At 43.2% G+C, this 121,896-nt stretch overlaps 1 protein-coding gene and 2 non-coding genes across 5 annotated transcripts; all 3 read left to right on the top strand.

Moving 5' to 3' along the window:
* The first annotated feature begins 14,579 nt into the window (after window positions 1-14,579).
* Window positions 14,580-14,654, top strand: Trnas-cga (transfer RNA serine (anticodon CGA)). Its single transcript has one exon. It is a non-coding gene; the product is annotated as a tRNA-Ser (tRNA).
* A 225-nt stretch (window positions 14,655-14,879) lies between these two features.
* On the top strand, window positions 14,880-14,954 carry Trnas-cga (transfer RNA serine (anticodon CGA)). Its single transcript has one exon. It is a non-coding gene; the product is annotated as a tRNA-Ser (tRNA).
* Window positions 14,955-22,068: 7,114 nt separating this feature from the next.
* Window positions 22,069-86,454, top strand: LOC126297755 (uncharacterized MFS-type transporter C09D4.1-like). 3 transcript variants are annotated; one of them, XM_049988928.1, is made up of 7 exons: window positions 22,069-22,374; window positions 41,993-42,223; window positions 46,210-46,351; window positions 53,479-53,681; window positions 55,324-55,427; window positions 64,378-64,488; window positions 86,074-86,454. In XM_049988928.1, the coding sequence occupies exons 1-7, from the start codon at window positions 22,072-22,074 to the stop codon at window positions 86,360-86,362; spliced, it is 1,383 nt and encodes a 460-aa protein (XP_049844885.1). In that variant the 5' UTR covers window positions 22,069-22,071; the 3' UTR covers window positions 86,363-86,454. The 3 variants fall into 3 exon arrangements, with proteins under 3 accessions (XP_049844885.1, XP_049844886.1, XP_049844887.1); XM_049988930.1 differs by lacking the exon at window positions 22,069-22,374 and adding an exon at window positions 22,905-22,980; XM_049988929.1 differs by lacking the exon at window positions 41,993-42,223.
* Window positions 86,455-121,896: the final 35,442 nt, after the last annotated feature.

The raw sequence follows: 121,896 nt of genomic DNA, 5'->3' as shown, positions 1-121,896 counted from the left end.
ATCGCTCCCCACACCATGATGCCGGGTGTTGGCCCTGTGTGCCTCGGTCGTATGCAGTCCTGATTGTGGCGCTCACCTGCACGGCGCCAAACGCGCATACGACCATCATTGGCACCAAGGCAGAAGCGACTCTCATCGCTGAAGACGATATGTCTCCATTCGTCCCTCCATTCACGCCTGTCGCGACACCACTGGAGGCGGGCTGCACGATGTTGGGGCGTGAGCGGAAGACGGCCTAACGGTGTACGGGACCGTAGCCCAGCTTCATGGAGACGGTTGCGAATGGTCCTCGCCAGGAGCAACAGTGTCCCTAATTTGCTGGGAAGTGGCGGTGCGGTCCCCTACGGCACTGCGTAGGATCCTACGCTCTTGGCGTGCATCCGTGCGTCGCTGCGGTCCGGTCCCAGGTCGACGGGCACGTGCACCTTCCGCCGACCACTGGCGACAACATCGATGTACTGTGGAGACCTCACGCCCCACGTGTTGAGCAATTCGGCGGTACGTCCACCCGGCCTCCCGCATGCCCACTAAACGCCCTCGCTCAAAGTCCGTCAACTGCACATACGGTTCACATCCACGCTGTCGCGGCATGCTACCAGTGTTAAAGACTGCGATGGAGCTCCGTATGCCACGGCAAACTGGCTGACACTGACGGCGGCGGTGCACAAATGCTGCGCAGCTAGCGCCATTCGACGGCCAACACCGCGGTTCCTGGTGTGTCCGCTGTGCCGTGCGTGTGATCATTGCTTGTACAGCCCTCTCGCAGTATCCGGAGCAAGTATGGTGGGTCTGACACACCGGTGTCAATGTGTTCTTTTTTCCATTTCCAGGAGTGTATATTCCATACACTGCTTTGAATCCCTTAAATTACTTAAATAAACAATATTCCACACATAGTCTAAATTGTTTAAACACTATTCCAAACGCAGCAATCGATTTCCAGACAAATTCTTTAACTAAATAAATAAAATATATTCCATACACTGCCATAAATAACTAAACAATATTGTATACTCTGTCTAAATTGTTTAAGCTATATTCCATACACTACAAATGAATTCCCTCCAAATGACCGATCAACTGAGACTTTTTCCCGCATATTTCCGGGAGGGAGGGTGGGAGGGTTTATGTTTACCAGAGGGGAGAGGTTAATTAATTGATCAATTTAATTAAGTAGTCAACCAAATTGATAAGAGTGAGAGGTGCTATTGAATAACTCATATCTGAAAGTGTACCTGCAGCAGCAATGGGGGAGGTTTTCTGAGAGGGTGAGGAGTGGGAGGGGGTGGGGGAACAATAGGTTAAGTGCCTGTCAATCAAAAGAAAGGATCCTTTTATCAGAAAAATAGGTTACGGACCTGTCAAACAAATGAGAACAATAGGTTAATGACATGTAAATCAAAGAAGAATAATAGATTTGCCCCTGAGTGCATAGCTGCCCCTGATGTAGGCAATCTGCACTAACAAAACGTGCCCATTGTGGCTTTGCCCTATTGCTATGGTTGTGGAAGTTTTTTACTTCGGAACACGAGCCATTGTGGTTGACAAGGTCCGTTTGAGGAGGTGCCAGAATAAATGTAAAGATTAGGTTCGTGACATTTAAGTCACTCCTTGTACATTTAGGATGCTACAGGATAGAGCTAATGGAGCTCCTGGCGTCGCACTGATTTCTGATTTCATCCATTTAGCCATGATCCTTCCTTGTGTGCCTAGCTGTTTTGACCTTTTGTATGGTCGCAGTTGAGATCTTGCACAAAATGCTACTGTTATTCTGGTGTCTTTGTCAAGCGGCCTCCACCAAAGCCCCTACCTGGGTGAGCGGCGCTATGTACCCATCTGCCCATTGACGAACTTACCGCTCCTATTGTGTATGTCTCGGACACGGCGTCAGGGACGTTGTCCCCCGGCGCTGCCATATCTCCCTGATCGATTCAGTCATCTCGTCAGCTTTATCCTTCCGTTTGCACCATCACTGAACATCATGCCATCGTGCTGGTATATTCTTATTACCTTCACCTACTAACAAGTACAATTTTAATCACTGACACATTTTTATGTCAGTTTATGCAGGGACACAAACATAATATACAATATTGTTCTCTGCATAAAGAATTAGTTAATTGTGAGGTCATTTAAATTGACGTATTTCAGAAATTCTATTTGTCTGCACAAAAAAAGAATTACAAGATTACATAAGAGTAGTTTCTAGTTATTGCTAAGTACATAACACAATTATTGTTTGGGCTGCGCTCCTGTCCTTGAGTATCTGTCATGTTCAGGATTAATATTTTAATTAGTACAAACTATGTTTATTCCACCACCTAGGTCCTTAGCATGGGTTAAATTCCAAAAGTCAATCCTGCTTGTTAACTATTTTAAAAACGCGCTAGCCAGCATGTCTACTCTATTCTTACGCTAGTTACCACTGTTGCCTATACAGGGTGATCATAATTAAACTTTCAAAACGCTGTAGAAATAACACCAATAGTCAGAATGACGTCAAATTGCAACCGAATATTATCGGAGGAGAGGGAAAACGTATTGCAGGAGAAAAAGAGTGAAAATTGATGACTAGATGGCGCTGTATGTGTGAGAATACGTAAATGAAAACAGCTGTCCTCCTTTAGTGTCTGCGACGTTTGCCATTACTGTCTCAATGCAGGATTGCGGCTGTGCATGTAAAGCTGTATTACAAGAATTATGCCTGTAATCATGTCGCTCTGCAGAAGTTCCGGACACTGAAAGATTTGAAAAAAGGCGTTGGTCCGACGACTGTCGTTGATATGGAGAAAATGATTTGGAAATTCGTAAAGACGGGTTATTCTGGGGTGCAGCCTGGTAGAGAGAGGAAACGAATTGCTTCGACGTAAGTGGAGGCAGAGACACAGAAATGCAGAAGGAGACGAGTGGTGGAGTGCAAACGTGTAGTGCATGGAGAATTGTCCGAACATTGGACATACCCGTGAGCAGGGTGCGTAAAATCGTACGAAACATCCTTCTTTGATATCCATTCAAAATTACCCATGTGCACGAGTTGAATCCTGTTGACTTGCGAGCAAGAGAGACCTTTGCTTTAGAATTTCTTGCTTGCATGGAAGTGGACAATGATTGACTGTGGAAGATTTTGTGGACAAATGAAGCCCACTTCCATCTGACAGGATATGTCAAAACACAGAATTGTCGAATATGGACAACGGAAAATACACACGCAAATCAATTGGTACCACTTCATCTCGAAAAGATCATTGTGTAGTGCAGGTTTACGCCATCATTTATCATAGGGCCATATTTTTTCGAAGAGACAGATGCTTCTGCTCCTATTTCCTGTACCGTCACTGGTAAGTGCTATGACTGTCTTTTGCGCAACTAGGTCATTCCAGCTCTCCAACAGCGTGGATGAGTGGGTGGGATCATGTTTATGCAAGATGGCGCAGCTCCGCACATTCAAAATCCAGTTAGGCAGTTGCTGAATCACCATTTCGGAAATTCTAGAATCATCAGCCGCTATTTCCCTACAGCCTGGGGGTCCCGATCACCTGATCTTAATCCATATGACTTCTGGCCGTGGGGCTATCGGAAAATGTTGCGCTCAGTGTTCCGATTGCAAATTTAGCTGTATTGAAGGCACGCAACACATTCTGAACGTGATGCTAGAAACACTTCGATCAGTTGTGGAACATTCTGTTTCTCGATTTCAACTTGTTGCGGAGAACGGTAGACAGTCACACAGAAATTAACAATCCTATTTGTTTTTGATTGATGCTTTTTACGGGGTTTTGGCCTCAGGACAATTAAAAACCGATGCGATTGATGCTTTTTATGCGGTTTTTGGCCTCAGGACAGTCAAAAACCAATGTGAGTGATGGTTTTTATGCTATTTTTGGCCTCAGGATACTTGAAAACAGATTTTCCCCATCCGGTGTGATATGACCTTGCCGTGGTGGATGGGATTACGTAACTAACAGTATCACACCTGTACACCCATGCATACTGAGAAGTACAGTTTGTTTAACGTCAAACGTAAACCTTAGTCATTGTTGTATGATTCATTTGTCATTTGTACTCGACCGCTATTAAATTATAATGCTTACAGCGCCATCTATTGCTACGTTTTGTAGGGGTCAGGGATTTTGGCTGGGTGTTGTGTAATGTCCTTAGGGTGGTTAGGTTTAAGTAGTTCTAAGTTCTAGGGGACTGATGACCATAGCTGTTAAGTCCCATAGTGCTCTGAGCCATTTGAACCATTTGAACTATTTTGTAACTATTTATTTTTCGTCTACCTTACGTTTTCCCCCTTCTCCGATAATAATACATAGCAATTTGACGTCATTCTGACCAGTGGTGTTATTTCCACAACGGTTTGAAAGTTTAACTTTAATTATAATCACCCTGTATATACTGGAAAGCATTGGCTTCCTTTGTATCTCAGCTGGCCGTGGATGCCGTGTGGCTATTCCTGTGAACATAAGAAACAGAGCTGCGGCTGTGTGCAGGCCGGCCGCAGTTGCCGAGCGGTTCTAGGCGCTTCAGTCTGGAACCGCGCGACCACTACGGTCACAGGTTCGAATCCTGCCTGGGGCATGGGTGTGTGTGATGTCCTTAGGTTAGGTAGGTTTATGTAGTTCTAAGTTCTAGGGGACTGATGATCTCAGATGTTAAGTCTCATAGTGCTCAGAGACATTTGAACCATTTTTGACTGTGTGCAGATTTTATAACTGTGCTGAAACTTTTCATTTATTCCTCGCTTCCAGTGGTCATTGCTTTGATGATGTCATTGGTATCTCTTCTGTTTCTTCAAGCTTTTCTTAAGTCTGTTGCTAGTAAATACGTCATAATTGTTGGTACCTACGGAAATATTAATATGATATTATGGTCAATACTCAAGGACACGATTACCACGATCACACGATTGTTACTTCATACATTAAGAGACATTTCCGGAACTTTTTCCGTGACTACAACTGCCTTAAATCTGTGCTACTCATCTTTATTTAATTTTGAGTGATTAAAGTACTGCACTTAACGTCCTTACGTCAAGTTACAACAATATTACGTCCTTGTGGCGCGTTCTTGCGCCATCGCGCAGATTAGGCCACCTTATAAACCTTCCACCTCTGAACGATGATTTACAGCTTGTATTTACACAATTAACGGTGCACTCCTACGTCCTTACGTTGAGCGTTCTACCTTTTGTCATACGTTTTCCTCAAAGGAGACAAACAGCACTGTTGACACTCACAGGTGTCATCGCAAACACTATACTGCTGAAACAAACATCTGATGCAAAACATTTCTTCATCACGGTCCACTGTTCCGAAAACTGACAATTTTAAATGTATTATCATTCCTACTGCTATTGTAAGATTGTGGTATTTCCCTTTATTTTGTGTTAACAATTACTTCATTCATGTTCTCGCTTTACGTTAGCAAGGTACTGTACTCTCTTCAGAGTGAATTGCCACGCCACTGCTTTCCGCATTTTCATTCGATGTCATATAGACTATATTTCATTTGCCAAATAATTCTTAGGAGGTTGAACAGATTAGTCGACACCCATGCTAAATATGAATGCAACAATTTTCAGTTGTGGATAACAACATTCTGCCCAGCTATTGCAAAAATGGTTCAAATGGTTCTGAGCACTATGGGACTTAACATCGGAGGTCATCAGTCCCCTAGACTTAGAACTACTTAAACCTAACTAACCTAAGGATATCACACACGTCCATGCCCGAGGCAGGATTCGAACCTGCGACCGTAGCAGCAGCGCGGTTCCGGACTGAAGCGCCTAGAGCCGCTCGGCCACAACGCCCGGCTGATACGACTGAGTTCAACTTTATTTTCGGGCTGTTTCTCAGTCTTTCCCGACCCATGGCCTAGTCAGTCGTTATTATTTATTTCTTCAAATTGTACACCGTCTGGATTTGTTCAACTTGTGTCTGTCCCTAGTTGTCCATTATCTTGATGATTTTTCTTGCCATTCTTGGTCACGTCGGTGGTGGCCACTCCACTGTGCCCTAATGTTCCAAGATTTCCATTTCGGCTCAAGTGGTTGCATACTGTCTCTCACGTAGTTTCTCCAATTGGAATTATTTCCGACTTTGTTTCCTAGTTTAGAATTTTGTTGTTTTTGTCTACTTATATAATTTTGCCATTTTGGCCTCTGTTATTTTCGTTATGATTCTCGTGTATCGGATTCTTCGTTTCCTTCTGATTTCCTTTCTCTCTTGCCTGCTGTTCATTAAAAGCAAACTCCAATTCCCTTAACATTCCTTTAAATAGTTCTATGTTGTCACTGCACCCATCAACTAGTGTCTGTTGATATTCTGTTGGTAATTTCATGTAATACAGTGGAATAATTTCTGAAAGGTCATATTTTCGAAAAAATTTACCGTATTCCGCAACCCTAAATTTCCGAAATCTCTGCTCATCATCAATTCTTGTTTGATTGTATCTTGGACCTCTCTAGACCAGTACTTGTTGAGAAAGGCCGCGCGTAACTCCTCATATGATGTACATGTTCTGGCTATATTCCTCATCCATTCTGCTATTGTGCCTTCCATATGTGAGCAGACAAAGTCTAACTTGTACATGAGAGGCCAGTGGAGTGGTGAACTGAGATCAAATTGTTCCATAAACGTTTTTGGATGTAAAATGTTTCCATCATGTTTATAGTGTTGGAATTTTCTGATCGAAATAAAAGGCTTGAAATCGATATTTTCCTCTGGGTTCGAGTCCTCCCTCGGTGTGTGTGTGTGTGTGTGTGTGTGTGTGTGTGTGTGTGTGTGTGTGTGTTTGTCCTTAGGATAATTTAGTTTAAGTAGTGTGTAAGCTTAGGGAGTTTTTTTCTCCTCTGGGTGTCGATCTGTTTTCACTATGGACTTCCGTATCTTTCACGCTCCTTCTGACATACGCTGCTCTGCTTGGGGCTTCTCCTCGTCTCTACTACGTAATCTGTACTACTAGCTAGGTGTGCAGTAATGCGTATTAATGGGGTAAAGGTGTTGATGTTGTATGTTTAGTTATTTCTAGAGTAGTTCGCTGTTTGTGACGCTGTCAGGCTGTGTGTGGACGCTTGATTCATGTCACAAGGTGCCTCCGTATGTTCCCTCACGGTGTTCACTGTCTGTAAGGCTTTATTGTCTGACACGTTTCTTTCAATCTGTACCAGATTTTGCCGCAACGACTTTGGACTTGCTGATGTAGTGGCTGTAGTCGGCAAGTCACCTCCCCTCTCGGTTTCCGTAATCGCGGTACTATTCGTCTGGGACTTTATTTCATCAGCTAGTTGTTTCACTTGGTTTTCCGTCCTTTATTAAAATTGTTCTAATTCTGCAGAAAGTATGTTGTTAGGCGGAGTCTGCTTCTTACGCAACTGCGTCTCTTCAACTCATTTTTCTCTTGTCTGTCTCCTTAGTAGCACAAGCAACGCGTTTTGCGTTTCTCGCTATCAATTTCACAGCGTTCGCCGTTCTTTTTGCCTCTGATATCTCACGTTCTAGTTTGGATCTCAGCACAATCATCTCATCTTTGACTTCCCTAGTTTCAGTTTGAATTGTATTAATCTCCATCTTCAGTTCAGTGCTGACGGTATTTATCCGTATTTTCACATCCTTTCGGATTTCCTCGTTGCTGTCATCTTTAGCAGTACGCAAGTCCGTTCTTTGCTCATCTATAGCAGTACGCATTCCCGTTTTCAGATCGTCTATAGCAGTACTCACTTCCGTGTTCTGGTCTTTAAGAAAAGCCAGGAGGCGGAACAATCCTGTCGTGTCTAAGGCTTGCATGTTCGTTCTGAACTAGCACGCAAATTTATGTCCCGTTCTCTGTCAATGTCATTGTGCCTCTGATAACTGCGACTACGCACAACCAATTGGGTAACTACGTATGGAAACAGACTGTTGTCGACTGTAGTAATATGTGAGGCTTTTGCCGGCCGCGGTGGTCTCGCGGTTCTAGGCGCGCAGTCCGGAACCGTGCGACTGCTACGGTCGCAGGTTCGAATCCTGCCTCGGGCATGGATGTGTGTGATGTCCTTAGGTTAGTTAGGTTTAAGTAGTTCTAAGTTCTAGGGGACTAATGACCACAGCAGTTGAGTCCCATAGTGCTCAGAGCCATTTGCACCATTTTTTGAGGCTTTTACGTCCGCGTGGACTACCTACATTTTAATTTCTAATTTTTACAATTGCTTCAACATGATTCTGTGCTTCGTCCTCGTTATCAGGTTCTCCACCCATGGCCTGACTGTCATTCTCCAGAAGTTCCCTGTGGCCGGCGTTTATCTCATAACTTCTCTGCGCTCCTGGAATTCGCAATTGTGTGTCGTCCCACAGGCTTTTCTTTTGCCACGTGCATCTGCCATTTGGTACGAAATATCAGAAGAAATTACTGCCCCAATAAGCAATGTGAAAGGATAGTACTTGTGATCTCAGCAATTGATCATTATGTCCTTACACTGACAGAGCGTATGCTATATCATCGTAATCGTAGAAATGCGGCAATACAGAGCACTGCTTCTCAAAGTGATAGGCACCACCAACACTGCTGGAGCCTGACTTGAAAACATTGGACGGCTGACTGAGTTCCGTATACTGCTAAACGAATACTGCTTTGCAACTTCACTTTACAACAGATGAAGTGCTCTGTGTCACTGTTCGCTGAACCAGACACGAACTCCCAGCCGTGGGGAAACGTTCAGACAACGTCTAAGTATAGCACCAAGTTTTGTGTCCTAACAGCTATCTACTACATAAGAGCGCAAGACAGCAAGTCCGTACGTCTGCACAGAGCACGTTCGATTTGAACAAGCTCTAAGACAGAAGACGACAGAATGCTCACGTTTCTTTACAGCGTCTCCTACAACAAGTGTCGGTCCTTATGCCTTGGAAGTCGCTTTCTTCTGTGCGCCGACCACTCTCCGACTTGGATTTTGGTTTTGACAGTCAAGCTGCTTCATAGACTAAATGTGAACCTACCAATCAAGTCGGTTACACTTTTCGCTGGAACTTTGCCGTGCCTAAGTGATCAACAAGTTAACGGCTAGCGGCGCCGTGGTGGCGGGTCAGGAGCCATGCGAAATCCGCTGTATTGTCTACGGCCACGGCGGCCAGGCGCCGGAAGCCACCGCGTCTCAGGATTCGCTACTCTCAAGCTGCTGCCCCTATTCACCGCCGAACCCTACAAAGATGGTCGCCGCGGACCGCTAGTCCTTCCCACAGTTACGCATTTCAAGAGCTTTTCAAGAGCTTCCTGGAAGGAAAACGTCTTGGTATAACCCTACGCTCCCATTCTTTCTCCACTGAGCTAGTACAGCATTACTTCTAACCGATTACCCAACATGCACAAACAATATGAAGTGAAGTAAATGTACTTAACGATTTTGGTCACACAGATAGTCCAATCTACATCTACATCCATACTCCGCAAGCCACCTGACGGTGTGTGGCGGAGGGCACCTTGAGTACCTCTATTCGTTCTCCCTTCTATTCCAGTCTCGTATTGTTCGCGGAAAGAAAGATTATCGGTATGCCTCTGTGTCCTCGTGCTCTCTTCGCTAGATATACTTAGGAGGGAGCAATATACTGCTTGACTCCTCGGTGAAGGTATGTTCTCGAAACTTCAACAAAAGCCCGTACCGAGCTATTGAGCGTCTCTCTTGTAGAGTCTTCCACTGGAGTTTATCTATCATCTCCCTAACGCTTTCGCGACTACTTAATGATCCCGTAACGAAGCGCGCTGCTCTCCGCCGGATCTTCTCTATCTCTTCTATCAACCCTATCTGGTACGGGTCCCACACCAGTGAGCAGTATTCAAGCAGTGGGCGAACAAGTGCACTGTAACCTACTTCCTTTGTGTTCGGACCGCACTTCCTCAGGATTATTCCAATGAATCTAAGTCTGGCATCTGCTTTACCGACGATTAATTTTATATGGTATTTCCATTTTAAATCACTCCTAATGCCTACTCCCAGATAATTTGTGGAATTAACTGCTTCCAGTTGCTCACCTGCTATATTGTAGATAAATGATAAAAGATGTTTCTTTCTATGTATTCGCAGCACATTACACTTGTCTGCATTGAGATTCAATTGCCATTCCCTGTCCCATGCGTCAATTCGTTGCAGATCCTCCTGCATTTCAGTACAATTTTCCATTGTTCCATTAGAACTTATTTGAGACTTCCCTGTAGTCGCTTAATCAAATAGTACTTGAGGGAAAGGCTTCTTGTAAGGCGCAAAATACTGCCACCTTACAAAGCTTGAGAAATTGCTTTTAAATTCACTTTTAGAAGCGCCTCAAGCCAAAATTTTTCCATTTTAATCCATCCTTTACAGGTGGTTAAGAATAATTGTTATCCTGATATTGGAAAGGATTTTTATGCAATTTTTTTTAAAGGGTGTCCGTCTGAATTGTGCCCTTGTTACTGTTGCTCTTGCGCTCTTCTTACTGGTTGTGTTAAAATTAAGTACAATGCTCGATCAGCTGCTAACAGCTAACTTGTTGCGTAGTAGAACAGTCTGTATTCATTCCTGTTTAGTCTGTTCAGATCGACTCAAACTATTTGTGTAACTTTGTTGAAGTCACTCGATGCGCAGCCCGGCGCCTAGACCGATTAAGGGGGCCGGTACATGACCAACATGTCAAATATTGTTTTTAATATGGTGAGAAAGTTGCCTTCCATCTAAATTTTGGGTAAAGTTATGGATGTATGTGCATGTGCTTTTCAGTATCTGAACTTTCCCTTGTTTTATTGCATTGAAAATTTTTATTTAAGCTCTTCGTTAATCAAGCCTCGGTTGAAACTTGGATTTGAAGAACAATTATTGTTTAGACAGACTTCATTAAAGCAGAATTTACTGGAAATGGTTCAGCAATTTAAATAGTAAATAGGTTCAGATGGTTCAAATGGTTCTAAGCACTATGGGACTAAACATCTGAGGTCATCAGTCCCCTAGACTTACAACTAAAACCTAACTAACCTAAGGACATCACACACATACATTCCCGAGGCAGGATTCGAACCTGCGACCATAGCGGTCGCGCGGTTCCAGACTGGCCGGCGCACTTCCATATAAGTGAGTCAAATTGGTCCATGGTATTGAACGGCAGTGTCATACACTGGAATCTGCTGAGACTTCACGGCTCCGTTAGAGAGTAATTGTGACCCACCTAACAAATTGTGCCCGCGATAGTGAATTACAAGAGCTGCACATCACTGCTTTGCAGAGCCTGGAACCACGACCGTCAACTGAGACAGGGCCACACATCGAGAAAAGGGATACTGTATTTCTGCTCCCGTTGTTGTGGCAAACAGGAACACAATCTCGCCACTTGTTCTCAGCTGCACCAACGTAGTATAACTTCTGTGTACAATAAATTCATCGAAGTCTATTCAGTGTTACATAATTTCAGATAACGTTATCCATACTTGAGCCAGTGTAAACAGTTCAATCAGACAAACCTTAGTCTTTGCCAACCAGCTGCCATCCAGGGGGATGTAAACTCTTTCTTTTAGATTTGCGTTGCCATCAGATCATGTTTTATTTTTGGCATCTCGCTTAATATGCGTCTTTTCCTTCTATTTTAGAATCAAGAAACTTGTTCCGTAACTTTTGTAAAAGATCATTCCGTGTAGATATATTTATCACTCATCACAATTAACTAAAATAATGACAGGGCCACCATTTCGTTAATATTATTTCATCAATAGAGTTCATATAGATTCAGAGGGGTTTCATAGCATTTACATCAGACGAATTTGGTCGCTGAGACATCAACTTCAGTTCACGATAATGCTCTTCAAACCACAGTAGCATGGTTCTGGCTTTGAGACACGGACAACAATACTGCTGAAAGATGAAATCGCCGTCAGGGAAGACAACAAGCATGACGGGATGCAGGTGGTTCGCAGCTATCAGCGTGTTTTTTATTACTATCACAGGTCCCATGCAGGCACAGGTGAATGTCTCCCATAGCATAATGCTGTTCCCACAAGCCTGCGTCCGTGGCGCACTGCACGCTTCAGGCCGCCGTTAACCTCAATGACGGAGTTTATGGAAATGAATGTTACCGTAGTGTAGCAAAAATTTGATTCACCCGAAGAGCCAACACCTTTCCAAGGATCCACCTTCGAATCCTGATGGTCCCGTGTCCACTACAATTGTAATTGACGATGTCGTTGGGTAAACATGTGAACACGTGGGAGTGGTCTGCTGCTAAGCTTCATGGTCAACAATATAACACGAACGGTGTGCTCTGAAACACTTTTTGATTCACCAGCATTGTCCTCTTTCGGCAGAGATACCACAGATCACCATCTATCCTACTTTACACAGCAGACAAGCCGCTGAACCCCACGTTGTGTGAAGAGTCGTAGGCGTCCAACCATTTAGTGCCTAATCATGGTTTCATTATCCTTCTACCTCTTTCCGTAGATGCTCACGACACAAGCATGTGAACATTCGACCACCTTTGCCGTTTATGAGATAATCGTACACAGACACTGCGTAATAATAATCTGTCCTTTTTCAAAGTCGCTTATTTCAACGGATTACCTCATATTCAGCGTATTTCTTCGCTAGGGTGATCCCACGTCTGTGTCTGCTCCGCTTAAATACTTCTGATACCACCTCACGGGCCCGCAACGCCAAAATAAACGAGCTAAATCATAGGATTTTGCTATAAGAAAACACCTATCAGGTATCAGCAAGCATTGGCTGGCAGGTGCGAGGGAGACATAGAAGCACTGAAATCACTTATTACGGGAGTTAGAAATTTCCTTTCAACGAGAATCAGGCAAAGAAAAGAAGGGGGGATGCAGAAAACAATACGAACAATTGTAATATTTTTGTGGACCAAAGCCGTGAGGAATAAGGTAGGAAGGAAATGCCCGCTGACGATATACAATCAGCAGAAGAGGAACATGTCACTGAAGATAAATGTTTACAAAGGAAACATACAGAGGTACATAGAAATTGTCTCTATATTTTTAATTTATGTTTACAATTATTCAATATAACGTTTGTGCCACGCCACATTTGAATAATTCAGAGAATAGGTTTTTTTTGTGAGTTTCGTTAAGGCAAAATCGACACCCACCCCAAGAGAAGGACCACTTTAGGAGTAATAAGGGGAAAGTACCATACAAAAAGTCAGTCGACAGGTAGATGGAGTAGATATGTGGATGTATATAGAGAAGCATGACTCGAAGGAAGTCATTTGATCCAGCTTCTTGTCTAAAAGCTAGAGAAATTGTGTTAGGTTAAAATTACATAAGGGCATGAAAACATGTACAATTATACCAGCAAGACGGTGATGAAGGGTTAAGGCATTTCAAATGATTAAAAACGCTAGCGTAGTACACTCGAGTGTATACATAAGTTATCATAAAGGTCTAACGCTCACCTTGTAATCTATTCCTATTGTTACAAGCAGTAAATAAATATAGGATCTCTTGCACCTCTTGGAATGACTTTAGGCCACTGAACCAAAACATTTAGCTTTTATAAACGAAAAACAAAATATTGAAGGGCATTGAGCTGTTGTATATATACGGTAATTTCATAGATAATTTGCTGAGGAATACTTTCGGTTAGCCGCGCGGGATTAGCCGAGCGGTCTAGGCGTTGCAGTCATGGACTGTGAGGCTGATCCCGGCTGAGGGTCGAGTCCTCCCTCGGGCATGGGTGTTTGTGTTTGTCCTTAGGATACTTTAGGTTAAATAGTGTGTAAGCTTAGGGACTGATGACCTTAGCAGTTAAGCCCCATAATATTTCACACACATTTGAACATTTTTTGCATAGTTTTGTTTAAAATTTAACCAAATTAATCTCTGATTTACTATGTACGCACAGTGTTTGCAAGAATCTAATGTTTAGTTGAGATGCTCGTTAGACAGGACGGAAACCATAGTAAGATGGTCAGCGTCTACGAAAGCGAAGGTAGGGGCAGGCTGACAGAGTTTCTGTGGGATGAGACCACAGACATGGAAAGCGAGCACTGCAAGGCAACGAGAGCAACAACTGTCTAGCGTGGAGGGCCACGTCGTACCTACAAACCAAGTTCCTCACGGCCAGACAACAGCAGGGGCTGCGACTCACCCACCAAGATAGGTGATGATGCCGGGAGAAGAGGCACGATATTAGCCGCCGGCACAGTTTGGCCGTTAACAAAAGCGAATCTACAAACGGCAGCGGAAGCCAAGCAACGACACGAGCTGGCATCACATAAAATGGAAGTAACCCAATCCATAATCCATAATCAGTGTTAACCCTGAAACTTCCTGGCAGATTAAAACTGTGCGCCCGACCGAGACTCGAACTCGGAGGTCCCGAGTTCGAGTCTCGGTCGGGCGCACAGTTTTAATCTGCCAGGAAGTTTCATATCAGCGCACACTCCGCTGCAGAGTGAAAATCTCATTCTGGAAACATCCCCCAGGCTGTGGCTAAGCCATGTCTCCACAGTATCCTTTCTTTCAGGAGTGCTAGTTCTGCATGTTTCGCAGAAGAGCTTCTGTAAAGTTTGGAAGGTAGGAGACGGATACTGGCAGAAGTAAAGCTGTGAGTACCGGGCGTGAGTCGTGCTTCGGTAGCTCAGTTGGTAGAGCACTTGCCCGCGAAAGGCAAAGGTCCCGAGTTCGAGTCTCGGTCGGGCGCACAGTTTTAATCTGCCAGGAAGTTTCATATCAGGGCACACTCCGCTGCAGAGTGAAAATCTCATTCTGGAAACATCCCCCAGGCTGTGGCTAAGCCATGTCTCCACAGTATCCTTTGCTTCAGGAGTGCTAGTTCTGCATGTTTCGCAGAAGAGCTTCTGTAAAGTTTGGAAGGTAGGAGACGGATACTGGCAGAAGTAAAGCTGTGAGTACCGGCCGTGAGTCGTGCTTCGGTAGCTCAGTTGGTAGAGCACTTGCCCGCGAAAGGCAAAGGTCCCGAGTTCGAGTCTCGGTCGGGCGCACAGTTTTAATCTGCCAGGAAGTTTCATATCAGGGCACACTCCGCTGCAGAGTGAAAATCTCATTCTGGAAACATCCCCCAGGCTGTGGCTAAGCCATGTCTCCACAGTATCCTTTCCTCCAGGAGTGCTAGTTCTGCATGTTTCGCAGAAGAGCTTCTGTAAAGTTTGGAAGGTAGGAGACGGATACTGGCAGAAGTAAAGCTGTGAGTACCGGCCGTGAGTCGTGCTTCGGTAGCTCAGTTGGTAGAGCACTTGCCCGCGAAAGGCAAAGGTCCCGCGTTCGAGTCTCGGTCGGGCGCACAGTTTTAATCTGCCAGGAAGTTTCATATCAGCGCACACTCCGCTGCAGAGTGAAAATCTCATTCCAGTGTTAACCCTATCCTTTGTGCTATATCGTGAACTACCGGGTCAAATGGCAAATCCTTTTAACCCATTCCGGTACCACATGCCATAGGTGTTTTCCTGCCTTACGAATACATCTTATAAGTGCGCTCTTCACTAGTACATGCAGGCTCCAACACCCTGTAGAGCATCTTGGTGAATGGGCGAAAAGGAACGTCAGCCTATAAAAGAATCCCAGAGTGGGGTCCTGCAGTACAGTCGACGAAGAAAACGTATGTGTATACTAATACAACGCCATACTGAGAACCTCACTCCTCAGATATGAGCCTTGAGCATGTCCACACATGATATGTGACGGAGAATGACAGATTTTTTCTTACTAAGAAGCATGGATAATACACGCCTTTTCGCCGAACAACTTGACCTACGCCCCCCACAGACGAGCTGGAATGAATAATTGTCCCCATAATAAATGCGAGAACCCAGTATCTCCAAAACTATGGAAAACAGTGTTATCCTATGTATCATGTGCCATCTCTAATTCGAAACAGGAAAAAGAATTTTGTGAATTACATTTATATATATACACTCCTGGAAATGGAAAAAAGAACACATTGACACCGGTGTGTCAGACCCACCATACTTGCTCCGGACACTGCGAGAGGGCTGTACAAGCAATGATCACACGCACGACACAGCGGACACACCAGGAACCGCGGTGTTGGCCGTCGAATGGCGCTAGCTGCGCAGCATTTGTGCACCGCCGCCGTCAGTGTCAGCAAGTTTGCCGTGGCATACGGAGCTCCATCGCAGTCTTTAACACTGGTAGCATGCCGCAACAGCGTGGACGTGAACCGTATGTGCAGTTGACGGACTTTGAGCGAGGGCGTATAGTGGGCATGCGGGAGGCCGGGTGGACGTACCGCCGAATTGCTCAACACGTGGGGCGTGAGGTCTCCACAGTACATCGATGTTGTCGCCAGTGGTCGGCGGAAGGTGCACGTGCCCGTCGACCTGGGACCGGACCGCAGCGACGCACGGATGCACGCCAAGACCGTAGGATCCTACGCAGTGCCGTAGGGGACCGCACCGCCACTTCCCAGCAAATTAGGGACACTGTTGCTCCTGGGGTATCGGCGAGGACCATTCGCAACCGTCTCCATGAAGCTGGGCTACGGTCCCGCACACTGTTAGGCCGTCTTCCGCTCACGCCCCAACATCGTGCAGCCCGCCTCCAGTGGTGTCGCGACAGGCATGAATGGAGGGACGAATGGAGACGTGTCGTCTTCAGCGATGAGAGTCGCTTCTGCCTTGGTGCCAATGATGGTCGTATGCGTGTTTGGCGCCGTGCAGGTGAGCGCGACAATCAGGACTGCATACGACCGAGGCACACAGGGCCAACACCCGGCATCATGGTGTGGGGAGCGATCTCCTACACTGGCCGTACACCTCTGGTGATCGTCGAGGGGACACTGAATAGTACACGGTACATCCAAACCGTCATAGAACCCATCGTTCTACCATTCCTAGACCGGCAAGGGAACTTGCTGTTCCAACAGGACAATGCACGTCCGTATGTATCCCGTGCCACCCAACGTGCTCTAGAAGGTGTAAGTCAACTACCCTGGCCAGCAAGATCTCCGGATCTGTCCCCCATTGAGCATGTTTGGGACTGGATGAAGCGTCGTCTCACGCGGTCTGCACGTCCAGCACGAACGCTGGTCCAACTGAGGCGCCAGGTGGAAATGGCATGGCAAGCCGTTCCACAGGACTACAACCAGCATCTCTACGATCGTCTCCATGGGAGAATAGCAGCCTCCATTGCTGCGAAAGGTGGATATACACTGTACTAGTGCCGACATTGTGCATGCTCTGTTGCCTGTGTCTATGTGCCTGTGGTTCTGTCAGTGTGATCATGTGATGTATCTGACCCCAGGAATGTGTCAATAAAGTTTCCCCTTCCTGGGACAATGAATTCACGGTGTTCTTATTTCAATTTCCAGGAGTGTATGTATTGCAGCGGTAATGAGTAGGAAGAAGACGCCCTTCAGGCACGCATAATTTCATGACCTCAATTTGTGGCAATCACTCTCGTCAGACTGCGGAAAAGGATCAGTGTGCTAATAATGTAGTGACGTGCTTGTCGGTTCCTTGTCTTGAATCCCCACTAACCTTAGTTACTTGTAACTGTTTCAAGATCCTGCGATAATTTGTCAGTGAATGGGACGCTATTAATCATGTTTGCAGTATACGTCACTGCAATTACTGCACTCGTTTTGTGTGAGCATTTATAGTGAACAGTAGAACTTATGGTAACTTTGATTTTCGTTACGTAGTGTCCCACCTGGTCACAAAATTAAATTACAGTGTCACTATTCCACCTCGCTTCTGAAGTCTGTAGGGGCATAATTTAGCGTTAATTAAAATCCTTTTGTAATAAATGATAGTTTATAGTCTTCATTAGGCGTCCACATGCTGATAAGAGTTAATTGCCCAAAAGCATAGGTAGTAGTGTAGTACAACGTCAGCTATGAATTAATGACATTTCCTCTGAACTGTTAATTGAAGTAAACTTCGTTGTTTTACGACTTCCTATTCTGTATGATTTCTTGTATCTGCTTAACCAGGTCGAACTAGACTTCAAACCAGCAATGTTCATCTCGACTGAGATTAAGAGGGCGCAGTCTCATGTCCACTAGCAACTGTGCATTCCCTCTCACGAGCAGCTCTATATACTTCATATCTCAAGAAAACTTCTATAAAGAACTGTTGTTCATGTTATTTACTCAAATTTACGACTTTATGTTGGTTATTAACGGGGTCTAATGGGGCTTCGTGGCCACCCTATACGACAATTCTTTCTGATAGTTTTTCTCTCATAGTTTTGCGAGTTTCAATTTGGCGTATGTTTATTACTTCGTGTAAGTAAAATGGAAATTTGTGGTAAGTTCTATGGGACCAAACTACTGAGGTCATCTGTCCCTAGGCTTACTCACCACTTAATCTAACTTACACTAACTTATACTAAGGACAACAGACACACCCATGCCCAAGGCAGGACTCGAACCTCGGACGGGGGGAGCCGCGAGAACCGTGGCAAGGCGCCCAAGACCGCACTTCTACGCCGCGCGGCCTCGTGTATCTCTCCCGTTTATACAGTTCACAGTCATATTTTACGATGCAAAACCAGGTTTGTACACTGCTTAACATTAACCGTTAAACACAGTGAATATTAATTCAGCTTTATCTTCATTGTTAAGAATTAAGCTACCGCAAAAACAACTGGTAATTACGGATATTAAATGAGTTGGAAATTTGAGTAGTGACGGGTAACTGCGGACAAGTGTTTCAGAGAAACTATCAACGAAAACTGAAATTTGGTTTACAAATTAAGATTCTGCCAAGTCGTGTGATCTGTTTACCGATGCGTTCTACGCCAAGGGGGTGCGCCCGCCATGTTGTGCATGTACAGTCGTCTGTTACAGGTCCGGCAGGTATGCTCATTTCACCAGCCGCCTGGCGAGCTACGAATTTGGCAATGTCCAATACTTTTTAAAAAGTTCTTGCAGTGTGTCTCAGCAGCCAAAACTTTGACATGGTTTTCCTTTCTGTGTATTCCTCCTGTATAAAAAATTTCAGAGCATGTTTCGACACGTCACATTGGACCATTCCCTTGTTAGATTAGTCAAACCTCGGTTGCTTTCCTGCTGGCAGTGCACGGCGTACATACTGCTTATACTAATGTTTGTGATGAATGATTAAGACATATGTACTGTCATACAAATCAGCTAGTTCCAAGCACTTTCGGTACTATACATTAAATTACCATTCCCTCTTACACCACGATACAGTGTACCACTGTGTATAGTTCATGTAACGTACTTTGTGACGCTAAATATTATCCACCATGGATTATGATCTATTGTCTACTTCCATCGTACTTCAGTATTAGCAGAAATTTCTCTTGTAAGACTGATGTATTTACACTAAGGTATCTGACAAAAAAAGTGAAGGACCAAAAGACATGGTCAGATGTCAATGTAACTTCGTACCCGTACACACCATCATCAAGGATGTAAATGATTAGAACTGAAATTTTCTGTTACTAGTAGAAAGGTCACCAGACTGCATTAGCGTTGTATGTGTTTAGTGCTGTTACAAGGCCTGGTAGTGTACATAAGGGGCGCGCACGGCGTCAGATGTTGAGTGGACACTGTGAAGATCACGGATATGCCGTACTGTGTACTCGTGTACACAGCATTACAGCATCTGACAGACTTGAGAGGGGGCTTATTGTGCGTTTCCATTTGGCTGGCTGGTCGAATTGTGCAATATCTAGATTGTGGGGCATTCAGATGTGACAGTGGTCTGAAGATGGACTGCAGGGAAACCTGATGGCGACCGTACACACAGTCAAGGTTCCAGTCGACCATGTCCGACTACCACAAGGAAAGATCGCTGTATTGTACTCCAAGCACATAGTAATCGTTTCACATTTGTACCATCCATCTGAGAACAAATAATAGACTCCCTGCAACATTCACTATCACCTCGCTCCACAGCCTGACTATGGAACTACCGTCCCACGCGTATTCTGTCATTACCTACACAACACAAAAACACGACTGGGAAACTTGGCCTGTTCGTGAATGGCACCACACTGCGTTCAGTAAATAAATCACGGATCAGCACTACCCCAGTCGGCGGCTATGGTGGCGAGGGGAGTGGTCCTCTCCTTCCAATGTTTGGACAGGCACACAGTGTTAATCCTGGTTATGGTGTGGGGAGCCCTCGGGCAGGACTTCAAGCCACGACTCGTATCGATTGAGGGAACTCTGATGGAACAATCGTAGGTCACAGCCTTTCTGTGTCCTCATGTGTTGCATCTCATGTGACAATATCATGGTGCCAAGTTACAACAGGACAATGCTGGTCTATACATTGGACGTGTCTCTATGAACTGTCTGCGTGATTTTGAGCTACTCCCGTAGCCAGCAAGACCTCCATATCTCTCTCCAATAGATCATTTGTGGAACCAGCTCGGACATTAACCCCGTCCCAGTGGCAGTATCGAGAATGTCAATGACCGGTTACAATAGTTGTGGGCCAGCTTGACTCAGGAGGAGATACAACGGCCTGTGACGTGAATCAGCAGGCCAGAGGGCGTGCAACCTCATACGATTAAGTGCTCTGATATTGACAAGTTCTTTATAATTTTGACTCGATTTTGTAATCACTGAAATAACGTCGCAGACCCTCTCAACCTGTGAAGTTTCATTTCGTTTCTTCCACTCCTTCTGGGCACTGTACTTTTTTTTGTCATGCTGTGTATTATCCTCTATATTCCAGTTCAACAAGCAACTCGAATTTATACTTTAACAGGTCTGTCTGAGGAACTTAAAATTAAATGGATATTGACTAACGGAATTCTGTGCTTACACTAAACTTAAAATGACCGAATTGTTGTGATTATGAATACATTAATAAAGTAATGTGAAACTCGAGGGTCAAATTCACTAAATGACTGCATAAAATCGAAGTAAACATCGACATATTAATAGGACGTGAAACATCTTTAAATCAAAGTCGGATGCAAATAAGATAGGATTACTGATTTATTATTATGAAACAGGATTTAATAGCAAAGCAATAAAGGACTGCGTCTGTGAAAGGAGGAGCATTTATTGCTGTTAGATAAATATTAAGGAAGTATGAGAGTATCAAAATGTGAAACGACTGGAGCTAGTGACTAATCAGATTCGAAATAAAGAATCAGAGACCGAGGACGGTATTTCTTCAGATGCTCAAACGGTAAGCCATCTGAATACATCAAAATTGTTTGAAGCCATAAATAAGTCTAAAAATAGAGCAAGCCTTGTCCTTGAAGGTGTTAGGATAGGAAAATACTCGACAAGAAGTTCAGAGCGAAGCATTTCGTCGATTGCGAAGTCTTTAGAGACGAAGCTTTAACGCAGAGGGAACACAAATACGTCTTAACGAAGGTACTCTTCCAGCAGTCGTCTGAAGGGATTTGAGGAAACCACGAAAAACCTAAACCAGGATGTCCACACGGGATGTCAACCCTAAACTTCCCGAATACAAGCCAAAAATCTTTAGAACTGCGTCATATCCGTGTGTCATGCCACCTTCAGTATTAACCTCTAATGTAGGTAAAGGAAATTAGAGCAACAATTTGAGTAAGAGTAGAAAACTGGCTAAACTTTACTAAATTAGATATGTAGTCGCCAATAACGCACTCGGCACGAGTTCTGGCACATTCAATATGCCATCTATCTAAATAGCGAGCAGATTCTGGTTTCAATGATAAGATTTAATGACTGCGTATAGTGACCTTGTATTTGTGTGCTCGAGCTGACAAACAGAAGCGGAACCTCTCACGTGTTTGCTGTTTAGCTCAGTAGTAAGGAACTTCACGAAAATCCGTAAAGTATTTCAGTGAGTCTTGGATTACTACTGCCTGCTGAAGTAAAAGCCAGCATGTGCCCTCCCAGTGACTTATTAATCTATACCAACACCGAAGCATTGTCTTTCTGTCGTATTTATGAATGAATGACACCTGCGCTGTTTACTTTTCAAGACCGCCACCTACTTTGGGGGCAATTGTACGGAGATTCCTGGGCACATATCGCGTGCTACCTCTTTCGGTTGAGAAGGCGGGGCAGCTGGGACAATGTAGTTTAAAGCGGTTGTGGCTTTGCAAAAGGATTCATTATCTCATAACCACACACGGCTTCTGCGTGAGAGAGCGGTGACGATGGCACTGAAAGGTGACTATACAGGGATTCATGCCCATGGCAAGGCTGCTGAACAGCTGCAACCGGTTGACGATGAACAGCAGACGAGAGTTAAGGTCTACCGCCGACGATGGATAATGCTTCTGATGTACGTTCTGTTCTCCATGTCCAACAACTGGCAATGGATGCAGTACACAATAGTCGGAAACGTTGTTCGAAAATATTACAATGTGGACAATTTCGCTGTCGACTGGACGTCTGTTATATACATGCTGGCGTCCGTGCCTTTCATCTTCCCTGCGTCTCTCTTCATCAGTAAAAAGGTACGTAGTCGGAGTTATATTTAGTCAGTTGGTGTGACTTAATTTTGTTAATGTTGGTTGAAAAGTTTAAACTGGGCATGCTAATGGAACGAGGTAATTTTTCCTTTAGTGTACATAATTACTTTCTGTGTGGCTCATTTTCTAGCACAAGTCACCTAACTCGATGCTATTACAACAGCTTGCGTGTCCGATGTGTCAGATTATAAGAGTATAGTGTCAGTGACTGTAGTGAGTTCCTGTAGCGTGTAGCGCCGTGTTTATCTTGCTGAGAGACAGAAAGGAGGAAGAAAACCTGGTGTCAACATATAAACTACTCTCGGATAGTAACATATACAAGTAGGCTGTTTAGGTTTTTATGTTGGTAACGCCACGTAGCGCTCTGTATGAAAATCAATGGCTGTGCTGTGTGAAGTCTGTGGCTGGTTGACATTGTTGAAATAGTCGCTATTGTAGTGTTGGGCAGTTGGCTGTTAACAGTGCATAGCGTTGCGCAGTTGGAGGTGAGCCGCCAGCAGTGGTGGATGTGGGAGAGAGATGGCGGATCTGTGAGAGCGGATGATCTGGACGCGTGTCCATCAGAGACAGTAAATCTGTAAGACTATTAAGGTAAATACATTGTTTGTTCTTTATCAAAATCGTTAATTTGCTAACTATGCCTATCAGTAGTTAGTGCCTTCAGTAGTTAGAATCTTTTATTCAGCTGGCAGTAGTGGCGCTCGCTGTATTGCAGTAGTTCGAGTAACGAAAATTTTTGTGAGGTAAATGATTCATGAAAGGTATAGGTTATTGTTAGTCAGGGCCATTCTTTTGTAGGGATTTCTGAAAGTCAGATTGCGTTGCGCTAAAAATATTGTGTGTCAGTTTAGTGTTGATCAGAAAAGGTAAAGAGAGTAATGGCTGAGTACGTTCAGTTGTGCTCAGCTGTATGAAAAGCAAATAACGTAAGAGGTTTGCCAGCACAGTAATTCGTTAATTTTTCTAAGGGGACGTTTCACATAGAGGACACAGAGTTTAAACTGTCGGGATGATCGGTATCAGACGTGTGTTATTCCGTCATTAGATGAGATTCTGCGGAGAGGTATGGCAGCTAACTCAGGACAATGACATTTAGTCTGGTTTTGACAATCAGGAAGTCACCAAGTGTTGTCCCCTTACCACTGATGGTGAAAATTCTTCTGTCACCGGTATTCGAACCTGCTACATGGAACGGAAGATACCACACTAGCACACGTTAATGACACAGATTACAGGACGAGTAAATTTTGTTCAAATCTTTTATAAGGTAGCTGAGTATGACTAGGTATGTATATATTCCAGTCTTCTACTAGTCCATCTCCTCCTGCCACCCTCTCTCCCCACGTTATAATTATCATTCCAACAGAATGGTGGTTCTAGCCCCAATCCCCAGTGTTTCTTTCCAGGTCGTAGCTAATATTTAGGAAACATACGTTTTTATAAAAGTATTAGAACATTTAAAAAATGTGTCCTGTTTAATGTTAAGATAGTTTTAACTGTTTTGTTGGTAACATAACATTGGCATAGGTGTAAAGAGTTCAGTTTGACAAGGATATGGTTAATCTTGCCTGCTCTTCGGATATGCGGTGTCTAGGAAACGTGCTTGTCGGATCGCTAGACAACAATTCAAGCAAATCGTATTAATGAGTTTTTTTTACAAAAAGTACATGGCAATACTTAACTTCGTGTTAAACAGATGTGTGGCAAGCAAAGGGCGACAGACAAAATAACCAATGTTCCTTAGTATACACAATTCCCCAGTCGATGGTCTTGAAGTGCCTAATCTTGATGCTACTGTAGAACCGCCGAGACCAGTCGGCGAGGCGTTTATGTCCTTTTCGCACAGACGCGGCTGTCGGCCTGGTGAGGGCTCGGTCAGCGTGCAGTTGGCTTCACAGCCACGACTTCTCCACAGCCCTCTCTGCTCTCTCGTTTCCGACTGACGTGCCGGAGCTTAACTTTACGCCGTAACAGGATTTTAGGTGGAATTACTCCTGACACTGAAAACAGATCCAGCCTCGTACGAACTGAGTTAGAGAAATTATGAAAAATCTTCACCGATACAAGTGACCTCGATATAATGTAGGTGATTAAGACGAGGGACTCGCATTCGGGGCATGCAGAGTTCAAATATTTTTCGGTAATACGGATTTAGACTTTTATAGTTTCCATAAATCATTTCAGGTGAATACAGGAATGGCCTTTTCCTGCCCAGTCCTTCTCCTCCGGAGTTACCGCCCAGTCTCTAAGGACTCACTCACTAGTGACAAGACTTTCAACGCTATCCTTCTTTTCGAACCATGATTTGATGTCATCTCTCCCAAATAAATATCATTATCATCAACATTGCAGTTCACATTTGGAAGAAGTGTTGTACAATCTTTACAGAACAGGAACGTTGACAGTAATATATTTTTTTTTTTGGGGGGGGGGGAGGGGAGGCTGTCTTTGTGCATGGTTCCTATTTGAACTAGGAACATGGGGTGAGGAGTTTTTGGTTTAGCCCGGGCCAGCAGTCATTTGTACAGACTTTCGAATATCTGTCTTACTGGATCTATGTTATAGTATATTAACCAAGATTTGAAAGACGAACCGGAGCTGGCGTCGGACAAATTGTGCGAATCGATTAATTCCTTTTACAAAAGATTTCAATTGGGTTGAAATAAATGCTCAGTTAATGGGACCATTTGTATGTGCACTGTTCGGATTTTATGTGCATAAACACTCACCATAGTTCGGATTTTATGTGCAAACACAGTCGCCTGAAATAACTTCGGAACTTCGGACTAGAACGACACTGATAAATCGACCTGTGTATCTGATTTTAGCCTAAGAAAAGTTTTAACCGTCTGAAAAAAATCTTAAAATCTTACTTCGTTTGGATTTTACGTGTAGGAGGTTTCTGAAGTGCACCATTTTTATACTTTAAACTTGTATCAATCGGTTCAAATTTTGCAAGAAGGTAGATAAATAAATTCTTGAGATAAAGCTGAAAACCCGCTCTCAAAAATGTAGCTTTATTTGGATTTTACGGCCAAAAAAGATGTTTTGTGAGTTTTTCTTAATCACGCCGCTTCTGTGTTTCAGACTTCAGCGAATCGAAACAAATTTGGTAAGAAGGCAGAAAGATACATGTAATTAACGGTCGTTCTCTTGTTTTCTGGAGGATTTATCCGTTCCCACGACACAGCTTTCTAAATTTGGACATAAAATGCACGTAAATGCGATTTTACGCGAATCGTACGCGCTGAGACGTTTTAAAGTGATACAAATAATAATAAAAATATGATCCTACAGTAATCGTAAGAGACTTTTGCAAAAATTTTTCATCTTTTGGCTTTTACGTGCGGAAAACCACGCCTTTGAACATGAAACAGTGTTTCGCAGGAAAGTGTCACATTTTAAGCGCTGAATTTGGATATCATTTTAAAAAGTGGTTAGTGTATTTTATTATCGTTTCGTTGCTTATACGTTAAGGATTTCATTCACCAGTCGCTTAAAATATCGAAAAACCTTTGGACTTGCAAAACAATGCATGCACCAAACCAGAATTATGCCCAACCCCATGCAAAATTATACACTGTTCGATCGAGCGTTTGAAGCTTTATAGACGATCATACAGTAAATTAAACTAACCAGAAAATTGCTATAAAAGTAATTATCAGACAAAAGATCGCTTTATTTCTAACATTGGAAAATGTTTTACTGCATTTTCTTCCAAAACTAGTATGCTATCTCGTTGAAAATTTATTTTCAGACAAAACAAGCTTAAGTTCGTCAATTTTCATACAGGATTGAATAGTTGATCATAACTTGTCATGAATACATTGTTTCATAGTTGTTCTGCTTATTTCAGCCAATCGTACTGTTACTTAATTCGGCTTGGTTGTTACAACATTTCGTACCAAAATAATTCATGTGAATTTTTTATGGTGATGGTTTATTAAGTATCAATTTTTATTATCTGACGCTTTAAACAAACAATATCAAGATATTAAGATAAGAAGTAATTACAACTTGTATGCTTTTCAATAGTTTATTATTTGTTTCGCAAAACATTCAGCTTGCGATATAGTAAGCTTTTAAGTATTTTTATTTACGCAATACGGTCTAATCGGGAGTTTATTTATGTGATATAAACTATTTATATACATTATCATCATCAGCTTCGCACAGTATTTAACATTTTGTTCAGTATCGTATCTTTTTTTTCCACTGTATTAAGTACACTCCTGGAAACTGAAATAAGAACACCGTGAATTCATTGTCCCAGGAAGGGGAAACTTTATTGACACATTCCTGGGGTCAGATACATCATATGATCACACTGACAGAACCACAGGCACATAGACACAGGCAACAGAGCACGCACAATGTCGGCACTAGTACAGTGTATATCCACCTTTCGCAGCAATGCAGGCTGCTGTTCTCCCATGGAGACGATCGTAGAGATGCTGGATGTAGTCATGTGGAACGGCTTGCCATGCCATTTCCACCTGGCGCCTCAGTTGGACCAGCGTTCGTGCTGGACGTGCACACCGCGTGAGACGACGCTTCATCCAGTCCCAAACATGCGCAATGGGGGACAGATCCGGAGATCTTGCTGGCCAGGGTAGTTGACTTACACCTTCTAGAGCACGTTGGGTGGCACGGGATACATGCGGACGTGCGTTGTCCTGTTGGAACAGCAAGTTCCCTTGCCGGTCTAGGAATGGTAGAACGATGGGTTCGATGACGGTTTGGATGTACCGTGCACTATTCAGTGTCCCCTCGACGATCACCAGAGGTGTACGGCCAGTGTAGGAGATCGCTCCCCACACCATGATGCCGGGTGTTGGCCCTGTGTGCCTCGGTCGTATGCAGTCCTGATTGTGGCGCTCACCTGCACGGCGTCAAACACGCATACGACCATCATTGGCACCAAGGCAGAAGCGACTCTCATCGCTGAAGATGACACGTCTCCATTCGTCCCTCCATTCACGCCTGTCTCGACACCACTGGAGGCGGGCTGCACGATGTTGGGGCGTGAGCGGAAGACGGCCTAACGGTGTGCGGGACCGTAGCCCAGCTTCATGGAGACGGTTGCGAATGGTCCTCGCCGATACCCCAGGAGCAACAGTGTCCCTAATTTGCTGGGAAGTGGCGGTGCGGTCCCCTACGGCACTGCGTAGGATCCTACGGTCTTGGCGTGCATACGTGCGTCGCTGCGGTCCGGTCCCAGGTCGACGGGCACGTGCACCTTCCGCCGACCACTGGCGACAACATCGATGTACTGTGGAGACCTCACGCCCCACGTGTTGAGCAATTCGGCGGTACGTCCACCCGGCCTCCCGCATGCCCACTAAACGCCCTCGCTCAAAGTCCGTCAACTGCACATACGGTTCACGTCCACGCTGTCACGGCATGCTACCAGTGTTAAAGACTGCGATGGAGCTCCGTATGCCACGGCAAACTGGCTGACACTGACGGCGGCGGTGCACAAATGCTGCGCAGCTAGCGCCATTCGACGGCCAACACCGCGGTTCCTGGTGTGTCCGCTGTGCCGTGCGTGTGATCATTGCTTGTACAGCCCTCTCGCAGTGTCCGGAGCAAGTATGGTGGGTCTGACACACCGGTGTCAATGTGTTCTTTTTTCCATTTCCAGGAGTGTATTTACGATTGTTTTCTGTACGTTTGTGTATACAGTCTCGTGCATATATGAATAAAACATTTGTAACTATAAAACAAAAAAATTAAAAAAACAACAAAAATTAAACACAATCAAAAACTTAAAATGTAAAATACAAATAATAAAAACTGAAAAATTAGAAAAAATTAAAGGAAATAAAACAAAAACCTCCTTTTGGTATGTGACCTTGATGTGGTGGTGAGGGTTGTACACACTGAGGACACAGAAACCTATACTGGACAAGTTCAACCATACCAGGCAAGTATAGACTAACATGGATAGTACCCATTCCATGTGCCAGGCTGGAAACGGTGACGCGAAATGGGCGGAGCCACTCTAGTTAACTATCTGTTCACATTAGATCCCTGCCATTCATGAAACTTAATACTGTAGTTCCGCAACATAGCTGTCTTTTGATAAGAACCCAATATTTAGATTTCGCATCTGATACTTTTGTATCTAACAGTGATTCGGATTCCTTGCCTAGCCCAAGTATCGACACAGAAGAAAGATCATAGATACCCACACTTCATATCACAGCAGCGGACGCCCCCGCAGCTGTGGGCATGGCGCGTGAGCGAGACCCACGAGAAAGAAACAACAGTTCGTGACACTTCAAATCTTACAAGTGCCAGCAGTCATCTCCAGAAAGGAGCGAGCAATTATTTCAGACGACTTCAGTAATTCTTAACTGTGCTTTTAAATATACAGGGTGGTCCATTGACAGTGACCGGGCCAAACATCTCACGAAATAAGCATCAAACGAAAAAACTACAAAGAACGAAACTCGTCTAGCTTGAAGGGGGAAAGCAGATGACGCTATGGTTGCTAGATGGCACTGCCATAGATCAAACGGATATCAACCGCGTTTTTTAAAATAGGAACCCCCATTTTTTATTACATATTCATGTAGCACGTAAAGAAATATGAATGTTTTAGTTGGACCGCTTTTTTCGCTTTGTGACAGATGGCGCTGTAATAGTTGAGAATACTGCATCAACATCGATTGCTCCCGTACCATATTTCTATGCACCAGGAATTGCACGGCGACGACTTTAAACGTCGTGTACAGTTCTGCCACTGGGCACAAGGGAATTTACGGGACGATGACAGATTTTTTTGCACGCGTTTTATTTAGCGATGAAGCGTCATTCGCCAGCAGCAATAACGTAAACCGGCATAATATGCACTATTGGTCAACGGAAAATCCACGATGGCTGCGACAAGTGGAACATCAGCGACCTTGGAGAGTTCATGTATGATGCGGCATTATGGGAGAAAGGATAATTGGCCCCCATTTTATCGATGGCAATCAAATGGTGCAATGTATGCCGATTTCCTACGTAATGTTCTACCGATGTCACTACAAGATGTTTTACTGCATGACAGAATGGCGATGTACTTCCAACATGATGGATGTCTGGTACATAGCTTGTGTGCAGTTGAAGCGGTATTGAATAGCATATTTCATGACAGGTGTATTGTCATCTAAGTACTATACCACGGCCCGCACGTTCTGACGTCCCCGGATTTCTTTCTGTGGGGAAAGTTAAAGGATATTTGCTATCGTGATCTATCGACAACGCCTGACAACATGCGTCAGCGTATTGTCAATGCATGTGCAAACATTACGGACTGCTCGCTGTTGAGAGGAATGTCGTTTCACGTGTTGCCAAATGCATTGAGGTTGACGAAATCAGTTTGAGCATTTATTTGCAATAATGTGGTATTTACAGGTAATCATGCTCCAACAGCATGCTTTCTCAGAAATGATAAGTTCACAAAGTTAAATTTATCACATTGGAACAACAACCAAAAAAAGTTCTAACATACCTATGTTCTGTGTTTTAATTTAAAAAACCTACCTGTTACCAACTGTTCGTCTAAAATTGTGCGCCATATGTTTGTGACTATTACAGCGCCATCTACCACAAAGCGAAAAAGTGGTTCAACTAAAACATTCATATTTCTTTACGTACTACACGAATATGTAATAAAAATGGGGGTTCCTATTAAAAAAAAACGCAGCTGATATCCGTTTGACCTATGGCAGCGCCATCTAGTGGGCTAATCATAGGGCCATATGGTTTCCCCCTTCAAGCCAGACAAGTTTCGTTCTTTGTAGTTTTTTCGTTTGACCCTTATTTCGTGAGATATTTGGCCTGGTCACAATCAATGGACCACCCTGGATACAAGCTCTCGATAGCGCACTACTGAGTTAAGACCTTTAGTGGCTACCTTTTCATTGACATATTGAGTTCCCGTGGGCCTGCACGGAGCCGAGTGTTCAGCATGGCGGACAACGCGACTAGTGTGACGTCACAAGCTCGTTGCGCGACACGTATTTTTAGTGGGCCCTGAATGTGTGCCTATCTACTGACGAGAGATTTCCTGTAATTACCGCAGCCCCGCATTTGTCCGGCAGTTCTCACTATTCTCTGAAGTGGTCGATATGCACCATTGACAACAGAATGGTTCACCTGCCCTGTGTTTACATTTTTTTGGATTCCGATCGCTCCCTGAACTGTTGTCACACACTTACGTCGACTTTCGCTACATTCTGGACATTTCGTCTAGCTGCCCATTCACTTAGTGAACTCTGCTGACGTCTACCACAGGAATCACTTGTTTGTTCCACCGGTTTCTGCGTCACCACCAGTTCAAGTGATCGTAAACCGTGTTTACCTATGCAGAGCAAGGCAGAAAAGTGACGAGGAGGACTTGCTCACTGTGAAATCATTTATTGTGAAGCATGCATCCTGAATTCCTAAATATATGGCAGCAACAATTGCAGCAGTAGTTACAGCAGCAGCAGCAGCAACAGCAGAACTGGAGTGAGAATTCCAGCAACAACAACTGGAATTGCTCTTGCAGCTACCACAAAAACAATAACAGTTTGCAGCATTCACAATGTACCCAGTTTCTGTTAATCAAAATTGTTCACAGTTCCTTAGCCATGACCAGACCAACAGTACATTGTGTGTTGCTCTCCACATGCACCTGGCACAATGAATTAAACTGGGGTTAATTATCTTCTAAGGGGTAAAATTAAGTTTTCTGACCGGTAAAAACAAAAGGGTGCCATTACCTTCGGTACGAAACTAAATTATTTTTAAGTTGTAATTATTATTATCCCTATTTTGTAAGATTGTAATATTGACTTATTATGTTAGTCACGAATAATCACTTTTTTTGAAGTATTAGCATTAACGTGTGAGACAGTGTGGTGGAAATTACAGCTTGTGAGACGAATGTATGAGCACTTTCTTCACACAGTCCACCTAGCACACACTTGCTCTGTGCGATGCATTTATGACAGTAAAACTGAGACATGTGCATCACATATATTTAAAAATCTCATGAAACAGCCTTGTCCGAGTTGAATGTGGTTCCAGCAGTGGACCAAAACTTATTTCATTATTCATTTCACAACAAATAATTATTTAATAAAAATAAATTTTTAATGTGCCCAGTTTTTAAATTGGTCTGAAAATACAAATTAATTTCTACTACCCTCATACATATTCCTAATCCCATGCATATAGTTTTGAAAATTTCTGATTGTGAAATTTAGAGACTTAAAGACTTGTTAGGATTAAAATGAGAAGCGTGAGACACGTGTAACAGATAATCGTAAGGAGGCGAACTATTCATGCATCAGTTAGTAACTAGTGTAATATTACAGAGATGAACTATCCATGTATCAGTTATGTATTGCGTGCGACCAAAGTTCCTCTTTTTAAATCTTACAAGTATTTTCATAGCTATTAAAAATACAGAATCGTACATTTTCAGGGCTATCTGTATGCGGTTAGTAATCTCTATAGGACCAGGATAAATTTTTATACATTTCAGTCCATTTTAAAAACGTCGTATATAGAAAACTTATTTTTATTTAAGTAATTACTTTCTGCCTTTGAACCATGTGTGAGTTTCCAATGGATTTTGAACGTGTTGATGAGATTATAAGAAAGACAAATGTCAAGTCTGAAGTTTATGTCAGTATCTTTTCACTTGATAATTTCTGAAATAGAATAATGGTGTATCTACATGCTGATGATATATCTATATACTTCATTGTTATTTTCCCAAAAATAAAATAAAGAAGGAAGCAAAATTAATTTAAATTTTTATAATATTTTTATTTGAATACTCAGCTCAATATCCTGCTCCACTCTCTTTGTCCATCACCTCCTCTCCCTTTCTATGTCTATAACCTCTTCCCTCCTCTCTCTGATCATCTCCCACTCCCCCCTCTCTCTCTGTTCATCTTCTCCTCCCCCTCTCTCTGCCCATCTTCTCCTCCCCTCTCTTCCCGTTTGTCTCCTTCTCCCCCATTCCCTATCAATCCTTACCCTGTCTCTTAATACCTGCTCCTCAACCCTCTCTCTGACCATTCTAGCCTTCCCTCACACTATTCATCTCCTCCTCACTCAGCTCTCTGCTCAGTTGTGCCTGTACGCAAATATGCCCACTGAAACGCATTTAGATACCACCCATACAACCTACTGGTCTTGTGGAGTACCCTAGAGTCAGGCTTTACCAAAGTCTTCCAAACCCACTTCTACTGAACAGACAGACAAGAAAGCGACTTAAAAAAAAGTGGTAAAACTAACCGAACAGCACAACACAATAGTTGCTGTCTAATGGCTGCTATATGTCTGTAGGGTCTACACAGCTGACAGCTGTCATACACAAAGCATTGGAAATCTGAAGTCTTCCAAATTCCACCCGTTCAGCAGGAAGGAGCCTAGGACTCAACTGATTTTGAAACTACATCTACATCTACATCCATACTCCGCAAGCCACCTGACGGTGTGTGGCGGAAGGTACCCTGAGTACCTCTATCGGTTCTCCCTTCTATTCCAGTCTCGTATTGTTCGTGGAAAGAAGGATTGTCGGTATGCTTCTATGTGGGCTCTAATCTCTCTGATTTTATCCTCATGGTCTCTTCGCGAGATATACGTAGGAGGGAGCAATATACTGCTTGACTCTTCGGTGAAGGTATGTTCTCGAAACTTTAACAAAAGCCCGCACAGAGCTACTGAGCGTCTCTCCTGCAGAGTCTTCCACTGGAGTTTATCTATCATCTCCGTAACGCTTTCGCGATTACTAAATGATCCTGTAACGAAGCGCGCTACGCTCCGTTGGATCTTCTCTATCTCTTCTATCAACCCTATCTGGTACGGATCCCACACTGCTGAGCAGTATTCACGCAGTGGGCGTACAAGCGTATTGTAACCTACTTCCTTTGTTTTCAGATTGCATTTCCTTAGGATTCTTCCAGTGAATCTCAGTCTGGCATCTGCTTTACCGACGATCAACTTTATATGATCATTCCATTTTAAATCACTCCTAATGCGCACTCCCAGACAATTTATGGAATTGCTTCCAGTTGCTGACTTGCTATTTTGTAGCTAAATGATAAGAGGTCTATATTTCTATGTATTCGCAGCACATTACACTTGTCTACATTGAGATTCAATTGCCATTCCCTGCAACATGCGTCAGTTCCCTGCAGATCCTCCTGCATTTCAGTACAATTTTCCATTGTTACAACCTCTCGATACACCACAGCATCATCTGAAAACAGCCTCAGTGAACTTCCGATGTCATCCACCAGGTCATTTATGTATATTGTGAATAGCAACGGTCCTATGACACTCCCCTGCGGCACACCTGAAATCACTCTTACTTCGGAAGACTTCTCTCCATTGAGAATGACATGCTGCGTTCTGTTATCCAGGAACTCCTCAATCCAATCACACAATTGGTCTGATAGTCCATATGCTCTCACTTTGTTCATTAAACGACTGTGGTGAACTGTATCTAACGCCTTGCGGAAGTCAAGAAACACGGCATCTACCAGTGAACCCGTGTCTATGGCTCTCTGAGTCTCGTGGACGAATAGCGCGAGCTGGGTTTCACACGACCGTCTTTGTCGAAACTCATGCTGATTCCTATAGACTAGATTTCTAGTCTCCAGAAAAGTCATTATACTCGAACATAATACATGTTCCAAAATTCTACAACTGATCTCCGTTAGAGATATAGGTCTATAGTTCTGCACATCTGTTCGACGTCCCTTCTTGAAAACGGGGATGACCTGTGCCCTTTTGCAATCTTTTGGAACTCTTCGCTCTTCTAGAGACCTACGGTACACCGCTGCACGAAGGGGGGCAAGTTCCTTCGCGTACTCTGTGTAAAATCGAACTGGTATCCCATCAGGTCCAGCGGCCTTTCCTCTTTTGAGCGATTTCAATTGTTTCTCTATCCCTCTGTCGTCTATTTCGATATCTACCAATTTGTCATCTGTGCGTCTATCTAGAGAAGGAACTACAGTGCAGTCTTCCTCTGTGAAACAGCTTTGGAAGAAGACATTTAGTATTTCGGCCTTTAGTCTGTCATCCTCTGTTTCAGTACCATTTTGTTCACAGAGTGTCTGGACATTTTGTTTTTATCCACCTACCGCTTTGACATAAATACAGTGCAGTCTTCCTCTGTGAAACAGCTTTGGAAGAAGACATTTAGTATTTCGGCCTTTAGTCTGTCATCCTCTGTTTCAGTACCATTTTGTTCACAGAGTGTCTGGACATTTTGTTTTTATCCACCTACCGCTTTGACATAAGACCAAAATTTCTTAGGATTTTCTGCCAAGTCAGTACATAGAACTTTACTTTCGAATTCATTGAACGCCTCTCGCATAGCCCTCCTCACACTACATTTCGCTTCGCGTAATTTTTGTTTGTCTGCAAGGCTTTGGCTATGTTTATATTTGCTGTGAAGTTTCCTTTGCTTCTGCAGCAGTTTTCTAACTCGGTTGTTGTACCACGGTGGCTCTTTTCCATCTCTTACGATCTTGCTTGGCACATACTCATCCAACGCATATTGTACAATGGTTTTGAACTTTGTCCACTGATCCTCAACACTATCTGTACTTGAGACAAAACTTGTGTGTTGAGCCGTCAGGTACTCTGTAATCTGCTTTTTGTCACTTTTGCTAAACAGAAAAATCTTCCTACCCATTTTAATATTTCTATTTACGGCTGAAATCATCGATGCAGTAACCGCTTTATGATCGCTGATTCCCTGTTCTGCATTAACTGTTTCAGATAGTTCGGGTCTGTTTGTCACCAGAAGGTCTAATATGTTATTGCCACGAGTCGGTTCTCTGTTTAACTGCTCAAGGTAGTTTTCAGATAAAGCACCTAAAAAAATTTCACTGGATTCTTTGTCCCTGCCACCCGTTATGAAAGTTTAAGTCTCCCAGTCTATATCCGGCAAATTAAAATCCTCGCCCAGAACTATAACATGGTGGGGGAATCTACTCCAAATATTTTCCAAATTATTCTTCAGGTGCTCAGCCGCTGTTGTCAGCGGCTGAGCCCGGGGGCCTATACAGACATCCAATTACCATGTCTGAGCCTGCTTTAACCGTGACCTTCACCCAAATCATTTCACATTTCGGATCTCCGTCAATTTCCTTCGATACTATTGCACTTCTTATCGCTATAAACACGCCTCCCCCTTCACTGTCCAGCCTGTCTCTGCGGTATACACTCCAATCTGAGTTTAGGATTTCATTACTGTTTACGACTGGTTTCAGCCAACTTTCTGTCCCTAGTACTATATGGGCGTTGTGACCGTTTATTAATGAGAGCAGTTCTTGGACCTTTCTATAGACGCTCCTGCAGTTTACTATGAGCACATTAACATTGTTATTCCCTGTTGCATTTTGCCTACTCCTACCTTGGCGCGTCTCAGGAGGCGTCTTGTCGGGCCTAGGGAGGGAATTCTCTAACCTGAAAAACCCCCATGTGCACTCCACACGTACTCCGCTACCCTTGTAGCCGCTTCCGGCGTGTAGTGTACGCCTGACCTATTCAGGGGAACCCTACATTTCTCCACCCGATAGCTGAGGTCGAGAAATTTGCACCCCAGCTCTCCGCAGAATCGTCTGAGCCTCTGGTTTAAGCCTTCCACTCGGCTCCAAACCAGAGGACCGCGATCGGTTCTAGGAACGATACTACAAATAGTTAGCTCTGATTCCACCCCGCGAGCGAGGCTTTCCGCCTTCACCAATTCCGCCAACCGCCTGTACGAACTGAGGATGACCTCTGAACCCAGAGGGCTGGAGTCATTGGTGCCGACATGATCAACAATTTGCAGTCGGGTGCACCAAATGTAGAGCACCAGTTTTAACTTGATTGATGAGATGAGATGGGATGAGAGAGAGATGATCGTATGGCATTGTTGGCCGGGAGGCCCCATGCGGGGGAGTTCGGCTGCCGTATTGCGAGTCCTCTTTAGTTGACGCCACAGCGTCGACTTGCGAGTCAGTGATGATGATAATGATGATGGACACACAACACCCAGTTCAGTGCCATGAATCGAACCCGGGCCCCCTCCGTGGTAAGCGGTAACGCTACCGCTACGCTACAGAGGCGGACAACTTGATTGATTTTAAATAGGGACGCAAGCTTTGGGTGAAACAACTGTCGCTAGAGAAAGGAGTGATGCAGAAGTAACATGTTTTGTAACAAGTGTCTAACCACACTGAGGATAGTTATCTTTATTTTCTGAGGCTTTGCAGGTAGCACTCACGATGCGCTCAGAATTACTTCATCATTTAATAAAAAAATATTCTTAGAAATAAGTATTACCAGCACCAGTTGTCTCATTGCCTCATTAGTTCATGGCTTAATTAAGACTTGTGGACACCAAATGTAATTTATCTTTCGCCATTTCAAAAGTAAAGGGTTTCAAATAAAATTCATTTTCATTTTGAAGTTTATTTAGGCCCTAACGTTGATGATGGTCAGGGGTGGGGGTCGATAGCTAATACTTGACTGAACTCAGAAGTAATGATCTCAGAAAGGCTGGGTGCCACTGAGCTAGCAGCTCTGGAATCGATCCACTGTTGCAGTATTACTGCCCAACCTTGAAAGTAGTATCGAAGGAACGCCCTTGGTCCAGAGCACGTCTGTGAGTACAATTTTGGTTACCGTGAGCGGTTACCCTTGCTGAACAATTATGGAGTACATTCATATGGCATCCGTCTATGATCTATTTATTTCAATTAGCCACACGAGCAGAACCAGTTGAAATAATTGTTAAGGAATGGGCTATTAATTAAGCTAAAGTGTAGACAGACAGGAAGGTACTGTCAGTTTTCCTGCAAATTCGTCTGACTTTCTAGAGTCTACATCACACTAAGCCATACAATAAATGTATATCTGCAATTCCTGTAACGACTTGGACAACCAGTGTGAACAGTGTAGAACTCCACCGTGGAAGTACCTAATACGATTCTGGATTGCTATCCAAGGAGTCGCTACCAACATCACTCTGCAGACCGTTGGTTGTAATGAAACATAAGTGCTTTACGAACATATACCTCACGCGTATACCTCCCTGAAAACGTAGGACCCCTGAAATATTCGTTTCCTACCATTGGTTCCTTACCTCAAAATACTCCAGTTGCAATCTACCATCTGTATCATTTTGATGGCAAAGGCTTGGGACATCCTATAGAAGCTGAAAGAAAATTCAGCTATATTTACTATATCGAGCTTTTTCTGCTGGGTTTCAATTCCACGCGCATTAAATCAGTCATTTTCGCATCCTTAATGGCCACAAAGGAGCGGATAACAGCTCGCTGTTCTTGTACGATGCATACTGACAGCGGCGCGACCGTGCTGCTTGCACTACTACGTAGGCACATGAAGCTCGATTACGCGACACTGCTATACTGAACTGTTGAGGAGCCATAATTAATCCCAAATGTAATATTTCGTTGTGTGTAAATCCTCGTAGAAGTAGTAATAAAATTCCAATTACTTAATAATACCCCATCAGTTCAGAAAGTTTCGAGATTGGATTAAAAAAAGAGAAAAATTAAGAAGATATTAATGCCTGAAGTGTTCTACAGTTTCCCACAACTTTGATTACAACGCACAGAACGTTGTTCAATTGGTGCGTCATACTGGCTTGACTGTTATTCATGTTGTCCAAGTTTTTGATCCTTCATGTGAATTTATGCACTTCGTCATTTTGCAGTAGGTTCTTACTGATAACACCACATCTTGTACCCGTGATGAATTTTGCCAGGAAAGAACTGTCCGATATTTGCAGTTCAGGCTAGTCACGGCATGAGTCCACGCGTCGATGATTTTGTTTGGGAGTCAGGGTGTGTGTGACAAACTTCGCTCCCACTTTCCTCTTCTTGAAGACAGTCTAGAGTACGTTGTGAACACTTCATTTTTGCTCCACTGCAATTTTTTAGCAACTACGTTGACACACGACGACCGCACTTCCAGTAATTAACACTGCGTGATTACAACTGACTGGTCGAATGTACATCTGCTGTTTACTGCTGTTAGTCTAAGCTGGCACGATAGCTGCTGCACTTACGTCAATTATACGCCGTGAATAAAATCAGCGTCGAAACATTTTGGACGGATAGTGTACATCCCATTTTTCTATTACATTTCAAAGCGAACCGAAGACCCAGCCGTAACGGGAACGAACTTGGTCGCCTGACTAGATACAGTCACATTCTGGTTCAGTGGTATGCTTCGTTATTCTTTTAGTGTAAGCACGTAAAGTGATGGCGAAAGAGCCTTCGAGACAGCTTTCTGCTAATGTCGTTAAATGGGTTAAAGAAGATAAGGAGGAAGGAGTGACAATACTGACGAGAAAGGTACTTATGGTAAAGCTGAATAAATCGATGTTACGACAGGAAGGACACGGTAATGAGTGGAGTATGATTCAAGTATCTACCGCAAAGAACAAGGAACACAGGGCACACAAAAAGTACCCCATTTACGTTATGGATAAATGTGTTATTAGACAGCGAATTCTATAATATCATGAACAATACAAAGGAATACTAGCTGTTCGTAAACTTTACAGCTTTTGTCATTCTGCCTTCAAAATTACTTCGAACAGATGCTAAAAAAAGAATCATCACATATTAACGAGGCGATATAGTTTTAAAAAATATTGCATTAAATTTATACGAATAATGAAGCATCAGAGTTAAAGCATTCAGTGGCTTCTTCAAACGAAGTATGGTTTCATATTTATTAAACTCTGAATAAATTTTGTCACAATGATAGTATCCGAGAAGTATTGGTCAGTGCCTCAGTGTCGTGCTGTGCAGAGTATAGGACTATAAGCGTGTGAAGTATGAGGTGTAAGACTGCTGGTGTGTACACAGCAACAGTCTCCTCTCCCTGTTTTTGGAGCATTAACTCGACGTCGCTAGTCAGGTCTACAGTTCGCTTTGCCAGGTACTTGTTTCTGTTGCATTTATGAGTGCTGTAGCTAGTATACAACTTCCCAAAGAGACTGCTGTCGCCTGAAGGCGCCCTACTGTAGTAACACTTGACTGAACGCGCACGCTCGCCCCATTGCACTTATTATTCACGTCTCAATATATTTCTTCACCACTCTCGTCACCTGACCTCCTTCCTAAGGTGCGTATGCATTTGCGAGCCGAGTGGCTCACAAGCGACTCCCGTGCACCATTCTCCCAAGAAGCGTGTACATTGCTCGTGAGCTGCTTTGCTTGAGCCACCAGATGTTTGTTTCTTCGGTAAGCACAAAGGGGCGATCAAGCTTACTGTGAAAACGTCACATCAAATGAAGGAATCTCTTAACGAGGGCTCAATGTACACTGCCTGAAAAAATAAAGAAATAAATAAAAAACGTTATACACCAAGAAGAAGAGGAGGAAATGAAATGAAACTTCACAGGTTAAGAAGGTTTGTAATTTTATTACAGTGATTGAAAAATCGAGTCAGGTTTTCCAAGAACTTGGCATTATGAGCCCACTTACCAGTATGACATTGAAGCCTCTCTGACTTCGTCGCATGCACTGATTCAATTGGTAAGGTTGTCATAAAGCCGTTGTATCCTCTCCTGAGGCAAGCTGACTCATAACTATTTTAAGTGGCACTGGGACGGTGTTGATGTCGGCGCTTGTCCCACACATGTTGTATCGGACACAGATCTGGGAACCTTGCTGGCCACTAGAGTACCTCAACATCATGCAGACCGTCCACAGCCACACATTTCTTATGTGGACGAACATCGTCCTGTTGAAAAGTCACATCTCAATACTGTCACATGAGAGATGACACATAAGCACACAGGATGTCCATGACGTACCGTTGTGGTGTCATAGTCCCTCAATTCAAAAATGTTCAAATGTATGTGAAATCTTATGGGACTTAACTGCTAAGGTCATCAGTCCCTAAGCTTACACACTACTTAACCTAAATTATTCTAAGGACAAACACACACACCCATGCCCGAGGGAGGACTCTAACCTCCACCGGGTCCAGCCTCACAGTCCATAACTGTAGCGCCTTAGACCGCTCGGAATCCCTCAATTACTGCTAGCCGGTGGCTCCCCACACCATGATGACAGAAGTAAAACCGCTGTCCCTCTTCTAAACATTGGAGAAACAAGATCAGGTCGCCACCATACCCGCCACCGGTGGCTATTTGGGATAGTACAGAATCACGGTTAATCTATCAACACAGTGTAATGCCATTCATCAACAGTCCATACTTCCCGGTCATGGCGTCATTCGAATTGCAACCGTGTGTGTTGTGGTGTTAATGGCAGCCTACTTGTGAGACGGCAGTTCCCTAGGCCGGCTACTGATAGTCTCCGATCAATAGAGCGGGAAGACAGAATGTTCCAAGGAGTCCATTACTTGTTCTTGGGTTTCTAGGGACACATGAGGAGGGGTTACTATATCCTTGGTGCACAATACGGTCATCCTTCCTTGTGGTAGTCAGAGGTGGTCGACTGGAACCTTGACAAGAAAATGCCTGCCCTCAAGTTCCCACGCAGTCAAACATCGGACCGCTGTTACCTTCAGATGCTCCAGAAGTCTGGATATTGCACGATTCGACCAGCTAGCCAAATGGGGACCAACAACGAGGCCCCTTTCAAATTCTGCAAGTAGCTGATAACACTGTCCGCTGTCTCATACGAGTACACGGCATTTCCATGTTATCCATAGTGATCAATCAATATTGTCCGCCCCCAGTAACTCAGTGGTCAGAGCGTCAGAATGTCAAGCCTAAGGGCGCGGGTTCGATTCCCGGCTGGGTCGGAGCTTTTCTCCGCTCAGGGACTGGGAGCTGTGTTGTCCTAATCATCATCATTTCATCCCCATCGAAGCGCAAGTCGCCGAAGTGGCGTCAAATCGAAAGACTTGCACCCGGCGAACGGTCTACCTGACCGGGGGCCGTAGTCACACGACATTTATTTATTTTTAATCAATATTTGACGTTATTCATGCGCCTTACATTCCCCTACTGGGCATGGGAACAACAGTAACAATGAACAACAGTGTTGCAATGTCTGTCAGGATAATTTCAACTCTAATAATTTAACTACGCGACGATGGCGTGTACATGTTCGAATATACTTACATTGACAGCTGGCCGTGGGTGCTTCTCTCTCTCTCTCTCTCTCTCTCTCTCTGTCCTTTTCTTCAGGGCAACGGAAGTCCGCCTCCATAGCTGAGTGGCCAGCGTAGGTGACAACCAAGGTGAGGGCAAGCTTTTGATTCCCAGACTGCCAAGGCTTTTCGCTTGGTGGGTGGATTGGTACAGGATTCGCTCAACCTCATGATGCCAGTTGAGGAACAACGTGACTGAGATGCAGAGATGTCTGGAATGTCGGAATGTCGGAAAAAGGGCAGGGAGAGCGATGTGCTGACCACAGGTCCCTCCATACCGTATCTACAAGACGCTGCATGGTGCACGATGATAGGGCGGACGGTAGACATCCCTTGAGGCTCTAGAGCGAGGAGTATGAACTCTATTGTTACTGTAGCTTGAAAGACAGAGCTCTACGTTAGTCTGTCATACGGGGGGGTTTTGCTTTTGGAAGTTGCATATGGATTGCAGGGTCTGTGGTTGTGCCTGGCGGTGGGATCTGCGCTAAACGCGGCGGGCACGTGGCTCAAGGCTGTGGAGGCGGCAGGGGCGGTGGCACGTTTCTGGCTGCTGTTCGCCGGCCAGACGCTGGGAGCCATCGCCCAGGCCTTCATGCTGCCCGTGCCTCCCGCGCTCGCCTTCATCTGGTTCGGCCCCAAGGAGGTGTCCACTGCCTGTTCGCTCGGCTTCTTCGGCTACCAGGTAAACCTCTCCTTACAGCGGAAATGGCGCAGTTCTAAGACACCGGACTCGCATTCTAAAGGACGCCGGTTAAGGGGGATTCAGATTTTCCGTATCTTTCCTACATAGCTTAAGGCGAATTTCGCGTTAGTAACTTTGAAAAGGTGAGAATGTGTTCCGTCCCTAATGATCACGACATAGACTCGACATTAAAAGCTAATCCTCCTTCCTTCCTTCATTTCTAATCCGAGATCTTAGGAACTGGGATGAAGTCGTACATACAAGTCGCTGTACGTACCCGTTATTTGAAATGCGGGATACTTACCATAGATTTAACATCTTGTTACATTCATCCGAAATGTGCTTGTATTCTAACTTTTCTTGACCTAATTTTTTGTCCAGGCCACCTAACTCATTGGATTTATTTATTTTAAAGAGCTTTGGTCGGTACGTGCACACATCATATAGTGATCTAAAATATATCAAAAACGTAAAATTACAAGAAATATTAATTACATAATTACCAATAATTTGTAAAAAGTACTTACGGGAATGCGACCGGGTTACGTCTTCGGTAACTGCCGCTATTTCAACATAAGGGCACGCCATAATTTTCCAAGACACATGCAAAGAGAGAGCGCTGTGTGAAGAAATTTAACCGTCGGTACGCGGGACTGCGCCGACCGAGAACCGTAATACGGCATAAAATGGTTCAAATGGCTCTGAGCACTATGAGACTTAACTTCTGAGGTCATCAGTCCCCTAGAACTTAGAACTACCTAAACCTAACTAACCTAAGGACATCACAAACATCCATGCCCGAGGCAGAATTCGAACCTGCGACCGTAGCGGTTTCGCGGTTTCAGACTGTAGCGCCTCGGCCGGCTAATACGGCATATGCAGAAAGACAACATGCACACCGTTAACAACTAATGCCAGCACACAACGAGTGAGCAAGTAGGATTAACTCTATCCCTATGTTGTTTGACCTGCTCTCTATCTGGCTACACAGCAGAAGGGAAAGGTAATGCTATTTGGTTCTGTTTTAGCGTCAGTTGTTTTCGGTGTGTGTATGTGTAAGGGGTTGGCCAAAAAACGAGAACACTGCGAGAAATTCATGTTTGAACACAAATGCAGATGCTAGGAAAACCCGCAGATCACGCTGTTGCATTTGACAACAAACGGCACCTGTGCAGTGTCCACAATACACGTGCCAGTCTGGTCAGAACAGTATTCTGTGTGGTGTGAGTGCATTATGTCCGAGCTAAGTGTATCCAAACGTGGCAAACTGTTGGTGGTCGTTTGGTGGGTGCTTCCGTAACCAAGCAAGTCGAAGTGTCTTGTGTTCGAAGAGGCACTGCAAAGAAGATTTATTCAGTGTGCAGGGAGAGCGGAAAAACATCATTGGTTAATTCATAAGTCCGACGAGCAACTGACTTGAATGACTGTAAAGGAAGGTGATTGGTGAGAATTGTGGCCAAAAACAAGATGAAAGTGGGGGAGGGGGGGGGGGGGGCTCAATTGCGCGGTCATCAGCGCCCTTACAAAGTCCAACTTTTGCACACAGTCGAATCTATCCTCAGTACAAATGATGATGAAGTGATGAGTACAACACAAACACCGAGTCCCCGGGCAGAGAAAATCCTCAACCCGGCCGGGAATCGAATCCCGGACCCTGTAATCCAGAGATAGCAACGCTATCCACTAGACCACGAATTGCGGACGCGAAAAATAAGAGGACGACAGTGGAAAAACTCACTACAGAACTGAAATCGGACTCGCGAACTTTGTTAGCACCAAAACAACACGAAGGGAGCTCAAGAAGCTGGGGATTGGGGGCGACTTGGATTCCAAAACTGCACGCTAGTGATGGAAATGCCCGTGATAGACAATTATGATGGGGCAGCCATAAAACCTCGACTACGGGGCAATGTAAGAACGTCATCTGGTAAGATGAGTCTTGTTTCATACTACTTCCAACTTCTGGTCCAATTTATGTCCCAAGAGTGAAACATGGAAGAGGCTGGGTGATGATTTGTGCAGACATATCGTTGTATTACATGGGTCCCACGGTTGTTCTGTAAGGGCGCGCCGCGCGGGATTAGCCGATAGGTCTCAGGCGTAGCAATCATGGACTGTGCGGCTGGTCCCGGCGGAGGTTCGAGTCCTCCCTCGGTGATGGGTGTGTGTGTTTGTCCTTAGGATAATTTAGGTTAAATAGTGTGTAAGCTTAGGGACCTTAGCAGTCAAGTACCATAAGATTTCACACACATTTGAACATTTTTGTAAGGTCGCTTACCGCCAAGGATTATGTGACCGCATTGGCTGAGCAGGCCCATCCCACTGTACAATATTTCCAGAATGAGATTTTCACTCTGCAGCGGAGTGCGCGCTGATATGAAACTTCGTGGCAGATTAAAACTGTGTGCCGGACCTAGACTCGAACTCGGAACCTTTGCCTTTCGTGGGCAAGTGCTCTACCAACTGAGCTACCCAAGCACGACTCACGCTCTGACCTCACACCTTTATTTCTGCCAGTACCTTTACTTCTGTACAATATTAGTTTCCCACCAGTGACGCTGTGTTCCAAGATGACAGGGCCCCTGTTCACACAGCTCGCAATATTATTAAACCCATGTCATCTGCTATGGAGTTAGGATGCGTGCCGGCCGCTGTGGCCGAGCGGTTCAAGGCGCTTCAGTCCGAACCTAGCTGCTGCTACGGTCGCTGGTTCGAATCCTGCCTCGGGCATAGATGTGTGTGATGTCCTTAGGTTAGTTAGGTTTAAGTAGTTCTAGGGGACTGATGACCTCAGATGTTAAGTCCCATAGTGCTCAGAGCCATATGAGCCATTTTTGAAAGCTGCGTGATCGCTACCCACTTCTATCATCGTTAGCTTAACTTGCCATTAATTTGCCTTAAGAACGGTATAAGATTCCCTTGAAAACCTTATAGGACGTGTAATTAACCATATCCCGACGACTGGAATCTGTTTTGAACGCCAGCGATGTTTTCATGTACCGTACTAGGCATCGGAATATGTTGTTTTTGTAATGTTTCCGTATTATCGTCCACTCCCTCTCTGTGCGTGCGTGCGTACGTGTCTTTTGTCTTTCGGCACATGCCGTATAACGGTTTTTTGGTAAGTATTACCTCACCTGCTAAGGGCTTACGTTTCCTTGCACAGCGCTCTCTCGTTGCATTTGTTTCTTGAAAATGACGCTGTGTTCATCTGTCGAAATATCAGTTGTTGCCGAAGAAATCACGCGTCTGAATCCCCGTAAGTTGTTCCAACGTTTTATACGCCGGGAGCAACTCAGTTTTCATACTCATAACGTATTTATTTTGTTTCACATATATACTATCATATTTTAAAACAAATAAAAATACCCTAAGACTGCCTACATTGCTCTATCAGAAAAGATATTTATGATTGTCCTGAAGGTATAAATTGCCTTCATACACGCCAACGGAGATTTTGCTTGAAGATTAGTGACTTTTTACAATAACTGTTGATGGATATGAGAGGCTACAAGCGGTATATTTTGCCATAATAGATAACTTACTGTGTGGTATATAGTGGTCGGGGAATTTCTTGTAATACATTTTAACAGTAGGCTACTGTAAACAGAGATTGTATCCTATTAAAGTAGATGTTGATTATTCTTTGAATAACAAACAAAGAGATAAGTGATTATTTAACATCGTTATTTGTGAGTGTCGCACTGTGCGTTACCACAAATCTTAGCATAGGCTGCAGCTGCACCGTTGTTGGAGAAGACGTCGATGTAGTATATAGAGGTTGACTCCGATGAGCAGTGAAGTGGACAGAATCAACCATGCATCTCTTGCCGTGCTGCTACAATCTTTACTACCACCTATATTGTTCACACACAGCCTGTGTGGCTGGAGTAACACCTAGTCCACAGGTACTTTTAGGCCTTATCTCATATAATGAATGCAACCTGCCAAAGCTCTGGAAACTGGAAATATGCCTCGTGTTTCAGATAGGGGTGGCTACAAGCTTGCTGGTGAATCCTCTGCTGGTGCGGGACCACGAGAACATTGAGGACATAGGGCACGATCTCCGAGTGTCTGCCTACGGCGTGGCCGTAGCAGCAACCGCTATCCTGCTACTCATTTTGTTCTGTGAGTGGAACTTCATGTTGTAAACACTCTAACATATATCCTTTATTGTATTATTTTAACAGTTTCATCTAATGGCACATTTAATCTTTGTTTTGCCTCTGTAACTTTGTCGCCCTTCCTCCGGAAATTTCTCACTTGATATTTTTGTCCTTGGTAATTGACGTGAAAATACATTGTTGAGAGCTGAAACTCTTGCATATTGATGTTGGTTTGGTCTTCAGTCCGAATACTTATTTTATGCAGCTGCAGTAGCCTGTGCTGTACAATCCTTTTCATCTCTGATTAACTGGCGCAACCTAGATCAGTCTGAATCTGCCGACTGCAGTCAAGCCTTACTCTCCTCCTAGAATATTTAACTCCCCTTCCCGCCACTCCCCTGCGCTCTCACCACTCATCCCCCCCCCCCCCCCCCAACCCCCCAACACACACTTTTCTCCATTACCAAACCGACGATTACTTGATGACTCAGAATGTGTCCTGTCAACCGATCCCTTTCTTTTATTCAAGCTATGCCTCAAAATAATTCTCTCTCCGATTCGAATAATATCTCTTCATCAGTTATCAGACGCATACATGTAATCTTAGTCATGCTTCTATAGCCTCACATTTCAAAAACTTCTATTCTCTTCTCGTCTGAACTGTTCAGCGTCTACGTTTCACTTCCGCACAACGCTACACTCCAGCAGAAACCTTCCGGAAAGAATTCCTAACAATTAACTTTATATTCGATGTAAACACATGTTTCTAGTCTAGTAATACATTTCTTGCAATTACTAATCTGCATTTTCTATACTCTGTACTTGGGCCATGGTCAATTATTATGTTGCCAAAATTGTGAAACTCATGTCTCATTTCCTAATCAAATTTTCTCAGCATCGCCTGCCTTACTTCGTTTGGTTCTATTACATTTGTTTTACTTTTGTTGATATTTATCTTATAACCTTTTTCCCGATACCATCCTTTCCGTTGCATTGATCTTGGAAGATAATAATATCATAATAAATCCTCAAAGTTTTTATTTCTTATCTCTGAACCTTAATTCCGACCGTTCGCCTTACCTGCTACGATACTTAAATGCCCGTTCCTTTTCGCATCGCTCTGCAACGGTACGTCTAGATATTTGATCTATGTGAAGTGTCAAGCAGCACACCAAAAATGCTGTGTTCGAATATTACAGGATTATTTTCCCTGCTCATTAGCGTTAACTTACATTTCTCTACACTGAGGGCAAGCAGATATTCATCAGACTAAATAGAAATTCTGGGAGTTATCCTGCATCCTTCTATAGTTACTCAACTTCGACACATTCTCGTACACCACAGCATCATCAGCAAACAACAGCAAATAGATGCCCACCCCACCCAGGTAGTGATGAAGTGGGGCTTTTCCCGTACGACCATTTCACGAGTGTACCGTGAATATCAGGAATCCTCTAAATCATGGGACTTTGCGAAGGACGAGAGATTCGCAATAAATGCAAGCTACGTAAGGGACCAGTGCCGTAGAGTACTCACTGTAAAACCGAATTAGGACTACGCCCCGTCCTGTTGACTTATATATTTTCAACTCTTTCAGTTGCTACTCTACGCCAGGGATGCCTATTACTATCTTGTCCATGCGATAGTTGGTGCAACGGTCAAAGGGTGGTATATCTGTATGATCCTCCTGGGTGAATGATTTCTTAAACTCGAATTTTAAAACGTCAACTTTTCTTTTGCTGTCTTCGACTACGCACACCAGACTGATCGACGAGTGACTGGATATAGCAGGAGATTATGATATAGCAAGAAATCGGCACGTTTTTAGCATTGGAATAAATGGGAATAAAACCAGGTGTAGTGCTATAGATGAAAAGCGCGTGGCTGTAGAGAGAACAATGCGTGAAGCCTTCAACGACTGCTGCAGCACAATATTGTCGGAAGATCTGACACAAAACTCAAATTCTGGTAGTACGTAAAGGCTGGTAGTGCTATAAAACTCCACTCACTCAACGACGAGACAGGAACTAAACGAAAGTAGCAAGACAAAAGCAAAAAACCATAACCCCACTGACAAATATTCCTTAACAAACGAAAACCCAGGAATACTGCTCCAATTTCATTCCCCTACCACTGACAAGATGAGCGAAATAGATATTAGTGTCAGTGGCGTTGATAATCAGCTGAAATCGTTGAATTTCAACAAAGCCCCAGGGCCCGATAGAATCCGTGTCAGCTTCTATACCGAATTTGCTGCTGAGTTAGCCCCTCTGTTAACCATAATCTATCGTACATCTCACGATTAGGAAACAGTGCCTAGTAGTTGGAAGAAAACACAGGTCACACCCAACTTCAAGAAGGGTGTCAGAAGTTATCCACAAAGCTACTGTCAAATACCCTCGTCATCCATTTGTTGCAGAAACTTAAAACATATTCTGAGCTCAAATAGAATAAGATATCTCTAAGATAATGAAATCCTCCATGCCAATTGGCATGGATTTTGCAAACATCGATCATTTAACCCAAATCTCACTTTTCTTAGACGACAGACTGAAAACCTTGGATCAAGGCAGTCAGATAGATGCAGTGTTTCTTAATTTCCGAAAAGCAGTTGACTCGGTACCACACCTGCGCTTATTACCAAAAGAACGATCGTGGCTCCTTAAACTTTCCTGTGTAATAATTGGCTGTATTCATTTCGGGTCTCCAGACGGTACATATCGTCATCTGGAAACAATATTTCGACGATCCACCTGGCCACCATCTTCAGTTGAGTAGGCCGTCGTACTAACTCGCCGGAACTGAAATCAAACACTCCGCGGCGGCTCCCTTATACACCGCGCATGAGCGAACATAACTGTACTCTAGCTCAAGGCACAACAGCGCACCAGTGGTGAAAGCTCCCGGAAACGATAAATCGATATCAAAGGCGATTGACAGCTTTTGATGACCGAAACAAGGACCGTTGCTTTTTAATGTCAAGCAGAGCAGGGTTCCAACTCTTACTTAAATGATACACCTTATCTCTGTTTATAATATTGTCATAAAGCCGGATTTCAATGACTTATTTCACTACACGGTCCCAATACCGTTACACAGGGGCAACCACTTGTGTCTCATAGTACAACATTTTATGTCCTTCATAAGACAATCTTCCGCCACTGCAGTTTTTTTCTGGCTGAAATAAATGCGTGTCGAGATGATGCTCCACGCAATGATCCTGAATCGTATGAATCGTTTGTTCAGTATAGGCTTTTCCGCAATGGTAGGGAATCTTGTAGACCCCGCTCTTTCGCAAACACAAATCATCCTTCACTGAGCCCAGCAGAGCTCTGGTAATACACTCCTGGAAATTGTAATAAGAACACCGTGAATTCATTGTCCAAGGAAGGGGAAACTTTATTGACACATTCCTGGGGTCAGGTACATCACACGATCACACTGACAGAACCACAGGCACATAGACACAGGGAACAGAGCATACACAATGTCGGCACTAGTACAGTATATATCCACCTTTCGCAGCAATGCAGGCTGCTATTCTCCCATGGAGACGATCGTAGAGATGCTGGATGTAGTCCTGTGGAACGGCTTGCCATGCCATTTCCACCTGGCGCCTCAGTTGGACCAGCGTTCGTGCTGGACGTGCAGACCGCGTGAGACGACGCTTCATCCAGTCCCAAACATGCTCAATGGGGGACAGATCCGGAGATCTTGCTGGCCAGGGTAGTTGACTTACACCTTCTAGAGCACGTTGGGTGGCACGGGATACATGCGGACGTGCACTGTCCTGTTGGAACAGCAAGTTCCCTTGCCGGTCTAGGAATGGTAGAACGATGGGTTCTATGACGGTTTGGATGTACCGCGCACTATTCAGTGTCCCCTCGACGATCACCAGAGGTGTACGGCCAGTGTAGGAGATCGCTCCCCACACCATGATGCCGGGTGTTGGCCCTGTGTGCCTCGGTCGTATGCAGTCCTGATTGTCGCGCTCACCTGCACGGCGTCAAACACGCATACGACCATCATTGGCACCAAGGCAGAAGCGACTCTCATCGCTGAAGACGACACGTCTCCATTCGTCCCTCCATTCACGCCTGTCGCGACACCACTGGAGGCGGGCTGCACGATGTTGGGGCGTGAGCGGAAGACGGCCTAACGGTGTGCGGGACCGTAGCCCAGCTTCATGGAGACGGTTGCGAATGGTCCTCGCCGATACCCCAGGAGTAACAGTGTCCCTAATTTGCTGGGAAGTGGCGGTGTGGTCCCCTACGGCACTGCGTAGGATCCTACGGTCTTGGCGTGCATCTGTGCGTCGCTGCGGTCCGGTCCCAGGTCGACGGGCACGTGCACCTTCCGCCGACCACTGGTGACAACATCGATGTACTGTGGAGACCTCACGCCCCACGTGTTGAGCAATTCGGCGGTACGTCCACCCGGCCTCCCGCATGCCCACTATACTCCCTCGCTCAAAGTCCGTCAACTGCACATACGGTTCACGTCCACGCTGTCGCGGCATGCTACCAGTGTTAAAGACTGCGATGGAGCTCTGTATGCCACGGCAAACTGGCTGACACTGACGGCGGCGGTGCACAAATGCTGCGCAGCTAGCGCCATTCGACGGCCAACACCGCGGTTCCTGGTGTGTCCGCTGTGCCGTGCGTGTGATCATTGCTTGTACAGCCCTCTCGCAGTGTCCGGAGCAAGTATGGTGGGTCTGACACACCGGTGTCAATGTGTTCTTTTTTCCATTTCCAGGAGTGTAGTTGGCGGACGGAATACAATTTTAATATCAACTTTCTTTAAAATTCTTCGTATTTTTGAATATATGCTCCCCGCAAAAGGTAGGAATGCCACCGATTTGCTCGTATCTTCTTTTAGCACCCGCGAAGGTCCAATATGTAGAGCACGGCGGATCTGACTGTCAGTTTAGCCTTTCTGCTTGAACACAGCTTTTAGATGATCTAGTGCTTGTGTTAAACTATATGCAACTGAAATGGCATAAGCTCTTTTTACCAATGTCATCCATCGTACCAACTCAGTGGTGTCCAAGGTGCCGCTGTTGTGCCTTGTGTTAGACTACAGTTATGTTCGCGCACGCGCGGTGGACCCCCGGTCGGTGCATGAAGGAGCCGCTGCGGCGTGGGCGTGTTTGATTTCAATTCCGGTGAGTTAGTGCGAGGGTCTATTCATCTGAACATAGGGACCAGGTGGACCGCCGAAATATTGTGTACAGATGACAATATGTTCCGGCTAGAAACCCAACATGAATACAATCAAAAGAACGATCGGCGCGCGGGGTAGCCGCGCGGTATTAGGCGTATTGTCACGGTCCACGCGGCTTCCCCCCTTCGGAGGTTCGAGTCCTCCCTCGGGTACGGGTGTGTGTGTGTGTGTATCGTCCTTAGCGTAAGTTACTTTAAGTTAGATTAAATAGTGCATAAGCTTAGGGACCGATGCCCTTAGTAGTTTGGTCCCATTAGACCTTACCACAAAAAAAAAAAAAACGATCGTATTGGGTATCAAGACCAGATTGAGGAATTTTTCATAGGAAAGGCGCAAGAAGTTGTCATGGATGAAGAGTCATCGACAGATGTAGAAGTAACTTCGCGGGTGTGCCCCAGGGAAGTGTGTTGCGTCCCTTGCTATTCATGTTGTATATTAATGAACTTGCAAACAATATTAATAGTAACCTCTGACTTTTTGCAGATGGTACAGTTATCTATAAGGGAGCACAGTACGAAAGAAGCTGCGCAAATATTCTGTCAGATCTTGAAAACATTTCGAAGTGGTGGAAAGATTGACAACATGCTTTATAAATGTTCAGAAATGTAGAATTTTGCACTTCACAAAACGAAGAAACGTAATATTCTATTACTATTATTTCACTGAGTCACAGCTGCATTCCGTCAACTCATGCAAATACCTAGATATAATACTCTGTAGGGACATGATATGGAACGATCACACAGGTTCAACTGCGGGTAAAGCAGGTAGCAGACTTCGGTTAACTGGTAGAATACTAGGGAAACACAATGCGTTTACAAAGCAGATTGCTTACGGATCACTCGCACAATCTGTCCTAGAATACTGCTCTAGTGTATAAGATCCGCACAGAATAGGACTAACAGGATGGATTTAACGTATACAGAGAAAGTCACCACGATTGGTCACAGGTTTCTTTGATCCGCGGGAGAGTGTCACAGAGATGTTGAAGAAACGCAAACTGAAATGGCAGACTCTTGGAGATAGTCGTAAACTATCTTAAGAAAACCTACTTACAAGGTTTCAAGAACTGGCTTCAAATGAAAACTATAGAAATATACTACAAATCCCCTACATATCGCTCCCATAGGGATGGCGAGGACAAGATTAGAGTAACTAGAGCGCGTAAAGGGACATTTAAACAGCCATTCTTCCCGTGCTCCTTTAGTGAATGTAACGAAAAGAAGCCCTGATAACTGGTAAAATGGGTCATAGCCTCTCCTATCTCCCATGCACTGCACAGTGGTTTTCAGAGTATGGATATTGATGCAGATATAGATGTACAGTCTCTTCAGCGTCGTCAGTGGGAGAATCTAGTCAAGCTGCACAGGAACAGAGAAATCATATGGTCTAACTTGCTGTAGGGATAATCTCAACATTCATCTGAAGGAGAAATAGTGGAATTTAGTATGACCAGATAGGGATTTGATCCTATTTCCCGAGGAGTGCTGCGCTTTCCTTAAATCTGTTCAGAAGATTGTAGACTTGTCACATTTAGAAATGCCACGGTCGTTGAGCTGTTCTTCCGTTTATGGTTGGCTTGGTGTCAATGGACTCTTAGCCTCTGACTTACCTTCCTTCCTCTGAGCATATTACGAGATAAAATCTTTACCATTATGCTATTTATCACAAAAGCTGTCGAAACTGAAAAGCAGAGGGAAGGAAGGGAAAAGTGAAGGAAAGGAACGTCGGCAATACTGAGAACGACCTCGTATCAGAGGACTAGGGGCGAATAAGTACTTACAGATGTAAGTGATGAAAATTCGTGAGCCATTAAAGAATAGATCCACGAAAAAAAGTTCCGTGTCGACCCCATAAAGACTAGGAGGAGAGCGATATTAGATATAACGAACAGAGAGCATGTAGTGTTTCACTGATTTTCAGTTTTCAGGAGCAGGCCACCAACTCCGCCGAGCAGCGCGGCGCTTGACCGAGCCAACGCGGCGCCGGACAGGGTGCTGTCCGTCGTGCGCCGCCTGCTGCACATGTGCAACTTCCTCGTCCTGCTTTCGGCCTTCAGCTTAAGCTACGCTGTGCTCAACGCCTTCGCCACGCTCCTTAACCCTGTCATTCTGACTTATTACGAGGTCAGTAACATTGCTGCCTTTTTCTTAATGGGAATCGGCGAAAGGGTTCAATAAAATCTTCCTAAAACCTCTGGCCTTCTAAAACCTTATCAAAATCACGGCTCTGCCTTTCCCAACATATCTAGTAACTCTATACTTATTACAAGGGAAGTCTTATAAGTACGTAATTCGAAATTATCATACGATACACCCTATCACACTATAGGTCATTGACCCGCACTTCCCTTCTACAGCATCTTTCTAGTACATCCAACCATGGCACTCAGACCACTTCCATTAGGCGTTCCTTAGAATAAAACACTTTAAAATCTGTTTATGTCGGGCACTGCTAAAGGTAGAAAACTGCTTTGCGAAATAAATTATGGAATCGCTCCCTTCTCGAATACAAAAACCTTCCTATAAGCCGCGTCTAACAGACAATATCCTGAGTATTGCTAAGATGAAAATGAGATTTTACTGGAATAGAGGTCAAAAATTCTAAATAAAATGGGGACTATGCGTCGTTATTTACAGAATCAAAGGAACAACAAGTCCATGTCAGTGTCAGAACTGAAGATGGTGTGCGTGGGGGTAACGTATATCAGTGGCTCCAGATGTTTATTATCTTCAGTTAGAACCCTCTTTGTTTCGTAACTGCAGTATTAAATTTGGTGTTAATATTAGGTATCCTAAAACCAAAATGGCCCTCTCCTAATCTGCTCTCAGTTGTTTGTTCAGTTCTAGGATAAATTACTGTTGTGACTATTTATTCAACGTTGGGGTGTAATACTGCCATATTAGAAAAATATCGTACATAAGGCTAAGAGATGGTCAGGGAATTAAAGAAAACTCCGCTTTAACAATGTGACCCTAAGTTGATTGTGAGGTAATTTTCACATCTGTCCACTTTTGCTGTCTTTGGAAGCATAATCACAACATACTTTTGAAAATCTATTGGAACTTCGCTAGTTTCATAAATTTAACTGGAAAGCTTGTATAGTTCTTGTACCACTCTTTGACTTACTGGTCAATTTTTATCTCAAGTTAATTAATATTCGGCAATCAGACTGTTTAATTAGTGGGAGAGCTCACATCCTTTGGTCGTATTCGCTTCTAACAATGACCGTGTGTCCTAACGAATTCGTCAACGGTTAACGTATTATTATGGGTTTGTATACTCTTACTGTCTGGGAAAATAATGGATAGTAACAGTTCAAGTTACATAACGCTTTTGGAGATTATTATCAAATACCATTCACTATGGTTCCTAGCTCTTTCATCCATACTGTTGAAATCACGGTTAAAACTTTCACTCACAGAAGTCAATTACCACCAATAAATTCTTCCAGTTGTTTGAAATAATTTACGTAAGATGCAGTCTGCGTAAATCACTCGCTATATCATTTCGTCTCTCTCCTGTTACTAACTAATTTACATCCATTTTAATATCTTTACCCCGACTACACGCTTAGAGTCCATACTCCGGCCCAAGACTCTTCGCCAAAATTCCTCGCAGCTCTCGGCACTAAGATAATCTTCCACAATGTAAAATGAGTGAGTAACAGGGCTTGATGTTGGTGTGAATTTTAACTTCAATAGATATTCTCGCACTCAGCACATGTATGTGGATACTTTTTATGTTGTTCATCCCATTTCGTTTCAGAATGGTGAAGAGTTCGCTGGCACCGTGGGGCTTGTGCTCATCATCGGAGGAACAGTGGGAGCCGTCATCTGTGGATTCATCTTGGACAGAACACGCAGATTCAGGTGGCTCACATCAGCAACAGCCATTACTTAATTCAGAAGCGTTTCTTAACCTCATTTTCAGTACTTTTGTGTCCATGTGTGCATGTGCAGAACGTGTTTGTATTACAGTGAGGTAACAAAGCTCATCGGATAGCGATATGTGGGTATACAGTTGCGGTAGTATCGCCTACACAAGGTATAAAAGGGTAGTGCATTGGCGGGGCTGTCATTTGCACTCAGGTGTTACATAAGAAAAGATTTCCGACTTCATTATGGCCGCACGACAGGAACAAACAGACTCTGAACACGGAATGGTAGTTAGAGCTAGACGCATGGGATATTTTTTTCGAAAATCGTTTGGGAACTCAGTATTCCAGCATCCGCCGTGTCAAGAGAACATCGATAAATACAAATTTCAGGCATTAGCTCTCACCACGGACAACACAGTGGCCGACAATTTTCACTTAACAACCGAGAGCAGCGGTGTTTGCGTAGAGTTGTCAGTGCTAACAGACAAGCAACACTGCGCGAAATAGCCCCTGAAATTAGTGTGGGACGTACTATCAATGTACCCGTTGGGAAAGTATTACCCTGCTGAACCCACCGATTCCATATTTTGCTAACAGTCATTGGATCTCGACCAACGCGAGCAGCAATGTCGCGATACGATAAACCGCAATCGCGATAGGCTACAATCCGACCTTTATCAAAGTCGGAAACGTCATGGTACGCATTTCTCCTCCTTACAGGAGGCATCACAGCAACGTTTCACCAGGCAACGCCAGTCAACTGCTGTTTGTGTATGAGAAATCGATTGGAAACTTTCCTCATGTCAGCACGTTGTAGGTGTCGCCACCGGCGCCAAACTTGTGTGAATGCTCTGAAAAGCTAATAATTTGCATATCACAGCCTCTTCTTCTTGTCGATTAAATTTCGCGTCTGTAGCACGTCATCTTCGTGGTGTTTTAAAGGCCAGTAGTGTATACAGTGCGCCTACAGAGAGAGTGAGCTGTTCGTAACGTCCATCATATTTCATACACGGTAGCAGATATCGAAACTATTTTTTCTCAAATAAAAGCATTCAAAGAAGGGAACGTTTTTCTATTTGGCTAATATGCGAAACTCCCTTATCTATCTCGATTTTAGAGTTACTACATTTTTTTCAATGGAATAATGTATTCTTTTCTAGCAGCTGGTAGCTCGTGAAAAGAGAATGTATGAGTTTTTTCGCGAACATAAGTGAAGAAATTTCACTTTTGTTTTTATTTTATCCTGACAATGAGCTTCTCCATAAGCTATTGACCTGTAGGATCCTCAGTTGCTTGTACAGGGTGGCAATTACTGAACTATATGAAGTAACATCGTCATAACTTCTGAATAGTTTGCATTAAGAAGTTCGAACTGTATGGCTGGCTGCGGTGAATGATGGGAATTAGTATGCGACTTCATGGGTTGGTTTAGCGACGAAGCCCACGTTCATTTGGATGAGTTCGTCAATAAGTAACATTGGCGCATTTGGGGAACTGAGAATCCGCATTTCGGGATCGAAAAGTCTCTTCACCCTCATCGGGTGACTATTTGGTTGCAATGTCCAGTCACGGAATAATCGGTGCGATATTCCTTGATTGCACGGTGACTACTGAATGGTGCGGGAAAGTTTTGGAAGAGGATTTCATTCACATTATCCAAAGTGATCCTGATTTGGACAAGATGTGGTTCATTCAAGGCGGAGCTCGATCCTGCCGAAGCAGGAGAGTGTTTACTGTCCCAGAGGAGCACTTTGGGGACCACGTTCTGGCTCTGCGATATCCAGAGCCCGCTAGCATGGGCTTCCATTGGCCACCATATTCTCCGGACCTGAACACATCCGGCTCTTTTTTGTGGGCTATATTAAAGACAAGGTGTACAGAATAACCCCAAAACCAATGCTGAGCTGAAAATACCCATTCATGAGGTCACTGACAGCATCGATATTCCGACACTTCAGCGTATAATGCAGAATTTCGTTATTCGTCTGCGCTACACCATCACCAATGACGGCAGGCATATCGAACATGTCATGACCTCAATCCGAATATCTGTAGTGACTTTTACATGTTGAATAAAGTGTGTGCACATCGTAGTTTGTAATTAATTTGCATCTTTTTTCATGTAGTTCAATAATTGTAGCCCTATACATTGTGTGTGAGGATTCCGGTACAACTGCAATTGCATTAACATGTTATTAAGGCGTTGCGATTGGCTAAAAGAAGCACAATTAAAATACTAAAAAGAGAAACGTAGGAGTTACTCGTCACCGACGCTTCTATGACTAAATAAAAAGAGTAACAAGCCTGGGGATTATGGATCAGCACTTCTGTTGCAAACTCATCTACATGTACAACATACTCTGCTAGCCACCTAACGGTGGCTAACACTAGTAATACAATATCTGAACATTACAGGTCTGTTCTTCCTACTCAGCCGCATTAACTTACGTATTCTCAGAGTTAGGGTTTGCTGTCATTCATCATACCAACTGGAATCTTTGTCTAAGCCGTCTTGTATGTTCCTGCAGTCACTCATCTTCGCCATCTTTCCGTACACCACGGCATCATCAGCAAACAACCACAGATTGCTGCCCACCCGGTCCTCCAAATCATTTATGTATATAGAGAACAACAGTGGTCCTATCACACTTCCATTGGGTACTCCTGACAAAGACCTTGTCTCTGATGAACTCTCACCATCGAGGACAAAATACCGTGTTCTATTATTTAAAAGTGTTCGAGCCATTCACATATCTGTGAACTTATTCCATATGCTCATACGTTCGTTAACAGCCTGCAATTGGGCATCGTGTCAAATGCTACCCAGAAACATAGAAATATGGAATCTGCGTATTGCCCTTCATCCACAGTTCTCAGTATATCATATGAGAAAAGGGCAAACTGAGTTTCGCACGAGCGATGCTTTCTAAAACCATGCTGATTTGTGGGCATAAGCTTCTTAGCCTCAACAAAGTTTATTATATTCGATTTGAGAATGTGTTCAAAGATTCTGCAGCGAATAGAAGTTATGGATATTGGTCTGTAATTTTGCGGGTCCGTTCTTTTACCTTTCTTGAATACTAGAGTCACCTGCGCCTTTTTCCAGTTGCTTGGGACATTTTGCTGGGCGAGAGACTCACCATAAATGCAAGCTAGGCAAGAGGCCAATGCCGTAAAGTACTCTTTGTAAAATCGAACTGGAATTCGATCCGGACCTGGTGATTTATCTATTGTCAATTCTTTAAGTTGCTTCTCTACACCAGGTATGCTTATTTCTATGTCATCAGTAAGGGCGTCTGTCCGATGGCCAAATGACGGTATGTTTGTACGGTTATACCGTATGAAAGATTTTTGAACGTGAAATTTAAGACTTCGGCTTTCGGTTTGCTATCTTCAGCTGCCACACCAGGTTGGTCAACAAGGGACTGAATAGGATCCCTAGACGCTCTTAGCGATTTTACTTACGACCAGAATTTTTTCGGGTTTTCTGCCACATCTTTTGCTAAGGTATGACAATGGTAGTTTTTGTATGCTTCGCTCATAGATCTTTTCGCAGACGCACGAACCTCCACTAACCTTCGCTTGCCGTCATTTGTGTGTCACTTTTTGAACCTAGAGTGCAGCAGCCTCTGCTTCCTCAGCATCCGCCGAGTTTTCTTATTAAACCACGGTGGGTTTTTTTCATCCCTTATCCACTTACTAGGCACATAAGTCACCAGGCCACGATTTACAATCTGCTTGAACTTTGCTCATAATTCCTCTACATTCATTTTACCGGAACTAAGTAACACCAGTTCACTTTCTAAGTAAGATGTTAATAACTGGTTATCTGCTCTATCTAGCAGAAATACTCTTCTGGCCTTCTTGACTGATTTATTAATTTTCGTAATCATAGTTGCTATAATGACATAATGATCGCTAATCCCCTTTCCTATTGTGACATTGTCAATGTGTTCCGGCCTATTTGTAGCTACAAGGTCTAAGATATTTCCATTGTGTGTGGGCTGCCGAGCTAGCTACTGAAGACAATTTCAGAAAACGTGTTCAAAATATTTCGCATGAATGTCTGTCTGTACCCCCCCCCCCCTCCCTCCCCCCGCAATGGCAATGAATCCATGGACGTCTTAGTGTATACGCGATAGGTTAAAGTCGCCTCCAACTAGTACTCCATAATCTGGGTATTTACGCGCTATTGATTGTACACTTTCTTTGAATGACTCTAGAACTGCCACAGCGGATTCGCGTGGCTGATAAAAACATCCAACAATTAACTTAGTGTCACCTACGTCTGTTATACGCCACTAGAAGAGTTCACTGTCACACTCAACTTCGACCTCAATAGAGACAATATTTTTGTATTTTTGTCAACTGCAATGAAAACTCCCCCTCCTATAGCCTCTAATCTGTCTTACTGATATACGCTCCACGATCCGTAAATATCTTGGAGCTTCTCACTTCGTGTTTCAGCTAGCTCTCAGTCCTGAGAATAATTTCAGTGCGAGAATTTTCCTGGAGGACAATAAATTCGAGAACTCCATTACGAATACTTCGACAGTTTACTGATAAAATTGTGACAGCCGAAGTGTCTTTATTCCGAACGCCGTTTGACTTCCCTTCCTGTGAAGTCAGACCACAATTTTAGTAATTTTAATTTGATACCATCATAGCTAGAATATTTACGACTTTTTACTGAATTAATGATTTTTGTGTTCTATCTGAGAGACGACTCAGCAGAAACGATGTCTGCTGGTGGAGTATGCACTGCCTGTCTAAGTAAGTTAATTGGATCTGGTTTCGATGGACTATTTTTCGTTCACATGTTATCGGCTACTGTTAAAATTAACTCAGAGAATTCTGTAGCTAATAATCTTAGTGTCATACCACGTGTCTCACTGCTATTGACATCTGGGAGTTTAAGGTCTTTCTCGTTGGATAATTTATTCGTTTCGTGCGTAATAATATTCCAAATTTTCTTCGCCTTGTACTTGAAGTTTTGATTTTTTGGGAAATGTACCTGTATTTGCCTTTTTGATGACATGCTGAAGAATTTACATTATTTGTAATGTATTCTTAAGCCTTGAAAAGAGTTAATCCTTTGCATTAAGTAAAACTCTCCGTTCCTTCTATCAGCTTTCAGTGTAAATATCATTGACTCGTTGCAAAGGAAAACTGTAATAAGATTTTTAGGAAACGTTTAAATTTCTCATCTACTGTGTGTCCGTGGTAAATGTCTCCCCTTTTTCATACTATAAATTTTCTCTGAATAGTGTAACTTAGACAGCACTTACAATTATATGAAATTTTCCTTTCCTTATTGCTGTAATTTGAGTCACATAAACCATTTATTATGGTTCTCACACCTATTTTATTAATAATAATTGGATTAGCTTAAACTATCAATCCATGGTGCACTGCGTCCTTTTGTTGTTGTTGGGAATGTTATTGTGGGAGTCAAATCGAAGATGGACATCAGTAACTCTAGGCACCCTCCGTCAGGATTATCAGAGGTGAAATGTACATTGTACACTCCACGTGCAGCCACTTTCCAGTAACTTATACTAAGCCTTATTCGTACTCTATCGAATTGCTTAATGAAGTTTAAAACATTTCCTGTTGGGGATCTATATACATTCAGAACTATTGTCTTGTATGTTAATCAGTCTATTAAGTACAGCTCTCAAATAGCTGTTCAGTGTAATATTCACTGACATCTGTTCCATGGGGATTTTATTCCACTTTATACACATATCCTTGTTTTACGCCCGCTCTAATGTGATACTAACTTGTATTCATCCAGAAGTACCTGTTAAATTTCCTTTTACTTCTATAGGATGTTCTTTTATGCATAGAACATCTGTAGAAACACGTTTATATTTTTAATTTACCTGTAGTGATACGACAAGTTCATTTTTCTTATTGATCAAGCTTCTTATGTTTGATGGAAAAGTGCAAATGTATTATGATTGTTAGCCTTTGTTCTGTCCAAGCTGCAGTATTTTGTTTCTTCCTTTAGTGTTACAAATGTGTGTCTAGTTATTCGTTAGCTCTGTCTCATGGAAACATTTAGCTTAAAAAAGGCCTAATTAAAAAGCTGGAAATCACAAGAATTGAACAGATATGGTTATTTTGAATACTTCTGGAAATTAGTCGTGCTAGTAATCTCTTCCCGGAAACTTCAGATGTAAACAATGCCATATGTGGTGTGTCAGTATGAGGGGCGATTTTTTGATCACACCCACGTGCGAATGCCGCAGTCTAGTGAGTGACTGATGAAGCTCTGCATTTACACATTCGACGGAGCGCTTCATCCATTCAGTGCTCGTCATATCGCTCAGAGGGTAACAAAATCTTCGCATTGCTGTGAGGAGCGTTCCAAGCGATGCGCCGGATGCCTTCTTCAATTGCGTAGTTCACTTTATGACCGAAACTTTTTCTTGCGCCCTGAATAAACCTTATACGATCTTCTTTACCGAGATATTTCCTCAGAGAACCTAAATCATAGCTGAAATTGCTGAGCCCTGCACTTAGTTGAAAATACTAAGTACCTCGTATTCCCATGCCCAGGCAATTATCTATGATTTTGGACCTTCCCTTCCCATGGCTACTCCCTTGCAGGACTTCAACGACATTTTTAGTGCTCTGACTGTTACTAACCTTGGCTTACAATTTTTCCCCTGTTTCGACAGAGTGTTCTTGACTCCTTGGGTTGTCAGAGCACTTTTGCCTACAGTCTCCAAAGCAATAAAGCTGTTACCTGATCTGGCCGATTACATCACGGCCAAGTCATCTGTCCTATCCCTAACTTTACTGCTGCCAACTGCAGCTCTCAGCTTATCTAAATCTGCCTGCGTTACGGCCTGATCAGCTTTGAGTTCCAAAATCAGCTACCCTTTCCCCAGGGAGTGACAGGCACAATTACGACAGCGCCAAGGATGTTGGAGATTTCTCCATCCAAACTGGTTGGTTGACAGTACCCAACATGAAAAATCATCGTACTGTCAACCATCTCACTACCCTGCGACAGTTTCCAGACTTGGGCCCTCTCAGTCTGCCATCATTACCCGTGAAGGAAAACGTCTCACATGCTCCACCAGTCGGTATGTAGTGTATTTTCTGTGCTGTGTATTTTCGTGTTTTATTCTCTTCACTGTGTGTGTAATATTAAGCTGAGAGTCAGCCCGTCATTTACATCCTCGACTGCGGCGACCGGAATAAAAACAACTAAACTGAGCGTTGCCACAGCCCGACGGTCTTCAAATTGGTGTGCGAATTTGTTCAGCGTTTGGCTCACGTTCTGTTATAATCTCATGTCCTGAGTGTTACGCTAGCTTCTTGTTTGTTTGTTTGTTTATTATTTTTAATTTTTATCCCCTAGTTGTAAAATTTTGTTGACTAGTTACCTACGTGTGCTCCTGCAAGCCGCCACTGATCTAGTGTCGCAGGTTCTACTCATGCCATGAAAACATCAGTCGATTTTAACCTTTTAGTCCTTAGTACTTGTAATACACAGTTTTACCTCCGGTAGCGGCCTTGCGTAGTTCTGAAAACTGGATCATACATGTCCGCTCACATAGGTAAAAATCCATGTCGTAAATAGTTGTTGTTGTTGTTGTTGTTGTCTTCAGTCCTGAGACTGGTTTGATGCAGCTCTCCATGCTACTCTATCCTGTGCAAGCTGCTTCATCTCCCAGTACCTACTGCAACCTACATCCTTCTGAATCTGCTTAGTGTACTCATCTCTCGGTCTCCCTCTACGATTTTTACCCTCCACGCTGCCCTCCAATGCTAAATTTGTGATCCCTTGATGCCTCAAAACATGTCCTACCAACCGATCCCTTCTTCTAGTCAAGTTGTGCCACAAACTTCTCTTCTCCCCAATCCTATTCCTTACCTCCTCATTAGTTACGTGCTCTATCCACCTTATCTTCAGTATTCTTCTGTAGCACCACATTTCGAAAGCTTCTATTCTCTTCTTGTCCAAACTAGTTATCGTCCATGTTTCACTTCCATACGTGGCTACACTCCAAACAAATACTTTCAGAAACGACTTCCTGATACATAAATCTATATTCGATGTTAACAAATTTCTCTTCTTCAGAAACGCTTTCCTTGCCATTGCCAGTCTACATTTTATATCCTCTCTACTTCGACCATCATCAGTTATTTTACTTCCTAAATAGCAAAACTCCTTTACTACTTTAAGTGTCTCATTTCCTAGTCTAATTCCCTCAGCATCACCCGATTTAATTTGACTACATTCCATTATCCTCGTTTTGCTTTTGTTAATGTTCATCTTATATCCTCCTTTCAAGACACTGTCCATTCCGTTCAACTGCTCTTCCAAGTCCTTTGCCGTCTCTGACAGGATAACAATGTCATCGGCGAACCTCAAAGTTTTTACTTCGTCTCCATGAATTTTAATACCTACTCCAAATTTTTCTTTTGTTTCCTTTACTGCTTGCTCAATATACAGATTGAATAACATCGGGGAGAGGCTACAACCCTGTCTCACTCCTTTCCCAACCACTGCTTCCCTTTCATGCCCCTCAACTCTTATGACTGCCATCTGGTTTCTGTACAAATTATAAATAGCCTTTCGCTCCCTGTATTTTACCCCTGCCACCTTTAGAATTTGAAAAAGAGTATTCCAGTCAACATTGTCAAAAGCTTTCTCTAAGTCTACAAATGCTAGAAACGTAGGTTTGCCTTTTCTTAATCTTTCTTCTAAGATAAGTCGTAAGGTCAGTATTGCCTCACGTGTTCCAACATTTCGACGGAATCCAAACTGATCCTCCCCGAGGTCTGCATCTACCAGTTTTTCCATTCGTCTGTAAAGAATTCGCGTTAGTATTTTGCAGCCGTGGCTTATTAAATAATATATTATAGTATATAGTATAAATAGTATAAATTAAATTTAAGACTTGAACGTGTTTTGTGTACAGGGAAACGGTTCTGGTGGTATACGCTCTGTTCCTGGCATCGCTGGCCTCTTTCGCGGTGATCGTGCACCTCGGGAACCGCGCCTTGGTCTATGCAGTCATCTCCGTAATGGGGTAAGAACTTAAAAACAATCCGTCTTTTCAATTTTCTCATTGTAAAACCATTAAAAACAGAGCACAACTGTTTCCTCCAACCTCAAGTACTTCTATCATTTCTTACCACTCGGCCCATACCTTTCTCCATTCTCCCTGCACCATTGAAATTTAACTCAGTTTTTGTTTCAGTGGGGTACTCGCAGAGTTGTCCACGCCTTTTGGCAAATCACTATCATTCTCTCCTCATTTGTTCCACTACAGATGACTTGTGTCAGATACAACGCAAATTCTCAATTAAAAAATCGTTGTACTAAACCCGAGTGATGTTCTCTCAACCAAATAAAGGTGAGAAATGTGTAGACGCAATCGATCGGACAATTTACATGGGAGGGAATAATGGTCCATGTCCATATTTAATCTTCTCAGATTTTCACGGAGAACACACATGGTCACGAAGGATGTACAACACATACTGAGCATTAGTTCGCTATTCAACCGTCTAGAGGGCGACACAGTTAGGTCACCTACGTCCCTCTACCCCAACTGATCCTTCCATTTGGACGGCTAATGCATTTAGTGGTGAACATGAATCATTCCCGCCACAGGTCACCGACGCCGCGCGCCATGCACCCACAGACAGAATCGTCCTAGGTAACCGGCTACATATGTATTCGATCACTGCACTTACAATTAAATATTAACATTGCGGTTTCAACTGGACGACATTCGATAATGAGCGAAATACCGTTAAGACGCCCAGTTGACGGCAATGTCTCTGGAAATAGAGATATCCGTACCATTCTTATGAATTGACATACTTTTCCCTTTGCTATCAAAGTATTCCACGTCAAATCCATACCTTCCTTACTATCTGCTCCATTCCTCTGTCGCGTCTTGTCTATAAAATCGAAACTTCAGTTTCATTACTAAGATGATTCTCGAAGTTAGCGATAGGTGTTTCTGAGGCACTGCAATCCCCGTGTATACATCTGCTTGACAGAGGATCTTTTACAGAGTTAGTGGCGGCATGATGTGTAATTTCACATGTCAGATGTCCTGAGAGGTATTCTCCGTACTAACGATCATTTTATATACGACTGATGTGGGCATAGTATAATTTCTGAACCATGATCGGATGTGAACAATGGACGCTATACATGTCTGGAAAGCTATATTGTGCATGTATCACACAGAGCTCACGTTTTAAGGAAGCTTTTTTTCATTTTACAGCATGTTATAGTTTATCGTGGAGAAACCTGCAACAAGGATGTATTTCTTACAGTGGGATATTAACAGCGCTGCATTCTACATAACTAATAGGTTGTAAACTGAAGTGATCTAACATTCTAGCCTGTTTTAAGTGCAGAAGCGTGTTGCCTTAGGAGTGAGTTGGTTTATATCCTCTCTTACCAATACCTTCCTGGTACTGATCCCACATACTAGAACAATACTTTAGAATTGATTGTGTAGTTGATTTACGTAAAATGCTTCGAACTACATCCATCTGCAGCTTCAGCATGCATAAAAACCACCCGTTTCTTGTTCTTTTAACCGTCTGCTATTACATCACAACACTTTCAAATCTACTACTAGACGTCGATTAGGGATGCTGACCTCCTCGACATGGGCGCATCTGGAGAAATGTTGTGCACTTGGCTGGGTGCGGACTCTGCAAGCCCCATTCATCCACGAGATGCAGAATGTAGCAGTCTACTCCTGGTCAGCTCCAGGTTAAATCAGTAACAGTGCTGCAGGACAGATTTTTCAAAGATAGTGCGAGGGGGTCTTTCAGTTTCTATCTTTAACCTAAGACTGTGACATTGCCCTGTGACTCCCATCCGCATAGAAACAGATCGTAAATTATGCACTATACTCATGGTGTTATAAATGTGTAGATTGCTGTCTGGTATACTTTTATGATGTACACTCCTGGAAATTGAAATAAGAACACCGTGAATTCATTGTCCCAGGAAGGGGAAACTTCATTGACACATTCCTGGGGTCAGATACATCACATGATCACACTGACATAACCACAGGCACGTAGACACAGGCAACAGAGCATGCACAATGTCGGCACTAGTACAGTGTATATCCACCTTTCGCAGCAATGCACGCTGCTATTCTCCCATGGAGACGATCGTAGAGATGCTGGATGTAGTCCTGTGGAACGGCTTGCCATGCCATTTCCACCTGGCGCCTCCGTTGGACCAGCGTTCGTGCTGGACGTGCAGAAAGCGTGAGACGACGCTTCATCCAGTCCCAAACATGCTCAATGGGGGACAGATCCGGAGATCTTGCTGGCCAGGGTAGTTGACATACACCTTCTAGAGCACGTTGGGTGGCACGGGATACATGCGGACGTGCATTGTCCTGTTGGAACAGCAAGTTCCCTTGCCGGTCTAGGAATGGTAGAACGATGGGTTCGATGACGGTTTGGATGTACCGTGCACTATTCAGTGTCCCCTCGACGATCACCAGAGGTGTACGGCCAGTGTAGGAGATCGCTCCCCACACCATGATGGCGCGTGTTGGCCCTGTGTGCCTCGGTCGTATGCAGTCCTGATTGTGGCGCTCACCTGCACGGCGCCAAACACGCATACGACCATCATTGGCACCAAGTCAGAAGCGACTCTCATCGCTGAAGACGACATGTCTCCATTCGTCCCTCTATTCACGCCTATGGCGACACCACTGGAGGCGGGCTGCACGATGTTGGGGCGTGAGCGGAAGACGGCCTAAAGGTGTGCGGGACCGTAGCCGAGCTTCTTGGAGACGTTTGCGAATGGTCCTCGCCGATACCCCAGGAGCAACAGTGTCCCTAATTTGCTGAGGAGTGGCGGTGCGGTCCCCTACGGCACTGCGTAGGATCCTACGGTCTTGGCGTGCATCCGTGCGTCGCTGCGGTTCGGTCCCAGGTCGACGGGCACGTACACCTTCCGCCGACCACTGGCGACAACATCGATGTACTGTGGAGACCTCACACCTCACGTGTTGAGCAATTCAGCGTTACGTCCACCCGGCCTCCCGCATGCCCACTATACGCCCTCGCTCAAAGTCCGTCAACTGCACATACGGTTCACGTCCACGCTGTCGCGGCATGCTACCAGTGTTAAAGACTGCGATGGAGCTCCGTATGCCACGGCAAACTGGTTGACACTGACGGCGGCGGTGCACAAATGCTGCGCAGCTAGCGCCATTCGACGGCCAACACCGCGGTTCCTGGTGTGTCCGCTGCGCCTTGCGTGTGATCACTGCTTGTACAGCCCTCTCGCAGTGTCCGGAGCAAATATGGTGGGTCTGACACACCGGTGTCAATGTGTTCTTTTTTCCATTTCCAGGAGTGTATATGTTGGAGATTTAACAATGAATGGACGTACTGCAATCATCTATCTACATTTGCAGTGGTACTCGCAAAGAAGAGGAGTGGCAATTTAGCGATGACACTGAAATTGGGAAGCATGCTGTTGCATTATTGGTCAGTGTTGAAATTACTTTCAAATTTCTAAAATTGTTCGCACTATCAGCTGTGATGCTTATTATTACAATATATCGATGGTGTCACCCCATGAACCATGGACCTTGCCGTTGGTGGGGAGGCTTGCGTGCCTCAGCGATACAGATAGCCGTACCGTAGGTGCAACTACAACTGAGGGGTGTCTGTTGAGGCCAGACAAACGCGTGTTAACAATAACCAAAACGGCGTGGCTGTGCTGGTACTGCGAACGGCTGAAAGCAAGGGGAAACTACGGCCGTAATTTTTCCCGAGGGCATGCAGCTTTACTGTATGATTAAATGATGATGCCATCCTCTTGGGTAAAATATTCCGGAGGTAAAATAGTCACCCATTCGGATCTCCGGGCGGGGAATACTCAGGAGGATGTCGTTATCAGGAAAAAGAAAACTGGTGTTCTACGGATCGGAGCGTGGAATGTCAGATCCCTTAATCGGGCAGGTAGGTTAGAAAATTTAAAAAGAGAAATGGATAGGTTAAAGTTAGATATAGTGGGAATTAGTGAAGTTCGGTGGCAGGAGGAACAAGACTTCTGGTCAGGTGACTACAGGGTTATAAACACAAAATCAAATAGGGGTAATGCAGGAGTAGGTTTAATAATGAATAGGAAAATAGGAATGCGGGTAAGCTACTACAAACAGCATAGTGAACGCATTATTGTGGCCAAGATAGTGCTACAGAAGAATGCTGAAGATTAGATGTGTAGATCACATAGCTAATGAGGAGGTGTTGAATAGGATTGGGGAGAAGAGAATTTTTGGCACAACTTGACCAGAAGAAGGGATCGGTTGGTAGGACATGTTTTGAGGCATCAAGGGATCGCCAATTTAGTATTGGAGGGCATCGTGGAGGGTAAAAATCGTAGAGGGAGACCAAGAGATGAATACACTAAGCAGATTCAGAAGGATGTAGGTTGCTGTCGGTACTGGGAGATGAAGAAGCTTGCACAGCATAGAGTAGCATGGAAAGCTGCATCAAACCAGTCTCAGGACTGAATACCACAACAACAACAACAACAACAACAACAACAATTGATGGTGTCTTTTCCATCTGTTCCATCCACTGGTATACTGTTGATTGGCACATAATGATTGACTGACATCGTTTGTTTGAGATGGAGAAAGAATCTTGGTGGAGGGGCGACACTTTCTGGAGGCGGTTAGCACTGAAACAGTGAACACACACTTTATTTCAATATGAGGAATCAATCGAAACTGAACACAGACTCATCAGCTGTCCTGTCACTGTGACAGATGAGTTTAAATGTAGTGCCCTTAATCACCTTCCGACTTAAATTGGAATGATCACATGTGCAAATCTGCAGGAATGGCAGCAGTTGCAAGAGGCATAGTGACTGCCTAGAAAGTCACGTTGGAATTTTACTGTAACAGACAGGTTTGAAAAAGGTGACTCGTTTCGAGATATGAGAATACCACGGATATGATTCACTAGTGTTTGTGATTATTAAAGGACTTCTTCATAGGATCCAACGCAGGTATGTGGTTGAATGGAAACACTTGTGTTCCAAATTACAGACATCATTTCTACTGAAAAGCGTAGCACATTTTGGATCTGAAAATCTACTGTACATTTCTTATGACCTCAATCAGCATACCATCTACTGTTTGTGATCCTTCTTAATCAACCATCGCCTATAGCCCAGTGGAAATATCACAGAACCTCTGACGTGGCACCGAAACAGAATGGGTTAAAAATATTGGAGAAATATCTAGTGACGGCATGAGGGAGTTGCAAATGCCAGATACATACCGCGTTCTTTGGCCGAATCACTTTCTAAATTCGGTGATTTCATTTCGTGCTTAAACCCATTAACGATATGTAACCGCACTGTTGATCTGATAATATACATGGGGCAGTTACCGTATGTATTAAGTGCCGCGATATTTCTCTGAAAAAACTACTTCATTCGTAGGTAATGCCATACCTCGATTTATAAGTCTTGTATAGAGTTTAATATGGATATCGTTAGCGATACTTTTAAGCACCTATAAAACCAAGATCGCATGTGACAGTAACATAGTTGTCGCGGTCGTGTTATTAACACCTGACGCCCTGTAAGACTTACGTTTCTCTTTCCAAGACACTGTGGTACCACTCACAAGAAAAAAATAATGAAACATGTCCACCAATCGCTGATTTTCGCCGGCCGCGGTGGCCGAGCGGTTCTAAGCGCTTAAGTCCGGAACCGCGCGACTGCTACATTTCGAATCCTGCCGTGGGCAAGGATGTGTGTGATGTCCATAGGTTAGTTAGGTTTAAGTAGTTCTAAGTTCTAGGGGACTGATGACCTCCCATAGTGCTCAAAGTCATTTGAACCGCTGATTTTCGCTCAGTATTGTTTCGTATCGCCAGCAATTAGTTATTGGCGAAGTACTATACTTAGTAGTATGGAATGCGTAATAGGCTCACCTTGAGCATCAGGGTGATATATATATATATATATATATATATATATATATATATATATATATATGTGTGTGTGTGTGTGTGTGTGTGTGTGTGTGTGTGTGTGTTCTGACATATGCAAAGAAAACGTCTGTGCGCAATCTTAAGGAAGTCATGGATTTGACGTCCAATACTGTGATACCAAAGGCAAAAGCATGTCAAGTCATAAGAATGGTACAGATATCTCTATTTCCAGAGCCGCTGCTGTCAACAAGGCAATTTTCCAGTATTTCGCTCATCATCGAATGTCTTCCAATTGAGTTTGCAATGGTAATGTTTAACTGAAAATGAAGTGATCGAATACATATGTAGCCGGTTACCTAGGACGATTCTGTCTGTGGGTGCATGGCGCGCGGCGTCGGTGGCCTGTGGCGGGAATGATCATGTTTCCCGCTAATGGCATTAGCCGTCCAAATGGAAGGATCAGTTGGAGTACAGTAATGTAGCTGACCTAACTGTGTCGCCCTCTGGACGGTTGAATAGCGAACTAATGCTCAGTATGTGTTGGACATCCTTCGTGATCATGTGTGCTCTCCGTGGAAATCTGAGAAAATTCAATATGGACACGTGTTTGCGCTGGACCATTATTCCCTCACATGTAAATTGGATGATCGACTGGTTAGTGGAGGTAGCCTAATTGACATATTTCCCCACCAAAATTTGAACTTCCCACCATTACGTCATTGCGACCTTGCCATATCTATCGCTGCCATCTTGGGCCCAACATCTTTAATAAATTGGCAACAATGCAGAAAAGTGTGACACCATCCTTGCCCTGCTACTGACATTATTAAAGCAAAGGCTTTCTTCGTGGCAGCGGAATCATTCCACGAAATTCCAGCAACTAACTTTCTCCTCCAAATGCGAAAATACACTCCTGGAAATGGAAAAAAGAACACATTGACACCGGTGTATCAGACCCACCATACTTGCTCCGGACACTGCGAGAGGGCTGTACAAGCAATGATCACACGCACGGCGCAGCGGACACACCAGGAACCGCGGTGTTGGCCGTCGAATGGCGCTAGCTGCGCAGCATTTGTGCACCGCCGCCGTCAGTGTCAGCCAGTTTGCCGAGGCATACGGAGCTCCATCGCAGTCTTTAACACTGGTAGCATGCCGCGACGGCGTGGACGTGAACCGTATGTGCAGTTGACGGACTTTGAGCGAGGGCGTATAGTGGGCATGCGGGAGGCCGGGTGGACGTACCGCCGAAATGCTCAACACGTGGGGCGTGAGGTCTCCACAGTACATCGATGTTGTCGCCAGTGGTCGGCGGAAGGTGCACGTGCCCGTCGACCTGGGACCGGACCGCAGCGACGCACAGATGCACGCCAAGACCGTAGGATCCTACGCAGTGCCGTAGGGGACCGCACCGCCATTTCCCAGCAAATTAGGGACACTGTTACTCCTGGGGTATCGGCGAGGACCATTCGCAACCGTCTCCATGAAGCTGGGCTACGGTCCCGCACACGGTTAGGCCGTCTTCCGCTCACGCCCCAACATCGTGCAGCCCGCCTCCAGTGGTGTCGCGACAGGTGTGAATGGAGGGACGAATGGAGACATGTCGTCTTCAGCGATGAGAGTCGCTTCTGCCTTGGTGCCAATGATGGTCGTATGCGTGTTTGGCGCCGTGCAGGTGAGCGCCACAATCAGGACTGCATACGACCGAGGCACACAGGGCCAACACCTGGCATAATGGTGTGGGGAGCGATCTCCTACACTGGCCATACACATCTGGTGATCGTCGAGGGGACACTGAATAGTGCACGGTACATCCAAACCGTCATCGAACCCATTGTTCTACCATTCCTAGACCGGCAAGGGAACTTGCTGTTCCAACAGGACAGTGCACGTCCGCATGTATCCCGTGCCACCCAACGTTCTCTAGAAGGTGTAAGTCAACTACCCTGGCCAGCAAGATTTCCGGATCTGTCCCCCATTGAGCATGTTTGGGACTGGATGAAGCGTCGTCTCACGCGGTGTGCACGTCCAGCACGAACGCTGGTCCAACTGAGGCGCCAGGTGGAAATGGCATGGCAAGCCGTTCCACAGGACTACATCCAGCATCTCTACGATCGTCTCCATGGGAGAATAGCAGCGTGCATTGCTGCGAAAGGTGGATATACACTGTACTAGTGCCGACATTGTGCATGCTCTGTTGCCTGTGTATGTGCCTGTGGTTCTGCCAGTGTGATCATGTGATGTGTCTGACCCCAGGAATGTGTCAATGAAGTTTCCCCTTCCTGGGACAATGAATTCACGGTGTTCTTATTTCAATTTCCAGGAGTGTATTTTGTTGACCGAGCGAGGTGGCGCAGTGGTTAGACACTGGACTCGCATTCGGGAGGACGACGGTTCAATCCCGCGTCTGGCCATCCTGATTTAGGTTTTCCGTGATTTCCCTAAATCACTCCAGGCAAATGCCGGGATGGTTCCTCTGAAAGGGCACGGCCGACTTCCTTCCCCATCCTTCCCTAATCCGATGAGACCGATGACCACGCTGTCTGGTCTCCTTCCCGAAACAACCAACCAAACTATTTTGTTGACACCGACCTACATAGAGAGAAACCATCACCATGATAAAATAAGGGAAATCAGGGCTCGTACGGAAAGATATAGGTGTTCGTTCTTTCCGCACGCTGCATGAGATTATATTAGTAGAGAATTGTGAAGGTGGTCCAATGAACTCTCTGCCAGGCACTTAAATGTGATTTGCCGAGTATCCATGTAGATGTGGAAGTTTAACTTGACCCTTAAAACCACTAAAAATAACTGGTTTCCGAAGTAATAGATTTTCGGACTTTTATTGTTGTCACTTGCAGTAATAAACATAAATTTCAAACAAACATTGAAAAATTATAATGAAGAAGGTGTAGGAGCTCACGATCGATATGAGATTGAGGGGCAGCAGAAATAGATTTCATGATCTGCAACAAAGATTGTGAAGGTGAAGGAGACGAGCCTAGTGACACCGACAGTGAAAGATCGCTAGATGACTACCTCCCTACAGCGTCAATTTGTATGGTATCAGTTTTTCACCCTGAAATAACCACAAAATTAAGGGTTCAATTATTACACCAAGTTTAAAAAACGTCAAAGAAGTTATAGATATATCGATCAAATTTACCGTCACTTCTTAGGAAGACTGGATTTTTCTATTGCTACCGCACTTCGTAAAATGGTATGATTCTGCAATACAAAAAATGTCTGGGCCGACGACGATAGCGAGAAACTACCGCATAGATCAAGTGGGGGGGGGGGGCAAGTCTTCCACATTGCACGCACGTGCGTACAAGCTAAACAGATCACGCCACACGGCAACAGGTACGTTACTGCCTCTGTAATGCTGTATCGCTTCTTAAGCTATGTGTCTGTTGCTAGTTTCTAACTGCAGGCATTGTTATTAAAATAGGGTTCATGGCTTTTCCAATGTCTGTAATAAATGTTAGTGGCTTTTATAAGGGTTGTATTTTAAAACCAAAATTTTCACCCTGCTGCTATGATAAATTGATATGCTGGTTTTTTTACTCGGATTTTAGTAAAAAATGTAAAGTCCTGTTATAACAGACGAAACAAATATCGAAAAATACCGATTATTCAGAACTAAAATACCGGTATCGGTTTTAACCGGTCGTTTTTCCCATCCCTACGCGATAGTTGCGCGGCCTTTATGATCTCAGCCCAAGAAGGTCCACACGCCTCCGTGATTGTCAAAACATACTATAGCCCAGACGCCTGTTCCTCACATCGCAAAAAGATGCAGTGTCTGTCTTTTTAAGTTTTCAGTCATTCTTATAGGTATATATCCTCACAATAGAGAATCAAGTTGAGATTATTTGTCGATAGCACTTATTACCTAGTGTGTCCGCTCCGATAGCTAAGTGGTGAGCGTGACGGATTGCTGTCCTACGGGCTCGGGTTCGATTTCCGGGTGGGTAGGAGATTTTCTCCGCTCAGGGACTGGGTGTTGTGTTGTCTTCATCATTATTTCGTCCCCATACGGCTCGCAGATGGACCAATGTGGCGTCGAATGTAATAATACCTGCGCCAAGGCGGCCGGACCTGCCCCGCAAGGGGCCTCCAGGCCCATGACGCCAAACACTCATTTCCATCACACAGTGTGAAAACAACATAGCCATTTGTAGTTAAAAAAACCATAATTTCTGAATCCATGCTGGTTATGCATCGATAGATAATTTTCTTCGAGGCATTTCACAATGTTCTAGCCGGCCACTGTGGCCGAGCGGTTCTAGGCGCTTCAATCCGGAACCGCGCTGCTGCTACGGTCGCAAGTTCGAATCCTGCCTGGGGAATGGATGTGTGTGATGTCCTTAGGTTAGTTAGGTTTAAGTACTTCTAAGTCTAGGGGACTGATGACCTCAGATGTTAAGTCCCATAGTGCTTGAAGCCATTTGAACAATGTGCTAACACGGTGTGGCCGACGCATCTTTCCAGTCTTTAGGTATGGATCTTTTGTCGAACAAACAGTTGTTCATGATTGGTAAAGAGCGATCGATTTCATCACCATACTCTGAAAGAAACGTAATTGGTATACAGTCTTAGCTGGGAGACTTGCTTATATTAGGCGACTTACGTTCCTTTACTAAAACGAGGGTATCTGCTGTATTTCTGTGGAACTACACGGCTAGACCAAAATATGGGAAAACCGAGGGACATCCATGCTTGAACAAAAATGCAGCACTTGTGCCGTGCCTCAGAACCTTCCAAGTGGCAGTTGTGGTCAGCAAAATTTCCTCCGTAGTTGTGAGAGCATTATGTCGGAACTACGTGAATTAGAAAATTGGCTACTTAGTGATGTTCGCATGATGGGTCCTTCCGTAAACAAGAGAGCAGAAGTGTTTGGGGTTTCAAGAAGCACCGTAAGTCACAACGCGGATGAAAGTGTATGATCGTGACGACCGGTTATTCAAGAGGATTGTAACCAAAAACAACAATTTCAAAAGTCACTGTAGGACTGAATGTCGCACTCGCGAACCTTGTGATCACCAAAACAACACGAAGGGAGCTCCATAACCACGGTATTTAAAGGGCGAACCGAATTCCAAAAGCACTTAGTAGTGATGCAAATGTCCGCAACAGGAAAATATTATGATAAAGACATAAAACGTGGTCTGTAGAGCAATGGAAGAAATTAGTTTGGTCGAATGACTCTTACTTCACACTGTTTCCGATTTCTGGCCGATCTGGCCGAGTTTACATCCCAAAAGTGAAACGTGAAGGGTGTTCGGTGATGATTTGAGTAGCTATACAGTGGTTTTCCAACGGCACTATGAATACTCTGCGCAGTCGCTTTACAACCAAGCATCACGTGACCATTTTGACTGATCACGTCCATTCCAAGGTAAAATGTTTGTTCACTATTGACGATGCTATTTTCCAAGACGACGGGGCTCCTGGTCACACACCTGGCATCGTCAAGGACTGGTTTTGTGAGCGTGAGGATGAACTGTCGCATCTCCCCCGACCATGACGATCACAGACCCCAATATTTTGAGCCTTCTTAGTCTACTTTGGAGAAAAGGCGACGTGATAGCCATCCATCCCCATCATTATTACCTGATCTTGCCACTATTTTGCAGGAGGAATGATATCTGACTCAAATGGTTCAAATGGCTCTGAGCACTATGGGACTTAACATCTATGGTCATCAGTCCCCTAGAACTTAGAACTACTTAAACCTAACAAAGACCATCCAGAATCTGTATATATTCATTCCGAGACAACTAGAAGTTGTTTTCAACGCCAACAGGTTTCCTATACCGTAACAGGGATGGAAACGTTTTGCGCTTTTGGTGTTTCCGTACTTCTTTGCAACCCCTGTATAAGTGCTTCGGAACAGCAAGCGCAGGGCAATTCGAGCAAACATAAGCTCTAGATGTAGAACAATATTGTATCCCTGACAGAGGGTAATGCCTTCATAGACATGCTCCTGTACAATGCACAGAACGGAATGTCGGTTTGGGGAGCAACTTCCCATGCGGCTAGTTTCCACTGTCATCTATCTTGCTACTACAAGAATCATCTTCTATAAAACATTTGTGTCATGAACAGTATACTAAAAATCCTGAACAGTCGGGTGTGAGCATGATTCTGAGGGGGAGATAGCGCTACAAGTTTAGTTTTTTATGTTTTTCTAGAACATTTCGAGACCTTCGGCTTTTAATGAAAATATTTCCCACTACTAAATTAAACTGCCTTAAATATCCTACAAAAAAGGACCCCTTCGTTTTTCCTCTAGGACTGACAGTTCCCTCTTTGCAGGGGCTGGATAAATCTCAATTTATTAAAAATAGTGTTTTAATGGTATAAAATTAACGTTTATTGTTAAATGAAGTGGGTGAAGAACAAATATTAAACGTGTTTAGGACGTATAAGTGCAATAGCATATAAGAGAAAAATTGTGTTATTGGGTAGTTACAGGGTGGAGAGGGTGGCGGAGACTGGAGAGTTGATATGCGAGGGAAGGCAGGTCGTGATTTTGCGGCCATGCAGTTCCTTTATAAGTCTGAACTGCAGAGCGAGCATGTGAGTCCCCACTCTCTCTAGTTACTAGATCATAAAAAACAACTATAGGGTATTTCACAAAGTTATATCAACCCTTCCGCAGTTCGCATTATGAATCACTGGAGACTGGAGATGCAGTGTGCAAACACTTCCGGTGTCGGGCGGCGAGGGAGGGAGGGGGGAGGGGAGGGTTGGTGGGGTGTATTTGCACGAATGTGTTAACACTATATTGAATACAGATATGAATTGCGAAGTGGAATCAGATTACTAACAAAAGAGAAGCTAATGGACAGTTTCTACGTAAATCTCTGCACACTGTTCTAGACTGCTTGAGGGAAAATTGATTCTTTGTCATCCTGTACGGCAACTATAGTGTCCTTCCAGGAAAGGCAACTTCCCCTTCAACAAGTGCCGTTCACTTTTCAGTTTACAGACAGACTGTCCAAAAACATCACTGAGCTTATCTTTATACTGTAAGATGTTTTCAGTTTATTAAATAAGTAATTATTTTAGTAGTTAAATGAACATTTATATAAAATAAGTTCCTATGAACATTGTCTGAGAAATGTTTAATTTTAACTAATTTTGTGAGTGACTTGTGTAGTATTGGTGGGAAAGGGACTGGACTGGTAAATTTGGCATCTTTCTGCTGTCTGTTGTTGACAGCATATTTCAAAGCCATGTACTTGTGTTGTAATCACTTGCTGGTGAATTAGTGGATGACCACAGAGTTACTACACTTCTTTCACCATTAACTGTGTGACTAGCAGACTATAACAATCTCATCAGTTCACGAATTGATGGCACTTACACTGAGTGGAGTCACTTACCACATTTCCACAGAATATCTCGCAAGATGAGTATTAGTATGTTTGATGGAATAGGACTGATCATGTTAAAATCTAGAATGGCAGTTGCACTAATGATGGACTCATGTTGAAATATCTGAAGTTCCATAACACCAAGGCAACCTGCTCCTGTTACAGAGCCAGCTAATGGTCCCTCCTCAGATGTTTGGGTGATGCATTTTCTACCTCTCATTCTGCGAAAAGTATTCCAGCAACTGATAGTGGAGTCAATGAAATCAACATTGTTGAATACATTTTGCCAACACATTACATTACAGAAGTTCTTAAATCTGGCAGACAGCTGATAGCTCCTGCTGTGGAGCTTTTTAACACAATAGCTCATGTAACAATGGCAAATAAATACTCACTTAGTAAGCTGAAAATAGCTCAACTATGTAAACACTAGTTCACTGAAGTTATTTTGTTTACATAGGAAAAATAGACAAGAAATGTTGCCCTACAACATAACTGAGAATCAATTTCCCCTCTAGTAGTGTGGAGAGATTTACGTAGATTATGCCCTTATGCGTTTATTACGTTAGTGTTATTAATAAATGTATTCCATGCCGTGTTGAAGCACATTGTGGAAAATAAACAGACCTGGGCATCTCTGTACATTCAGCCACTAGTGATTCATAAGGCGAGCTGCGGAAGTGTGAAATACCTTGCAGCTGCTTTTAGTGATGTAGTGAGGAATCGCCTGGTCGCTGTTAAGTTTGCAGACGTAAGGAGGACGGAATTGCATGAAAACTATCTGGCGACCTCCCTGCCGTCATGCCTCTAACCTCGACCCCTCTCTTTCCACACCGTTACCCACTCAGAACAGAATTTATCCTTTAATACCGTTATCCTACACTTAGATGTGGCACACACATTTAACATTTGTTCTTAACCTAGTTCATTTACCATTAAACATCAATTTTATACCATTAAAACACTATTTTTAATAATCTGCGATATTTCCATCACCTGCATCCTGGGAACTATCACTTCTAGAGAAAAATGAAGAAGACCTTTTCGGTAGGACGTTTGATGCATTTTAATTCAGTAATGGGAAACATTTTCGATAGAAACCGCCGCTTTAGAGGTATTCAGGAAAAACATAAAGTGGTCTTTACAAGAGCCCCTACCCCCCTACCCCCCACCCCCCACTCTCACCTCACCGGTGAGGATTTTTAGTGTGTTGTTCAGTACGCTTCCCCTACTACTGTACAACAATTCGCAACTACACGAATTTTTTTTCCTCTAGTGAGCAGCCTATACAACCTGCGCATGCCTGCGAAGCTTTCTGGCTAGCACACACAGGGTCCCGTCTAATGGGGCAGATTTGAATGAACGTGATGCAGAGGGTGTAGTTTAGGCAGGAGACGGTTCTGTGATGGTTTTGTGGGTTCATCATATCATGAGTTCTCATTGAGATCACCGTAAACATTAACCGGGGTATTTATTTCAACATTTTTGATTACTAAGTATTGCCTTTTGTTCTACAGCTTCATGAAGAGTATGTTGAGGATACTCCCATCTTCCATGATGCAACAGCAATGTTCATACTACTGCATGCATACGTTCGTTGTTTGATAAACATTCAGGCACCTTATCACACCACAATGGGCCCACTAAATACCTCGATCTGAATCTCATAGAAAATGCCTCGGGTTATTAGAAACAGTGGGTGAAACATTGCAATCAACAATCCCGAAATACGGTAGCTACACGGGATCCAGTCATCAGTGAGTAGCTTCAACTAGTTATGGTATACTGTAAGAACCTTGTGGACTTTTTTCCTCCTCAAATTGAGGTCAATGTCCAGACTTCAGGTATTATAGAGTAACACAGTATTGGCATGATGTCTTCTGGGGGCTGGGGGTGCGTACGGTGGAGGGGGGGGGGGGGGGGAGAGGGGGAGGGGGAAAGAGAGGATTAGTTTTTGTCTAGTGTACTTATTTGGGGTGGCTTTAGCTGCTCACTCCATTTGTGATGTTCCTGCATGGGCACTGTTCGGTTATAGTTAGTACAGGGTAATTCAAAAAGAAAGCACAGATTTCAGTTGTTTACCACAGACAAACTAGAAGGTGGGGCCAATAGAAGTGGCCGGGAGAACAGAGTTCCAGGGCACAAAGGAACACGGTAGTAACCTGACAACAGCAGATGTTGAAAATGACCACCATCTATCTCTTGACACTTCTGGGCAATGTAACTGTCACAAAATCCTGGCGTCGTCGTCAAACATGACCCACAGAAACTGAATGTGTTTTGTGTCGTTTCTGTTCACAAAGTTTTTGGACCTTTCTTTTTTGCGGAGGAAACAATGACACGGATGTCATACTGCATATGCTGCAAAATTGATTGACTCCTCAAATTCACGAATATTCCACTGACTTCATTATTATGCACGAGGGCGCCCCACCTTACTTTCAACTTGAGGTGCAGTGTTATCTTAACAACACCTTCCCACAGCGTTGTATTGGAAGAGGTGTACAACAAGATCTTGTTCAATGTTTTTGGCCTCCGCTTAACCAGTCCTCAGACCTTGCAATTTTTTCTGCAGAGCCACGTAAATGACAGAGTCTTTGTCCCTTCTATGGCAGCTACTCTTCAAGATCTGAGAAATCGAATTGTTGAATCTGTCGATTCAATTAATAGGACCTGTTGATTTGGGTGTGGAATGAAATGGACTACTGTTTCGATATTTCTCGAGCAACTCACGGTGATCACGTTGAGTGTATGGTATAGTGTGTGAGAACATAAAACTTTGAACCTTACACTATCCAGTGACATGCGCAATGTGTTTCTATCTTTCACAGTGTCTGCAATAAACAACTGAAATCTGTTCTTTCTTTAAATGGGAACATTTTAGGTTAGGCTTTACCGTGACTGCTATTGCCATCGAATGAAGCAACAATTTCACCATTACCAGTCACTGTTTATTTATATCCGCAACGCGTTTCGAAGGTTTAAAGCTCCATCATCAGGTGGATTTACCTGTGTTAGTATGATATATGAGTGTGTTGTTACGATTTTGGGGTAAGCAGAAGCAGTATTTCACAACATGGTTTTGGAGAGATTTTTGACTAAACTCTAAGCTTATATCTAAAGACGAAAATAAAATACCTCCAGTGGCCACAGACTCGTTTCTCTGACGTAACACATCACATGTGAAGTGTCATATTTTGTTAGCAAAATAATTTGTAAACAAAATTTGAAAGTTTACATGTGATGTGTTACGGCAGAGAAAAGAGCCTGTGACCGTTGGAAGTACTCTGTTTTACTTGTTTTACTTTCAACTTTCGATATAAGCTTACATTTTAGTCAAAAATTTCCCCAAAACCATGTTCTGAAAGTGTTCCTGTTTCTATACTAAACAGTTATTCCAAAATCGTAACAACACATACACATGTCATGATAACATATGTAAATTCACCTGATGATGGAAGCTTAAACCTTCGAAACGGTTTATGGTTATAAATAAATTGTGACATAATAGTAAACGTATTGTTTCTGATCTTTCTGAATCAATTCTGCGCGCTATACGAGATTGGAATAATAGAGAATTGTGAAGGTGGTTCGATGAACCCTCTGCCAGGCCATTGAATGTGATTTGCAGAATATCCATGCAGATGTAGACAGCAATAGATAGATTCAGACCGCCTAAGATAATAAGAGACGGGACTGATCCACCATGGTACACAAAACACGCCAGAACATTGTTGCAGAATAAATGAATAAACCATGCCAAATTCAGAAGAACGCAAAATCCCTAAGACTGGCTAAGTTTCACGGAAGCTGGAAATTTAGTGCGGACGTCCATGCGAGATGTTTTTAATAGTTTCCACAATTAAACATTGTCTCAAATATGGTAGAAAACCCAAAGAGATTCTGGTCATAAGTAAACTACACCAGTGACAAAAAACGGTCAATACCGTTACTGCGCGATAGCTATGGAAATGTTACCGATGGTGGTGCCACTAAAGCGGAGTTACTAAATACAGTTTTCCGTAATTCCTTCACCAAAGAAGACGAAGTAAATAACCCAGAATTCGAAACCAGAACAGCTGTTAGCATGAGTGACATAAAAGTAGACATATTAGGTGTTGCAAAACAACTCAAATCACATAAGAAAGGCAAGTCTTACGGTCCAGATGGTATACCAGTCAAGTTCCTCTCAGAGAATGCAAACACAAAAGCGCCTTTCTTAGCACTTGATGAAAAGTCTCTTCCTAAAGACTGGAAAGTAGCACAGGTCACAACAATATTTAAGAAAGGAAATAGTAGTAACCCATTGAATTACAGACCCATATCACTGACCTCAATTTGCAGTAGGATTTTGGAGCACATACGGTATTCTAACATAATGAATCACCTTGAAGAAAATGACTTATTGATACATAACCAACAAATTCAGAAAATATTGTTCTTGTGCAACACAGATAGCTCCTTATTCCCATGAAGTAATGAGTGGATTCGACAAGGGATCTCAGATCGATTCCATATTCCTAGATTTCCAGAAGGCTTTTGATACCGTTCCTCACAAGCGACTATTAATCAAATTGCATGCACATGGAGTATCGTCTCAGTTGTGTAACTGGATCTGTGATTTTCTCTCACAGAGGTCACAGTTGGTAAAGATAGACGATAAATCATCGAGTAGAACAGAAGTGATATCTGGCGATCCGCAAGATAGTGTCATAGGCCCTCTGCTGTTCCTGATTTATATAAATGATGTAGGTGATAATCTGAGCAGCTCCCTTAGATTGTTTGCAGATGACGCTGTAATTTACCGTCTAGTAAAATCATCAGACGATCAGTTCCAATTACAAAATGATCTAGAGAGAATTTCTGTATGGTGCGAAAAGTGGCAATTGGCACTAAACAAAGAAAAGTGGAAGGTCATCTACATGGGTACTAAAAGAAATCCGATAAATTTTGGGTATACGATAAATCGCACAAATCTAAGGACTGTCAATTCGACTAAATGCCTAGGAATTACAATTACGAGCAACTTAAATTGGACAGACCACATAGATAATAGTGTGGGGAAGGCGAAAGAAAGACTGCGCTTTGTTGGCAGAACGCTTAGAAGATGCGACAAACCCACTAAAGAGACAGCTAACATTATACTTGACCGTCCTCTTCTGGAATATTGCTGCTCGGTGAGGGATCCTTACCAGGTAGGATTGATGGAGGACATCGAAAAAGTGCAAAGAAGGGCAGCTCGTTTCGTGCTATGGCGCAATAGGGGTGAGCGTGTCACTGATACGATACACAAGTTGGGGTGGCAGTCACTGAAACAAAGGCGGCTTTCTTTGCGGTGATATCTATTTACGAAATTTCAATCACCAACTTCCTCTTCCGAATGCGTAAATATTTTGTTGATACCCACCTACGTAGGGAGAAATGATCATCATAATAACATAAGAGAAATCAGATCTCGAACGGAAAGATTTAGGAGTTCCTTTTTACCATGAGCCATTCGAGAGTGGAATCATAGAGAAGTAGTATGAAAATGGTTCCATGAACCCTTTGCCAGGCACTTCTACATCTACATTTATACTCCGCAAGCCACCCAACTGTGTGTGGCGTAGTGCACTTTACGTGCCACTGTCATTACCTCCCTTTTCCGTTCCAGTCGCGTATGGTTCGCGGGAAGAACGACTGCCGGGAAGCCTCCGTGCGCGCTCGAATCTCTCTAATTTTACATTCGTGATCTCCTCGGGAGGCATAAGTAGGGGGAAGCAATATATTCAATACCTCATCCAGAAGCGCACCCTCTCGAAACCTGGACAGCAAGCTACACCGCGATGCAGAGCGCCTCTCTTGCAGAGTCTGCCACTTGAGTTTGCTAAACATCTCCGTAACGCTATCACGCTTACCAAATAACCCTGCGACGAAACGCGCCGCTCTTCTTTGGATATTCTTGATCTCCTCCGTCAACCCAATCTGGTACGGATCCCACACTGATGAGCAATACTCAAGTATAGGTCGAACGAGAGACGCGCGGGATTAGCCGAGCGGTTCGAGTCCTCCTTTGGGCATGGGTGTGTGTGTTTGTCCTTAGGATAATTTAGGTTGATTAGTGTGTAAGCTTAGGGACTGATGACCTTAGCAGTTAAGTCCCATAATATTTCACACACATTTGAATTTCAATTTTTCGAACGAGTGTTTTGTAAGCCACCTCCTTTGTTGATGGATCACATTTTCTAAGGACTCTCTCAATGAATCTCAACCTGGTACCCTCATTACCACTAATTTTATATGATCATTCCACTTCAAATCGTTCCACGCGCATACTCCCAGATATTTTACAGAAGTAACTGCTACCAATGTTTGTTCCGCTATCATATAGTCATACAATAAAGGATCCTTCTTTCTATGTATTCGCAATGCATTACATTTGTCTATGTTAAGGGTCAGTTGCCACTCCCTGCACCAAGTGCCTATCCGCTGCAGATCTTCCTGCATTTCGCTACAATCTTCTAATGCTGCAACTTCTCTGTATACTACAGCATCATCCGCGAAAAGCCGCACGGAGCTTCCGACACTATCTACTAGGTCATTTATATACAGGGTGTTACAAAATTGTACGGCAAAACTTTCAGGAAACATTCCTCATCACAAATAAAGAAAAGGTGTTATGTGGACATGTGTCCGGAAAACACTTAATTTCCATGTTAGAGCTCATTTTAGTTCTTCCACCTACGCTCAATGGAGCACGTTATCATGATTTCATACGGGATACTCTACCTGTGCTGCTAGAACATGTGCATTTACAAATACGACACAACATGTGGTTCATGCACGATGGAACTCCTGCAAATTTCAGTCGAAGTGTTCGTACGCTTCTCAACAAGATTCGGTGACCGATGGATTAGTAGGGGCTGACCAATTACATGGCCTCCACGCTCTCCTGACCTCAACCCTCTTGACTTTTATTTATGGGGGGCATTTGAAAGCTCTTGTCTACGCAACCCCGGTACCAAATGTAGAGACTCTTCGTGCTCGTGTTGTGGACGACTGTGATAGAATACGCCATTCTCCAGGGCTGCATCAGCCCATCAGGGATTCCATGCGACGGACGGTGGATGCGTGTATCCTCGCTAACGGAGGACTTTTTGAACATTTCCTGTAACAAAGTGTTTGAAGTCACGCTGGTACGTTCTGTTGTTGTGTGTTTCCATTCCATGATTAATGTGATTTGAAGAGAATAAAATGAGCTCTAAGATAGAAAGTAAGCGTTGTGAGGAATGTTTCCTGAAAGTTTGGCCGTACCTTTTTGTAACACTCTGTATATTGTGAAAAGCAATGGTCCCATAACACTACCCTGTGGCACGCCAGAGGTAACTTTAACGTCTGTAGACGGTGCGTTCTGTTTGCTAAAAACTCTTCAATCCAGCCACACAGCTGGTCTGCTATTCTGTAGGCTCTTACTTTCTAGAATGAAATTTTCACTCTACAGCGGAGTGTGCGCCGATATGAAACTTCCTGGCAGATTAAAACTGTGTGCCGGAGCGAGACTCGAACTCTGGACCTTTGCCTTTCGCGGGCAAGCGCTCTAACGGCTGAGCTACCCAAGCACGACTCACGCCCCGTCCTCACAGCTTTAATTCCGCCAGTACCTCGTCTCCTACCTTCCAAACTTTACAGAAGCTCTCCTGCGAACCATGCAGAACTATTACTCCTTACATTGTTTATCAGGCGACAGTGCGGAACTGTATCGAACACCTTCCGGAAGTGAAGGAAAATAGCATCTACCTGGGAGCCTGTATCTAATATTTTCTGGGTCTCACGAACAAATAAAGCTAGTTGGGTCTCACACGATCGCTGTTCCCGGAATCCGTGTTGATTCCTACAGAGTAGGTTCTGGGTTTCCAGAAACGACATGATACGCGAGCAAAAAACATGTTCTAAAATTCTACAACAGATCGACCTCAACATCTGCTTGACGACCCTTCTTGAAGACTGGAACTACCTGCGCTCTTTTCCAATCATTTAGAACCTTCCGTTCCTCTAGAGACTTGCGGTACACGGCTGTTAGAAGGGGGGCAAGTTCTTTCGCGTACTCTGTGTAGAATCGAATTGATATTCAGTCAGGTCCAGTGGACTTCCCTCTGTTGTGCGATCCCAGCTGCTTCTCTATTCCTTCGACACTTATGTCGATGAATAAGTGTGAATTGCAGAGTAACCGTGTAGATGTGGGTGTAGAATCTGTACGTACAGAAACTCCTCGATATCAGACGAGTGTGTGTGCAGGTTGGCGTCCGGAGGGTTCATCCCGGTGGCGATGGAGTTCGCAGCGGAGCTGACGTACCCAGAGCCGGAGAGCGCGTCGGCGGCGTTCCTGACGGCGGCGGGGCAAAGCGCGGGCGTGCCCGTCACGCTGCTGCACGGCTGGCTGCTCGAGGCGGCGGGCCACGGCTGGGCGCACGCCGCCCTCTGCGCGCAGCTCGCCGCCGGGCTGGTGCTCACCGCCTGCGTCAGCCCGGACCTGCGCCGCACGCGCGCCTACCAGCGCCGGCCGCCGCACACGCTCGTTCAATAAATACTCACATCCTACAGCGTACTGTCTCCTCCTTCGCGCTATAAATACCCCTCGTACCCTCGTCGGAGTGGAGCATCTGAATGCAGAGCAGTAATTTGCAACAATGCCCTATGTACTGTGCAATGAGGTGACAAAAATCGTGGGATAGTGATAAGCACATATGTATACATAGATGTAGTATCACGTACACAAGGTACAAAAGGGCAGTGCATGGGCGGGGCTTTTGTTCTCAGGTGATTCATGTGAAAAGGTTTCTGACGTGGTTATGGACGCACGACGGTAACTGACAGACTTTGGACGCGGAATGGCACACTACTGGCCATTAAAATTGCTACACCAACAAGAAATGCAGATGATAAACGGGTATTCATTGGAAAAATATATTATGCTAGAACTGACATGTGATTGCATTTTCACGCAATTTGGGTGCGTAGATCCTGAGAAATCAGTACCCACGACAACTACCTCTGGCCGAAACAACGGCCTTTATACGCCTGAGTCAAACAGAGCTTGAATGGCGTGTACAGGTACAGCTGCCCATGCAGCTTCAACATGATACCACAGTTCATCAACAGTAGTGACTGACGTATTGTGACGAGCCAGTTGCTCGGCCACCATTGACCAGACGTTTTCAATTGGCGAGAGATCTGGAGAATGTGCTGGCCAGGGTAGCAGTCTAACATTTTCTGTATCCAGAAAGGCCCGTATAGCACCTTCAACACGCGGTCGTGCATTATCCTGCTGAAATGTAGGGTTTCTCAGGGATCGAATGAAGGGTAGAAATGGTTCGAATGGCTCTGACATCACACAACACCCAGTTATCACGAGGCAAAGAAAATCCCTGACCCCGCCGGGAATCGAACCCGGGAACCCGGGCACGGGAAGCGAGAACGCTACCGCACGACCACGAGCTGCGGACTGAAGGGCAGAGCCACGGGTCGGAACACATCTGAAATGTAACGTCCACTGTTCAAAGTACTGTCAGTGCGAACAAGAGGTGACCGAGACGTGTAACCAGTGGCACACCATACAATCACTCCGGGTGATACGCCAGTATGCCGATGACGAATACACGCTTCCAATGTGCGTTCGCCGCGATGTCGCCAAACACGGATGCGACCATCATGACTCTCTAAAAAGAACCTGGATTCATCCGAAAAAATGGCGTTTTGCCATTCGTGCACCCAGGTTCGTCGTTGAGTACACGATCGCAGGCGCTCCTGTCTGTGATGCAGCGTCAAGGGTAACCGCAGCCATAGTCTCCGAGCAGATGGTCCATGCTGCTGCAAACGTCGTCGAACTGTTTGTGCAGATGGCTGTTGTCATGCAAACGTCCCCATCTGTTGACTCAGGGAGCCGGCCGGGGTGGCCGAGCGATTCTAGGCGCTTCAGACTGGAACCGCGCGACCACTACGGTCGCAGGTTCGAATCCTGCCTCGGGAATGGATGTGTGTGATGTCCTTAGGTTAGTTAGGTTTAAGTAGTTCTAAGTTCTAGGGGACTGATGACCTCAGAAGTTAAGTCCCATAGCGCTCAGAGCCATTTGAACCAGTTTTTGACTCAGGGATCGAGACGCGGCTGCATGACCTGTAACAGCCATGCGGATAAGATGTTGTCATCTCGACTGCTAGCGATACGAGGCCGTTCGGATCCAGCACGGCGTTCCGTATTACTCTCCTGAACCCACTGATTCCATATTCTGCTAACAGTCATTGGATCTCGACCAACGCGAGCAGCAATGTCGCGATACGATAAACCGCAATCGCGATAGGCTACAATCCGACCTTTATCAAAGTCGGAAACTTGATGGCACGCATCTCTCCTCCTTGCACGAGGCATCACAACAACGTTTCACCAGGCAACGCCAGTCAACTGCTGTTTGTGTATGAGAAATCGGTTGGAAACTTTCCACATGTCAGCACGTTGAAGGTGTCGCCACCGGTGCCAACCTTGTGTGAATGCTCTGAAAAGCTAATCATTTCCATATCACAGCATCTTCTTCCTGTCGGTTAAATTTCGCGTCTGTAGCACGTCCTCTTCGTGGTGTAGCAATTTTAATAGCCAGTAGTGTAGTTTGAGCTAAGTGCATAGGTCATTCCATTTCGGAACATGTCATGGAACTCACCAGTCCGATGTCCATAGTGTCAAGAGTGTGCCGACATATGAAATGTCAGACATTACCACTCATCACGGACAACCCAGTGGTCGACGGCCTTCACTTAACGACCGAGATCAGCGACGTGTGCTTAGAGTTGTCGTTCTAACGGACAAGCAACATCGCATCAAAAAACGGCAGAATTCAATGTGAGACGTACAATGAACGTATCCGTTAGAGCAGTGTGGCGAAATTTGGCGTCAATGGGCTATAGCAACAGACGATCGACGCGAGTACTTTTGCTAATAACACGATATCACCTGTAGCGCCTCTGCTGGGTTCGTGACCATATCGTTTGGACCATAGACGACTGGAAAAATATGACCTGGGCAGATAAGTCCCAATTTTAGTTGGTAAGAACTGTTGGTAGGGTTCGAGCGGGGCGTAGAATCCACGAAGCCACTCATAGTGTCTCCATAATGGTGTGGGCTGTGCTTACATGGAATTTACTGGGTCCTCTTGTCCAAATGAACCGATCATTTACTAGAAATGGTTGCGTTCGACAACTTTGAGACCATTTGTAGCCATTCATTGGCCTTCATGTTCCCAGACAACTGTGTCATGTCAACGATCAACAGCTGCTTGCGATTGGTTTCAAGAACTTCCTGGACAATTCGAGCGAATGATTTGGCTATCCATATCGCCTGACCTGAGTCCCGTCGACCATTTATCGGATATAATAGACAGCTCAATACTGCACCGGTACCACTTCCGCCATTATGGACGGCTATAGAGACAGTGTGGCTCAATATTTCTGCAGAGAATTTCCAACTATTGCTGAGGCAATACTATCTCAAGTTGCTGAACTACGCCGGGCAAAAGGAGGTCCGACACGTTATTAGGAGGTATCCTATGACTTTTGTCATCTCATGTAAATAACAAGTATCTGAGAATTCACAGTTTCTTAACAACACGCTATATGCAGTATTTCAATACTAGCCAAAACTGTGCGTCATCTGTTTATCAATATGCGTACCTAGAGCTCTATCATTGAAATGTCATTTTATTTCGACTGTTATAATGTTGTTCCGACAGTTATGATTGTCTCGGTATAACTGGTAAAATATCAATTAAAACTACGTGCCATCCGCTGGACCGGCCGGAGTGGCCTTGCGGTTCTAAGCGCTTCAGTCTGGAATCGCACGATCGCTACGGTCGCAGGTTCGAATCCTGCCTCGGGCATGGATGTGTGTGATGTCCTTAGGTCATGATACTAAAATGAAGACATGTCCTTAGGTCAGTTAGGTTTATGTATTTCTAAGTTCTAGGGGACAGATGACCTCAGATGTTAAGTCCCATAGTGCTCAGAGCCATTTTGAACATCCGCTGGTGTAAAAGCATACTTGAGTCTCTCGGTAATGATCCTATAAATGAAAACACAGACGTCATTCGTACTACCATAGAAACAGCACGTTATTTCGAATGTTAAAACGTAATCGTGACTAGTAAAATAATATTCCGACTGTTATAATGTTATTTATGCAGTTGTGTCTAGATAAAAATTTTGGAAATTTGTGGTAAGATCTGACGGGACCAAACTGCTGAGGTCATTGGTCCCTAAGCTTACACACTTCAACTAGCTTTCGCTAAGGACAACACACACAACCATGCCCGAGGGGGGACTCGAACCTCCGACGGGGGAGCCGCGCGAACCGTGACAGGACACCTTAGACCGCGAGGCTACTCCGCGGGGCGTCTAGATAACAGCTACATAATAGTTAACGCTACGTACCACCTGTTATTGTAAATTAGTACTTGCAAAAACTTTGGAATTCATGCTGCAAACGGCTGTTGACCACAGAAAAACGGTATCTATAGCCTCTGTCTCGTACTTCCGACTATCAATGTTTAGGTGCTAAAACGAAAACTCCAAACTAGGTGGCGTAACACTTACCCGAGTTTTCAAGAAAAGATTATTTCATGAAACTATTAGCACTCATTAACCCATTACACATACAAACTGGGATAGAAAGTTTGTTGTATTATAATAAAAAAATTGTTCTATGAATATCTTTGCTCGAAAGAAAGGTATTCAGAAAGCATGGTATGTTACTGACAACAGTAATCCAAATGATACTTTCTTTCTTTCAGTTTGTATATTACAGAAAATCACATTTTAATATATTACAGACATGACAGTTTTATTTTTCAAAGCATCATTCATTCAGTTCATATAATTGTTAAGTATTACGTTGACAGAGCAATATATACTCTGCTTCAGCGTAAATATTATACTACGGTTATTTATAAACTGATGACGCACAAACAAATCATTTGTCACGCTCTTTTCTTTGTCGCAGAAATAATTTTTCTGCTTGTGCAAATATTTTATTCTAAACAACCTAAATGTAAGCTACACACAGCCTACAGCATCAACAGTTAGATAACATAAATTAACCCTATCACTTGATGAATAACACTGTTCATTTCTGTCAACTTAGTTTCTGTCATCACTTTTATGCAGTGGTGTGCATTAAAGTGTTTTGTGAAAAACATAAGAAATGCAGAGTGCTAAAGAACAACTAAATATTAGACCAAAATTATCAACGTCTAACGCAGAAAAGCAACGATGTGCTAGCAGATGGCATTTCCCGATATAAGCGAGAAAATCAAGCAAAAATCACCGTAAGTACAAATCAACATATTCTTAACGAACTGTTTTTCGATCTAAAAGCAAATCAAACTATAAATAATTTAATAACAGACCACTAATGATGCTTTACTTCAACAAAGCGAAACACGTCTGGTGAAAAAAAAATCACACATTTTTGTAATTGCAATGACAGAACAAATATACCCTCAAGAATTGTAAAGCAACTACTGACTCTATGGCCACACAAATAAAGAGTCTATGGTTGGCTCTCACATCACGTAATGCATTCAAATATAAGTACAATTACTATTATTAACCAATTAATCATCCAGGCAAAGACAGCACATTAGCAGCAACAACAAAAAGGCAACAAAATAGGCAATTACAGTGTGACAACTCTCTGGTCGCGGAGGGTCGCAGCAATCTCAAACGGAGAACAGACGACACAAGGCTATGCGAATAGTACCGACTTTAAACGATCTGTACTTGGGGAGGGGGAGGGGAAGGACTTATCGTGCCCTTAATACAGCTAGTCTATAGGGCGCTATTCACATACTATTTTACCTAAGCTATCAACTAATAATAAAATCGGTACATAGGCGACACGAGGTGCCTCCTTAAAATGTCAGTATTGGCTCTTCACCAAGAACGTTTGACGACCACTGCTCAAGACTCTCAATATCGTCATCATCATCATCATCAAGATCATTGAGTAATATATTTAAATTTTGAGGACAATTACCAACTATTCCATCCACTACAGTTGTCATCTTTTGTTATCATTAAGTTTCAGCAATCATCTAACTTCAAAAGTAACACAAGTAACATATCCACATAAAGGCAAACACTAACTGAGTGATGGCCTCGGACACATGGCTTAGATGAATGTGTTGCACTAGCGGACTGTTCACTGTTCCTGAGAAGACGTACCGCCTATGCCCGGGTTACGTTCTGCTCTTGTTTCTCTGGTTGTTTTATTCACGACAGTTGCGAACTTCATTACGCCAATTTTGTGCAGGAAGATAGGGAATTTCTACTGCTTACCGTTACGGGACCTTAAAAACATTATGTATTGAAAGACCAGCAGTTTGTCACCTGAAGATGTGACTATAATGACATGTCCATCATTTTGATGCAGCTGTTGCGGTTTTCATCAGTTGAACTTGGATGAATCATCGTTTCACAAGATAGATATTTTCTTCAGTGCTACGACCATGTACACAGATAAACGTTGTGCATGTTTCTTGAAGTATTGAAGTTAAACTACACCACCTGACAAGGAATGTTAGACACCTAGATGTGTATGAGAAAACGAAATGAAACTTCATGGGGTTGAGAAGACATCATTTCACCGATTACAAAACTGAGTCAGATTTACAAAGAACATTGCAGTATAAACCTACTTATCACTAGTTATCATAATGATATTGCATCCCATCTACATCTACATGACTACTCTGCAATTCACATTTAAGTGCTTGGCAGAGGGTTCATCGAACCACAAACATACTATCTCTCTACTATTCAACTCCCGAACAGCGAGCTGGAAAAACGAACACCTAAACCTTTCTGTTCGAGCTCTGATTTCTCTTATTTTATTTTGATGATCATTCCTACCTATGTAGGTTGGGCTCAACAAAATACTTTCGCATTCGGAAGAGAAAGTTGGTGACTGAAATTTCGTACAAAGGTCTCGCCGTGACGAAAAACGTCTATGCTGTAATGACTTCCATCCCAACTCGTGTATCATATCTGCCACACTCTCTCCCCTATAACGCGATAATACAAAACGAGCTGCCCTTTTTTGCACCCTTTCGATGTCCTCCGTCAATCCCACCTGGTAAGGATCCCACACCGCGCAGCAATATTCTAACAGAGGACGAACGAGTGTAGTGTAAGCTGTCTCTTTAGTGGACTTGTTGCATCTTCTAAGTGTCCTGCCAATGAGACGCAACCTTTGGCTCGCCTTCCCGACAATATTATCTATGTGGTCCTTCCAACTGAAGTTGATCGTAATTTTAACACCCAGGTACTTAGTTGAATTGACAGCCTTGAGAATTGTACTATTTATCGAGTAATCGAATTCCAACGGATTTCTTTTGGAACTCATGTGGATCATCTCACACTTTTCGTTATTTAGCGTCAACTGCCACCTGACACACCATACAGCAATCTTTTCTAAATCGCTTTGCAGCTGATACTGGTCTTCGGATGACCTTACTAGACGGTAAATTACAGCATCATCTGCGAACAGTCTAAGAGAACTGCTCAGATTGTCACCCAGGTCATTTATATAGATCAGGAACAGTAGAGGCCCCAGGACGCTTCCCTGGGGAACACCTGATATCACTTCAGTTTTACTCGATGATTTGCCGTCTATTACTACGAACTGCGACCTTCCTGACAGGAAATCACGAATCCAGTCGCACAACTGAGACGATACCCCATAGCTCCGCAGCTTGATTAGAAGTCGCTTGTGAGGAACGGTGTCAAAAGCTTTCCGGAAATCTAGAAATACGGAATCAACTTTAGATCCCCTGTCGATAGCGGCCATTACTTCATGCGAATAAAGAGCTAGCTGCGTTGCACAAGAGCGATGTTTTCTGAAGCCATGCTGATTACGTGTCAATAGATCGTTCCCTTCGAGGTGATTCATAATGTTTGAATACAGTATATGCTCCAAAACCCTACTGCAAACCGACGTCAATGATATAGGTCTGTAGTTAAATGGATTACTCCTACTACCCTTCTTGAACACTGGTGCGACCTGCGCAATTTTCCAATCTGTAGGTACAGATCTATCGGTGAGCGAGCGGTTGTATATGAGTGCTAAGTAGGGAGCTATAGTATCAGCGTAATCTGAAAGGAACCTAATCGGTATACATTCTGGACCTGAAGACTTGCCCGTATCAAGCGATTTGAGTTGCTTCGCAACCCCTAAGGTATCTACTTCTAAGAAACTCATGCTAGCAGATGTTCGTGTTTCAAATTCTGGAATATTCCATTCGTCTTCCCTGGTGAAGGAATTTCGGAAAACTGCGTTCAATAACTCCGCTTTAGCGGCACAGTCGTCGATAACAGTACCATCGGCACTGAGCAGCGAAGGTATTGACTGCGTCTTGCCGCTTGTGTACTTTACATACGACCAGAATTTCTTCGGATTTTCTACCAAATTTCGAGACAATGTTTCGTTGTGGACCCTATTAAAGGCATCTCGCATCGAAGTTCGTGCCAAATTTCGCGCGTCTGTAAATTTTAGCCCATCTTCGGGATTTCGCGTTCTTCTGAACTTCGCATGCTTTTTCCGTTGCCTCTGCAACAGCGTTCGGCCTGCATGCATGCACTGACTGGTTTGGGAAGGGTGTTATAAAGCTGTTGTAATGTCTCCTGAGCCAAACGGGCCAACTGTTACAACCGGTTCTTGATAACCTTGGTACTGGCATGGGACTGAATTTGCGTCGGGTCTGGTCCCAAACATGTTGTATCGGGGGCAGATCTTGGGATTTTGTTGACCACGGAAGTTCCTCATCATCAATCAGACAGTTCATAGACACATTCCACGTGTGGACGAACATTGTTATGCTGAAAAATGCCACAACGATAATGTCGCATGAGACTTGAAGACGCAGGATGTTCGTGACGTACCCGTTGTGCCATCAGAGTGTCCTCAGTCACAACCAGCGGTGACCTGAAGTCATACCCGATGCCTCTCAACACCGCTGTCTCTCTCCAAAAAATTGGAGGAATGGGACATGTCCCCAGGTGGCCGCCATACACGCCGAGGATGGGTTAGTGCAGAACTACAATTTATCATTAACGAAAAATGCAACGTCATTTATCATCAGTCCTTGCTTCCTGGTTACGGTACCATTCCTAACACAGCCGTTTCTGTTGTGATGTTAACAGGATCCTACGCATGGGATTGCAATTTCCTTGTCTGGTTTCTGATAGCATCCGACCAATGCTGCGGAATGATACAGAATGTTGCAGACAGTCCGTTTCTAATTATTGGATGGCAGGCGCAGATGTGAAGAGGTTACTATGTGCTTGGTGCACGATATAGCAAACCTTCCATGGTGGCCAGGCTTTGTCGACTGTAATGCTGACTACGGTTATGCCCGCCCCCAATTGTCTCTGAAGTCGAATATCGGACCACTGTCAAATCCGAATGTCTCAAAAATTTGGATGTATTTCACGATTCTACCAGCCAGCCATTCACAACGAGCCCCCTTTCCAACTTTATTTCACGATTCTACCAGCCTGCCACTCACAACGAGCCTCCTTTCCAACTTTGTCAGGGGCTGATAACTCTGACTCGTACGTGTACATGACATCTCCATGACCTTCGCAGTGATCACATAACATTTGACGTTATTCACGCACTTTATACACGATACCAGGCCTAGTAACATCGCTAAACATGCATAACGCGAATGTATTCTGGTGGCAATTCTACCTGTCACAGAGAATTGTAACTAATCATCCACATCATCCACATATCCGTCGATGATGTATACATTGACATGTGACCAAGTCTGAGTAATTTTTTTTTTTTTTACAACTGCGAATCTTTTCACGAATGAAAGCTGTCGAAAGAGGGGGAGGGGGGGGGTGAGGTCGGGGAAGGCGGGTAGGGAAGTCGTAACAAGCAAATCACAAGTTCACATCACCTCATTCGTTAAAAAACTAACTTTTCTTCAGACACTGACGATCTAGGGAGCATCGTAAACTTCTCCAGTTTCGCTCAAGTGAAACATGGAAATTCTCTATAGCGTGTGACGGAAAATTTAGTTCATACATCTGTAAACATAACGAAGAGGTCAGAATTCGATTTCTAAACGTGAATGTGTACTGGACTTGTGATAATCTGTGTTGTGCTTCTGAATATCACATAATAAATATTATTATCACAGTTGCTTCATTAGTAGAAATTTTGAGCCACAGAAAGAACAAAAAATTAGTTCATACTTTACAGTCTCTAAAGAAACTGCTAAAGAAACAGCGACTATTGCTCAATGAATGTAAAACAAAGAAAGATTTTATGGATACAGAGATGCTACATAAAATGCATTTGGCCGTCACATGATAAATGAAGAGGTCCTACAGTGACAATCATGACGTTCAGATCTGGGCAGGAGAATGTAGAGGAACTGTTCCGAAGTTTTTACACTATGTGATCAAAAGTATCCGGACACCCGCCAAAACACGATTTTCACATTAGGTGCACTGTGCTGCCACCTACTGCCAGGTACTCCATATCAGTGACCTCAGTAGTCATTAGACATCATGAGAGAGCAAAATGGAGTGTTCCACGGAACTCACGAACTTCGAACGTGCTCAGGTGATTTGGTGTCACTTGTGTCACTTGTGTCAACGCCTGTAACCGAGATTTCCACACTCCCAAACATCCCTCAGTCCACTGTTTCCGATGTGATAGCGAAGTGGAAACGTGTACAGGCCGACCGCGTCTGTTGACTGACAGAGACCGCCGATTGATGAAGAGAGTCGTAATGTGTAATAGACAGACATCTATCCAGACCATCACACAGTAATTCCAAACTGCATCAGGATCCACTGCAAGTACTATGTCAGTTAGGAGTGAGGTGAGAAAACTTGATTTCGTGATCGAGTGGCCGCTCATAAGCCGCATATCACACCGGTAAATGCGAAACGACGCAAGGAGGGTAAACATTGGACGATTGAACAGTGGAAAAACTTTGTGTGGAGTGACGAATAAAGATACACAATATGGCGATCCCATGGCAGGGTGTGGGTATGGCGAATGCCAGGTGAATGTCGTCTGCCAGCGTGTGTAGTGCCGACAGTAAAATTCGGAGGCGATGGTGTTATGGTGTGGTCGTGTTTTTCATGGAGGGGGCTTGCAACCCTTGTTGTTTTGCGTGGCACTATCACAGCACAGGCCTAAATTGATGTTTTGATCACCTTGCTTCCCACTGTTGAAGAGCAATTCGGGGATGGCGATTGCATCTTTCAACACGATCGAGTATTTGTTCATAATGCACAGCTTGTGGTGCAGTGGTTACACGACAGTAACATCCCTGTAGTGGACTGGCCTGCACGGAGTCCTGACCTGAATCCTATAGAACACCTTTGGAATGTTTTGGAAATCCGACTTCGTGTCAGGCCTCACCGACCGACACCGATATCTCTCCTCAGTGCAGCATTCCGTGAAAAATGAGCTGCCATTCCACAAGAAACCTCACAGCATCTGACTGAACGTATGACTGCGAGAGTGGAAGCTGTCATCAGGGCTAAGGGTGGTCCAACACAATATTGAATCCCAGCATTACCGATCGAGGGCGCCACGAACTGGAAAGTCATTTTAAGCCAGGTGTCCGGATACTTTTGATCACGTAGTGTACATTTACCTAGGAGAATAGTTCATTGTGGGAGAGGCGCTTCATAGTATACGGTCTCTGTAGAGAAATTTCCTAAGACGTAGTGGCTGCTGAAAAATATTATGAAATACAGCATTTGGCTGTAGATAGAGAAACGTAACATGAAACGCACTTTGCTGTCAAAAGCATTATGAGTGAAGCCATCAATGGCTGCCCTAGCTGAATCCTATTGAAAGACCTCTTACAAAACCCAAATAAATTCTGATCATATATAAAGGCTGTCAGTGATACCAAATTAGTGCCAAGACATTCATGACTGACAAGAACTGAAACTGAAGATAAAAAACCAAAATCAGAAATGTTGAACTCCATTTTAAATGTTCCTCTACGAAGTAAAATCCAGGTGTACTGCCTCCTGGGGTACTGCCCCATTATAATTCTCGCACCACTACAAGGATGACTAAGAGAGAAATTCGAGTGGCGTTGGGAAACAGCTGATGTCGCTAAAACTGAACAAAGCTTATAACCTCCCCCTCACTTATCGACCTTAATGACAGTGAAAAATTAAACCGCGTGTACCTAATGGAACTTTGGGAAAAGCAATCGTCACCGAAGTTAATCTGACGGTAAAGAGGGAGGAAAGGGTTACATATTAATGAAAGGAAAAATGCAAATGAAATTGGTGGAAATTAATTTTGAGAAAAGGGTAAAATAATAAAGAAAGTAAATGTGCGGCCGTTACGTTAACAATTAACTGGCGGTAATTAGGTATTTGAGATTTGGCCGGCCGCGGTGGTCTCGCGGTTCTAAGCGCGCAGTCCGGAACCGTGCGACTGCTACGGTCGCAGGTTCGAATCCTGCCTCGGGCATGGATGTGTGTGATGTCCTTAGGTTAGTTAGGTTTAAGTAGTTCTAAGTTCTAGGGGACTGATGACCACAGCAGTTGAGTCCCATAGTGCTCAGAGCCATTTGAACCATTTTAGATTTGGGGGAAATTACGGTCGCCAGTCCTATGGACAATTACTATAGTAAATGAAAAAGAAAGGTTATTACACATATAATTAGCACTAGAATCGTGGCAACTGAAGGTTGACACATGTAGTGTGAAAACTGAAAGTTTGTCAGAAGTAATAAATTTCGCTACATTCTGACTTAATTTAGCAAAGAATTAATAAAACCGGAAAATTGAAAGTTAATTTAGTGACTGAAATTAATAGTGAGCTTTGTTTCTGAAGCACATCGAAATTCAGTCAAATTCGGTTAGTCTTGGGCTACCTCAACAATCATTTCAAAAGCTACTTGAATCTACGCAATTTAGAAATAAAAGATTTTACTTTGAACTTGAAATAAATGGTTCTGAACAATTGACAATAGTAAAATTTAGTATGTACCAACCTGAGATGCAGTCACAGGTAAGCTAAAATACGGTAACAAAACTCGCACTCTTAATTTGTGCTTGTGAAATCTAAATATTGTAGCCAGCTATGAATAATTTAACTGAACATTGAACTTAAAGCAGTGAAATGGAATGATATTACTTTAATGCTGGCGTATGAATTTCAACGACACTCGGGTTCATTCCGGAAAAGGAAGGGACCCTGCTTGGTAATGCAATTGGGACAATGAGGAAGAAAGGTTCATGCTAAGTTGCTGTAATTTTGCGAGGCAAATGGAACAATTTTAAAAGCTGAGGCCTGTCATACAGATCTAAACCTTTACGTGCTTACAGTGTTCCTTGTTGGTTGATTGAAGGTTTGAAGTCGTCGGTCGAGGAGGTGGCGACAGTCACTCATTCTCGGCCGTCGCTGTTGCAGAAGCTGGATGTTGGCGCTCCTTCTTTTCGACACGGTCACCAGGCGAAACGGGCTCTTGATGTGCACCAGCTAATGCTTCCCGTCCGCGACACCGTGTCAGAAACTATCATAGCAATTCGAGCGTAATTACATGCTGCCAAACCCCGAAAGCGCGGCAACTCGCGGGAGCGTCACACAACACACCTGCTACACTGCACTACTCCAGCCAGACTCCTCTGCCCGCGCTCCACGCGACAGTGTTAACACTACCAAAGATCCTAAACGCTTTGGTTCTCCACACGATCTATCGATGTATTCGTTTGACAGCATAGTTTTCCTTAGGCAAGACCCAGCGTAAAATACAAATAATATTTACAAAACAAACCAATTATACATCGACATAGATGCATAAATATATATACAAATAGTAAAACAATTACAATGTATAAAGGCACAGAAATGTCATATATTCCGGTAACAAAATAAGGAGAAAATTTATAGTACAATAGATGGAAATAGGAGGATATGCATTTCAAGCGTTACAAGCTACAGAGTCCGATCCGTATAATAATATGTGCAGAATTTGCTCCTATTTTAATTATGCTGTAGATCCCACGAATAAAGAACTGTGCCAAGCAGTTGGAAGAAAACACAAGTCACACCCATCCGCAATAACGTTAGCAGAAGTTATGGAAATTATCCACAAAGCTATAGTCCAGTATCTTTGATATGGGCCTGTTGTAGAACAGCTTGAAGTACGACAGAAAGGTAGTGTTTGTAATTGTGAAACACGGCACCTTATGTCAATGCCTGCAGTTCCGCTACCACTAGACATCTAAAGTTGTGTCCACAGTGGCATCGACGACGGTCGCCAGACACCGACGCAGACGTCGCCCAATAATATCGGCTACCGGCTTGCTCACAGTGGGTCCGAGCTCCTCTGTCAGTTTCTGGCGCTATCAAGGAGGTTAGAATTTATTTTAACCTATACCCATCTCGAAAATAACGCCGGTAGTACTGAACACTCTTTATCCAGTTATTAGAATAACGAGACAAGGTTTACCACTGCATGAGATGGAGAAAGAAAAGTGGTATTACGTACCGGAGATGATTCTTGATGACATGGAAAAGCAAGATTAGAAAAAATCTGCACATCTTCACATAAATTCGGGAAAACAAATGTCATTTAACCTGCAATGACTGTCAGTCTGCATACTAATGAAAGACAAAAATAAATTTTAGAATAAGATACTCTGAACACCTAAAAAACTGAAGAGAAACACGTCTGCCACATTTGCAAATCACCTCATATAACAGAATCACCACTGTAATGACATAGAAACACTAGTAAATAAATAGTATACCGCTAATACCTACCTATCACAACCCAAAAGAGACCCACACAGTAACTTTAAGCATCAAAATTAAAATACGCCGCACGCAACATTTTCTAGGGGCAAAATTTCTGATTAAAATTTTACCTACAGTGCAGATGATATGCTACAATAAATATAAACATGGGGATGAAATATCTTGACAGTCATAGAACATGCATAATATACGAAGCGCGCTGAAAAGTAATGCCTCCGAATTCTTTATGTGAAGACTCTGGAAGAGTTTTAAATAAAACAACGTTATCAATGTTCTGCGTCTTTATTCTTCATTCCTACATACTTCTTTCTCTACATAGTCACCCTGGCGACGAACACATTTCTTTCAACGAGAAACCAGTTTGTTGGTGCCGTCGCTGTAGAATATTTGACTTTGTTGACGGAGCTACAACCTCTGCTTGCACTGCTTCAACACTATGAAAGTGACGTCCTCGAAGGTATTTTTTAAGTTTTGGAAAAGATGAACATCGGATGGGGCCAGGGCGGGATTTTATAGAGGATGATCGATGACAGTGAACGCAAGGCGTCATACTGTTGCAATTGTCGCAGCTCACGTGTGTAGTCTGGTATTGTCATGATGAAGGGAAGGGTGCCCCGTGTACGGACGAACTCTTCGAATTTGAAACTCGATTTCAGCACGCTATTTCTCTCTTGCCGACATGGTTATGTTACACACCACCATGTTACACATTATAATTTGGAGACCTCTAGCGGTAGAAATCTGCAAATATGTAGGTTGGTTGGTTGCTTTCTGAGAGGATCCAAACAGCGAGGTCATCGCTCCCATCGGAAGAGCGAAGGGTGACGGAGGAAATCGGCCATGTCCTTTCAAAGCAACCACCTCGGCATTTGCCTGAAGCGCTTTAGGGAAATCACGGAAAACCTAAATCAGGATAGGTGGACGTGAGTTTGAATAGTCGTCCACCCGAATGCGAATCCAGTGTGCTAACCACTGAGCCAGATCGCTAGGTATGCAGATATGTAGACATGATAATAAAGATGTAGAATAAAGTGTGTTGTTCCGGAGTGTTTTTACTACTGTGGCCGACTTTTAACCTGTGCCTGCGCATTCAGTGTCTTCTCTGTGTTTTAAGAATCGCCAATTGCGTTTTTTAACTTGCTGGTGACTTTTTTTAACTGTCCCCATGAACGTCTCCATGTCAGTGTATATTTTACCTCCATTTTCTCCCCTTACTCTGTTTTATGTTCCCCTTTTTCATCTTCTTATGTATGTATCATTTTATTCTTGTTTTAGTTGTAGTGTCACTCGGCTGAAGAGTGGCGGATTGTGCCGCTAACAGCCCTCCCCTGCTGGGGCAGGGGAATGAAATCACAATAAAGAAAAAAAAAAGATGTAGAATATTAGTAACTTTTGTGTTATTTAAAAAGGCTTAATAATTTTCACAAAAAATTTAGAAGCTATACTTTTAAGCACTCCTTCGTATTATAAGGTAATGCTGAATTAATAATAATTATTTTTTAAGTTTTTCTAAACTTGTAGTTTCCAGTAAAGTAGCAATTTCAGACCACAGGATTCGAGACATATCACTGTTATTATTTTTCTCATCCTCAGGATGCCAGAACACCACCTACATCTACATGTACAGTCGTGCTCAAAAGTATTCGAACGACCTGAATTGCGTTTCGCATGATTCACATACAACCCTCATAACGCAGCTGTCTAGCAGGTCTTCTAATAGCTCCTCGTTACAGTCGTTTGACTATTGAAAATGGTTCCAACAAATCACCACTAGGAAACACTGCTCTTTATCGCAATAAATCAATATGTAAAGTAATACCACGATACTACAAATATCAGCGAACACGTTATCACAGATAAGACTGTCCCTAAGGATTGTAAGCTCACATTTATTACAATAAATGACATACCTGAAATGCCACCACTCTCATTATTACGTCAGATAGGTAATGCACGTAGTAAGTTCGTTGTATTCATGATTTCCTCTTCAAAGTAACGTCCCGTACTTATTATTTAACACAAAATGACATTAAAAATTTAAGTTTTTCTCGAGCTGCTACTTAAGAATATGTGTGAGCTTCAAATGACACGACGAACCGTCTCGTTCTGCATATGGATTCAAATCCAGGTCATGCAGACTAAGCAAAGATTCTTTGACTGACGGAAACTAACAGTCATTCCTGACTAGGCGTACAGAGAGTGAAATACCTCGATTTTAGACAGTATCTGTTAGGAAATGTCAACTTTAAATTACATAACGTAAACATTTTTAACGGACGAGAATACCTACCCACCATCTATTGTCCCTGTTAACGAACTACGAGTGATGTTAAATATTGATTCTTCACAAGATACTTACTTGATATGCCGTGAAGTAAAGCTTTTTATTGGACAGGGATTCGAACCCAGAACCTAATTGGATTGTTATCGAAGCACAATCAACTGTGACATATCGGATTTTCTCGGAGTAGCAAGCTGGTTTAAATGAAATGACGAGGCGAGACACTAATTTTTTCCTTCCCAGGACTCCAACCCGGCACCTATCGCTGTTATATTATAGAGAAAATGAACGTTAAATATTGGTTTGTTACACCAGCAGGGACATGTGAGCTTGTTTGAACTGAAAATAATATGACGAAGAGTTCAGTGCTGACTGGTAATCAAACCCCACACATATAGTTGTAGACTACACACAAAGAGACGTCAGCTACCGAATTTTTCTCCACCTGCAGCTCAGAATAACATCCTTGAGCTTACAGTGACCTCGCAAATGGTTCTGTGTCTCAAAAACGTCAGATACTGTTAGTGTTGACAACGAATGAAAATATATTAAAATCAAAATTATTATCTGCCAGCAGATAGGTGTTCTCATGCTAGAGCTTGCTAATACATAATGAAAACTTTAGCGCCAGGCCAGGATTCGAACCCATTCACGCGCAATATGTGGAGATGTTGAGGAATCTGTCGTTTTGAACAAACAACAAATTGTAGTCGAGCTGTATCGTCACGAAGGGGTCTAATTTCGCGTTAAGGGCAGTCGGAGTTGCATTCCCAGTTCAAAACCAATTTTATCGACATACAGAAGCTCAAATAAAAGGTGGATAAGTGTTCTGTGACCCTACACAGCGCATGTTCCGTCACTACAAGTACATAACTAGTATAAGAAAGGTTACTGGTGATAGAGTTTCTACATGTCGCCACTAATAAATTTATTGTGTTTCAACCTAATGTATACTTGGTAGAGATGGGATATCATGTATAATGTGAATTTCAGACCACAATCCCATTATACCTTTTTCACTCGGAGTAGCCAGAAGAGAATAGAATCTGTCTCTCCCTATCAAAAATCATCGGCAAAAGTTGGAATCGAACACAGACCCTGAGTATATGAATCAACAACCCAACAGACCACCAAATCGTCTTCTCTGACGTTTCTATTGTAACGCCTTTGCGCCACACTGGATGAGATTTCTGACACACACGCTCCCTGTAGTGGTTTGCAGCATGTTCAGTACATTCATTTACTTGGTTGACCGAATCGCCATGAACTAGCTGCCTCAGCTACCCAGTGCATACATTCGACTCTATTTTGTAATCCCCGAAATAAAATCATGTATCTGCCACCTACACAGAACTGTCAACAGTGTAGGATGCAGAAATTTAAATAGGAAGTGTTCCTTTCCACTTGAGTTACTCTATTACGCTATCTGTTTGTTGAAAACAAAGCGTCGCGAGTTCTAATACATTCACTGCTACATTTTGAAAACGCAATTCTGCTGTCTGCTGAAGAACTTTGAGCATAATTCCTTTCACATCTCAACCCAAAAAAGTCGCATGTGCTAAAAGTACCAACTACTGCGGCATTTTGTTTTATTCAGGTTTAATAGACGGCCAGGCAGCAGATGCATCTCGAAACTTTTGTATTATGTATGGGGAGAGCGCATCGTGCGAAAATACGTCAGTAAAGTTTTTTTACATTAACTGTCGTGTGGTAGTGGCATTTTATTTTTCTTTAAACCTTGTTTGACAGCTTTAACTCAGAACAAGTTTTCTACATGCATGTTATCAATAAACTGCATGTGCATTGTCAGACTGCTATAGGTAACATCAGAGAATTCGCATATATCGTTGATGGTTAATTTCTCTCTCATTTTTACTATTGTTTAAACAACACTAAAGAAACCCTACGAAAATTGCGCACTGTATTATAAGAAATGAAATAAAATGGTTCAAATGGCTCTGAGCACTATGGGACTCAACTGCTGAGGTCATAAGTCCCCTAGAACTTAGAACTACTTAAACCTAACTAACCTCAGGACATCACACACATCCATGCCCGAGGCAGGATTCCAACCTGCAACTGTAGCGCCTAGAACCGCTTGGCCCTTCCGGCCGGCAGAAATGAAATAAAACTACACACAATAATCTTACGACGAAAGTCTGTTTTAATAAAGCTGAAGATCTGTACACAATCCGGCCTCTATCGAACCGAATTAGTAAAAGACTACTCACTTAGATATCGATTAGGTCTGTGTTTAATTGGTATGCTGTGTCATACTCAAGAGGTATGCAAACGTACCATTTCATAAATAAAGTTATGTATTCCTAGAGACCCAAAATTTCCTTGTCAGCAACGGAAAGAGGCGTTACCTGATGTGCAGCATTGTAAGTTTTTCGCCATTGCACTATGAGCCGCAAGTATTGTCTGGCGTTTTCCTTATCCATGGTTGATCTTACTGCTTGTAGCTCGTTCACAGAAGGGATAAAAGCGTAACCGCCAGGGGAACTGGAACCAAGAACCAGAAGATGCGCTGTTTTACCGGTCAGCATCCTACCACAGAGCTAGTGAAGAGGTATGTGTCCAGAATTCATATTACGAGGCTAATGATGACTAGAACTCGTAAATCGCTATTTAAAGGACAACATTAGTTGCGATTTCCACGTGCGACGACTTTCCTGGGTTCCCAAACATACCTTACCTTGTCCCCAAACGTCAGCTACAATACCAGCAGGAAGAAGACGAACCGATGTGTTCCTACAGAAGGATGAGAAGTGACCATACCTGGCATCTCAAAGACGTGGCTGGCACTGCCTGGAATACGTAATGCGTCTGATTCGAGTTTCTGTAACTAGGTATACGGACTGGAGCGTAGTTACTAATAATACTCAGAACTGACTGCAAACTAAGCACCATAAATCAGTAACTCTCATAGTTGTTTTTATATTTCTTTTGTAAGTGTACTCAAGACTAAGGAACTCATTCATGGACGTTTTCGTGCCTCGCCGATAGTCGAGCACAAAAAACAAATAAAAATAAAAAATCAATGTTTGTGTGTGTGTGTGAAGAGAGAGAGAGAGAGAGAGAGAGAGAGAGAGAGAGAGAGAGAGAGAGAGATAAATATAAAAAAGAATGAGAGAGAGAGAGAGTAAATAATTGCTGTAAAGAAATTGCATCATGGTATGTAAAGAAATCTTGCATTAAAATGACACATTCCACATCATTACGAAATGTCGTACTCACGATTTGTGGAACAAATATTAAACGAATCAAATGTAATCTAATCTAATCTAATTATATTGCTGACTAGCCATAAAGAGTAATGAATTACCTAAATTTTCACCAATATCAATAACCAAATCAAACCATGAAAATAAAAGACCACAGTTTTTGTAATAAACTAGGACTTCTAACAAGACCCTTTCGTCCCTATTAACTAACCACGAAAGATGTATGACTTACCTCCATTCAGAAGTAACAAAGTGTGCACTCATTTTAAGATGAAGAGCGTGATCTGAAGTTATGTGATGGAGATACAGGGTGTTTCAAAAATGACCGGTATATTTGAAACGGCAATAAAAACTAAACGAGCAGCGATAGAAATACACTGTTTGTTGCAATATGCTTGGGACAACAGTACATTTTCAGGCGGACAAACTTTAGAAATTACAGTAGTTACAATTTTCAACAACAGATGGCGCTGCAAGTGATGTGAAAGATATAGAAGACAACGCAAGTCTGTGGGTGCGCCATTCTGTACGTCGTCTTTCTGCTGTAAGCGTGTGCTGTTCACAACGTGCAAGTGTGCTGTGGACAACATGGTTTATTCCTTAGAACAGAGGATTTTTCTGGTGTTGCAATTCCACCGCCTAGAACACAGTGTTGTTGCTACAAGACGAAGTTTTCAACGGAGGTTTAATGTAACCAAAGGACCGAAAAGCGATACAATAAAGGATCTGTTTGAAAAATTTCAACGGACTGGGAACGTGACGGATGAACGTGCTGGAAAGGTAGGGCGACCGCGTACGGCAACCACAGAGGGCAACGCGCAGCTAGTGCAGCAGGTGATCCAACAGCGGCCTCGGGTTTCCGTCCGCCGTGTTGCAGCTGCGGTCCAAATGACGCCAACGTCCACGTATCGTCTCATGCGCCAGAGTTTACACCTCTATCCATACAAAATTCAAACGCGGCAATCCCTCAGCGCCGCTACCATTGCTGCACCAGAGACATTCGCTAACGATATAGTGCACAGGATTGATGACGGCGATATGCATGTGGGCAGCATTTGGTTTACTGACGAAGCTTATTTTTACCTGGATGGCTTCATCAATAAACAGAACTGGCGCATATGGGGAACCGAAAAGCCCCATGTTGCAGTCCCATCGTCCCTGCATCCTCAAAAAGTACTGGTCTGGGCCGCCATTTCTTCCAAAGGAATCAATGGCCCATTTTTCAGATCCGAAACGATTACTGCATCACGCTATCTGGACATTCTTCGTGAATCTGTGGCGGTACAAACTGCCTTAGACGACACTGCGAACACTTCGTGGTTTATGCAAGATGGTGCCCGGCCACATCGCACGGCCGACGTCTTTAATTTCCTGAATGAATATTTCGATGATCGTGTGATTGCTTTGGGCTATCCGAAACATACAGGAGGCGGCGTGGATTGGCCTCCCTATCCGCCAACAGACATGAACCCCTGTGACTTCTTTCTGTGGGGACACTTGAAAGACCAGGTGTACCGCCAGAATCCAGAAACAATTGAACAGCTGAAGCAGTACATCTCATCTGCATGTGAAGCCATTCCGCCAGACACGTTGTCAAAGGTTTCGGGTAATTTCATTCAGAGACTACGCCATATTATTGCTACGCATGGTGGATATGTGGAAAATATCGTACTATAGAGTTTCCCAGACCGCAGCGCCATCTGTTGTTGACAATTGTAACTACTGTTATTTCGAAAGTTTGTCTGCCTGAAAATGTACTGTTGTCCCAAGCATATTGCAACAAATGGTGTCTTTCTATCGCTGCTCGTTTAGTTTGTATTGCCGTTTCAAATATACCGGTCATTTTTGAAACACCCTGTACGAATCCAACACGTAATCGGATTGTTAACTAAGTAAAATCAAATGTTATGTACCGGTTTTTCTTACCATCTTCTAGGTGTTTGAATCTAAAATAAGGATACAAACTTTTGTGCCTGAGCGACAATCGAACCGCACGCCTACCGTCCCTTTTTATCAAAATTGGCTATGAGCACTATAGAACTTAACATCTGAGGTCCTCAGTCCCCTAGAACTTAGAACTACTTAAACATAACTAACCTAAGGCCATCACACACATCCATGCCTGAGGTAGGATTCGAACCTGCGACCGCAACCGCAACAGTCGCGAGGTTCGGGACTGAAGGGCATAGAACCGCTCGGCCACCGCGCCCAGCCCTTCTTAATCATCCATGAATATAGCTTAAGTATCAATTGGTTACTCACCAACAGTAAGATGTGTTCGAGTTTGACCAGAAACAACGACACGTATTGTGAATGTTGGCAACACATGAACATATATTAAAAATGCATGTTAATTTTCCCTAACAGATCAGTGTGCACGTGATAGAGCTTGAAATGAATTTATGAATATTTTTTTACTGGATCAGTATTCGGGCCCACATAATTGCCTTTGGAGTAGACCTAGAGAAGATTGCAGTCTTGGGAAAAGGAACGAAATGATTGAACTGTACTGTTCCGAGAGATTCAGATCCTCGAGAGCGGAGATACAAATTCAAATCACAGTCCAGTACGAAATTTTTCAACGTCTGTAGTTCAATCAAGTACAAGTGAAATAAGAGCCTGGTTCCTTGAAATGGCTATCGGTTCATCAAATAAAATAAAACTTTCTAATGTAAGTAAGTTTTCGCTGACGACAGTATTTCTGTTTACCATTACTTCCGCCTATGTCATTTCCCAACGTAAACCGGTTCTGCCCATTTGGCAATGAAGGAACGTGATCTTTTATGTGGATTCTGAATTACAACGTCTTTCTCTTGAGGTTACCTGAGGTAAATTAAATCTGTTTGTGCCTCTTAAAAGTAAATTCCTGAACCCACCAGATCATTGTGGCCACATTTCCCAGACCCTGGTGTGTGCTGTAACGGATCATATGGTTAGCTTACAGAATTAGTCACTCTGGAAAAAATGCGAGTCTATTAAATAAGTAGATGCAAGCTTCTGACCTGGAGATTATGCTATTCTCATGTCAGCAGGATGTTAAGACTCTACTAGACATCATAGCCTCGATGTGAAGCCATTTTGAAATTTTCACTAATTCAGCATATTTCTTAGTTTGAGAAAATCCACTTTGAAGTGTGAAGTTACCGGATAATTTGATTATTACCGTCATTATTACTAACATTTTCTTCATACCGTTGCTGGAACACATCTGCTTGAACATCATTTAGTGCCTTTTGGTCATTATAGAAGTAGTTGCCCAAGAACAGGTTCTTTCCCTGCACACGGAATTCTTTTCATGTTAATATCAAACATCAGCAATTGCTCGTAGACTGCATTAAAACTAAAGTAATTGATGAAGACGTCACTTGATAACAAAAACGCACTGTCTCTCTTCATTTACTTGCGTTTAGAAATGGCTGTCGAATACTGCCAAACCAAAAGCCAAGGGATCTTGCTGCCTTCCGATCTACGTCGCTGTCAGTCCTTCCATATGATTTGGTCGACGTGACATGTTTCAAGCTGTGTATGACAGTAAATGTTTTGGAAAATCAATTGTTTTCCTTCGCAATAAACAGAAAGATTTTCATTCTAAGCTGTCCACGTTCAAAATTTCCGCAATATTAGTTCAAATTTAATATTCGCTTCTGTAATGTGGGAAAGTATTTCACAGTTGCAAAACCCGCATCCTACCCATTGACATTACACTTAGTCGCTGACCATAAATTCTAGCTCAGAGTGACACCAGTTTAAGTAACGTAATGTAGCGAAGAGTGTTTGCCAGTGCTCTTACTCACCGGAAAGTACGCAGTTAACCCATTGGGCTCCATAAGTACACTGTAACAGTAATTCTGAATTACAACGTCTTTCTCTTGAGGTTACCTGAGGTGGCCGAGCGGTTCTATGCCCTTCAGTCCCGAACCTCGCGACTGTTGCGGTTGCAGTCGCAGGTTCGAATCCTACCTAAGGTATGGATGTGTGTGATGGCCTTAGGTTAGTTATGTTTAAGTAGTTCTAAGTTCTAGGGGACTGAGGACCTCAGATGTTAAGTTCTATAGTGCTCATAGCCAATTTTGATAAAAAGGGACGGTAGGTGTGCGGTTCGATTGTCGCTCAGGCACAAAAGTTTGTATTCTTATTTTAGATTCAAACACCTAGAAGATGGTAAGAAAAACCGGTACATAACATTTGATTGTACTTAGTTAACAATCCGATTACGTATTGGGTTCGTATCTCCATCACATAACTTCAGATCATGCGCTTCATCTTTAAATGCGTGCACACTTTGTCACTTCTGAATGGAGGTAAGCCAGACAACTTTCATGGTTAGTTAACAGAGACGAAAGGGTCTTGTTAGGAGTCCCGGTTTATAACAAAAACTGTGGTCTTTTATTTTCAACGTTAGATTTGGTTACTGACATTGGTGAAAATTTCTGTAATTCATGACTCTTGATGGCTAGTCAGCAATATAATTATATTATATTATATTCATTTGATATTTGTTCCATAGATCGTGACTACGACATTTCGTAATGATGTGGAATGTGTCATTTTAATGAAAGATTTCTTTACATACCATGATTTACTCTCTCTCTCTCTCATTCTTTTTTACACCAACCGCGTCTTTGAGATGCCAGCTATGGTCACTTCAGAGCCCTCTGTAGGAACACATCGGTTCGTCTTCTTCCTGCTGTTATTATAGGTGAAATTTGGCAACAAGGCAAGGTATGTTTGGCAACTCTGTAATCGACGAGTTAGTTCCTCGTGTTCACGGAATTAAGCCTCAAAGTTCACTTGATTTTTCCTGTCATTTCCATTGAATAATCTGACATATTATAGCTTGAGATGTAACAAAACATTGTAAGTTTACAGTTTTCAGCCCAGGAAAGTCGTCGCACGTGGGAATCGCAACTAATGTTGTCCTTTAAATAGCGACTTACGAGTTCTAGTCACCATTGGCCTCGTAATTGGAATGCTGGACACATACGTCTTCGCTAGCTCTGTGGTAGCATTCTGACCGGTAAAAGAGCGCAACTTCTGGTACTTGATTCCAGTCTCACTGACTGTGATGTTTTTATCCCCTCTGTGAAAGAGCTACAACCAGTCAGATCAAATGTCGATAAGGAAAACGCAAGACAATACTTTCGGCTCATAGTGCAATGGTGAAAAATTTACAATGCCGCACATCAGGTAACGCCTCCTTCTGTTGCTGACAAGCAAATTTTGGGTTTCTAGGAATACATAACCTTTTATGAAATTTTACGTTTGCATACCTCTTGAGTATGTCACAGCAAAACAATTAAACACAGACCCAATCGAAATCTAAGTGAGTAGTCTTTTACTAATTCGGTTCGAGAGAGCCCTGATTGTGTACGGATCCTCAGCATTATTAAAACAGACTTTCGTCGTAAGGTTAATGTGGGTAGTTTTATTTCATTTCTTATAATACAGTGCAAAATATTCCTAGGTTTCCTTTTAGTGTTGTTTAAACAATAGCAAAAATGAGAGAGAAATGGATCATCAACACATATGTGAATTCTCTGATGTTATCTATAGCAGTCTAACAATGCACATGCAATTTATTGATTACATGCGTGTAGAAAACGTGTTCTGAGTTACAGCTGTCAAAAAAGGGTTGAAGAAGAATAAAATGCCACTACCATACGACAGCTAATGTAGAAAATACTATTCTGACGTATTTTGGCTCGATGCGCTCTCACCATACATAATACAAAAGTTTCGAGATGCATCTGCTACCAGGCCGTCTATTAAACCTGAATAGAACAAAATGTCGCAGTAGTTGGTCCTTTTACCACATGTGACTATTTTGGGTTGAGAGGTGAAAAGAATTATGCTCAAAGTTCTTCAGCAGACAGCAGAATTGTGTTTTCAAAAATGTAGCAGTGGATGTATTAGAACTCACGACGCATTGTCTACGCAGCACCGCACTTACCGTTACACTACTAGATAACATGTGAATACAGCATTACACAGTGTTTTGAGATAATGCATATGGCCAGATGTCGACTTCTGAAAGACATACAGTTACAGCTTTTCTTTTGCACTGCACGACGTTTTCAACAAACAGATAGCGTAATAGAGTAGCTCAAGTGGAAAGGAACACTTCCTATTTAAATTTCTGCATCCTACACTGTTGACAGTTCTGTGTAGGTGGCAGATACATGATTTTATTTCGGTGATTACAAAATTGAGTCGATTGTATGAACTGGGTAGCTGAGGTAGCTAGTTCATGGCGATTAGGCCAACAAAGTAAATGAATGTACTGAACATGCTGCAAACCACTACAGGGAGCGTGTCAGAAATCTCATCCAGTGTGGCGCAAAGGCGTTACAATAGAAATGTCAGAGAAGACGATTTGGTGGTCTGTTGGGTTGTTGATTCCAACTTTTGCCGATGATTTTTGATAGGGAGAGACAGATTCTATTCTCTTCAGGCTACGCCGAGTGAAAAAGGTATAATGGAATTGTGGTCTGAAATTCACATTATACATGATATTCCATCTCTACCAAGTAGACATTAGATTGAACCATAATAAATTTGTTAGTGGCGACATGTAGAAACTCTATCACCAGTAACCTTTCTTATACTAGTTATGTACTTCTAGTGACGAAGCAAACGCTGTGTAGGGTCACAGAACACTTATCCACCTTTTATTTGAGCTTATGTATGTCGATAAAATTGGTTTTGAACTGTGAATGCAACTCCGACTGCCCTTAACGCGCAGTTCGACTCCTTCGTGACGATACAGCTCGACTACAGTTTGTTGTTTGTTCAAAACTACAGATTCCTCAACATCTCCACATATTGCCCGTGAATGGGTTCGAATCCTGGCCTGGCGCTAAAGTTTTCATTATGTATTATCAAGCTCTAGCATTAGAACACCTATCTGCTGGTGGATAAAATTTTGATTTTTAATATATTTTCATTCGTTGTCAATACTAACAGTATCTGACGTTTTTGAGACACAGAACCATTTGCGAGGTCACTGTAAGCTCAAGGATGTTATTCTGAGCTACAGGTGGAGAAAAATTCGGTAGCTGACGTCTCTTTGTGTGTAGTCTACAACTATATGTGTGAGGTTCGATTATCAGTCAGCACTGATCTCTTCGTCATATTATTTTCAGTTGAAACATGCTCACATGTTGCTGCTGGTGTAAGAAACCAATATTTAACGTTCATTTTCTCTATAATATAACAGCGATAGGTGCCGGGTTGGAGTCCGGGAAGGAAAAATTAGTGTCTCCCCTCGTCATTTCATTTAAACCATCTTGCTACTCCCGAGAAAATCCGATATGTCACAGTTGATTGTGCTTCGATAACAATGCGATTAGGTTCTGGGTTAGAATCCCTGTCGAATAAAAAGCTTTACTTCACGGCATATCAAGTAAGTTTCTTGTGAAGAATCAATATTTAACATCTCTCGTAGTTCGTTAACAGGGACAACAGGTGCTGGGTAGGAATTCTCGTCCTTTAAAAATGTTTACGTTATGTAATTTAAAGTTGACATTTCCTAACAGATACTATCTAAAATCGAGCTATATCACTCTCTGTATGCCTAGACAAGAATGACTGTTAGTCATTTTGTGGTAAATAATAAGTACGGTACGTTACTTTGAAGAGGAAATCATGAATACGACGAAGTTACTGCGTGCATTACCTATCTGACACAATAATGAGAGTGCACGGCGGAGGGTATCCTGTACCACTACTTGTCATTTCTTTTCTGTTCCACACGCAGATGGAGCGAGCAGAAAACGATTATCTGTATCCCATTGTATGAGTCCTAATATCTCATACCATATCTTCATTGTCCTTACGCACAACATACGTTGGTGGCAGTAGAATTGTCCGGCAATCAGCTTCAAATACCGATTCTCTTAACTTTCTCTGTAGTGTTCCTCGGAAAGAACGTCGCCCTCCCTCCAGGAATTCCCATTTGAGTTCCCGAAGCACCGCCGTCACACTTACGTGTTGTTCGAACCTACAAGTAACAAATCTGGCAGCCCGCCGTTGTATTGCTTCCACGTCTTCCTTCTGACCGACCTGCACGGATCCCCAATTACTCGAGCAGTACTCAAGAATAGGTCGCACTAGCGTCCTATATGCGGTCTCCTTTACAGGTGAACCACTCTTTCCTAAAATTCTCCCAATAAACCTAAGTCGACCATTCGCCTTCCCTAGCACAGTTCTCTCGTGCTCATTCCCCCTCATATCGCTTTGCAACGTTATGCCCAGATATTTAATGGGCTTGATTGTGTCAAGCAGGACACTAATAAACATTTCTGGTTTGATCTTCCTACTCATCCGCATTAACCTACGCTTTTCCACATTTAGGGCTAGCTGCCATTCCACATACCGACTGGACATTTTGTCTAAGTCGTCTTGTATCTTCCTACAGTCACTCGACTTCGACACCTCACCGTACACCACGGCATTATCAGCAAACAACCGCAGGTAGCTGCCCACCCTGTCCTCAAAATCATTTATAGAGAACAACAGCCATCCTATCACACTTCCCTGGGATACTCATGATGATTCCCTTGCCTCTGATGAACACTCGCCGTCGAGGACAACATAATGGTTTCTATTACTTAAGAAGTCTTCGAGCCACTTACATACCTGTGAACTTATACCATATGCTCACACCTTCGTTAACAGCCTGCAATGAGTCACCGTGTCAAATGCTTTCCAGAAATCTAGAAATATGGAATCTGCCTGTTGCCCGTCATCCATCGTTCACAGTATATCATGTGAGAAAAGGGCAAGCTGAGTTGAAAGTTTATTATATTCGAACTGAGAATGTGTTCAAGGATTCCTCAGCAAACAGAAGTTAAGGATATTGATCTGTAATTCTGCGGTTCTGTTATTTTACCTTTCGTATATATTGGAGTCACCTGCGTTTTTTTCCAGCTTGCGTCTTTGGGTGGTCGGGAGATTCACGATAAATGCAAGCTTGGTAAGGGGCCAATGCCGTAGAGCACACTTTCTAAATTCGAACTGGGATTCCATTTGCCCCTGGTGATTTATTTGGATTCCAATCCTTCAGTTGTTTCTCTACGCCAGATATGCTTATTACTATGTCGTCCATAACTCAGTCTGTCCGATGGTCAAATGACGGTATGTTTGTACGGTTCTCATGTGTGAACGATTTCTTGAGAGTGAAATTTAAAACTTCGGATTTCGTTCTGCTATTTTCAACTGCCACACCAGACTGGTCAACAAGAGAGTGAATGGAAGCCTTAGTCCCGCTTAGTGATTTTACATACGACCAGAATTTTCTCGGATTCGTTGCCAGATCTTTTGCTAAGGTGTGACGGTGGTAGCTGCATACTTCGCACACAGATCTTCTCACAGGCACACGAATTTTCACTTTTGAACCGAGAGTGCAACAACCTCTTCTTTCTCAGCTTTCACTGACATGGGGTCTAGGGAGAACAAAGTGATCAGCTGGGGATCGAGATACGACACTAACCAGAACACTAATTGCTTTATCTGGCTTCGTACACATGAATCCAAGTTTTTTGCACAAAAACTACGGCACCATCAAGCATCTATACTCTGCTATTAAAAAAAGGAAAATATGGTTCGAAAGAACAGGGTGCTGAGAAACATATATTGGAGCCATACGCCGTAGCAGCGAGTACTTTACCCTCCTGCTGGTCAAGGCAGCACAACACGATGCATTCGGCGATTGAAGCCATGGACGGTCGCAATCTATTATTAATCATAAGCGCCCGAAAAATGCAAGTACACGGTCTCGCGTTCGAAACCAATTCGACTCCTTGCCACGATTATGCGTGACGGAATATGTCAAATGTTTAGACGGCCAAATCAAGACAAATTAGGACACCCACACATTACTTGTTGTGTGCGCGATGCTGGAAGCAATATCTCTGACGGTTCAGAAGGTGACTGGCGCAGAGTCTAAGTGGCACAATAGTAAAGGACACAAGTCTCACTATGTAGGTAGAGACCTGAAGTTCTTTACTAGCGAAGCGCCAGTAAAAGAGTTATCTTCTCTTTCTGTCCACTTTCCTCCTCAGCTCAGTAGCAAAAGTCCATTTACATCTTAGACTTCCCCCACTTTCGCACAAGCCAATCACGAGCTGGAGCATGGCATTCGAAGCTGGGAGAGCGACCCTTGCTCTGCATACACCGATTTGACCAATCAGAGACTTTAAAGTTAATTGAGAGAAAAGGAAAAAAGATTCAGCTTCGCGGCCTCTTTCCCACGCGTCTACACCATATCTTTTGCTAACAACATGACCAGGATGGGACCACACCCCTCCATAGAAAGCTTGTTATCTCCCCTGTTGCGTCCATTTCGAAGTTTCCAAAGAACGGCCATAAACTCGCTAAAATCCTCATGCTTTCACAAATATGATTTGTAACAGAGTCTGGATGACTGGGCGCCAGTGACCTGTCCCATGGAAATTCGCAGAACTCTCACAATTGTCTTGTCGGCTTCTTGCCTAACAAGGGCCCATCCTCTGCTTTATTGCCAGTCTACAATGCACTGGCCATTAAAGCTACGACTTCTCGGCAGTAGTCTGTCTACCTGGACGCGGATGCCGACCGACCAGCGCCAACCAACGTGTCTACACAATGAGACCGCGGAACTCAGCTGTCCGGAAATGTTTCCACCGAGTGTCCACAGAGGAAACGCGATTCCCTCGGCCCACCGTCGCTACGCTTTTACTGCAGTCGTTTAAATCGCACCCTATCCCTTTGAACACAGGTAAAGTTTACTTTTATTCCTTCCATAGAGGACGCAAGCAAGAACATTAACTACTTCCCACCATTTCATCATGATGTATGAAGTCAAATAGTAATAAAGATCATCTTCCCTAGGAACATGAAGTGGCATAACACCGAATCTGAAGTGAGAATGCCCTGCCATCTCTCAAAGTATTTCGCATGACTGTCTGTCTGTATCCCCGCAATGAATCCATAGACATACCACTCCATACTCGACAGGTTAAAGTCGCCTCCAACCAGCATCGCATGATCTGTAGACTTTCTTTAAATGACTCCAGAACTGTCACAGCAGAATCGGGTGGCCAGTAAAAACTTAACTTGGTTTCACCTAAACCTGTTATAAGCGACCAGATGATTTCACTGTCACAATCAACTATGACCTCAATAGACACAATATTTTTGTCAACTGCAATGAACACTCCCCCTCTTATGGCCTCTAATCTGTGTTTCCAATATACATCCCACGACTCGCTAGATATCTCAGAGCTTTGCACTTCGGGTTTCAGTCAGCTCTCGGTCCCAAGAATAATTTGAGCGCGAGAACTCTCCTGGAAGGCCGAAAATTCGGAAACTTTATTACGATAGTTTACTGATAAAATTGTGAGAGTGAATATTACGGTGCTCGAAGGCCTGTAACAAGATTATGCAATCGCTTCTGTGTTTAATGGGTTGACTGTGGCTCATATTTAGGGTTAACTGTGAAAATGTATTTCCTCATTTTGGTTTAAATTAATAGATAAGATGACAACCCATGTATCAAGACTTCCTTGTAGCATTCTAGTAGTATCCATGAAAGCCACTCCAAAATTCATTGCCTTTTATCGCATTTTAGGAGCCATGGCCTAAAGAAAGAAATTCGATGAAGATATCAAGAGAGCTTTAGGAGAGATGAGGTAAGCTAGGCTCTACTTGATTATCTAAGAAAGAATCAAGTGCAGATTGCTAGAATTTCCTCATAGGGCATCCATATGTAACCTAAAACTACAACTTGTGCAGTAAGTTTGTCTGAGACAGCAATGTATCATGGGAGAAACTCTCATTTTAAGAAGGGAAATGCTGCAGGTGGTTTGTTAATAAGCACAACTTGGGAGTCACCCATTGGAAGGCTGGAATGGCCACAGCGGGGACATAATGACAACAGCAGGTTTACCAATGCTCGACTGGGCACCAGCAACGCCTCAGGTAATACCATAGCTATGGCAGGATGGAGGCAGCAATCACATGACAGTCACTATTTGACAACTGCTGAGGAGTACATATTTGAAAGCTGGTGAATAGTTAACCCCTTGATGAAGCTGAAAGAAAATTTTGTAAATCTATAACGATATACCACGAATTTTTATCGCTACAACTTGCCCTATTTAGCTGAGTCTTCGAATCTATAGCTATTACACTGAAATCTCCCCCAGTGCTCTAATATGATCAGAAAATTCACAAACGACATTCTTCAAGTTTTTCTTGAAATATTCCACCGCTACAACTTTTCTTTCACAAAAATGATTTCGCATTTCGAATCTATACCAACTACACCAAATATCATCATATTATGTATAGCTAGGAAAGGGCATCCGCCACAGATGTGCAGGCAGTCTTTGTGATAAACGCACATTTCATTGGAATTTAAAATTTCTTAGCTGTTCACCTCTGGTTTCAGCCAGCATTTTCTTTGTAGTGATATGTGTTGGTTATAAGTAAAGACCATAGTTGTGTGGAAATAAGAGGCTGGTGAGACGAGAAGAGACTTTTCTGTTGTTCCTAGTAAATTCTCTTTGTCTCACACCACATGCTCAAGCCACTGCCTAATCTGGTAACTGGTATCAGTGGTATAAATGCTATTCTGGGCCACCGTTTCGGCTTTGGCCTCTTCTTAGCTCAGAAAACTATCTCTGTTGCTTATCATCGAAGTATTTGCCATCCATGAACAAAATAACCTCACCACATCTAAACTTACACGAAAATTAATGCTAAATGTTCTACACTTACCACAAAGTGCTTGCTGAAATCATGACAAAACAATGGTACTGGATGCAATGGCACATGGCACACTGCTCCTTGCCAATACTTGTCACCATTATCATCTGCCTTGTTATGTGCATACTGCTATGGTGCTGGGGCATTTCCATGAATGCACCTGCAGTTGACTAAACCTGTAGTAAAATTTTCTTTCCTGGTCTGCAAATACAAATGCTACCTTCTGTGATGGATGAGGCTGATAATCTCCCTCTACCAGATCAGTAGATACATATTTATTGGACCTGTGGAGGGTTTCACCTATCCATAAAAACCTAAAGGTGGATGCCACATCTATTCTGCTACATTAATAGCTTATGCTGCATCTTGTGTTTGTCTGCTGTGTTAAGGAGGAGGGGAGCAATTTATAGTCAGCTGCACACAATAGACTTCAGCAGCGCCACCTCCACACGTAGAATCTGACCCTTCACCATGAATACTGAGTGGAGCTGTAGAGTATAATATCTGAGGTACACTAGTGGTATATGAGAGTTCTGAAATAATTTTAATAACTAGGAAGGTATCACAAAAATAAAGAAAATAGCAATGTACAAATAATCAAAAATAGACATTTCTCTTTTTCTTTAAATTTTGTCACAGATTTGCTTATTTTACACGCAAAAATGACAGAATGATATTTATAACTCATTAAATTAGTAGCGACTGTATATAATACTAGCTAAAATGTAACATTTATAACACAACTTACTTCATACAAAAAATTATAGGCAAATGCTCACTTATGGCCAAAAATCAAATAAATACAATTTTAGTAATCAGAAAATTATAATAAAAATATATTTTAAGTTAATGCATAAACCCTCAAAAACAGACTTTTCTCATTTTCTCACGATTTCATCATGCACTTGCTCATTTTCAGCACTAAAATACCAATTCAAATGACATTCATAGATCAGTGATATCAGTGGAAAATATCTTTACTTGTGAATATCATTACTAGTGAAAAATGTAATGTTTTAACACACCTACTTGTATTCAAAAAATGAACAAATAATGCACATTCATATTTAACTTCATGTATATAAGTGTGACAATATTAATTATACTAATGATATGAGTGATATAATTAAGTTTAGGCCAAATCAAGTGTTTTATTTCCATTGCTCGTTTCTATTAATCCTGTATATATTATGTAAACAGGTTTAATATTCATCACTTGTTTTCAAATATTTCTGAACATATATGTCAGAAAAGTTAATATTATATTAAGTACCTAAGTGCACTTAAATTTTTTATCAAATATGGTGCTGACTAATTTCAAGTGTGTAGCATTGTACTGTTTTTTCATTTCCAATTCACATTATTTCTTAAACACATGTGAGTTATTTAATACTGTGGGTCTATTTGGATGTAAAAACTTTTATACCTAGATAGACAGTATTGTAAAATATAAAAAATACGTCCAAAGTAGATCAAAGGAAAAAAAACATTGCTGAATTTAATAAGCAGAAACAAATAAAATATAGCAATTGTCCTTAGTGTAAGATTTGTATAGAGCAAATATTACTTAAAAATCTGAAATTAAACTTTACAAGAAAAAGTTTATTGTGAAAATCAAAAGTTTAAACAAACAACATATAATAAATTTTTTATTATACATTCAGCAGATGAAGCTCAGTTTCTGAATATAATTATTCCTTATAAATAGCATTCCCAATGACTAACACAAATGCTATTAAAGATAATGTATTAAGAAATTTAATTAAATCACCTAACTCAAAAGCTTATTACAAATGAAGTTAGTTAACATTATAAACAGATATTTATATAATGAGAAGCTAACAGTTGCAGAAGTGCCAATTAATAATGCTTACCTAAATGAAAAATGGTTCAAATGGCTCTGAGCACTATGGGACTCAACTGCTGTAGTCATTAGTCCCCTAGAACTTAGAACTACTTAAACCTAACTAACCTAAGGACATCACACACATCCATGCCTGAGGCAGGATTCGAACCTGCGACCATAGCAGTCGCACGGTTCCAGACTGCGCACCTAGAACCGCGAGACCACCGCGGCCAGCCCCTAAATGAAATCTTGAGATCATAAATATATGAATTAGAAACAGCTGAGCAACAAAATATATTTTCTTTCACTGATAGTGTATGTAAATTGTCTAGAAAAATATCAGATAACTGGTAAGATTTGCCGTCCCCTGGGCACACTGAAAAAGTTCATTTTACTGCAGCACTTTGTTTATTGTTGTATTTGGTTTTCATATCCTCATTGCAACATCAAATTATTGTATGTCACATTGTTTTTATGATTAGTGGATCGTATATGGCAATGAAAATTTGTTTTTTATGTTGTGTGGCAGAAAATTCTACAGATATGTTTGCAAAATTTTGTTTTTTGTTACCTTTTGTTATAATTACTTTGTTTACTTTTGTACAATTTACATATTATTGTTATTCTTACATATTAACTATTTTCAGAACACACTGTTTAATTTTACATTTTTTGAAGGCAACTGAAGTTTTTTTCTGTTTCTCAGTTTTTGTTATACTTATAGTGACCACAACAAAGATGTTAAAAATTAAATCTTCAGTACAATAAAATACTTGCCTAGTTTTGCTATGCTTAGAAATGGTCATGGTAACACAAAACATTTACTCACTTTTTTCAAGTCCTAGAACATCACAATCAGGCTGGAGTGGGAACTGCATACACATTTTCCACAGATGCCAGAAATTACTTTCATTCTTTGTCTATGTTTCTTGGACACAGAGAACATATTTGTCATTTGTTTGTGTGTTGGTGATTCACAGGCACACTGTTTCCTTTAGGCTCATAGGCACATCTAAGGACAATGAGACCATATTTTGTTCCCTTTTGAAGGTACCTCTTATTAAGTAGTCTTCTTTTGATGTAAGGATACAGAAGCTCTTATCCTAACTGCAACATAAACTGCCACTTGTTCTGATCTGAAGACAGGTTTGGTGGGTGACGA

The sequence above is a fragment of the Schistocerca gregaria genome, chromosome X (assembly GCF_023897955.1).
Source record: "Schistocerca gregaria isolate iqSchGreg1 chromosome X, iqSchGreg1.2, whole genome shotgun sequence".
NCBI lineage: Eukaryota > Metazoa > Arthropoda > Insecta > Orthoptera > Acrididae > Schistocerca > Schistocerca gregaria.
This window is presented reverse-complemented; position numbering and strand designations above follow the sequence as displayed.

Coding starts and splice junctions, on each gene's coding strand:
- LOC126297755 (XM_049988928.1), top strand. CDS start 22,072: ATGGCACTGAAAGGTGACTATACAGGGATTCATGCCCATGGCAAGGCT. Junction 46,352..53,478: donor CCTGCTACTCATTTTGTTCT/GTGAGTGGAACT, acceptor ACTGATTTTCAG/TTTTCAGGAGCAGGCCACCA. Junction 53,682..55,323: donor TCATTCTGACTTATTACGAG/GTCAGTAACATT, acceptor ATTTCGTTTCAG/AATGGTGAAGAGTTCGCTGG.